Below are 143,882 nucleotides of genomic sequence, written 5' to 3' on the forward strand. Positions count from 1 at the left end.
ACTACAAGAGTTTATTGTTGCTCTATTAAAGCATAAATATTCTTGTTGGTGGTCTTTGCCAGCCCACCCTGGTTACGCCCCCACATTGTCTAATTGTTGCAGATTTTTTGGGTGTAGAGAGAAGAAGAGCCACTGATCCATTAACTGACCAGGCCCAGCTTGATTGGCTCCGGACGATCCCCTGAAATAGCAGGATTGGCTGCCGGCCAAGCACCCATTTCCTGTGTGTCTGAGAGGAGCTCCAGCCACCGGGGCTCAAATGCATTTCCTGACTGTGTATAAAACTTTTATTAATGACCAGGAGTGCATCAGTGGATATGCCCACTCACCCACACTCACTCGCTCACCCACTCATTCACTCACCCATCAAGAGAGAGAGAGAGAGAGAGAGAAAGGGAAGCATGATGGAAGTAAAAATGAGTTGCAAAGAGACGTGATGTAAGGCAAGGAGAGGAGGGGAGAGCAAGAGTGTGTGGGGGGGGAGTGAGAGACAAAGAGAGACACTGATGGATGGATCAGGAGATGGGGAGATAGAATTAAGTGAGACAAACCAGAGCAGAGACATTAAAAGAGAAAGAGCGATAGGGAAGAGGTTTTCTATAAGCTCACAACCTACAGTATCTCTTACAGTGTAACTCCATTATGTACTAATACAATGCAGGTCATTGAGTCCACCATTCCTTCCACCTGATACAAGATAAACACTAAAATGACACATACTGTAGCTCTTAACCATATTTCCTTGTAAAATCGGATGACTCATTATTACCCTTTAAAAACTGAAAGTCTAGAGCTGCACCATTGTTCATCAAGGCTGCAGTGTATTGACCATTTTGCTTATTTGCTAGAGACTTAACACGTTCATGATATGGCTTCAGACAAACGGCTCTCATGCATGTTTGGCAGATTTTGTGTTTTTATGCAGGCTACCAGCATGACTCATGTGTCAGTTGTTCTTCACCACTTTTGTTTCTTGGTATGAGATTTTATAGACATCCACCCACCCAGATGATTAATCATGACTCCAGTGATCCCTGGCTCCACAGGGTTGATGTTTTAGGCTTTCAGTGAAATGTCTCAACTATGTTGGATGGATTGTCATAAAATGTAGCAGAGACACATTCATGCCCCTCTCACTTTTAATACTATACAACTATACTATACTATACTCACCCTCATGTCGACTAAGGGCTGGGAGAAGTTTCAGAGTTATCCGTGGCTTCTCTGAGTTACAGCGGGGCTCGGCGCAGCAATGCATGTCCATATGACGGTAGCGAACGGTGATCACTTTTCTTTGTCCAAAAAGACACCAAAAAACATCCAAATACCTCCACACAGGCCGTCTGTAATGTCCCTCTTGTATTGAAGCCCCAACATGAGAAATTGTTCCGAAAAAAATTAAATAAGTCTATGTTTTAAGCTTGTTTTAAGCTTGTTTTTAGCGGAAGCTCCCAGCACTGTCCTTCCTGGTCCGTCCAAAATCTGCACCAGTGTCAATGCAAATCGTGCAAGATTTGGACGGATGGTTTCTGATGTGTCTTTTTGGACTAAGAAAAGTTAGCCCCGTTCGCAACCGTCATATGGACATGCAGTGCTGCACAGAGCCCCGCTGTAACTCAGAGAAGGCACGGAGGACTCTGAAACTTCTCCCAGCCCTTAGTCCACATGAGGGTGAGTAGATGAGTGAAATTTGAATTTTGGGTGAACTATCCCTTTACCAATAATAACACATAAGTGCTAGCTAGCTATCTTAGCTCAGATTAATGCTGTTCTCATAGCATGGTTGTAGACAACTAGTCTGATAAAATATTCAAAAATATCTTGTGTGCAGACTTTAAGGGCATGAGGAAACATTTCCAAGGGTTCAATCTGTGGCGAGCAGTATCAGCCCATTCTGACATATGTGGTAAAGTAGAGAGCGTGCAGTGATGGTGGAATTCAAGAAAGAGTTTGGGAGTTCCTTGTCAGCTGTAAAGACTCCAAATGGAGAAAACAATGAGAGATTTTTGTAACTGTCACTGTACCTGAGGTCTGCGCAGGAGAGGGGAAGAGGAACAACACCACAGTATGTGGCCTTTCATCACACCATAAAATGTGAATGGAGAGTTTCAAATGTGTATAGTGGAGCATAATTACATCAAATGGATGAAAGATGAGAGCTGTCAACACTTTCCTGGCAGGAAGGAGAGACAGAGGAAGAATGGGGGGTGGGGGGGCAGAGAGAGAGAGATATTGCCATGACTCTCCAGGTTGCATCTAATCAGCCTGGATATTCTCAGTTTTCCACGAGTCATCCAGACCTGTCAGATCAAGAGGGTCAGACAAGTGTGTTGGTTTTGAAGGAAAAGAAGCTGTGCAGCAGTCAGTCAAGTCAAAATCTGAGGTTGATTTTCCAGGTTGCATTACATTTATTCTCATAGTCATCAGGATTTTGATCTCAGTCACAACTCATAGCTGTCACGGCTGACATCTCTGATTAAAAAATTAATGGACCACTCATCATGTCCCAGTGTTGGTTTAAGTAACGGGCCCATATTTTGTGTTTTGTGGTTCTAAATTATTTTCCACATCAAAGACTCTCAAACTGACACAAATTAGACGGCAGACTTTTAGACATCTCATCGCAGTTAGTCTTTATAACCCACAACCATGATAGTCCCATATTCTGTCACTGTGTTACTTATATATGGAAATTACTTTAATTACTTAACTTTTTGCAAGAGACCCCTGGGAAACACTTCAAGGACCCGTTGGAGTCCCAGAACCCACTTTGAGAAACACTGATCTGGACATTTGTTTTGTGACAGTCAACTTGCAGTCAGATACCATGTGCTATTGTCTCAACCCACATGGAATTTGAAAAATGTCTTGCCTAATATATTCATAATATTCAGACAGTAAGAAAATAATTAATATAAAAACATGCATTTCTGTTCTGTAAGTATAACATTAACAGGGAAAATAGAGGTTCAGATAAATTCTGTCTTATGTATAGTTCCAATTTCTACTGCTATAAAAACAAATCCAGAAAGTTAATAAATGGAAATTTGAAGATAATTTAGATATTGTGTTAATCCTGTGGTTGTGTATAAGCCTATGTCACCATTTCAGATGTGATACTTTTGCAGTTTTACCTGATTGAAAACTGCTTTATTTGTCAAATTGCTTCCAACCTCGTATTGGCTCTCCTGCTTCCTCCTGTAACATCAGTCATGAGACCACAGCTTCAAACAATGACAGAAAATTGTTCAGATTCATCTGGCAGTTTTATAAAGTTAATTTGAACAGCTGTGAAAGAGAGACATTGATGCAAGTTGAAAGTTACAATGTGATAAACTCACAACTTTGTGCTTTAGCTACTGGATTCGCATCAGTTTGAGCTGCAGCCTTTTTGGCTCCATAAATGCCTGGCTGTGCCCCAGTGTGGAGGTGGTGGGTTGACTCTGACGTTCAGTGTGCATCAACACACATGCACACACACACACACACACACACACTCCTGACCCCAAAGCCAGGCAGGGGGCTTCAGTGGGTCAGTGACCCCAGGCAGGGGGCCTGGTTACTGGGAGAGCAGGGTCGATGGGCCTGGCTGTGTGGGGAAGAGAGGGTCAATATGGATGAAAGACACTAAGAAAATGTGATTTTCATTTGACTTATTGTTGTACCGGTATTTTACTTATTCTCTATAAATAAATGACGTAAACTTCAACTATTATCAATAAGGCCTTACAGGGTGCTGGCTATTTGTACATATATTAAATATACAGTAAAAGGTAGTTTTTCTTCTTCTTCTTTTTATACTACGTGCCTTTTAAATAGTGTACTCACAGTCATTGTGAGCATATTCATCATCTGTTCTGCCCATGACTTTAGTTTCTGTTCTTCATTCAACTTTTAAAAATTCATTTTTATGTTTGATTAAAAATACAAATTTTAGGAAATTGTTCTGTTTCATGATTTTTAAATATTAAACATCTATTTCCTGTTTGTTGGCACCTTTTGTTGATGAATTCCCCCTTTATTTTGCCAATATTAATATCATACATCCATTCACGCCAATAAAGCACGTTGATCTGATTAGAGAGAGAGAGTGAGGGGCTGACTGGAGTGTGTAATGGGAAGGCATTGATTATGGCTGATAACCCTGGCTCTTTGATGTTGATAATGCAGTCTCTTTCTTCCTGCCTCTGCACAGCCTTTACACTCTAAAACCCCCAGGCCTCAGAGGATATTGGGTTTACAGAGAGAGAGAAAGAGAGAGAGAGAGAGAGAGAGAGAGAGAGAGAGAGAGAGGCATACATACATCAGACACAGTGCATAAGCTGTGACAGACAGGAGTTGTATATGATATGGTAGAGAGAAGGGGCATGTTGTGTGTAGGATGAGAAAAAGCATGCGTGACTGTGTTTGCAGCTTTATTCTGAGAGAAAAGTGTGTGCATCTGTGTGAGAAATAGAAAATTGAATTTGAAAAAAGGTTGGAGATGAGAAAAGTCATTGTGGATGGATGGGTCAGCAGAACTTTGGCTTCATGATAGGAGAGCAGAGCTGGACAACATGCAAACCAAATCAAATTGTGATTATTATTGGTTATCTAAGTTTAAATGATAATGTTATTTGGTGGGGCTTTTAACTTCGACTCTGGAGCATATGATTGGCCCAGACTCTATGGGCTCTAATTTCGTAGACCAGGCGCAGGCGAGGCGCATGCAGTGCAGGTGCAACGGGGTGTGTCCAGGCGCACTTTGCAATTTTCGTGCACAGCGCAGCCCGGCACAGCCTGGCGCAAGCCCGCTTCCATCCCTCCCAGTAGTGCAAGTGGCAAATAGGAAGGAGAGAAGGCATGAGTGGGTTTAACACAGCTGAGTCCGTTCTTAACCAATTAGCTCCTCTTCTCACCTTTAAATGCACTGCGGGCGAGGCACACTGTGATTTTGTCATTTCATATTTTGACATGGATGAAGGAGACAGCGACGCCAGACGGCCAAACTTTTTCTAGGAGGAAACGGTCTGGGAGGTCCAAGCTCACAGTGGCCGGATATATATATAGGTTTGCCCTGTTATACAGAACCGTTGCCCAGTGTAAAAAACAAAACAAAAAAACCCCACACACACTAAAAAAGCTGGTGACCTCCCACTGGAGCATCAGCTGTGTTTCTCCCTTTGAAACAGGCCCAGGAAGTTTGTTTGTTGTTGTTTTTGTTTGTTTTCCTATACATCTGCTCCTTATCGTAAATGTTGTGTTATACTTGGTTAGTCACGTTGTTTAGCTATAGTATTTCAAATTCTATGCATATCTTTTATTAGTAAAATATCTTATCTAGTTGGAGTCTTCATTTCTGTTGTATGGTCTTATTTGAATGGGGAAATATGAAGAGGTATTGGTGAAATCAAAATGAGCCAAAAACATTTGTATTTGGATGGAGTAGATAACCATTATGACATAGGCTATTATTGAAATATAATTAGTTTTCCAGTCCTGAGAAAGTTTAAATTCCATCTGGACATATCTGTGATAAGAAAACATCCGTAAAACTGCCCAGATTCACTTTTTTAGCATCTACTTTTGCACAGTTACTCATGAAATATTACTTTACTAATTCTTAGATTCATTGGGCTACTATCCCATGATTCAAAGGTAGATTTTTACTCTAAATACAGTAATGTGTTTTTTTTTTCTAGGTGGAGATGAAAAATTTGCATTTTCTACTGTGCTCCAGATTAATTTACTCAAGTACCTGTCTTCATTCTGACGTCTGTAGTATAATCTCAGAGATCTAAGCTTTCTTTTTTTTAAAAACAGACTGAAATAAAACTACAAATTAAATGGTTGCCTAAAATTTCTACACAGTACTTTATCTTTGTTATTTTTTTCCCCAAAAAGTTGAAAAGCAATTTCTCAGTCTTTGTTAGCTGTTTGTGAAATTTTGTGCTTGCGTGCTACATTTGCTCACATCCTGTGCATCTCCTGGGGGCTAAACCCCCCCCCCCCCGTCATTAAAACCTAGTGACGCCCCTGGCTCCACATGGCTCATGATGCCAACCTTTTTACAATAATGTTGTGACAGATGTTAAGTTTATCAAAAAAATTACAGTCCCTTCAATTTGGATTTTGCTCCTGGCCTTACAGTTTTGATTATATTTTGAGTCATTGTGCAGCCCTAGGAGAGTGATGCTTATGCTCCTGTTTTCTACCGTCAGTCGACATCGGTTTAATTTATGACCAAAATTGTTCCCCATCACTGAAACTTCTTAATGACCATGTTAATTGAATTGAATTGAATTGAATTGAATTCCTTTTATTGTCATTCATACCAAGGTACAAACGAAATTTAAAATGCAAACCTCCATGTGGTTTAAATGTTAAATTGATTAAGTATGTATCTGTAATATGAAAGATGACTCTTGAAGTGAAACATCAATAGATAAAGCTGTAGTTCTTCATCAACTCTATAGGGTAGTTTAAACATCGTTCAGCTCAATGATTTTTACATTATTAAGACAGTTTGGTTGTACTCGAGGAACTCATACAGAGTAAAACAAACAAACAAAAAGGCACTTATATTTGTGAAGTTGCCGGTAATATGAGTCTAAATGAATGATGGTCTTAACTGCTCAATAGATATAATGTGCATCTATTTGCAAATGTTAGTTGTAATAATGGCAATGAAGATGTAATGTAGGCTACAGTATCATGTATTTTCACACATGTTGCAGTTGAAAAATGTTTCTGCCCTCAAGTGGCACGAAAAGTTACTGCAATATTTCAGATTTCGCCAAATTGCTCTTCCAAGCCCCAAAACAAATTAAGTATTTTAATCTACCATAATCTGTCTCTGTTGTGTCTACTATAACTTTAGGTTTAAACAAAGTAATGTCAAATCAGAAAATGTCGTTTTACCACAGTTTTGGGAGGTGATGATGACAAACCGTAGTATAATTTTGCAGGAAAACTAAAATTTTGTTATTTAGTTTGTATTTAAAAAAAAAAAAAAAAAAAAAAGAAGAAGTGGGAGGGACAGAGATTTTATTTATTAGGTGGAGTGACTAAGTTTTGGTACAGTATGGACAATGACGTGACATTAATGTTTTTCTTGTGACAGTACAGGAGGATTGCCAACAGGTATTTCATATGAGTCTGTTCCTGTTGTTTCAGATCCAAAGACAAACAGTGAGTAAACAGAGTTACAGCAGCTTCTCCTTCTACAGTAGAGAACACTTTGTATTTATAATTTTCAAAACTTTCCCTTGCACATTATTAAAGAAATTGTTGGGATGTCATGATTGAATCCAGGTTTTAATGCCACGTTGGGTTTTTTGTTTGTTTGTTTTGAGTGTAACTACTCATATTTAATTCATGAGGCCTACATAGAATGGGCTACATAATCGATTCAGTCAAGAAATGTGTCAGTGGAGAGAGCGGAAACATGGAGGGATTTCAGCCATAACATCAACTTAGTCCCAGTTACAGTTGTAAGAGTGATGGTCTATAGTTCTTGAAATGGATTAAAAGTTTCAGAATAAAACCAAATTAGAACTAATTAAGAAGTCATCTGTGTGTCTGTCGGGGTGTTTCTACAGTTGTCACGGCACATGGAAAGACAACTACCTGGATATAAGTTGGAACTACATTTTAACAAAGATAAATAAATAAGTCTAAGCACCTGCAAACAGCAACTTGATACTTGAGACTGCATGAAAACTAGTCAATGAGTCATACTGTAATTAATGAACAGTTGAAGAAATTAAAGGTAATGAATAAACACTGGAAATAGTGAATATAAATAATGGAAATAGCATAATGGATGGGACTAATGGAGAAACACTTAGTTAACAGTAATTCATTGTTGAAGCATCTGCTTCCTCTGCTTTCTGCTATTGGCACAAACTTAACCAAATCTACTTACATGTTCCACTGCAAAATGAAAATACTATGGATATATTGGATAATAATACTGTATACACTTTTTAATGCTCAATTGTTATATAAAATGTTGTTTAATTCAATTGCTGATTGTAACCTGCATTAGATTAGGGTTTGGATATCTTTTTACTTTGTATCAACTGTAATTTGTGGGTGAATGGGTTTTACTGCCTTTAAGGCCAATGCAAAAATCCCCACAAGGTGATATACTGTAGCCTATTTATCATAACTCATGTGCACCAGTCATTATCTCGTGGGAACTTAATGTGTGTTTCCACAAAACCTTCATCTTCCATGATTTTATTCTCTAGAATTTCAAATCAGATTGTGTAATTAATTCAATATTCATAACCTTAATAATTACAGCTATTAATTGTTATTAGTCTGATTTGTCTGTGGCTCTTTTGCTTGTAATCATTTACTACTCGGGACAGTCGTCCGTGACCATTTACGGCGCGTTGTGCTTTTCTGTGTGACCATGTGGGCTTTGAGAACAGTGACTGAAGTCAAAATGGTTGATGAGCGTCCAACTGAGCCAAGCCCTACAGAGCTGGGATGACCTCATTCTCTGTCTCTCTGCTCCATCAGCTCCACTCATTGACCCCAACCAGGAGCAAAGGCACTGAGGGGAGCTGCTGCCCTCTGCTGGAGACACTTGGACTACAACAACTTTATCCCAGCACACGGGTACCAGCACATACTGTAAATACTATATGGTAGTTATGATGTATGAGACGAGTCTCCCTGCTTTTAATTGGAGACTAGTCTCGTGCAGTTACAATGGAATTAATGTTACGTCTTATTGCCCCTGAGACTAGCATGTGTAATAACATAGACAGAGGAAAGGGGGAGTAAAAGAAAGATAGAAAGAGAAGGGAGGGAAGGACAGAGAAACGAATTGTGAACAAAGACAGAAAGCAAATATTTAGGCATTCATTGAACCATTGTTTACCCAAGGAAACAGAACATAAAGTTAACATGAACAACTATTTGTAAGTTTTGCCAATGCTACATAGCTATAATGTTTGCATTAACAGTTTTTTATAGTAAGGGCATTTTAGCAGACATTTGACCAATCTGGGAACTAAATCCTTACCAAGAAATTTCTTCACAATTGTCTTTAGGAACATGCGTAATATGATGTCTTAAAATGTTGAAATTCAACTCCCGTGGGAAACCCCCTAAAAAACTACTCAAAGTTGGGGTACCCGTAACTGGATTTTTGAACATTCCGTAATGTTAAATTTGGCCTTAAGTAACTTCTGAGGGGTCAAACTAGGGGTTTTTCATGATCCTAAGTTGATCGCAAACATTAGTTTTACACCCAAAACACTCCTTGGTGGAGAAAAAAACAACCACACCCACTTTTCTTGTTCATCGGAACCCCCATCACCACCACCAATAGAATGTATTGCAGAGAAGCCATTCCTTAGCATTGCAGAGGTTGTGTCACTACTAAATACTCAATATAATATAACTTATATTCTATAGCCTTTTTTCTATAGGACATACACACCCTCCAGGATTTTGTGGTGTCGCTAAATTTATTAAAAAAGTTATTATAAATGTAATTTATTATGCGGACCGGTAGCAAGCAGCGAGAGAGAAAATACAGTGGACATGCACCAGATTTCACATACCAGCAACAACTGAAACAAGTTTGTTCGAAATGAAGATAGGAAAAGCACAAAAAATACACAGTGGTGCTACATTGATTGCAAACATGATCATGTTAATCTGCACACACACTGAGCATCAATCTCCATCGAGCATCCAGGCTCTTTTTGAAGAATGGAAAAAGATAGATGTTGCAGTGTGTCACAAACTTGTTCATTCCAGCTTGGGCCTATTGCTTGGTCATGACCGTATGGTAGCTGTTGTAGTGTATTATGGGATTTGTAATGTGAGTAATGTGAATGCTATATTGGTGGGCCATTATTAGGGCCACGGGCAATCGCACCGGGCACTGGTCCCAACAGCTATGAAATAGCTGCAGGGACCAGTGCCCGGGCGAAGCCCGGGCACTACTGTTATTGTGTGGATTTTTTCCTAGCAATAGTGTGACTGCTTCAGCAGTCACACTATTGTTCTTCTGTTTGGCCATTTTCTTCCGCCTTTTTACGGTCTTCTTCTAGTCCTTCATACTTTGTGCTATTTCAACAATTCATATATCAAAACGTGCAGCTTTTTTTGAACTTTATCGGCATTACTTTTCTCTTTTTAACTATTTATACTTTTTAAAATATTTAACTTTTTCACAAAAAATCTCACATTCATCAAAGTCTCAACCTCTCTTCTTCACAACTCCACTGTAGTGTAGGGGTTAGGGTAGATGCCTGCCAACCCTAAGGTCACTGGTTCGAATCCAAGGGAAGAACTCTTGTTATGTTATGTTGAATTCTGCTCTCCTCCCCCGCCTTCAATTGGTTACAGGTGTTTGTTATCTCCTTGATTACTCGTACCAGTTTGCAGCACATCATCACATTACAATGAATGACAACAGTCTTGAAAGCAGTGTGCTCTCTGTAGCCGAGTGGCAGAGTAAAGGTTTAGTGATCATATGGTCATGGGTTCGATTCCTGCCTCAGTCTTTTCACTTCATTGCTTGACTTTTGATTCCAATTATTCAGCTGTCATTGGACAGTCTTTGATTCCTCATAGTATAAAGCTCATTGTAACTCAGGTTCTCTGTGGCCATATGGTTAGTGCTCAGCCTGAAATTCACAGACATTTTCATTCTAAGTCATTCAAGCTTGACTCTCAAGCTTTCTTGATGTTGACAGTGTGCAGATCATTAACAGACAACAGTCTCTGCAACTGTGTGTGCACCGTGGCCTAGAGGCAGAGTGGAAGTCTAATGGTCTGGTAAATGGTCTGTATTTTATATAGCGCTTTTCCATCGGAAACGATACCCAAAGCGCTTTACAGTATATCATACATCACATTCACCCATTCACACACACATACACACACTGATGGCGGAAGCTGCCATGCAAGGTGCTAACCACGACCCATCAGGAGCAAGGTGGGTAAGGTGTCTTGCCCAAGGACACTACGGCAGCAACCGGGACAGAGCGGGATTCGAACCGCCAACCCTCTGATCATTGGACGACCCGCTCTACCACCTGAGCCACTGCCGCCCCTAACCGTGAGGATGTGGGTTCGATTCTGACCTCGGTCAAACATTTGTATGGTGATCACAGCTTGCATTATTTGCTAATTCTGCAACAGCGTTCAGTTGCTGTCAGCAGTCACACCATTTCCATTCTTGGAAATGCTTTTTCTAGTTAGCAGTCACACTATTGTTCTTCTGTTTGGCCATTTTCTTCCGCCTTTTTACGGTCTTCTTCTAGTCCTTCATACTTTGTGCTATTTCAACAATTCATATATCAAAACGTGCAGCTTTTTCTGGACTTTATCGGCATTACTTTTCTCTTTTTAACTCTTTATACTTTTTAAAATATTTAACTTTTTCTGATTTTTTTCAGCTTTATAATGTGTGTGTGTTGCGTCTAACGAGCAGAGCCAGAGTGGTGTCAGAGTGGATAGAGGCAAAAAAACATTCTAGAGTTTTTCTGGCTAAACTGTCAGCACGGCCACAAATTAAACTCTAGACAAATTATTTTCTCCAGTTTTGTAGCCACACTTGTCTTCTGGCTAAAATTCTGGTCAAAAATGCAAAGAGACTTAGATAATAATTTTAAATATTTTTTAAATGCAGCCAGGGAGCTCTCTGCTCTCATTCAGCTCAATGTATTTTTTTCACAGCAGCAGGAGAAGGAGCTCAACTTTGTAACTTGCTGTTAAGTGCTTTTTAATTCATTTTAATTCACCAAAAAATAGTCACAGGTCACAAAAAAGTCCTCTTCTTGCTTGGTGTGGCTAATTTATACTAATTTCTCTTTATTTTAAGAATCATTGAAAAATCTCACATTCATCAAAGTCTCAACCTCTCTTCACCACAACTCCACTGTAGTGTAGGGGGTAGGGTAACTGCTTCCCAACCCCAAGGTCACTGGTTCGAATCCAAGGGAAGAACTCTTGTTATGTTATGTTGAATTCTGCTCTCCTCCACCGCCTTCAATTGGTTACAGGTGTTTGTTAGCTCCTTGATTACTCATACCAGTTTGCAGCACATCATCACATTACAATGAATGACAACAGTCTTGAAAGCAGTGTGCTCTCTGTAGCCGAGTGGCAGAGTAAAGGTTTAGTGATCATATGGTCATGGGTTCGATTCCTGCCTCAGTCATTTCACATCATTGCTTGACTTTTGATTCCAATTATTCAGCTGTCATTGGACAGTCTTTGATTCCTCATAGTATAAAGCTCATTGTAACTCAGGTTCTCTGTGGCCATATGGTTAGTGTGTTAGGTGTTGTGCTATTTCAACAATTCATATATCAAAACGTGCAGCTTTTTTTGAACTTTATCGGCATTACTTTTCTCTTTTTAACTATTTATACTTTTTCAAATATTTAACTTTTTCTGCCACGATTCCTTACTTTTTTTTTAAGCAGAAGCCAGTGATCCTCTTATCAAAGGTTTTCTTTACCCCTCACGTACTGTCTCTGTCTGTAGCCTAGTGGTTAGGTTGCTGGTTCGAATCTTGCCTCAACAACAATTATGGTGAATTATTTTCCCAGTCGTCCTCTGTTGACTTCTGATAACTTGCTTCATGTTGAAACTGCTGCTCTCAGCCTGAAATTCACAGAAATTTTCATTCTAAGTCATTCAAGCTTGACTCTCAAGCTTTCTTGATGTTGACAGTGTGCAGATCATTAACAGACAACAGTCTCTGCAACTGTGTGTGCACTGTGGCCTAGAGGCAGAGTGGAAGTCTAATGATCATGAGGTTGTGGGTTCGATTCTGACCTTGGTCAAACATTTGTATGGTGATCACTGCTTGCACTATTTGCTAATTCTGCAACAGCGTTCAGTTGCTATCAGCAGTCACACCATTTCCATTCTTGGAAATGCTTTTTCTAGTTAGTGTGACTGCTGAAGCAGTCACACTATTGTTCTTCTGTTTGGCCATTTTCTTCCGCCTTTTTACGGTCTTCTTCTAGTCCTTCATACTTTGTGCTATTTCAACAATTCATATATCAAAACGTGCAGCTTTTTTTGAACTTTATCGGCATTACTTTTCTCTTTTTAACTATTTATACTTTTTCAAATATTTAACTTTTTCACAAAAAATCTCACATTCATCAAAGTCTCAACCTCTCTTCTTCACAACTCCACTGTAGTGTAGGGGTTAGGGTGGATGTTTGCCAACCCTAAGGTCACTGGTTCGAATCCAAGGGAAGAACTCTTGTTATGTTATGTTGAATTCTGCTCTCCTCCCCCGCCTTCAATTGGTTACAGGTGTTTGTTATCTCCTTGATTACTCGTACCAGTTTGCAGCACATCATCACATTACAATGAATGACAACAGTTTTGAAAGCAGTGTGCTCTCTGTAGCCGAGTGGCAGAGTAAAGGTTTAGTGATCATATGGTCATGGGTTCGATTCCTACCTCAGTCTTTTCACTTCATTGCTTGACTTTTGATTCCAATTATTCAGCTGTCATTGGACAGTCTTTGATTCCTCATAGTATAAAGCTCATTGTAACTCAGGTTCTCTGTGGCCATATGGTTAGTGCTCAGCCTGAAATTCACAGACATTTTCATTCTAAGTCATTCAAGCTTGACTCTCAAGCTTTCTTGATGTTGACAGTGTGCAGATCATTAACAGACAACAGTCTCTGCAACTGTGTGTGCACTGTGGCCTAGAGGCAGAGTGGAAGTCTAAAGACCATGAGGATGTGGGTTCGATTCCGACCTTGGTCAAACATTTGTATGGTGATCACTGCTTGCACTATTTCCTAATTCTGCAACAGCGTTCAGTTGCTGTCAGCAGTCACACCATTTCCATTCTTGGAAATGCTTTTTCTAGTTAGTGTGACTGCTGAAGCAGTCACACTATTGTTCTTCTGTTTGGCCATTTTCTTCCGCCTTTTTACGGTCTTCTTCTAGTCCTTCATACTTTGTGCTATTTCAACAATTCATATATCAAAACGTGCAGCTTTTTTTGAACTTTATCGGCATTACTTTTCTCTTTTTAACTATTTATACTTTTTCAAATATTTAACTTTTTCACAAAAAATCTCACATTCATCAAAGTCTCAACCTCTCTTCTTCACAACACCACTGTAGTGTAGGGGGTAGGGTGGCCGTTTGCCAACCCTAAGGTCACTGGTTCGAATCCAAGGGAAGAACTCTTGTTTTGTTATGTTGAATTCTGCTCTCCTCCCCCGCCTTCAATTGGTTACAGGTGTTTGTTATCTCCTTGATTACTCATACCAGTTTGCAGCACATCATCACATTACAATGAATGACAACAGTTTTGAAAGCAGTGTGCTCTCTGTAGCCGAGTGGCAGAGTAAAGGTTTAGTGATCATATGGTCATGGGTTCGATTCCTGCCTCAGACTTTTCACTTCATTGCTTGACTTTTGATTCCAATTATTCAGCTGTCATTGGACAGTCTTTGATTCCTCATAGTATAAAGCTCATTGTAACTCAGGTTCTCTGTGGCCATATGGTTAGTGCTCAGCCTGAAATTCACAGACATTTTCATTCTAAGTCATTCAAGCTTGACTCTCAAGCTTTCTTGATGTTGACAGTGTGCAGATCATTAACAGACAACAGTCTCTGCAACTGTGTGTGCACTGTGGCCTAGAGGCAGAGTGGAAGTCTAATGACCATGAGGATGTGGGTTCGATTCTGACCTTGGTCAAACATTTGTATGGTGATCACTGCTTGCGCTATTTGCTAATTCTGCAACAGCGTTCAGTTGCTATCAGCAGTCACACCATTTCCATTCTTGGAAATGCTTTTTCTAGTTAGTGTGACTGCTGAAGCAGTCACACTATTGTTCTTCTGTTTGGCCATTTTCTTCCGCCTTTTTACGGTCTTCTTCTAGTCCTTCATACTTTGTGCTATTTCAACAATTCATATATCAAAACGTGCAGCTTTTTTTGAACTTTATCGGCATTACTTTTCTCTTTTCAACTATTCATACTTTTTGCAATATTCAACTATTTCTGATTTTTTTTTCCCCATAGAGAATGCATTGGAACAGTCTTGAAACTCTTCAAATCTTCTTACTTCTTTCAGCCTTTAAAGCGTCCACATACTTTCAGCTAGAGACTTCATTCAAATTCTGAGCTGTAGACAAACTTCTAATGTATTCATCCTGTATTTACAACTTTTTCATAGCTTGCACCGTTTTTGAGATAAATCCTTTAAAAGCACATGAGGATTTCTGACAAATTTCACACTTTTCAATGAGTGTGTATGGGGTTGGGTCAGAGTGAGTGACATCATCGTTAGAGTGAGAGGGATCGAAAAAACATTCAGGATTTTTTCTGGATAAATTGCCAGCACGGCCACAAATTAAACTCTAGACACATGATTTCCTCACCGGTTTGTAGCCACACTTGTCGTGTCTCATTTAATGTGCTCAAAACAGCAGACAGACTTACAGAATTGTCTCAGTGAGCCTAATTGTCCAGCTAGACCCGCTCCAGTGGCTCATCCACTTCAATATAAAAGTAGGAGCTGATTTTTTTAGAAAAGCAGAAATGCCCCCCTTTTCTACCTTGCGACGGCAAGAAAAGTTTTTGCCCTACAAACATTTAATGCACATGAATGTGCTCAGGAAGGTCTCCTTGCCCAGATGGTCAGGACCACATTCTGATAAGAGTTACGGTTCTCTTTTTTGGGAAGCTGCTCAGAGCTCAAATCTCTCTGCTCTGCTCTGCTCTGTGTGCAGTTGGTCCAGCTGTAGTGGCCAGCTCGTTATCAAAGTCTATAAATAGAACAGGTCAGGTGCAGCCTGGCTGCTCGTTAAGATGTTTTTAAACACAGCCCCACACACACACATGATAAACCAGACTGACAGAGGATGTCCACGCACAAACACAGGCATCACACTCACACACAGACACACACAGACACTCACACACAGTCACACATGCACACATACACAAACAGACAATTCCATTCCATTCTTCATTCTTCCATTCTTAGATAATAATTTAAAATATTTTTTAAATGCAGCCAGGGAGCTCTCTGCTCTCATGGGCTGAATGAGAGCAGGAGAAGGAGCTCAACTTTGTAACTTGCTGTTAAAGGGATAGTTCACCCTAGAATGATATTTCGCTCATTACTGTATCTACTCACCCTCATGTGGACTAAGGGCTGGAAGAAGTTTCAGAGTCCTCCGTCCCTTCTCTGAGTTACAGGGGGTCTCAGCGTAGCAGTGCATGTCCATATAACGGTTGTAAAGGGACACCAGAGCTCTTCGTAAAAAAACACACACAAAAAAACATCCAAATACCTCCATGATGCTCGTATGTAATGTCCGTCTTGTGCTGAAGCCCCAAATTGCATAATTGTCCCGAAAAAAATTAAATAAGTCTATATTTTAAGCTTGTTTGTAGCGGAAGCTTCTCAAAGCTCCTCTTCCTGGTCCGTCCAAATCTCGCGTGATTCGCAGTAACCGCACTGACGCCGGCGCAAATCACGCGAGATTTGGACGGACCAGGAAGAGGAGCTTTGAGAAGCTTCCGCTACAAACAAGCTTAAAATATAGATTTATTTAATTTTTTTCGGGACAATTACGCAATTTGGGGCTTCAGCACAAGACGGACATTACATACGAGCAGCATGGAGGTATTTGGATGTTTTTTTGTGTGTGTTTTTTTACGAAGAGCTCTGGTGTCCCTTTACAACCGTTATATGGACATGCACTGCTACACTAAGACCCCCTGTAACTCAGAGAAGGGACGGAGGACTCTGAAACTTCTTCCAGCCCTTAGTCCACATGAGGGTGAGTAGATAATGAGCGAAATATCATTCTAGGGTGAACTATCCCTTTAAGTGCTTTTTAATTCATTTTAATTCACCAAAAAATAGTCACAGGTCACAAAAAAGTCCTCTTCTTGCTTGGTGTGGCTAATTTCTGCACTTTCCCTACTTTTTTTTTAAGCATCATTGAAAAATCTCACATTCATGAAAGTCTCAACCTCTTTTGCACAATTCCATGGTAGTGTAGGGGGTAGGGTGGCTGCTTGTCAACCCCATGGTCACTGGTTCGAATCCAAGGGAAGAACTCTTGTTATGTTATGTTGAATTCTGCTCTCCTCCACCGCCTTCAATTGGTTACAGGTGTTTGTTATCTCCTTGATTACTCATACCAGTTTGCAGCACATCATCACATTACAATGAATGACAACAGTCTTGAAAGCAGTGTGCTCTCTGTAGCTGAGTGGCAGAGTGAAGGATTTATGATCATAAGGTCATAGGTTCGATTCCTGCCTCAGTCATTTCACATCATTGCTTGACTTTTGATTCCAATTATTCAGCTGTCATTGGACAGTCTTTGATTCCTCATAGTATAAAGCTCATTGTAACTCAGGTTCTCTGTGGCCGTATGGTTAGTGTGTTAGGTTACCACTCATGGAGTTGTGGGTTCAATTCCTTCCATGGACATGTTTCTTGTATGCCATTCCGCATGTCTTTGTCAATTTATTCTGCTAATTCAGCATGGTTCAGCATTGGGTTTCAGCATTCACACGCATGTTCCGTTAGGAAATGCTGTTTCTAGTTTCTCCTTCATCTTCCGGCCAGACTTCGGTCCGCTACTAGTCCTGCAACTCGAAGAGTTGCAGGACAAATTATATATCAAAATGTGCGTCCTGATCGGGATCAGTGTGCTATTACTTTTCTCAACAGTGTACGAATTTTTCGCGACGTAAGTCGCGAAAAACTACGCAAAATTTTGCATGTAAGTCAATGGGACGGACGGGAAAAAAAGAGCGAAAAAGACCAATCATTGGAGTTTAACAAACGTCTACTGCTCAGGCATACTTTCACCTAGAGACTCCATTTAAACTTTAAACAGTAGACACAAGTCTTGTGTATTGTCGTATTACTCCACGTTTTGATAGGTCATATAGTTTTTGATCAATCCATGATCAATGACCATGAGCATTTTTGGAGAAATTATGAGTTTATAATGGGTGTGTATTGCATGGAATGTTCGTGTCAGAGTGCGTGACATCATCGGTTAGAGTGGGAGAGAGTGAAGAAACATTCTGTATTTTTTCTGGATAAACTGTCAGCACGGCCACAATTTACACTCTACAGACATAATTTTTTCAGAATTTGTAAGACAAACTTGTTATCTCTCATGTCATGTGCTCAAAATATCAGAGAGACTTACAGAATTGACAGAATCAGCCTCTGAGTGCGGCCACGTCTGTCTCTGCTCCTCATTGAGTCCAATACAAATATTTTCTGAGAGAAGCAGAACGGCCTGATGTTTTAAAACTGCCAGCGTCGCCAAAATATTTACTGTAGAAACACCAAATCGTACCGAAATTTTCAGTAAGTCCTTAGAGCAACGTTGATCTGTGTTTTGTTCTGATAGGAGTTACCGTTTTGTCATGCTAAGCCTAAATGTGAGACCGGTTTAGAGGCAGAAAATGGCTCCTTTTCTCCACGTTTCTGTCTGTCTCAGCCTGCGGGGGCCCCTATCGCCGTGGTAACCTCTTTGATCCTCAGGCCAGAGCTCGTTAACTTCATAAACAATCCACCTGGCGCTCGTTTAAATGTTTATAAACACAGACACAGCTAAATCAGACTGACACAGGATGCAGCTCATAGTCACACACACACACACACACACACACAGACTCTAGAACCAGCTTCATGTGATTACAGTTACAGTTACACACACACACACACACACACACACACACACACACACACACACACACACACACACACACACACACACACACACACACACACACACACACACACACACACACACACACACACACACACACACACACACACACACACACACACAGTTAACCTAATGTGGTTACAGCTCCTCCATATCAGTGCTTATAGAAAGATGATCATGTGTCTGTCTGATCAGCTCCGTCTTGACCTTAAGATCGTGGGTTTGATTCCCATGTTGACAGAGATGGCACAACCCGCAGTAGCTCCCGTGGCCCATTCAAAATTTCCCGAGAGGAAATTTTCTAGTTAACATAATATTTTTCTTGAAGGCCATATAAAAGTGTATCGCAGGACAGATCTCCCCCAGGTTTTTGACATGACATTGACGTGTGTGCTAGATTAATGTCCAACAATGTAAAAAGGTAGAATATAAGTTATATTAAGTATTCAGTAGTAATAGTAGATGCTTTTTTGTGACATTAAAGAAAACCTCTGTCATGCACAGGAATAGCTGATCTCTAATGTATTCTATTGAGTACAGTAGATCACCTTTATTATAATAGCCTAAACCTAACTGCAAAAATTCTCGCGATGACAATTAGGCCTACACCATGTTTTCCTAGCTTGATAGCTAATGGAGCAGTCAGCTAGCATTTAGGAAAATAAAATGGTCAGATGGTCATCAGATTCAGTCGTACATAGGAGTTGGCTAACTAACCATATTATTTACTGTTAGCCAACTAACAACCATTTTTGTAAGACTTTGATGCCTATCTCTATAATGCATTATAACTATACTTATAATGAGTTATAATGTGGTTATAGCATTGTATAACTATAATTATAAACATTCATAAAATATCATAAGGCTTATCATCATAACACACTATAAAGCATTTTATGATGACTTATAAGGTCAGATATTATAATACGTTATAACTCGCTGTGATCATAATGCTTTATAACAATAATCATAACACACTATAAAGCATTTTATCTTGACTTATAAGGTCAGGTATTAATAACTATTAGGAACTCGCTGACAAAGCCCACATCGATAATGCATTAAAAATATAGTTATAATGCATTACAATTGGCTCATAGTCGTGTATAACTATCATTATAAATACTCATAAATTATCATAAGGCATTATAACAATTAGCATAACACATTATAGAGCATTATAACTCTATTATAATACTTGACCTTAAGCCATTATAAAATGCTCTATGATGTGTTATGCTAATTGTTATAATGCCTTATGATAATTTATGAGTATTTATAATGATAGTTATACACGACTATGAGCCAATTGTAATGCATTATAACTATATTTTTAATGCATTATCGATGTGGGCTTTGTCAGCGAGTTCCTAATAGTTATTAATACCTGACCTTATAAGTCAAGATAAAATGCTTTATAGTGTGTTATGATTATTGTTATAAAGCATTATGATCATTTATGAGTGTTTATAACTGTAGTTATACAGTGCTATAACTGCATTATAACTTTTATTATTATAACCCATTATAAGCATGATAATAATGCATTATAGAGATAGGCATCAAATAAAGTGTTACCACAATTTTTAAGTTTCTTATGCATGTTATCAACGTAATGACATGACATATTTCAAGTTCTTAAAAGAAAAAGGAGATAACACATATCAGGTGTAAAAAATAGTATGTTTGTCAATGGTCGAAGGTTGTAAATGGCTTCAACATGTCTAGCACTAGCTAACTCCAAAATTCCTCACTTTTAATGCTAACCAACTACAACTACCACTAAACAATACTTAGGCCGATTTACCATGGCAATAAATAAAAAGTAGAAGAAAGCAACATTTTAATGTAGCTACATGTACCCAGAAGTGTGTGTGTAGGCTATGTGTATGTTTCCGTTTTTACTGGTATTTACTGGTGGTATGTGTGCACCTGATGTCTTTCCTTCTCTCTCGCTCCCGATCCGCATAAAACTTAATGTTATATGAAAACAATAACTCGTAATAAAAACACATGCAAAAAAAAGTAATGGAAACACTGTGGCCACAGCTGACCACAGCTAGCCACAGCGGTCTATGATAGCGAATTTGCAGAAAAGTTGCAGTGGCAAGGCCAAAGAATTCATGATTGAATTTGCATTAATAGTTGCAAACGTGACACCACAAAATCTTGGAGGGTGTGTATGTCCTATAGAAAAAAGGCTATAGAATATAAATTATATTAGATTGAGTATTTAGTAGTGACACAACCTCTGCCATGCTAAGGAATGGCTTCTCTGTAATGCATTCTATTGGTGGTGGTGATGGGGGTTCCGATGAACAAGAAAAGTGGGTGTGGTTGTTTTTTCTCCACCAAGGGGTGTTTTGGGTGTAAAACTAATGTTTGCGATCAACTCAGGATCATGAAAAACCCCTAGTTTGACCCCTCAGAAGTTACTTGAGGCCAAATTTAACATTTCGGAATGTTCAAAAATCCAGTTACGGGTACCCCAACTTTGAGTAGTTTTTTAGGGGGTTTCCCACGGGAGTTGAATTTCAACATTTTAAGACATCATATTGCACATGTTCCTAAAGACAATTGTGAAGAAATTTCTTGGTAAGGATTTAGTTCCCAGATTTTCATATGTTGCCCTTACTATTAAAGAGTTTCAGCAATTGTTTCATTTACTGTTAAAGGGATAGTTCACCCTAGAATGATATTTCGCTCATTATCTACTCACCCTCATGTTGACTAAGGGCTGGGAGAAGTTTCAGAGTCCTCCGTCCCTTCTCTGAGTTACAGGGGGTCTCGGCATAGCAGTGCATGTCCATATAACGGTTGCAAAGGGACACCGGAGCTCTTCGTAAAAAAACACACACAAAAAAACATCCAAATACCTCCATGCTGCTCGTATGTAATGTCCGTCTTGTGCTGAAGCCCCAAATTGCGTAATTGTCCCGAAAAAAATTAAATAAGTCTATATTTTAAGCTTGTTTGTAGCGGAAGCTTCTCGAAGCTCCTCTTCCTGGTCCGTCCAAATCTCGCGTGATTTGCGCCGGCGTCAGCATGCGTCAGTGCGGTTACTGCGAATCACGCGAGATTTGGACGGACCAGGAAGAGGAGCTTCGAGAAGCTTCCGCTACAAACAAGCTTAAAATATAGACTTATTTAATTTTTTTCGGGACAATTACGCAATTTGGGGCTTCAGCACAAGACGGACATTACATACGAGCATCATGGAGGTATTTGGATGTTTTTTTGTGTGTGTTTTTTTACGAAGAGCTCCGGTGTCCCTTTGCAACCGTTATATGGACATCCACTGCTATGCCGAGACCCCCTGTAACTCAGAGAAGGGACGGAGGACTCTGAAACTTCTCCCAGCCCTTAGTCAACATGAGGGTGAGTAGATAATGAGCGAAATATCATTCTAGGGTGAACTATCCCTTTAAAGAGTGAATAATAATGTCTGTATTGGAAAATGATTAGACAAGCCAGTTTGATGGGCCCGAGCTAGCTGGTTAGCATGCTAACTTCAGAGGAAGACAGGAGTTCACAGAGCGGGGTGGTTTCCACCACTAGGCTGAATCTACAACTTTTCCCTTACTGTAGATCTGTAAGTAAACAGTTATTAATGCTACTGTTGGCAACTACTTTTTACCATTTCAAGGTTTATTAGTCAAGTAGTCTTGTTTGTGAGTCATTTTGTAAGTCATATCGACAGTATTGTGCAACTGCTATCTGACATTTTATTACACTGCTTTCATCCACAAAAGCAATTTGTACAGTATGTTGTTAAAGCAGATATCAGTGGCACGGCCGTTTCGGCTAATGCTGTGTTCAAGGCAGGCTTTTGAAACCGTAAGTTACAGCTTCAAGTCACAACTACGACTTGGTAACGTTCCAGGTAACCCGTAGCTCGTGTTTTTACCGTCCTGTTGTCTGTGAAAGTTCCCTATAACGGCCACTCGTAACTTCCGACCCGTGAACTCGTACCAGATCGAACTGGTATGACTTCACAGGAAGGAAAAACACAAAGTACGAGTTTCCTTGAACGCACCATGAGTTAGCAGCCCCCGCCCTTGTCAGGCATCAATTGGTCCTCGTGCTACGTCACCACATTCACGCGCATCCCTTGGCTGCACACACAGCCCTTCATGCTGTTCTCTCCCCTCATTGGATAACACTTGTATCCCACAAGGAAAATTTTCTCCTCGGGTTACAGCAGAGCAGAGTGACGGAGAGACTCGTGTTTAGGCTGAAATACTTCATGTAAGTGATTGCTGACGGAAAATAGGACTATTTAGGACTTATATTAACAAAAACATTCCACTGATATCTGCTTTAAGTATTGGCCAACAATGCAACAAGCTAACAAAAGGGTTGCTTTTCCGACTAGTTCCAAACTCGGAGCAAGAATACGGTCAACTTGGATGTGACGTCATTCCTGAGTCCGTATTCCTAAATAAATGGAGTGCACTAAGACACTGGGAGGTTAAACCTGTGCTGCGTCAACCAGGACCCAAAATGACCATAGTGATAGCAGTGCAGTAAGAAGCAAACCAGGAGAACTTATGCAAAGACACATCACTGATTTTAATCATGATCTATCACAGCTCAAACATTTGAAAAAGACAGAGGCCATGCAGCCAAAGTGAGCAGGCCGAACCCTCTTGGACTGAAAAATAAAAGAAAATCTTTTTGCATTACAAAAATATATGTCGAGATCTATTTGTAGATTAGCTACCAGCTAATTTAGCTCAGTGTAAAAGTTATCCTCTGCAGGCAAAGTGAGGCAGCGTTTGGTTTGGTTAACCAGGTAGGACGTAATGGTCTGATGCTGCTTGAAAATGACATTGGATATTCTTCTCAACCAAACGCTGATGCTGCCCTAACGTTGCCTTGCTAACATTCTAAACAAAAATAAGGCACTTGAAGTTCTGCAATAGTCAAAATCATTTTAAAGCATTCCTACAGAGATGTGGCTCTGTGTCCAGTGGGCGGCTCTCTCCTGTCACTAGTGTTAATCAAATGTTACCAGGGAATGTGCATGGCGCTTGTTAGGATGGTGATGGTGGATGGTGATAAGACGGTGGTGCATCTTATGGCGCTGCAGCCTGTTACACCAGTTACAACATATTTGTATAATCTGTTGCACACACAAACATTTAAAGCTATAGTGCGCAACTTCTATCGTCCCATAGAGGATTTCTGCGTTATTACAACAATACGGCCGGTACCTCAATATGGCGTATGGCCCGGTGTGCTTTTGAACCTGTAAGTTACGGCTTCAAGTCACAACTTACGACTTTGTAGCATTCCAGGCAACCCATAACTCGTGTTTTTCCGACCTGTTACCCGTGAAAGTCACTATAACAGCCGTCAAACTCGTAACTTCCGACCCGTGAAGTCGTACCAGATTGAACTGGTACGACTTCACAGGACGGAAAAACATGAGTTACGGGCTGCCTGGAACGCACCATTATTTCCTGTGCGCCAGTGCGGGAATGTCGCCAATATCACCAAATACAAAAAGAACAAATACTGAAAAATACTGCGAAGTCAGCGTTGTATCATCTCCTCTTTTAGTGGCTTGGGTGAAACGGATATTTACAGACACGTAGAAGTTACGCGCTATAGCTTTAAGTTACGGCAGTTAATCAGGCAAGAACTATAGTTTGACTCAATGTGCAGTGTGTATCACACAAAAAACAACTTTTAACAACAATTACTAGATGTTCGGGCTGGGCATTGTTCAATATCAGTCCTGAAACTGATACCTTGACTTCAATACCTAGTCTTTTTCTGATCAAATCCATTTTCCATTTCAGAAAATTGAATTACACTACACATAACAGTACAAATTCAAACATTTTTAAAAGCCTATAATCAGCATCATTAGATCTTGCCAGGAATGCTTATGGTTCTTATTGGCTCAATGATGCTTTACTTATTTATTTAGTCCTCAAAAGCATGGAACCAATTGAAGCGGTGGATAAAGGTATTGAAGCTCAATGCTCAGCCCCATTAAAAATAAGTGAAGGCAAGCAGCTTGTTTTCATTGTTTTCTCTGAACCTTGCAGTCGAGCTGCAAATCAGCTGGTGAAACAGACTGCAGCACCTTAAAGATGAGAACCTGGTGGACACAGAGCCTGAACAGACGCAACCAGGAAAAGAAAAGACTCACTTGACATTTAAAATAATATTGTGCTTTAACATTTTCTTCCACCATCACAAAAACCCCACTGAATCATGCTCCAGTTCCATACATCCACTTAAAATCCCCTACCCGCCCACTGCGATGTATAGTGACACCCATGGGAGTTGTCGCAGGCTTGATTTTCTTCTCATGGGTGTGATACATCACACTAACCCCCAGCCCAGACTCCACAGTCATATACAAACACATGAGATACACATACAAACTCCCAATTATCATGAAAACAAGAACACCATTTCTTAAAATGTTCCACAAACCGTATCACAGGAGGGAGGGCTGCTCTACAGTCACACTGGAGAAAACATTCACTGAGCATGCCCGTCTTAATTATATATAAATATTTACATGCAAAATAGGAATCCACTTCCTCTTCCCCATGGGTAGCAGGGCTGTGGTGGCTTTCATTCTACATGACCAGTCTGACTCAGTGTGCATCAGTGCCAACTGGAAGCTGAGACTCTCTGAGTTACATTGGCTGCATGTGGTTCCACTTTAGTACATTGTCTTCCTGTCGGTGACTCCCCCTAGTGGTCGACTACAAGAAGTGATGATGAAACTGAACCAAACATGAATGTAACATGTTTGTAGGGTCATTACAGCAACTAGCATCAAGGTGATCAACTGGTAGAGTTTTTCTCTTCTCTATTCTAATTTTAATCACAATATTTCTTAAAGTTATATGTGTTTACCTTTGGGAAGGTGAACTATGGTCATAGTAAGATACTTAGAAAACTATAGCTTTGGTATTGGTAGCGAAAGTCACTGAATCAACATACTAATACATTTCTACTGATCTACCTTACTGAGCATTATTCCCTGTTGTAGTGCAACATCACGCTTCTCTACTTTATCTGTAATGTATGTGTTCATTGGAGGTGTACGACCTCAAGACAGAAACCACCGTGATGCCAACATGGATACAGCCATGGAAAATGATTTCACCTCTACATGAAATTATTTTGTACTTCGCCTGGACTATAGAGGAGGGAAGACAACATCCATGTGGAGCCAAATACAGCCTCGCCGTTGCTTATTAGCTCACCTGCTGAGTAGGGCTGGGACAAATAATTCATATAGTATTATATGACAACACAGTCTCTGTGATACTGAGTCAGCTGCCACTCTTTACTTCCTCCTGACACTTTAGTGTTGGCTTAATTTAATCTCATTACTTCCATGAAGTAATGAGTACAAATATCTTGATTTTTATCTGCCGTCTAATGTGTTTTTCCTACACTGCCATGTATCACGGATGACTGTCTTGCAGTATAATACAGAATCACAAGTTCAGTGATTCAATAATGAGCAATATGAATTCCACACCTTTCCCAACCCTACTGCAGAGAGCTACCATGCACTGTATTGACCTGGATATCATATCATTTTCTGTTTGTCATAGAACCACTGTATGCCTTGTGTTAGCTCTGGGGAGAGTTTATTAGTTTATTATTATTGTTAGAAGATGTTTTTGTTCCAGTGGTATGTTTTAATAGGTTAATTGTGCCATTTATTGATGTCTACAGTATATGCTGAGTAAAATAATAAAGGTGAGAAAATTAATGTCAAATCCATCATCTCAGCTTTTATTTTCATAAATTCCCAGTTCCCAGTTGACATGATTGCAACATTGATGCCACCTTAATTACTTAAAGCTGTTTTTTGTTTGTAGATTGTTTCCCTTTTTTTTTTTTACACCGTCACCCCAAACAAACCCAATTTGGATCTTAATTAAATTAGTGGTCCCTAATTTGCTGGCAGAGGAGAGGGGGAGGTTTCAACCACCACAGTCCCTGGGAGCCCTGAGGAGGAGGGAGAAGAAGGGAGGGGAGGGGGAGCATGCAAGTTTAGAGGGGGTGGGGAGGTGGTCATCTTCTTCTTGTCGTTCAATCATTCCTGTCGGAGAGAAGCAGTGTGTCTTTTAAGGGGTTGTAATGATTTCCTGTTTCGAAATAAACAAAACACAAGTACAGCTGTTATGTCTTTGAACAAATTACTGGTCGGCTTTAAAAAAAAATAAAATAAAATAAAAATAATAATAATAAAGTGTCTGGGCAGTAAACAAATTAAACATACAATAAAAATAAAAAAAAAACAGAGGAGTCTTCTGCTAAAATTTTAGCAGCCGTGCAGTGAAAACAAAGGTTAGTATTGAAGAACCAGTGTGGATGTGGATTTATTATGTTTTCATTAATCAGCTGAAACTACAATACAGTTGCACAGAATGGACAAACCAAATAATGTATAGAAATCATTTCATCAATCAACTTTTTTTTATGTTACCCGAAGGCCACTGTATGTTTTTCAACACACTTTGAAAAGGAGGTGTTAGGAGTTGAAGAGATTCAGTTGGTTGTGATCTGCAACCTCACCACTAGATGTCACAAAATTCTTCACATTGGTCCTTTAAAGGCAGCTGTCAGATACTTTCCTTTGTCACACACTGTTGTACTTACTATGGTGGGTGTGCAGTTTTAAAATGGTTTTGTGATTTAGAGCTTAAACCCACTTGTGTTTTATTTTATAAATGTTTGATTTTACTGCCCCCTAGTTGTTGTATCAACCAGGACATCATTCAAATGTGATGTCAGTCAAATCTGGTATTTTTACTCCACTCTGAAAATACTTTTTAACTTTAAAATGTATTTTTCTCATTTAATGATGAATATTTCATGTTATTGCATTGCCCTGTGGCTGTCTCACATTAACAGCTGAAGTGACATGACTGATGTTTTAGTTATTTATATCGCACTGATAAGAGGATGACATTTACTAAAAAAAAGAAGAACCAGCTGATTTAAAAAAACAAAAAAAACACACATTTTAATTTATTAAAATTAAATCAAAATTTATTAGACTTAGTTTGTAGGACTAATTTTGTTCAACCTGATATCAAACTGCACCTTAAGCAATGTGGGTTGATGCACAGATGTTGTGCTGCATTTAAACTTGTGGGAAATGAGAGAATTCAGGCTCATTATTTATGCTCCCCACCATAGAAAGTTTTCCTGACTGAACTTGGAGCATATAAGATTAAGATTCAAAGACGATACTCAGACTGCAGTGCAGTTTTATTATTTATTTTACATTGAACCAGATCGTGGCTGCTGTAATTTTTAAATTTAATGACTGTAGGATGTGTATAGGAACTCCAAAACTACTGTAAAAGTCAGCCGAGATGGTTTTTCAGTAGAAAACTTCAATTTCTCACACATCTTAAAGCAACATACGCTGTCCAGGCAGTATGTTGCAATACAGAGCACCTACATTAGTCATAATATTATACCGCTACATTTTAATGTATTACTTAAAATACAGATAAGATTTACATTGAATCTGTCTGCAGTTGCACCTTTTGATCAGAGGGTGGCACTAGTTCATCTGATTACAAACCAGTCTCTAATTTACCAGTAAACAAAGAAGTCTTACAGTCCAGACCCTGATTTAAGACCATCAGGACAGCACAGACTTGAGCAACACTCAATGCTACTTTTCCAAACCTTTGTGGGTGCATTTCATTTATCCAGACCTTGATGTGAAAAAGGGACCCAGTATTTACTTAACTACAAACTAATTTAAACTAAAATAACTAGAAACTCTTGAAACTGAGTGTAATTCATTAAAGAAGGTAAATGTGTTTGTTAGTATTGTTATATGCAGTGTTACCAGCCCTATGCTCCGGCCTCTAGGTCCCTCCCTTCTTTATGTGGTGTTGAATGTGGTGCAACCCGGTGAAGGTGGTCTGTGTTACCGTCGGTGGGAACAGAATTTAGCACAGAGACACGTAAATGAACAGAGTCGTCACTCCGAGCAGCAGCTGAACGTCTGCTGCAGTTTTAAGGAGGGGGTCTAAGATGGTCGTTCGCATCTAGAATAGATACCACACAACCGTTCCTGTTGCTCCATGTTGAGCTTTAATAGGAAGCTAATGTCACCTGCTGTTGAAGCTAATCTCTACCTTCCTGTTTTTACCTGTTTGTACATCTCTCCAGTTTTCTCAATGACGATGGTCTTGGCCTCTTTGATGGGGGAAGTGACCTGGTAGTCATCACTGAGCAGACCAAGGATGGGGTACTGGTTTCTGTACCTACACACACACACACACACACACACACACACACACACAAATATGTTCAATTAGTCAAACTAACAGATTTGAGTGGAGAGTTTTAACACCCAACAGTCAGATATTAATTTGATTTTATTTGTTCTCCTACCTTCTACCTTCTCCACCAATTGTTTCTTTACCAGTTACGGTTCAATAAGGTTTTCTGATTTGAGCTTTGCAGCTCTGACAAACTGACAGTGCCATATTATTGGATTATTGCCTGTTTTTAGCTCTGCAGTGTAGCAATGGGAATAAAGAATCAGGCTGTGGGACCAGTTTGAGAAATTCCTGTGAATGTTTTCGTGTGTTTGACATGCTAATCTCTGACTTTATATTTCCATTACTGTCCATTGTAACAGTGCGACTCCAGGCTGAATTCAGTTTCATTATAAGCTGACTACAAACCTATTGAGAGCCACTTAAATGGGTCAATCAATTGTCACAGAACCAGTTCCTGATACACTTTGACACAAGTTTGTCCAGGCAAACTGGCAAGAGCAAGAGCATTTAATCAGTTATCAGATTAAAATAATACGATAAGATTGAAACATGTCCAGCTTTGTTAAACCACTTTAAACATCAACATTCAGCCTTCAAATGTCAAAATGGATTAAGTAACGTGAAGTGACTTGTTCTTTTGTTGTTGTTCCTTTGCTCATTTGTGACGCAATTCCAGCCTGAAATAGCTGAAATATACAAGTGAATTTGGACTATCAGCTGCCTAATGGAGCAGTTTTATTTTTTATTTTTTAATTATGTGATTATTCGATATTGTATACACAAGCAACCACATATGAAAAAAGACAAAAAATGTTCAAGCTAAAATTAATTTTATGTAGCAGTTTACCGTTTGTTTCTGAACTGGAAATGGCATTGAATGCCTGATATGTAATAATGGTATTGAGCCCGTTATACTGTGATCCTACTTCATCAGGCAGCATTTATGATAATTGTTCTAGAGAAAACTTTTAGTTTTTAAAACTGATGAAGCCTGTGATTTTCTGTAATGATTTCCATCAGTTAACCAATCAGGAAATCCTCCAAAAAATGATTTTCATTCACTGTGAGGTAAAAAGAGGAACACATTACAGAGGTTATGAGGCTGAAACAATTACATTTGATAATCTAGTAATTGTTTATATAATGTAGTGCAGAGTAATGTGTGGTGGTGCTGTACCTCTTGGTGATGATGGTCTTGGTGACCTGGTTCTTGGAACTTTCGCTCTTCTCAAGCATCAGCCTCTTGATCTCCTGAGGGCCACAAGAGGTCAAAGGTCAGGCCAGGTGTTTAACTCTTTAATTTAATCCTGTTTCCACACAGATCCTCCTCTCTCCTTAAATGCAAATGAACCCCCCTCTTTAATTGTTTGTGTGTGTGAGAAACTGTAGCACAGGTGTGTGATGCCAGTGCCTTGAGGTCACCGTAACATTCCTGAGATTTAACGACAACCTGCTTCTGCTGAAGCAGCACTCAGAATGCAGTTGGACCTGAAGGGTGAAAACTGATCAGTGAAATAAAATAAGTCAAGTTGGCACCTGGATCAGGTTGTACAAGGGTTTCTGTAACAAAAACCAGGCGTCTTTTTTAAACGTTTTATTTACATGCTTCATTCCAGGTAAGTCACACACTCAATTTCCTTCTGCATGACTGCATACACACACACATGCACATAACACCTGCTCATTCAGAGTTTGGTATGTGTGGGCGTGTTGTGTTACGCACCTCCTCCTGCCGGGTGATGGTGGTCTGCCGCTGCTCCAGCGTTCCCAACAGCTCCGAGATCTTCAGCTGGAGACTTTTCTCTGTGGCCGACTTGTCACTGGTCACCTCCGTCTGGATTCGTGTTATCTGGGTCTGGAGGCAAAATGAAGTATGTTAATGACAATATTCTGCTTCCAGATCTGTTCTCCTAGATCCCAGCGGAAGTAGCATTTTTAGTTTTTTTGTCTTTAAATGTTGCATATTAGGCCTCATAAATAAAATGTTTTCCTGCATATATTATAGTGGTTTTATTCATTGAATATTAACAAGCACACTTTATAATTCTGAGTGCAACAAAATTAAGTTGTCTTTTTTCATTTAGCATATTTTATATGTGTACTTGTGTATTGTGACTGATGTTTTCTGGTTTATGTGGCCTGCCTGCTGCAGGACGGTGGATGTATCATAGCTAAGTGTGCTAGCATGCTAACATTAAGTTAAAGTTGAAGATACTTTATTAATCCTTTGCAGGAAATGACAATGTTACCAGCAGCAGAAGACAACACAAGACCACAAACACGCATCATACACAAAAAAATACACAATAACAACAATATTGCACAACCCATAAGCAAATAAGTGAATGCTAAAGATGAAGTTAAGGAACGTCATCATCACTGCTGCAGGTAGTTGTAGATAAAGAGGAAACTTTGTTAAATCCATCCCACAGTCTGGTGTCATCACTCACCCTCAGCCTCTGTATCTCCTGGTCCTTCTCTACTCTGATGGAGCTGAGCTGCTCGTTGTACTGACGTGACAGCTCCTCCGTCTTGATGTGCAGGGTGGCGCTGCTGTCTTGGCCTGCCAGCTGACCAACAAAGAGAAGAAAGAAAATCACCACATCATTGTCACAGCGTTAACACGGTCTTTATTTTTTAATCCCCTCATTAAGATTTGTGTAAAACATAAATCATCACCCTGTAGCATCATCTACGGTTTGTCTGGCAGATGTAGAAGCTGTAGACATCCAGTCATTTACTGTAATTCCATTTTAGGGTTTTCCTAATTTCATTATTTTTTATTAATGAATCATTATTGATTATTTATTCATTAATCAATACATGTGTTCATAAATGTTGTTTTTGTAAATTAGGTGTTGTTACAAATCCTTTATTTATAGGGTTAGGGTTAGAATCTGAAATTAAAGAAATTCATTAATTAATTAATTTACTTTCCCTGCGACATCCCTAGGTTTCCACAGGTTTGGCCTTTGGCGTTTATTTGCTCTAATAATCATTGTATTTCAGATTGCAAATCACATTGTATTTTGGGTTTACAAAATTGCTCTATGATTACATATTATTACAGTATAATTCATATCACGCTCATTAGTATTGAAGAATGACGCTATACACTGCAAGAGTTCTTCCAAATACGTTGATATTCCTTCTGTTCATACTTGCCCACATGAATTATGCATTTTGCTGGGTGCGAAACAGTCAGTCTACACATGAGTGAACAGGTTTTTTGTTTTGTCCATCATCTCGTTGATTGATTTATTTCATGAAGAAAAAAGAACTTTGCCTTGGGAAGTTTCATGTTAGAGCAGTCAGTGATCAAAGAGGCGAATGGTTTCATGTAACGAAGCCATGTAAAGCGCCTTGAGAAAAATGGGCGATACAGATAAACATGCCTTGCCTTACTTTATAATATCAGTCAATTGGTCAAATTGTGAAAGTCACATTTCACGTCAAAGAAACTTCTAATGGTTCAGCACATGTTTGATAAATGGTGGATTTCTGAGGTCTACTTTTTCAGGCGGATGTATATTTCTGCGGGTGTTTTACCTTCTGTCGGAGCAACTCGTTCTCCTTCTCCAGCGCTCTCATCCTTCCCTCAAGCTCTTTGAGCTTGAACTCACGGCTGGAGTCGGTGCTTTTGGTGCTCATCAACTGACTCTCCAGGGAGCGCTGGGTCGCCGTGGTTTCCTTCAGAGACATCTGCAGAAGGACCACACACACAGACTGACTAATCAACAGTGGGATAGTGCTGCAATGACGCATTAAAGTGATGGTGATTTTGATGCCGTAGTTGTAGATGCTTCTGAATTATATCACTTGTTACTAAATACTCAGATATTAAATCTTTATGTGTATTTTATCTTTTATAAAATTGTACAGGATACACATGTTTGAGTCTAGAAAATAACCAGTTTCTCATGTAAAACGGATAATGCATGACCTTTTTTTTAATTTTGGAATTTTGGATTTTTTTATTATGTAGCTCTGTCCATTATTTTAAAATTCTCTGTTTCATTACAGTTTACTGAGCCACTTCCTGCTTCACCTTCGACATCACATATTTACTGTGCTTGGTCAAATATAAAAATAAACAATATGGATAAGCTGTTTACATCTTGTCCAGCAAAATGACACAATGAAACACACTGTATAATACTATAACTATGACATGGTGTTATAAACACTGATAGAAGTAATAGGCTACGGAACTACAAAGTTGTTATAAACCATAATTATCATTCAATGAAAATGATTGTGATTTGTAACCAAAAGCTTTATTGTCTTTTCTCCATAAATGAAGTGAGCACACAGACACACACACAGACACACACAGAGAGTAGTCTTGTACAGACAGGTGTAGTGTACCTGCAGCTGTCTGTTGTTTTCCCGGACGGCCTCCAGGAGGCTGTCGTACTGCCGAGCCTGGTCCACTTTGAAGCTCAGGTCTCTCTCCAGGGCCTCCTTCTCACTCTCCAGACGCTGAGACAGGAGACACAAGCAGGTTTTTCATTTTCAAAAGCAGACAAATCAGATTTCCAATTCATTTCCTCTATTAATTACTTTTTGTGTTAGTTTGGACACAATTCAAATCAATCAGTCTTTAGTTCTTGGCTGAAAGAAAATATTGATAAAGATGAAATATGAACAACAACAACAACAACATGTGAATGCAGTGGTTACATTATTTTTCAGGTTGAGCTACTAATTGTTTCAGGAACGCAAACAGACCATAAGATAATAAGACTCCACTAAATCAACACTGAGCTGATATTATCTGGCCTGAAGCCTACACATGTCTGATGTGATTTAAAGCAATTTAATGACTCACACGACCATGAAAAGTACACAATGCATTGGAGACATGTTCTAATGGCTGGGTTATTATGTGCCACAACAAATATGTAATTTTGGCATGTCTTTACTCGATTACATATACTTCACAGCACAGCACCATCTCAGAACAGTGTGTACTTTAAAAAGCTTCAATAATAAAAAGATGATTGGAGTAATAAACCTCTGATTATGAAAAAATGACATGAATTGTTGGTTACACATATTATCTATCTATACTTTTTATGTCTTTACTTGCACTTAAAATGTTTTATTTTTACAAATGACAAGAAATGTTTGCGTTATTGATACTTTAACATGAGTTCATCAGAGCTACTACAATATACTGAAGTGGCAGAACCATTGTACTATAACTATTGGTGGCGTTTTGTCGCGTTTCTTGTCTTGTGATGAAATTTGTCGACCGCTTCCGGTTAATCTGAATGGAAGCTGCTTGTTTGTTTATTTTCTGCTGTCACTATAGAGTCAAAGCAGAGACTCCTGCTTCTCTAACAGCTCAGTTACTGGTCGGAGAGTCGACAGTTGATCACACACCGACTATACACAGAGATTTATGCCCTAATCTGTAAGTAAACTGATTTATGGAAACAAAAACAAAAATCTAAACAAACTCTTTCAGCTTCTCGTCACATGTGGATGTTTCTCTTGTGGGGCAGCTGCAGCTCTTACCCGCAGGTCCTCAGACATGTGGAGCAGCTCCTCTCTCAGACTGCTGAAGGTGGACAGCAGCATACGCATGCTCTTATCAGCAGTGAGACGAGTCTAACACACACACATACACACACACAGACACACAGGAATGAACATGTGCAGTATGCCACCATCAGCAGCTACATACCATATGTCTGAGAAATAACAGTGATGGTTTCCAGGCAAAGATATGAAGCCTTGTGGTTTATTTTATAGTTTATACGAGTTTATAAAGTGTCTTCAAACAAAATACAAACACTAATGCCGCCATCATTGGAATATAAACATGTGTGATCATGGATTCAAAGTTTCAAATACACTCAATTTTAAACCAGCCTTGGAATTGTATGTGTTCAAAGAGTTTGTTTGGTTATAGCTATGCTCTGCTATTAAGTAACTAAATAATGAATACAAAGACTAGGTGATTAAACTAAAAGAGCAAAATATAAAAAAAATAATAAGAAGAAAAAAAACAAGATTAAAGGGTTCAAGGTTTTAAAAACAGCCAAATGGTCGTTATTAATTCTGGACGTTACTGTAAGAATGTGAAATAAAATCCCTTTTGTTTTATCAGAATAGAGAAAACTGTTTTGTTTATGGCATAAAAAAACTGAAATTATTCAGTGGGGTTTTAATGAAACATCATAAGATATGAATCAAACGGAGAGAGAATGAACTTAGATTGTTAAAATACAAGACTACAGAGTGAAAGAGATAAGTTGTATGTCAGCTTCTGGTCCAATGACGTCGTCACTCACCTGCAGCAGGTAGCGGATCTGTTGTTTGGTCAGTTCTGTGGTTCCTTTGGGAATCAAAGCCTCCACCTCATCCTTCTCCACCTGATCACACACACACACAATCACACACACACAGTGAGTTTTGTCTGCTCAGGTTATTTATCAGATGTGAGTAATGTAGATTTGTTTCCCACCTTGCTGAGATCCAGCTGTTTCCTGTAAGAGGAAAAGACAAACAATGAGGATGAGAGACCAACAACATGACTGTGCAAGTGTGTGTCACTGAGTGGTGGGTGAATGTATTTATTATATTGTGAGAACAAAACCAAATGTTCACACAACACTGAGGTCACACAACTTCTCCACAAGGTAAAATATATTGTATAATACTTATAAAACGTGTTAACCTTCTACCACATAAAAATTTAATTGAAGTTTTTGGAAGCTTGGCAATCACTGATTATGTATCAATCAAAAATTGAATTGTCTTTAAACCACCAATGTCGACTGATATGTTTCTCTACTGAATGACTTAGTAACTATCCCTGAGTTTCACTTTTCCTCCTGTCAGAAGGAATCAGCCGAGCTGCTCCCTCACGTTCCCTTCATGCTTAAAATGTTCCTGCATCAACTTTCTGTGAGAACTAGTAGACAGTATAGGAACAGCTTTGATTGTGGTGACAATTATACATCCCATCACAGGTCGTTACCAACTACCAGCTGAACCTTTGGCCACTCTAGTTAATCAAGCAAAAATTAAACTGTGTATTTGTTAGGGACTACTTTGAGCTGCGGATTAATACACATTTAGAGCTGCAGTGTGTGGGACTGCGTCATAATAAACTACAATGAAGAAGAGAATTGGTTCATGTCTTTGTAGTTTTTTGGAAACACTGAAGCTCTGTGGTTCAGAGGAATCAATAAATCTGGCTCTGACGCACACACCGTGTTTGGCAGCTTTTCCTGGCACAACCAAACAGGTGCAGGTGCAAGTGTGTGTGTGTGTGTGTGTAAGTGAGAGTGAGAGAGAGAGGTAGAGGGAGCTTTAAGATTTTGCGGTTAAGGCCTCATTCAGGACTGTACCTGCTGAGTCTGAGTCTGAGTTAAGAACCTGCAGGAAACTAACCGAAACTGGTCTCAGACCTGTCCCGGCACGCTGCTGTGGATACCAATGCCAAATATCACAACTTAACCCCATGATGACTACATGGCACGGCTTTTGGCGAGGTTTCTTTTAACCAGTTTGAAGGGATAATGGAGACAAACCGTTAAGCCTGAGAGTCTGTTCACACCCAAAGAATCCACAGGACAGCGGCGACACGCGGCGTCTGTGGCAGGATGTCAAGGCCTGACATCAGCTCCACCCGACACCACCTCTCTCTCGCTCTGACAACTACAGTACAATGCACGAGCACTTTGGTGACTTACGATCCACGCATCTTGGACACGTGCTCGGAGATGCAGCTGTGGATGTCGCAGTTCTTCCTGTAAACGTCGGCCAGCAGCTCGCCGAAGTAGCGCGTGTCCATCTTGGCCGGCTGGGGCAGTTCTTTCACCACGGTCTTCACCTCTGACCTGCAGATCACCGGCTTCTCCTGTACCACATTGATGATCTCCACCTCCTCCACCTCCACCTGCTCCTCTACCTCCTCCTCCTCCTCCTCCTCCTCCTCTTCCTCCTGGAGGGAAAGAAAAAACAGTAACAGTTATTTCTAGTTTCTAGTTTCGGCCTCAGACTGGTTTCTGATCATCTTACCACAGTAACATCTGTCCTCACCTCCATCAAAAAGGTTCGTTAGCCGAGTTACAGAAAAAGTACTAAAAAGGTTTGCATAATGTGATGGAGGGTCGGTGAAAGTGTTGTGGAAGCACTCGGAGCATATCCACATGAGTTACAATACATTCAGTGTTTTTCCACTTAAAGCAGATATCAGTGGAATGTTTTTGTTAATATAAGTCCTAAATAGTCCTATTTTCCGTCAGCAATCACTTACATGAAGTATTTCAGCCTAAACACGAGTCTCTCCGTCACTCTGCTCTGCTGTAACCCGAGGAGAAAATTTTCCTTGTGGGATACAAGTGTTATCCAATGAGGGGAGAGAACGGCATGAAGGGCTGTGTGTGCAGCCAAGGGATGCGCGTGAATGTGGTGACGTAGCACGAGGACCAATTGATGCCTGACAAGGGCGGGGGCTGCTAACTCATGGTGCGTTCAAGGAAACTCGTACTTTGTGTTTTTCCTTCCTGTGAAGTCATACCAGTTCGATCTGGTACGAGTTCACGGGTCGGAAGTTACGAGTGGCCGTTATAGGGAACTTTCACAGACAACAGGACAGTAAAAACACGAGCTACGGGTTACCTGGAACGCTACCAAGTCGTAGTTGTGACTTGAAGCTGTAACTTACGGTTTCAAAAGCCTGCCTTGAACACAGCATTAGCCGAAACGGCCGTGCCGATGATATCTGCTTTAAGTCTGGTGTGTGTTGACATTGGCCTTGGTGTAGATCTGAGCTCTCTCTGTTTGTCTTTGATGAGGAGCCAAAATTCTCTCACGTACAGCATTTGAGGAGGAAGTTCACATAATACATCTTTCTGGCTTGAGCAATGAGAACCAAAAGAAGCAAAAGTGCCCGCAACCATGCTATCACTAGGTTAAGAAATTACGCAAAATATGTGCACAACTTTGACTCCTCTGGTTTTAGGGTTTCCACAAGATTTTAGAGACCTGGGTTTTGGGTATTTGCACAAATTCAGCGACAAGAGTGTTAACTGAGCTCCAACAATGATCATATGAGGTGTTGTTTCAAAGCTGTGTGTAGATCAGCCAAGTTCTACTCGCACCCAACAGGGGAGAAGTTTTTCTTTGTGTCTAAGTGGAAGGTGTCATTGAGATGTTTACTTTATATCATGGTAAATTCATGATACCTCAAGCTTATGCATTTGTTAAAATGTAATATGGTGTTATTTTCAATATTCAATCAGTTCTTGGTTAAGAAAATTAAATTCCCTTTGTATAAGGTTGTATGAGAGATGCACAACAATCAAATGCATTTGATTTATGTATAATGTTAATGTATCTTTGATTATTGATGGACACTGGCTTGATATGACTTATACTGACACTTGCATAAGTGACATACATTTGAACATTTGTGTTCTTAGTATCTAATGAGAGGGGGAAAAGGAAAATAATTATTCAAAAGAAATAGGAAATAATCGCTAAAACACGTCACCAAACCACCAAGACAATCAGACCCTGCAGCCCTTGAATCTCCACCTGCCTCACACACTACACCTCCACGTGATCGGAGCCACACACACCCATTTACCTCTTATCTACATGTAGCAACAGAAACAGTTGTTGCATAACCTGTTATTTGACTCTGCCTCTTGTGTGTGCTGTCCACACAGCAAAGCGCCTTCACTCTCTGTAAACATGCATCCGTCTTCGTAACGTTGCTGACAGACTGACAGTCCGCACCAGCATTCATTCACTGTATTCGTCTCGTCTTGTTTCAGACTCTTTTTCTTTTGCTTCCATGGTCTCGGTGGGAAAGCTGGTTGTTGGAAACCGCTGTGAAAATCATTTCCTCACAGTTACACCCACCGGACGTCGAAAACCATCTTGTAGCAACAAGACGCCTTAACCGCTCACAACTCAGGCCTTTTGGTTCAGGGAATGTCAGAGTCTTGAGTGAGATTAAATCTCAAAAAAAGTTTGGTGATCAATTCTTTTGTCCTCATTTAACCCTAGTGCTCCTATTTATCCGAGGGTGCAGCTGTTTTAGTTGGAGGGTGTGGAAGTCTAACCAACCCCTGCCTGTCCCTGTAACTGTAATATATCATTACAGCAGGTTGATTGGTTTAAAGATACAATAATGACTTGCTAATGACTTGCTATGATATTAATGTTCCCGTTGGATGACTTTTTTTTTTTTTTTTTTTTTTTTACTCAGCATATAAAACTAGCTTCTGTGCCAGCATGCACCTGCCTCAGCATAGTTGGGGCTAGCTGTCACAGCAAGTATTTTAATGTTGAACTCCAGCATGCACAGCACTACATTAAAGCAGAAGTAAGTGATATATTTGTGTTAATATAAGTCTTAAATAGTTATATCTTCCGACAGCAATCACTTACATAGAGTGTTTGGACTGAAACACGGGTCTGTCAGTCCCTCTGCTCTGCTCTGAGCCGAAGAGAAAACATTTATCGTATCCTACAGTTTTTATCCAATGAGGAGAGAGAACGGCATGCAGGGCTGTGTGTGCAGCCAAGGAACGCCGTGAATGTGGTGACGTAGCGACGAGGACTGTTATGGTGCGTTCAGGGAAACTCGTATTTTTCCGACCGTGAAGTGGTACCAGTTCGATCTGGTACGAGTTCACCGGTCAGAAGTTACGAGTGGCCGTTATAGTGACTTTCACCGGTAAAACAGGTCGGAAAAACACGAGTGGGTTGCCTGAAACGCTACAAAGTCGTAAGTTGTGACTTGAAGTTGTAGTTTACGATTTCAAAAGCCTGCCTGGAACGCAGCATTAGCGAAAACGACCGGACCACTTACTTCTGCTTTAACAATCACAGCTGCTATATTCAAGTCCCTATTTGAAATTAAGAAATAGCTATTGCTACATACAGTAGCTAACATACGTAAGTCCAGCATCTTGGCAAAAGCCATCATGCTGCTGGCAACAAAAGGATAAGACAGTCTCGAAGCAGTGCTGCCAGACTGGACGCTACGGTGACCATCACAAAATGATGAGACAAGTCAGAAGACACAGATTAAAATGCTAATTTCACCAGGAGGAACTGCTCTTGGACAGGAGACCACTCGCAGCGTTTGCTCTGCGGGACATGTGAACAGATGCTATTGCTAACATTGTTGAGCAATAACTGAAATTGACAAAAAGCCCATTTAAGCTGCATTGAAGTGAAGTTTTAATGTTGTGTTGTAGAAAAAAAAAACACCCCAAGGCAAAACCAGCTTTAGTACCAGTTTCACTTCTCTTCAGATGGACTTTCACCTCATTACTCTCATATGTGCTAATGGCTAAAATGACTTGGAGAGATTAGTTATAATGCTTTGAAAAAAATAGGGAGATGAATGAGCCTTATACCATATGGGTTTGTTTGGTTTTTAACCTGGTTTTACCCCTAGCAGAGAAAGAGTTACACTCTTGTCATTATCTTCTCAAATATCCAAAGCTGTGGTTGTGCGGAGCAATCAAACCAGATTCCAGAGGAGCCTGAGGGAAGATTTCGAGCTACAATTCCCCACCAGGAGATTTTTTTTACACTACTGTGTTATTGGAGGGACACCAACATAGACCCACACAAAACACTGCAGCGGTTTCTCTTGACACTAGAGCAGTTCATTCTGAGGCCATAGTCAGTGGTTGTCGAATATTAGACTCTATGGGATCATCCCTATGTTCCTCGGGTACTATGTTCCCCTGTCCCATACAAAGTGGGGAACATAGAACCCGAGGAACATGTAAAAAAGGGTCCTATGTTCCCCGCATCTCCCCAAAAGGACCAGGGGAACATGCAATTTTTGCCATACCTGGAAGTGGAGTTGTGACTTTGCAGATTTTTGCCTATTTTTGAGTGAGAAGTTGAGTTGTGACTTTGAGTGAGAAGTGGAATTGTCCCATTGGTTGGGTTTAGGCAATGAAGAAAGGAGCTGGTTAAGTTTAGTAAAAAGACCAGTAGAGGCTAGACAGGCCAGATAGATAAAGAGAGTCCAGATAAGTAGAGAGAGTCCATCGACCGACAACAGCGGGGAACATAGGACCCTTTATTCAGAAAAAGGGAAATAATTATACCTCTATTATACCAGGCGGTTTTCTTAACCTCTGCCAAACATAATGTAACACCACCAGCTTCTCAAATGTGAGGAGAGCAGTGGTATCTAACATCTTTGTAATCTGAAGATTTCATAAAACAACTCTAGACATTAATCACTGGGTTGGCTCCTTCTCAGTCTGCAGTGCCAGCAAAAACTGAACTTCATAAATCTTCAAAAGACTTATTGCAGGATTGTTTTGTCTGCATCTAATTGCATTGTCAGAGATGTTACAAATGATAAACTGGTACGAAGAGAAGAAACACTGGCCCTTTGTGTCTCCTGTAGCAACAACTCAGCAGCAGCAGGGCCAATGAAAGAAAGACTAACAACTGATGTCATTACCACTGGCACAGTAGTTGCATTCTCAAAAAAAAAAACAGAAAGAAAGAAAGAAAGGAAACGCCACAGGAGAGAGAGAGAGAGAGAGAGAGAGAGAGAGAGAGAGAGAGAGAGAGAGAGAGAGAGAGAGAGAGAGAGAGGGAGGAAAAAGAGGTGGAGGTGAAGCTAAAAAGCCTGAAAGATCAGAGGTCTGGTTCCAGAACTGGGGCCAAACAAGCTCAGGTATTGTAGATGAGAGTATACGCCACAGTGAACACAAACTGACACTAAAACAGCCTGTTAGGAATTTGATTTGTGCTGGGATCTTGTTATGTTGTTCAGAGACTTGTATGCTTCTTCTGTCTTTTTGCCCAAAGGGGAAAAATGACTCCAAGTTTCAAATCCAATGATTTACCTGTATACGAGTCAAGTGTTGGCATTATTTGTCAAAACATATTCACTTGAACGCAAATAATCTGGAGTTCTTTTGGGCATTTCTATCTTTATTCCTAACCAAGAAGAAGAGTGACATAAGGTGGATAAGGAGTTGACACATGTGATGCCTGTGATCACATTGAGGTGGGTGTGTCCCAGTGCTGCAGGGCTTTGGCCACCATGGTTACATGCCTGTCTTTCCTGCAAAGAAAGTGAGAGTAGAGACCAGCCTGGAGACCGAGGCTGAGGAGGAACTGTCCTGTTTTTAACAGGAAATAGAGTACCAGCAGATTTAGTTTTGACAATAATGTCAACTTCAACTTCAACTTTTATTCATTTTGTCCCCCGGGGTGTGCTGTTCAGTGGAGCCACATCTGATCTGAATGTGCAAGTGGTGTCTCAAAAATACGAAGGGTTCATCCCCCTGGGGAGCTGGATATCTGCCAGCTACATTTCGATATTGCCATATAACAGCCATTGTTGCATTTCACAATAATGCAATGCAATGCAGAGATATCTAGGGTAGCCTTTACTCTAGTGACTTGGTGGCATCGGAAAGTGACAACTGGGCTTGTGCTTGCTTTATCGGGATGGTAACCTCAATAGAAAAAGAAGTAATAAAAATAGAAGCCAAACAAAAGGGCTATTACTGGAATAATGGTGCGTTCCAGGCAACCCGTAACTCGTGTTTTTCCGACTTTTTCCCATGATGGTTACCCGTTGGAACGTCAGTTAAACTCATAACTTCCAACCTGTGAACTCGTACTAGATCGATGTACTCCCACTTACGACAAGTGACGTCACGCAACAAAATGACAAGCCGTGTGGAGGAGGTGTTTCATCGTGTGACACACGATGAGAAAAAGAATTGAGGACAATTCACACGTTAAAATAACATATATTAAATGTATGACAACTTCTGATACCTTATGCACCATCTATCCTCCTCCGTTTCGCTCAAATGAGCGTTCAGCAAGCACCTTTGCCGGTTGTAGTTAAAAAGCTGCATACGGTCCGAAATGTTTGTTTACATCTGACTCCCAGAATTCCTTACGTTCAGACAGTTCAGCCGTAACTTGCCTGGAACGCAACAAAGTCGTAAGTGGTGACTTGAAGTTGTGATTTACGAGTTCAAAAGCCTGCCTGGAACGCACCATAAGTTCTCTGTGAGTAAAGGAATGAAGTTTGACGCAAAACAACATTTCTTCTAAAGTAGTTATTATTTAGCTGTTAAACGCTAATGTTATCTTTAAAGATAAGTTGCACCAGAGTTGACAACTCTGAAACCACAAATTTGTTGGACCATTTTTCGTGACTCTTTTGACTGTTATGTCTCAAACACTGAGCCGACTCTCAGGATAAGGTTCTAGAGTGGTAAATCATCACAGATCAGTAACAGTTATGACTGATACTTTTTCATCTACCTCCCCCACTGTCTTCTGTAGGCGCACCCCAAGGCCTTACCCAAGGCCCCAATTTATTTGTCTTAAATGGCTTTACTGCGGTCTGATTTTAAAAACTCAGTTTCTGATCTCTGCTTTATGTCTGCTATACAGAAGTCACATGGCATATCATCACCAACAATGAAAGAAAAAAGAAAAGGTATGCCCGCACACTTACTAGTTGCCACAGTTGTTATGTCATGGTTGTTGTTTGTGTGTTTTTCTCTACGCCAGAACTGCTTAAACTGAATTGCCCCCAGGGGACTAATAAGTAATAAAGTCTGAACTGAACTGAAAATAATTTTATTTTGCACAATGTTTCGACCACAGGTCTTCTTCAGGTGCTTTTTTTAAGGATAGAAACATAAGCCACTCATAGGTTTGCAGGTATATTGATGGTATGTAGTCCAATAAAATATACATAGCTTTTCTTTTTTCTGGCATTTTTTGTATTGCCCTGCATCTTGAACAACGTGATGTGTGTATAAAAACCTCCTTTTTCTCAAAAAGAACATCATGACCATCCCATCACTTCTGAGGCAAAACTTTGAGCTTTGAGCTACTAAAATCCCAACATTGTGAACTTGAAATAATGAGAAAAGCTCAAAGACTCACAGACTTCTTTTCAATTCAATAAGGTTGTGAAATTAGAGCTGTTTTCATTTTCTTGATGGTGCTGGTAATAACAAGCATGACAAAAAAGCCTCAGATCGTCTCTGACTCTGGAGTTTAACATGCAGCTAACAACCAGACGCTGAATACCAGAGATCTGCCACAGAGCTGAGCTCATACTGCTGTGCAGAATGTGAGGGAGGAAAAGTGTGTGTGTGTGTGTGTGTGTGTGTTATTGTGAGGTAGACTGACCTAGAAAAGAGTGACACCACAAGAAGAGCAGGGCAGCCTCTGGTCGAAGGAAGAGATTGTAATCTTATCAAGTGTTTTCTTTCTAAACTGAGGGTCTAAAAAACATTTTCTTCCTTTCTCTCTTTTTGCTACGCTAGAATAAAGAAAAAGTAAGAAATAGCTGAGGTCAGATCAGATCAGTAGATTGGAAGATCAAAAACAATGGGCCTCATTCACCAATATCTTCTTAAGAACCTTCTTAGATTCTTTCTTAAGTTGTTTTTAAGAGGTTCCTTAAGAAAACCCTACGTCAGATTCATCAACGCGTTCGTAAGCCTCAGAATTGTTCGCAGCTGTGTTCTTATGCCGCCATCTCCTCGTAAGTTGAGGGCATGTGCCAGGTGAGTCTAATTAACATAGGATTAGCATAGGTAACCACCCCAATGCCCGTAAAAGGGCATGAGACTGCAGGGCCGTGTGCACACAGAACCCACAGGCACTGAGCAGAGAAGGTGAAGTGAGAAAGAAAGTTGAAATGCTCAAATGAAAATCTGGGAGGGAGCACCAGACTCCAAACGTAAAAAGAACTTAAGTAGTGAAGTGGCGCTACTGTGACAAGAATGAAACAAAGAAACAAACAAAAGGCTTATATTTAGTTTATATTTTTGTATTTATATTTAGGCTATATTTAGTAGCGTCAGCAGTGGATGCAGCTCTTCGGGTTGTTATCAGAGAGACCACACTCTCACGTGTGCCATCATAAATATCATATTATCATGAAAAAAAAAAACAGTTGTGTGTAGTGTGAACACTTGCAGTAGGTGCACTATTGCAGCCCGCAATTAGGAAAAAAAATCATATCGGCAGCTGTATGTTGCGCACAACAACAAACAACACATTTACTACCCCCCCCCCCAAAAAAAATAAAATAAAAAAATAAAAAAATAAAAAGAGAAAAAAAAAACTGATAATATATATGATTATTAAAAACATCATAAAAGATAAGAAAATAATCCTTATTCAAATCATAATATCATACAATTGCAGAACAAAAGAAAACGCTATAATTGGTTATTTTTGCAGAAGTCTCAGCACTTAAAAGTGCGTAAGTATACTCCTGACTGTTCGTAGATTTTGTTCTTAGTTAAGAACAAATTCTGGATAAGAAAACATTCATGAATGCCACAATCTTCGTAAAAACTTCGTAAGTAGGACTTAAGAACAAATTTGTTCTTAAGAACGGTTCGTGAATGAGGCCCAATGGGCCTCATTCACCAATATCTTCTTAAGAACCTTCTTAGATTCTTTCTTAAGTTGTTCTTAAGAAGTTCCTTAAGAAAACCCTACGTCAGATTCATCAACGCGTTCGTAAGCCTCAGAATTGTTCGCAGCTGTGTTCCTACTTGATGAATGCCATCTCCTCGTAAGTTGAGGGCGTGTGCCAGGTGAGTCTAATTAACATAGGATTAGCATAGGTAACGGCCCCATCAATGCCCGTAAAAGGGCATGAGACTGCAGGGCCGTGTGCACAGAACCCACAGGCACTGAGCAGAGAAGGTGAAGTGAGAAAGAAAGTTGAAATGCTCAAATGAAAATCTGGGAGGGAGCACCAGACTCCAAACGTAAAAAGAACTTTAGTAGTGAAGTGGCGCTACTGCGGCAGGAATGAAACAAAGAAACAAACAAAAAGCTTATATTTAGTTTATACTTTTATATTTATATTTAGTAGCGTCAGCAGTGGATGCAGCTCTTTGGTTGTTATCAGAGAGACCACACTCTTATGTGTGCCATCATAAATATCATCATATTATCACATATGAAAAAAAAAACAGTTGTGTGTAGCGTGAACACTTACAGTAAGTGCACTGTTGCAGCCCGCAATTAGGAAAAATAAATCATATCGGCAGCTGCCCCCCCCCCTCAAAAAAACAAAAACTGATATGAATTAAGTGTCTATAATGTTTTTTAAGAGACTGCAATGATTTGTCAATTATTATTATTAATATATATGATTATTAAAAACATCAGAAAAGAAAAAAAAATTCTTATTCAAATCATATAATATCATACAACTGCAGAACAAAAGAAAACGCTATAATCGGTTATTTTTGCAGAAGTCTCAGCACTTAAAAGTGCGTAAGTATACTCCTGACTGTTCGTAGATTTTGTTATTAGTTAAGAACAAATTCTGGATAAGAAAACATTCATGAATGCCACAATTTTCGTAAAAACTTCCTAAGTAGGACTTAAGAACAAATTTGTTCTTAAGAACGGTTCGTGAATGAGGCCCAATGTTAGATGTCACATTTCTGCATACCTGCAGCAGACCTACTGGTCGAAACGTCCGTCTGTAACTTTGTATTAAAAGTCCTATTTTTTGACATTGGGGCTACGAGTGTGCGACTCCACTTTCCTTCAAAAGATGTCACACTTTTGGCATCAAAATAAGCAGCAGAGAGAAATCAGCGTGTTTATTTGAATTAAACACATGGAGGGTAACATGTGAAACTTGCACATCGGCGTCCTGCAACACCTGCTCTCAGCATCAAGCCTTCGGCAGCCACACCAACAGCAACTAGTATCACATCAGTTCAAACAACAAGGACGTTAAAAGATCTGTGGCGAAAAAAAGATTAATCTACCACATTCATCCAGAAACCAAAACAAGGTGATGAAATGCCAGGTGAAGCCTTTCCAAGATTACTGCATCATTACCACAGCTGGATGTGGTCCAGATGTCGCCATAGCAACAAAATTCAAAACTCATCAATAGAAAACAATTGGCCGATCAAGAGAGTCGCTGATGACGCTTGAGAGAGGAAATAAAACATTATACTGAGATGCTTTCTGGGTAGTTGTTTATCATTCACCAGCCTACAGTAAATTGCTGTTCAGCGGTTCGACTGGTTTCTGTGACGGATGTTTCCCTTGATGTAAAAACAGCCAACTCACCCACAGGTTCACAGGTTGGGTTTAGGAAGAACTGTTTCTGTCAGAAAGTGAACAATGAACAAATCTGCAGATTCCATCCACCCACAAACAGAAAATGATGATGATACGATTGGGAACGATGTTGACAAGACAGATCACCAATGAGAGTGAAACATTACATCTGACTGAGATAAGTCTAATTCAGCCTGTTTATTAAGCTTTCACAACCTCAGAAACCTGGATGTTTATCAGCAACAGACTGGGAGGCAGACGTGCAGATGTGATAAGACAAAAATACACTGTTGACTCTTGGCTGCATGAATCTGAATGAGCACAAGTCAGTGACTGTTTGTGTACATGAGCAACTTCCACAAGTGCAGGGAGGAGCAGATAGGAGGAGTTTTAATCTCCCTCCCAACGCTGACAGTGATGAACATCTCTGATGAGATGCAGGATGTAAGGAAAGGCTGCAAACCTGTGCACGAGGTGCAATGCCTGCCAACTTCTTCCCATGCAGTGACAGTGAAATGAACTGGTTAATCCATAAATCAACCAGTCACATTATGCACAGAAGAAGAAAAAGAGAGGTTATTCAAGGTCATTTAATAAAAGTTGTATTTGGCTAGAAGCCTGATGGGAGACATGGTAGAGTGGTAAACATTTAAAACACAGTGTCCCGCCTAGTGTTCTTGCCTCTCCCTCTCTGTCCTGTAATTAACTCTGAATTCTTCACATACCCTGCAGTGGTGAGAAAAGCCTCTTAAAAAGCAGCTGATCAGAGAGAAAGAAAGGAACGACGCTGCACCTCGTCAAACTAAGCTGGGAGCAGTTTGACGCTGCACGGTCCCTTCACTCTGTGTGAAAAGAAACTCTCAGAAAGAAGACGGATTTCATCTTTACATTAGCAGACACGTCCGTCAACACCCGCCCTGCTTACTCACACTTGAACCTGAACTTTCCCGTCAACTCAACAAGCTCCTCTCTCAGCAGAGCGCCGACACTTTGACCTCCACCAAACCTCTGTTTACACAGCGTGGAGGATTCACTCATTCTGGGTCTTATGAGAATATACCCGTCTAAAATGTAACACAAACGCTGCCGACGCACAGTGTTGCCTTCACTGAACTTCAACCATCAATTGAACTCAGCTAATGTCATTAGTCATATAGGACATATATAGGTCATATAGGACTAAATGGTTTTCTGAAACCAGAGCTGCAGGATTTTGCTCCTGTTCGGCCATAAGGGACTCAGTGAGGGCCGAAACTGATATAGGATGATAAAAACCTGTCTTATATTCATTATTCCAGTAGTTGAGGATAAACAAACCTTAAATTATTAAGTAATTTTTCAAGCCAAAAAGTCAAACATCTGGTTCCAGCTTCTCTGGTATGATGATTTTTTGCCTTCCACTTTATTATATACACAACTGTATCTGTGGGTTTGGGACTAATCGAAGACAGAAAAAGACAGGCAGGCATCACTTGATGATTTAGTGACTTGTTACAGGCACGTTTCCACTATTTGGGAAAATAAATGGGACGATAATCTTTACTTGCAGAATGAGGTAGGAGTTAGACTAGTAAAGCTGTTCCTCTTTAAACAAGGGGGAAAAAATGTTTTCTTCGTGGATCTGGCTTTGCGCAAACACAAACTGAAAGCACACTATGTCAAGTGTGATTAAGATTTCCCTTTATTGGCTCTACAGTGACAATGTGCGTGTGTCAACATAGTTTTGGGCACATAAAAACAACAGCTGTTTTGTTTACTGTTGTTTCGATGATTTCACTCTATTTCATTTTTATTACCTGTGTTACATGTTGGGAAATCCATTCCTTAAGGCATCAAAGCAAATGATCCAACCTCTCTCTGACAGGTGACTCACGGTATAGACAATGTACAGATGTTGCCTGTGCAGACCTGTTCACATCAAAGCAGCTGCAGGCAACAGCTGCAGCCTGACCTGGACAGAGTGTGTCAACCAATCACTGAGGCCGACAGCGTCACGGTTCATGTTGCCTTGGTTTCAGCTGTAGTCCACATTTTTTAAAACTTCCTTCTTCTTTTAATGCCATGTGCAACAAGGGGGTTTTAGAGGAGAATTAAACAAATCAATTATTTTTGTTGTTCATGTGTGCAGCCTCTGTGGTGAGATTCAGTTTCTCAGAGAGGTTTTTTGAGCTCACCACACCTTCCACTGTGACAGCGATCACTGATCGCTATTGTAAATAATGGTGGCGTGTTGATTTTAACAACATTTTTCTGTCACTGTTGTCACTTTATTGTCGTGATGTCATTTTTTAACAGCTCAATACAAAAACAAAGACACACATCTATTGTGTGTTTGTGATTCTAAAACATGTTCAATTCTACATGGATATTTGCATGTAGGCAACGAGCCAAAGGAACAACGTTTGGCCCATTGCAACATCATTACTCAAGGCACCTGACAGCTATACATGTTTTTAAAAGGTTGAACAATAGTATCTGACTCTGTAATAGTCATGCATAACCCTTCTAAATACATATGTGGTTGCCGCAGGGGGCGTTACATGACACTAACCTCTCCAGCTGTTTCTGAACTTTACAAATGTCATACTGTATGTCTGTGAAATTAAATTTAGCCTTTTGTAATTCTACTTCACACCATATACATCTAGGAAGCACAAAGAAGGTAAACAAAGATTAATTTTAGCTTCTGCTGCTCTGCTTCCTGCTTAAAGTTCAGTAGGTCTCTGTCAATCATCAAACAATAGACGACAAGACTGAGTCTCTTCACACTTCACCTTGCACTGCAGCCATGAATTTCTTTTAGCTGTCACACACACACACACACACACACACACACACACACACACACACACACACACAGTGTGTCCACTCGACTGCTCTGGTTTTAACACAATGAGAAGCAAAGATGTTTCCAAACATAGACAATACATCACACTGAACAACAGCTACTCAATACTTGAATATGTTTTTGATATTGTTAATAAAAATCAGAACCACAATGAGAACCCCCCAACACACACACACACACAGACACACACACACACACACACACACACACACACACACACACACACACACACACACACCACACACACACACACACACACACACACACACACACACACACACACACACACACACACACACACACACACACACACACTCCCTTTCCCTCTGGTACTGTATGTAAACACACAGTAGGTTGGGCGACGGTGAGAGATTCTGAGAAAGTCTAGGGACATAGTGAGTAAAGCCTGACAGCTCAAATCATTATCTGCAATTTCAGCTGGAACAAGACTGAACACGGAGCAGCTGAGTAGATCAGAGGCAGCAGCAAGTGACACGGACACAAACATGAGAAGGAGTGTGATTATAAAACATTTTGTGTCAAGGGTCCCAGATGAAGCGGCTAAAGGACAATTTTTTTCGTGCAGTAAATGCATCTTATTCAAATACAGCACAAAAACACAACTGTCCCTGTTTATTGTAGTTTTGTGATGGACTGTTACTTGGTGCTTGGAATTATTCTGAATCTCTTATCTGGTCCTTTTGTTTCATTGTGCTTTTATTGTATGTGAAATGGCCGTGCTATGCAGGACTTCCCTCTTAGAGCGCAATAAATACCTCAACTGATCTGATAGTTTACCTGGTGATAGAGAACTGAGGCAACAGTGGATCACCATGAACAAAATAAGTGTTTACAATGAAATAATGCAGATCATTTGCTGGTTACAGCATCTGAAATGTGATAATTCAGAGGTTTTCTTGGTTTTATGACAGGATAATTTATTTTTGGACATTTTATGAACTAAATCATTCATAAGAAGCTAAACTGGCTGACAATAATTAAAGTTTAAAATCCCCCTCCAACCATCCTTTTTAGTTATGTTAAAGCATTGCCAGTGGTCTTTAAATTGTGTTTATCGAGTTTTCAGCCAAAATCACAAAACCTGTGCCATTTCCCAGGGCTCTCCTTCTGCACAGCAGTAGCTCATTAGAAATGCGCCTCTGAGTGGCGGGCGGAGACAGCGCTGCTCTGTACCCTCCCCTGTTCGTACACAAGACACTGAACTGTAAAAAAAACAAAACAAAGAAAAATCTGGCGGGCCATACACCAGCCTTTGAGCCAGGTGCAGAGCGGTGTCGGGAGCTTGTAAGCACTAGTGCCCCACCCTGAGGTTGTGATGCGTCAACCACAGTCTGCCCGAAACTGCCAGGTAGCGTCTGCAGTTGGTTCACAGCCATTTGAAGGCAGAAATACTAAGATATGCAATTTACTTTTCTGCTGATATTTGTTTATTTCGGGCATGTCAATTAAATCATCATCATCACGCTTCATCTTAGTTCAAATAATACAATACACATGGCTGAAAGGGAAAGCGGGAGAAGTAAAAGCTTATCTAGTCCCGCCCGCTGGTATCTCATCAGAAAAATCCCAACATGTGAACAACATGAAAAACATGATCTTCATCGGAGGGAGTCATATTAATTTGAGAAATTCATTGGAAATTTAATTTGGGGAAACGCCTACATGAAAGTTATTTGAAGAACTTTCCCCCAGCAGACTGAGCAAGGATAATTGTCATTTCTCTGTCAACACGCTGAGGAGTCTTGCACTTCACGCAAAGACAAACAGCATCAAAGTGCTGTCATGGCCACTGTAAATCAGAGAACCTCCCTGTTTTGACAACAGCCATATACATGACGCTGCAGGTTCATATTAAAAGGAATGTACGCACACACAGCAAAGGCCTGTGGGAAGTGGCCGGACACACCCTGAGCTTGCCCCCAACAAGGATGGTTTGTCAGCGTTGCGACAGTTGTGATTATGAGCAGAGTGTTGATGTAACAGTGCGGCTGTGGAGACAGGGCGTAGGTTGCGATGCAGCGAGCGTGCATGTGCACAGAACCGAGGACGCTCATTGTGTCTCTGTTCCCATGTCCAGGTTTCATGCCGATGGGTGTGTCTGCACAGAACCAACAGCATTTCTCTTTCTTTCTTTCCACACTCCATGTTTTACAAGATCTCCACCACTGCAGTGAATCATTTGGAGGGTGTTCAAACACCTTTGCATGCTTTGATTTTACCAGAAATGCAGAATACAGGCACAGAGAGATCAGAGGCCTGAACACTACTCAGGCTTGTACAGGAATCACAGTGAGCATGCTGGTGTTGATTTGCAGAGCCAGACATCCAGTTATCATCAAAGCGATCAAAAATATTAGAGCTGCTTCTAAACTTCTAAACTTTTTTAGGCCAAAAAAACACCCACACAGCTCAGTTACACTTAAGCATTTGGTACCAACCAAAATGTGCATGCTTTACCTAATGTTGAAAACTTAGCGCATTTTGTTAAATTTAAAAAGGAAACCCCGTTTTCAAAAACATTTTTAAAAAATTCCACCCCTGCAACTGTTTCAACAGCATTTCAATGGCTGTAGATCAGAGAGATGAGGATGATGGTATGATGATCGAAATATCCCAAAAAGTATTTGATGCTGTGGCTAAGTACCATCCAAAATATGTGTGGCACCAAATATTGAAAACTTGGCAAGTGATAGCTGCATGTCTGGTCAGATCCATAGCTCTACTTCTTTAATCAGATCTTTACCTCAGGTTTCTGTCAATATTTGTTGTTCTAGGAAGCTTCCACATTCAACACAGGACAGCAGAGCAGATGCTGCACTACTTTTCTCTCCATGTACAGAGTGAATATCTTTAACTTGTTAAGACAAGTTACAGACTTATTTGCCTTGGAGAAGTAGAAAGCCACCGACTTCTGTCTGTCAGTGGAGCTTTCACTGTCACAATGTTGACAATGGACGTTTGCAAAGCCTCGACTTTGTTAAAATCTATTTATTTCTACATGTGAGTATCGTTTAGTATTTGCATTTTAATAACAAAAAGGAAAAGCAAAATAGGCACAGACTAAGCAAAGGACACATATTTATAGCCTCGTAAACCCGCCTCTCCCGGAACTGCATTTCATTTCATTCTGAGGGAGAGTCTGGCCTCATCCCCATTCTAAGCGTTTGGACTGAAACCCTCAGAAGGCCGAGCCAATCAGCGTTGCCGCTGTGATTGACACAGCACGTTGGCCAATCAGGGACCGACTGGTGCAAAGCCCCGTCACTACACCAACTTGCTGATTGGCTGAATGGGGTTGTCTGTCAACGCTACTACTCCCGCCCAGCTCCCGCCCACCCCAGACGCTTGGAGCGGGGATGAGGCCAGACTCTCCCTCAGAATGAAATGAAATGCAGTTCCGGGAGAGGCGGGTTTACGAGGCTAACATATTTATGCAGTTGCCAGACTTCTGTTTAACTGAGGCTTGTGTGTGTGCGTTTGTGTGTGTGTCCTTGCCTCCTCCTCAGGCTCTGGGCTCTTGGATGAATGGCTGAACACTGACGACTTCCCGCTTATGCTCTGAAATAAGAGACAAAGAAGAGAGTTAGTTATGATTGTCTGACAAATATGGTTTAAAGCTACATTAAAATAACTGCTGTTGACTTGCCCAGATACAATTAGTTTGTTTCCTAGTAAAAAAAAAAACAATAACAACAAAAAAAACAAAAAACAACTATACTGTTGGCCCATCATGCACTTTGCCGCCAAAGAAGAGAAAATGGTTTTAAAAAGTGTAATTTGACTCTAGAACCAAGTTTTGACCTCTCTTGCGAGACTTGAAGCTTCTTAAACTTAGGAGTTATTTCGGTTGACATGGAGACTTGACGTAATTGGCCTATTCATTGAGACTTGACTTCGTGATAGATCCAAGTGTTGACTTGGATGTGTTTAGGTAACTTGAGACTTATTTGACTATTGGATTATTTGAAATGAGCTGAGACTTCCAAGAGTTGACTTGGACTTGATGGTTGACATGATGGTTCCTCCCGACGCTATCTAATGTTCTGTAATTGATCTCTGGCAGCACAACAAGTCCTCCAACGCCGCCACCTGTCATCAACTCAATCATCATGAACCCCACTCAATTTTTCATTCCCAGGTTTTGCTCATAATAACATATCACTAGAACACAACGCCACCAGATAAACAACTCCCAATACACAGCACATTGTGTCACTATATGTTGTGGCAAGTTTAACTTGAACTAATTTGTCAATTAGGTTTTGTACTGTAACTGAAACAGATTGTGATATGACAGTTGCATTAAACTGTGACACCAATCAGTTCAAAGTGTAACAGAGCTGAGCCTAAGCATTTAAAATATCTAAGAATCTCAACAGGCGTCAGTCTCAGCTGTTTTTATTGGAAACCAAACTGTACACAGGAAACAACATAAAGTTGAGTGACCTGACTCTTTAAAAATGTGCTGTTTGTACCTTTAATCTTGGATTTCGTACAACACAGAGTAGAACTACCTAATGACTGTTTGGGGATGATGTTGTTACTTGCCCTCTCCCCTGATGTCACTCTGGAGGTATTAGAAAAATAGAAAATTGAATCTCAGCCAGCAGCTATAAAAAATGAGGGAAGATCACAGGTGTATGGAGCCAATCAAAAGACTTTCCAGAAGATTTGCCTCTAAAATCAACAGTGTGGTTTTCAATGTAGTAAAAGTACAGAGCACCAGTCCTCTCTCTTTTTTACTGTTTGTATTTATTACTTTTCATGAGATAATATTGATCAATTAAATTGATCAATAGATAATCCACAGTGAAATCCTTAATTTTCTTTTGTCAGACCAAAAAGTTAAACCCCAAATGACAGATCACAGTTATACAAAGACAAAAAATGTAATCTTAATTTAATTTAAGTAATAGATAATTTCTACACCATTAAATTACACTAGTAATTAAAACTCAACTGAAGCTCAATCTCTTTGCATGGAAAAGTAAAATGAAGAGTTGAGCAGGAACCCTTGTGTTGTAATTCAGCAGAAATGATGCATCCAGGTGGAGGAATGTGTTTGTCTTCAAATATCTGGGTGTGCCGCTGCAACAAAGTCAGAGCGGGTGTGGCGTCGCTTCTCTATCAAAAACCTCATGAGCATTTATCTCTGGGTGCAGTGACTCAAACAGCGGAATTGACTTGAATTGGTAAATCATCAGCTAAACCCAAGGAACTGAGCAAGGTGCTGACGATCCACTGCTGCACCTCATGAGGTTTTTTGTTCCGTAAAAACTAAACTACAGGAAACAGATGCGGAAAACGTGGGAGTGAGGATATTATTCAAATGTTTTCAGCCTGCAACAGAGGCCTTGTGTAAACCATCCCAGGGCGAAGGCCGAGGTATTCAGGAAGTGATTATCAGCACAGGAAAGAATTTGGTGAAGCGAGAGTGAAGCTGGTGAAGGGCCAGAGTGGTGCCCTAAAGGCTAATCACTGATCAGTGATCAATGGAGAGGACGAATGAGACAAATCAGAGGTGTGGGGAGAGTTCTGCAGTGACAGGGGTTTATTAACACTTCAGCAGAACACTTGCTCTAACAAAATAAATCATTTTATTATATCATGGGTTAAGGTTTGAAGTTGAGCAAAACAAGCCAAAAGTTGCAGTTGAATGATTGGTTGATTTGTGCTCAAACAGAGCCATGCCAAAACTTCACCTGGAAATTATAAGTCTATAATTATCAGCACTGTGATTGAAATCAGAAATTGTCTCTCTTGAAATTATTACTCTGTACTGTTTTTTTTAATGCACTTGTAACGTTGTTGTAATGTGTTGATTTATTTTCAGCCTTTTACTAACAACAGTTACAACTGACAGGAAACATAAGGACTACAACTTATTATTATTTTATTATTTTCCTGTCTTTTGTTTTCTCTATTGATCAGGTTGTCAGTAAAAGACAGTGAAAATGTACATTATAAACTAGGTTAAAATAGGTTTTCAGTCTACTGTCATCTACTCAAAGAGAAGCTTCACACCCTGAAATATGAGAAACAGAAAATTACTATAACAGTTATTTAACTGTCAAATTGAGTGCCAACTGATTGATTAATTAAGAGTACACAGAAAATTCCATGTGCCAAAAACAGAAATGGGAAATTTATTGGAGGGAAGGATGTCTCTGTTGTAAGTAATCCTCCAATACATGATTAGACTAAGAATCTGGACTACACCCAGTTTAATCAATGAAAACTATGTTCTTGACTCTATGACCTAATACTCAGGTGTAGCCAGATCAGATCTTACAATACAAGGATTTTAATGTGATTAATACACATGTGATTCTTAAGAAAAAAAAAAACAGAACTGCAGAAAAGACAAGGCTAAATTTTGCTTTACTGAAATATGACACAGATTTCAGATTAATTCATGCTTCATACTTAACAGAGGAAAAGTTAAAGTTTCTATTTTATAATCTACAAATTGCTTTTCTCTGTCAGGTGAGCTGCGTGTCCATCATATGAACCTGTTTATCTCTGATCACAGGCTGTGAAAATCCAAAGCTCACTGCCAGAAATGATAAGTCAGTGCTACATGGGGCAAACACGCTCTCACTGCTAATGTGATTCACACTCCGTCCTCACCCTGCAGCCCAACACAGCCCTGACCCCTGGACGGCTGAGAGAGTGACAGACTAATGAATTATCTGAGGGCGTTTGACAGGTGGGTGCGATGATAAACTGACGCATGATCTCAAAACAAAACCTCCAGAGACGGAATGAGAAACTAACAGGAATCAGTGAGTCAAGACAATCCAAGGAACAGCCATCAAGTCTGGACTGGTCCTCCAGTAGGTCGAAGAGGAGGATGACACACAGACCAGACAACACCTCAGCAAACTCTGTCCATTAAACAAGCTACAGTTTACACCCATATGATGAACACCAAGCTACAGAATAATTACACCTTTACACCAAAACCACAAAAGGAAAAGGAAACAGTTAGCCTACACACATGGACTTTCATTAATACTGCAACAGAAACATAGAAAACAATAATTTGCATAATTTTTACATTTTTGTTCTATTTTTGAAAATCTTTCCAGGTGAAGGAAATATGTAAGCTACATTTAAACAATCCTTATTAGTTTGTGGTGATAAAAAGGTAGTTTAAATAGGCTGCAGTTTATTGATGGTATGCACAGTGAAAACTGAATTATATGCAAACCATTTGAGCTGCAGCTGTTAGGCTATCTTTCAGTGTCACTGACAGTAGATTTAAAACTGTACAGTCTTGTATGAAACAAATAATCTCTTTTTTGTTCCAGCTTTGCTTTGAATAGTTGTTTAAAGCACGATTTTAGTCATATTTAAACAAATTTTAGCTTATAGCCGATATGATTTAATCAATTGTGTTGTCTGTGAGTCCAGACTAGGGACACAGGTGGATAAGTAGGTAGTAGCCTAATCCTTCATTGTTCCTAGTAGATACGAAACTAAACTCACCTCCATTGTGCGCTGCTGGTACAGGACGTCGTCCTGGCTGCTGACGCTCAGACGGGGCAGGCTCTGCACGTACACCGGGGACACACACTGCATCATGGGCTGAACCATGGGCTGGACCATGGGCTGGTGCTGCATCAGGACGTATGAATGCTGCTGCTGCATGGGCTGCTGCATCGGCATCAGGTAGCGCACCGTCTCGTAGCCGCCGTTCTGGACGATCGGCATCGTGGACACCGGTGAGATCACCCTGCTGGTGGTCACCGTCTCCGGAGACGTCATGTTCACCGTGCGGTAGGTCTTCGTCGTCTTCTGAGTCGTATGCACTGACATCTTGATCGACTGGATCGGGACAGACCCCCCACGAACAAGGAGAAAGCACACCTACTAAGTTACAACAACAAGAGAGGAGGGAGAAGAAAGTTGGCTGCTTCTCAAAGCACCGCGGGCTCCACACGTTTGTTCTCCCGGTGTCGGTTGATTCAGCGGCGGCCAGGCATGTGCGTCAGCCGCCTCGGAGCAACTTCCTCCTGTGCTGTGGGAACTGGAGAAGAAAGTCCGGTTAGAGGAGTCCTGCCACGGAGAGGAGAGCCGACAGCAGACTGGCGAGGGAGGCGCTCCGCGTCGCCTGTCCATGCACCGGGAGGTGGGAGGGCCCAGAGACAATGAAGCTCAAAACCTGCTGCACAAAGTTCAACCTGACACCGCCGTGAAAATGAGCTCACACTTTTCGACTTGTCAGATAGGTAGGCTAGGGTATAATTTAGCCCGACTCCCTACCACATGTTTGTGTGTTTGTGTGTCCCTACGGGTGTTGTGCTTTCCTTCCAAATTAATTGTTCAAATGGAGCCCTAATCCTTTATTAATAATGATAAAACACTAATGAGTTATTCTCCCTGCCCTGGCCGAAATTTCTTTTTTCTCGGATTTATTCCAAAGTTACGTAAGGATGTCACCTGCAGGAGGGCCGAGTATGTAAGTAACGTAAGTCAGCCACTAGATGGAGACAAACATCCAATCACAGAAATAAAGGGACCTGTTGCATGGTTCAGCCGCGGCGTACCCTATTTGTTACAGTCTGAGGGTACCAAAAGGAATAGACAATAATTGCCCAAATATTTACCCGCGATTAAGCAAAATAAATTACAGAAACTAAACTGAATGCTATACTAGATCACTGACAATGATTAACTGATTACATAAATAGGCTATAAGGAAAAAGAAAGGCTTATGTGTTTTGGTTATGAAAAGGCTACTGTATTGCACAATACATGCAGAGAGTACATGAACAAGAGGTTAATCTGAAATATGACTCATGATGGACAATTTAAAAAAAAGATTAAATACATTACAATTATACATAATACATCTGTATGCCACATTCACCTGTTAAGGGATTCTAGCCTCCTTACAGCCCTCTAGCCTATAGGCCCATTAAGTCAAGTGCAACCAGAACTATTTAATTTGTCAGTATTTAGTTTGAGTCAATTTCCTTTATTTGGTGAAGTCATCCACACAATGAACTAAAACTACACAGGGCCATGGTCAAGCTCCTCTGCAATGGGTTGGACAATAATGTATGTAAGTGATGCAAATAATTTAACATAGCTACTGGAACTGAATCAAATACTATTAACCTGGAGCTTTTGGCCCCCCTGTATTCTCATTACCCACATAAAATGATGGCAGCTATATGATTTCCTGTCTTATCTATTACTGAAGGGATGTGAGATATGATGTTCATCCCCTTCATTGCCAAGGGTTGCATGTTGCCACAGAGGCCCCAGCACAGGACCAGCCTTCCTGATTATTTGCACCATTTGGTGGTTACACTGGCTCTCATGCTGCTGCCTAATTAGACTGCAGTGAAGACTATTGCTTTTGCCACAGTAAAGTGGTAAAGTCCTTTCAACATGTGGCTGCACACATTAAAGGACCCAATGTGGTTTGATTTGGTTGTTTTCAGCCCCTTCCTGTATGAACAGCTCCTGCGTGGAGACTTTTATCATTTAATGATAATACAAATAATATAATTAGACTGAAAAGAGAATATGCACATAGACCTACAAATTGTAAAAGTGGAATAATGTAATTTTAATTAGCCTATTTCATCTTATTTTCACAATAAAGATGTTTTCACTTTAATTTAATTTGTTATTGTGTGAGTAAAATATAAAAAACAATTCGTATAGCCTACCACATAGTCTCGCTCGCCAGACCCTCCTCCCAGGATTATTAATAAAGTAGCCTATTTCTATTCTATTTCTATTCTAATCTAGATATTGATTACGCCTGCTCTTGTCACCATGGTAACTCAAACAGTGGAGGGTTTTAATATCTATTCTCGCGATATGTAACGAGAACTGCGACGTATTGTAGCCCTCATTCAGGAAACGTCTTTTATTTATCCGACACAATAATGGCAGCCACCCAACGACTCCGTTGTTCTCTTCGCGGATCCGTCGATATCAGGAGGTCGCCTGTATTTCAGACGTCGCTCTGAAGCCGCCATTACCTCAGGTAAGAAAAAATAAAGCGGACGCATCGGTTCAGTGCTGACACCGTCGTTTAGCCTCCAGCTGTGTCGGCATCTCGTTGTCCTTCAGCGGCGCTAGCTCCGTTATCTCTGCCTCCGACCCGGCGGCTGCCAAACTGCACTCAAAACTAGAGAGGTTAAACGACTCCAGGTCCCTTGGTTGACGTTGGCAAATTATAAAATGCGATTTCATACATTTCGCAAATGATTAGCCGCCAGTCTGTAATTCGGGATAGTACAAAGCAACATTCAGTGGACGAAAAATTGGCGTTTTAATCCATCCATGTCTCCTTTTTTAGTCGTCGGAAACGAAACACTTGACCAGCCTATGAGGGTTGTACGATGGCGTGTAGGGATTGTTCAGAAATAAATGCGCATAGCTGGTTCACTTCTGATGGGTATGTGTTGGATCATACGAGTCACAAAGATATCGCCCTTTATTGCCAGCCGTGGAATGAAATGCTAGATTCTACTATGGTGATTCACGGGGCCGTGGCCTCTCTCGTTAACAGTGTTGGCAAAGTCTGTCACATATCTGTATCAGTTTGATGCGGTCAGTGCACTAATGATATTCATTAGAAAAGCAACGTTTTCGTTTTGGACGGAGGTAGCAGCTCGTTTAGTTCGTCAATACCAAGCTGTCAAAAATCATGTATTTTGAAACACAAATTTGAGCGAAGAGCAACGTGTCCTTTTCAGCCTCTAGTGATGATTATCATTTAATAGCTAATTCCAAACCCCACAATTCAAATTTTGAGCGTTTATTTTGAAGTGGACCTGTGGTCTCTGTCAGGGATGCAGCGCCTGGAGTTACGTAATCCAGCCCGTCTGCCGTCATCCTCTGTGATAATCCTGCATGCGCCCATTGGTTATAACAGAGGATAAGCCCCCTTTGCCACAATTGTCACAGTTGTTATATAGGCTATGTGTCTTTCTAGGTTCATCATCATATGCTGAATATGAAACGTATTGTTTAATTTGTAATCACTGCTTAGAACAACCATGTCAAGTGGGAAAAATTCCCAAACTGTGAGGTTGAAATTTAAATAAATGTGCATGAAATATTTGAATTTGAGGGAATAATGCAACTTTTGGTGTCTTGAATATGTTAGGGGGGCCGGGGGGTTTCCAGTAAAACACATATTGACACTGTCAATTATTATCTGTATAAAATATAAATGTTTTTGTGAGAAGTTATAGGTTAAAGAGTCAAAAGAAGAAGAAGAAGAAAAACTTTATTTGTCCCCATAGCGAAATTGGTTTTCGGCATAACCGTGGACATTTCATAGACACCAAATTAAACACACAGACGCAACACCATAGAGTCTCCTCCTCACACCTTGAATGAGGTGGGGAGAGGGAGGAGCACTACTGCTGGAGTAGTACACACAATAAAAAATAAAAAAAGTGCATCAGCTGTTCAGTAGTTGATGGCTTGTGGGACATATGAATATTTGGACGGCGGCGGTTCAGACGAGGAAGCAAGGGGGCAGTTCTGGTCATTGATGATGTAGTTTGCCTTCTTCACGGCTCTGACCAGGCTGTGAAGTTCAGCTTCGATGCAGTTGTGACTGTCTTTCTCAGAATTCTCTTTTGTGCCTCCGTGGCGTTTCCAAACCAGCAGATTGCCACACGTTTGACCTTTGACCTCTTTGTGTCTCCCTAGTTGCTTCTCTGGCCTTGCTGCTGACCCATGATGCATTGCCAGAGGCTTTTGTGCGTCTCAGACATACCAATGTAACCGTTGCCACCACTCCATCTTGAGCACACCGCAGCAACACTGCAGGAAGGTAGGGGCCTGTTTGTTGTTCAACCTTGTCTGTTCATCACTGATCTGAGACTTTTTTATTTTCTAGTAGTCTGTTGTTTTCCATCAGTGACCTCGATATGCAGATGTAATAACATGAAAACCGCTCTCTGTCTTGTTTTGTCCAGGTCCTGTCCTGGTTGATCTTGTTTACTGTCCTACTGAAATCATGTCTGGCTCAGGCGACTTACCAGGTAATTATTTCTACTGTTGGAGTCTCACCTTCTCGTCTGTGGCTGCTTTTCACCTTACAGCCATATTCTAACTTTGGGAAACAGCCCTTCCTGTTTCAACAATGCCTCTATGGACAAAGACAGAAAGGGCTGACCCAGTTTGGTGTGGAATACGCTGAATGGCCTGCTCTGGGCTCTGACATCAACACTGTCAAACACGTTTGGGATGAATTAGAAACACATAAAACATCAGCAATGGACCTCGCTGATGCTCCTTTGGCTACAATGAGCAAAGAGCGGAGGCTACACGTCTGAATACTGAAATAACTGTCTGCCTCATTGTTCCTTCACTTTCTGAGAAACAGATTTTGTTTTGTTTTTGTACCCTTTGTCTGTTGTTTCACTAAATCCTTCAGGTTATTTTGTGGGGGTAGAAGTCAGAAAATAATGTTCTGGTTTTTAAACCACCAGAAAATACCGACTGACATGTTGCATCACACGAAGCAGGCGGATTACACAGATTGTTTTGTCTCTGACACCAGGCAAACCTTAGGGGAATCATACACAGTCACACTTTGAGAGCAGAGCGCCAGTCGCACATTGATTCACACTGAAAAACACATTGTTTAATAACATCTATTTATATCTCTAGCTGCAGCCTGAGATGAACAAGAACAAAAATATGTTTTCTCAGTGTTGCATGAAATCAGAGCCTCTGGCAAATGAGGATTTATAAACCCACTGATGCTGCATGTTCTGAGGCTCAGGTATCCTAATGGGCATAAAAAATACCCATAACCAGAATTCATTCTGTCAACATACACACTGAGTATCCCTTCATCATGAAAGCCGTTGGGTGTGTTGAAAACCAAACCTGCCAGCAGGTGAGACAGGTGTCCAAGAGTGAGCAGCTGCAGTTTGCACCTAATAAATCTCTGCAGTGATCTGTAATGCTGTGGGGACACACACTTTTTAACATAACCAGTATACGAGAACGTGTTTTCAGCAGATCCCATTAGAAGATGAAAGCAGACGCAGTAGGCTATTGGTCAGTTCCCTATTTTGTCTGACACTCAACATATAGTTTGATTTTTAAAAATCGAGCTTTATGGGACAAATCAATTAGATACGGATATTTATCCAATACTGAATCAAGTCACTGTTGGTTTTTTGTCTTTATACCAGTTCTTTCTTTCACTGACCTAAAAACAGTCACTCACGCCTTGATCCACTTTTGGTTGGATTATTGCACTGCACTCTATTTAGGTATCAGCCAGACATCCCTATCCCGCTTGCAGCTGGTTCAGAATCCTGCTGCCAGATTGTTAACGGCACTAGGAGGAGAGAGCAACAACACCTAAAGTAGCGTCCCTTCATTGGCTCCCTGTCAAGTACAGGACTGAGTTTAGGGTTCTTTTATTTGTTTTTCAAGCACTATATGGCCTGGCTCCTCAATACAGACTGACCAGTTGCTCCTGACTGTTCCCCGGTCTAGACTACGAGGAACGGATGATCGTGCCTTTGCTGTAGCAGCCCCAAAGCTGTGGAACAGCTTACCGTACTCAATCAGATGTTCCTCCTCTGTATCTACCTTCAAGGCCAATTTAAAAACTTTTATGTTTTCCCAGGCCTTTAAGTGTCTCTAATGGTCTCAGGTGTAAGCTCCGCATGTCCATCCTCTTGTTTTAATCTCAACTTCTCTGGCCGTGTTAGCCACGGTTACTTTGTACAGCACTTTGATCAACCTTGGTTGTTTTCAAAATGTGCTTTATAAATAAATTTGATTTGATTAATGGAAAGATAACCTATTGGCAGCCTTATATTTTGACATGACATGAAAATATTTAACTGTGAAAAATCTCTTGTCCACTCTGTCGTCATTATCGTCCTCCTCCATGACCCATCACTGTGATGGTGCCACAGCTGTTGATGTCTTGATTGTGTTTTGTCACTGCAGCCATCGAGGGTTCTGGGATGGGTGGGATGAAGCTTCCCATCGGGATGACCCGACGGGCCCTCAGCTACGATGACAACCTGGAGGCCCCCATGTCCACGCCCCCCCACGACATCAGCATCAACAACCTGTGGAGACGGCCCATCATCCCGGAGAGGAAGTTCTCGCAGCTGGCTGAGGTTAGACACGGCTCTCACTATCACACATGATGAGGAGGAGGAGGAGGAGGAGGAGGAGGAGGAGGAGGAGGATGATGATGGTGTGTCATTTCAACCAGGAGGACGAGGGTGGAGCAGTGAGTCAGTCTACCGTGCCGGACAACGCCCCCTGCAGGTCACCAAGCGTAGTGAAAACCAAGGCCTCTTCCATCATCATGAACTCCCTCATCACCAGTATGTCATGTCTCTTTTTAAAAATAAAACTTGATTGATGTTTACACACTGACATATAAAGTAAAGCAAGACAAAGTAAAGTAAAAGAATAACTGGAAGTTACCATGATAACTAAATGTATTTATTCTCTGTCCTTTCAGAGCAGACTCAGGATAGTATGTACAACTTTGAGCAGAGGGCGGGGCTTACCGACAACAGCTACACCCCCCACAAAGGCCTCACCGCGGAGGAGACGAGACACCACCACCGCATACCTGAATCTCTCCAGGTAGAGATAACACGAGGACACACACACACACACACAGACACCCTGTAACTGACATGCATCTGATTATGTATTATGTAGGTAAGATAAGATATACTTTATTGTCCCAGAGGGAAATTCATTGTGGGCAGAAGTGCAGACTGTGGACTGTATCGCCATACAAACAAACACAACACAGGAAACACATGGTACAGGGATGCAAATACCGCCAATGTAGACGCGACATGCGCGCTCGTTACCCAAAGCGGCGCGTACCCGCGTGCATTCGGTGCGACGGCGACGTTGCCCCCCCCCCCCCGTGCAATGAGCTGTGCGCCGCAGACACGGTTCCCTACATACGTTGCTGTGTCAGGCAGGTGTTTCCCACGGAGCTCTGCCCCGTTTCAGAGGTGAAGGAAGCCCTAATAAGTGGAAAGACGCCGCCTCCGCGATGTAGAATGTGTTCAATTCAAAAAGTGAAACTAACAAGTTATATATATGTCCATCACACACTGAATGAAACATCCATGTCTTTATTTATTCAGTTTATAATTATGACTAACATTCAGTGAAAACCTAAAATTCAGTATCTCCAAAATTGAAATATTGCAAAGCAATTTTTTTTTAAGCATTTTTAATATAGAAATGTTGGCCTACTGAAAACTATGTCTATCTATATGCAATCACTTGCACTTGAAATTGACTTTTGATATTGAAATTGAATTGATATTGTAATGTAATTATTTGTTAATGGTGAGCACCCCATCCCCCCCCCCAGACAATTCCTCTCTTTTTTGGTCCTGACCCGTTTGCATCCCTGATGGTAGCACGCAACAGCCACATGACAACAACATCACAGTACAAGCACATGATAACGACAGAGCACCAAACGTACAATGACACACAATAGCAGCGAGAACAAGAAGAACAGACAGCACCAGTAGACAAAATAAACTATTGCGCAACTCTATACTTGCTAAAATATACAAGAACAACACAGAATACAAGAGTAAGAGCTGAGAATTAGAACAGTACTATAATAAAACGTAAGGCACCACTGTTAATAAATAAGTAAAAAATAGTAGTAAGTAACTACCCTACTAAGTAGGCGAGTGCAATTTGTTAAGAAGAGAAATGGAGGTGGGTAGAAAAGAGGTGGGTAGTCAAAAATTGCCCACTGTGTTAAAACAGTTGAATGTGCTGCAGTGGGGGCGTCATGCTGCTTCATGTTCTGGTGGGACAGGGAATAAATTCAGGAAGTCCAATTTGGGTAAAAGATCCATTAGCCTGAAGAGTCATCAGATGCTGCACAGCAGTTTATATCACTGAGAGGCAGGGTTTTACAACCCTGGATCGTTGCCAAGGTGACGATCGTTTTATCTTCCATCGGCTGACTATAGAAATATAACCTCATCTCAGTTTCTACGGTTTTTGTACAACATGGGACCTTTAAGAAAACGCTATGTTTTCTAAAGATATAGAATATAATTGTAATAATATGATCTTATCATATTGATGGCTTCTTTGCTTCATATTGCTTCATATGAATGTAGGGCAGTACAAACTGAAGGAGATACAAAACTAGACAACCCGACCCTAACAAGACAACATCCACAACATTGGGAAAAGAGAAAAGAACACACAATTAGTATTCAGGCTAAACAATAGCTGCACATGTGTATTTTCGTGTGGAAGAAAAAGAGGAAGAAGAGGTTAAAGGGGAACTATGCAAGTCTGGTCGCTTTCCCACTGTTTTGCTAACCCTCCTCCCGACCAAGATAAAGCGGTTATACATCATACATGTGTTACAATGTGCATTTGTGTGGTCTTATCTGTCATAAACAAGAGATTACGGGTTACGGGACGTGTTTGTGTCATGGATGGTGCTGCAGAAACGAGAGCTGGATCACCGGGTAGGCAGCCCTGATCCTGCAAAGTTGGGTTTCAGCCAAGAGATGCTACGTGGAAGCAGAGAGCCTTCGTTCTCCTTGTAACAAGTTATAAGTCATTTATTTAACCATCACAGTTAACTCTGAAGCTTTTTAATTAAGGTAAAAAAAAAATTAGGTTAAGGTAACAATCTCGCATAGTTCCTCTTTAAAGAAGGGGAAGAGTGAGAGGGAGGTTGAGGGGGAGTAGAATAATAAGATGAACAAATTAATGGTTAAAGACCCACTCCCGTGAAAATCGTGTTTTTTGAGCTTTTCACATGTTCCTGTGGCATTTTTCTTGTGTTAGAGCACTTATCAGCAGAGAAGGAAGTGCAAAATTGCATTTCAGAGTTTTTCTGCCTTCAAACTGCTGTGAACCAATGGCAGACTCAAACTGGCAGTTTCAGGAAGACTGGAGTTGAGGGTGTCACAGCTCCAGGGGAGGGCACTAGTGCTACAAGCTCCTGCCCCGCTCTGCATCTGGCTCAGAGGTGAAAGCCTTCACAGCTCGGTGTAGCTGTCAAGGTATAATAGGTATAGCTCACCTGGTAGAGCAGCTTGCACTGTGAGCAAGGACTATGCACCAGTCTGGGATCGAATCCCAGTGTGGAGTTTTATGTTAAACGCGCTAAATCTGTAATTGTACAATGTCCAGCTGTCAGCAAGCGGGGGGGTGGGGTGCGAGGAGGTGGCTGGGCGGGTGCAGAGCAGCGCAGTCTCCGCCCACCCCCCAGAGGTGCATTGCTAATGTGCATGGCTAATGAGCTGGTTTTAAAATGGCCGAAAAGGGTCGCGGGAGTGGGACTTTAAAGGAATAAATAGAAAATAAGTGGGAATATAAAGGACAATGGCGGCACATACTCTGCTGCGACGACACCTCCCATGCTTTATGTTCTTATGTCTCAATGTAATTGTGGTGTATGAAATGTGGGAATGTATGTAAATGAATGTAAGTTGCACTTCTCGAGGCCGCTTTGTACGAAATGGTGAAAACAATTTTCCTTGAAAGGACAAATAAACTAATCTATCTATCTATCTAAAATAATCCATTCAATAGAAGTTGATTGAGCCAGTAAGGGACCCTTTAGAGTCCCCACAGCCACCTGGGACTGGTTCATATGAAGTTGCCCTTTAGTTGTAAGAGATTTAAACATGGTAAAATGACTTATTATTATTCAAAAGCACCATGTAAATAAATGAAGATCAGAGAAAAGAGAAAAAAAGATGCTGGGAAGGAGAACTGGAGAGGAAATATTCAAAGGTGTGGTGCAGTTTATTTCTACTACTCTACTTCTACTCTCCTTTGAAACACTGAGACTGAAGCCTGTTTTTGTTGCTGTTGCTCCTTAGAAACTCCAGATCCAGAGCATGGAGGCCAGAGAGGAGCGGCAGAACTCCTCCGCCCAGTCCACTCCATCCACAACACCACACAGCTCCCCAAAACAACAACGCAGGTACTTTCACACACACTGCCCTGTCCAATCCTGTTTGAGTCTGTCCATTCTGACCCCAAAGAGAGGGATAAACACTAAAAGTCAACAACTGAGTCACGTTAACACACTGTGCGTGTGTGCGTTTGTGCAGGAGCTGGTTCAGTAGTACCAGTTCAGAGGTCAGCCTCAGCTCCTCCAACAGCAGCGTGGACATGGGTGGAGGAGACATGACAGGAGGAGCAGGAAATGCCGTTGAAAAGTGGGGCATCTTCTCGCCGAGGCCACTCGTCCACAAGTCTTCCTCTGACCTGGGATCAGACTCTACATCAGCAGGTGAACAGCATCTTCTTACAGTGAGACACTAAACCCTGACAAAAAGAAACCACTGAACATTCAAGTTTTTAAGTTTAAGGACCTTGTTTGTCAGAACTCCTATGACATCACTTTTTATTTTGAACAAATAAACCAAACAGTAAAAGCTCAAATAAACAGTTGCAAAAATTTTCATGAGCGTAACCAGAAACTGAGTGAAAGGTGACTCCAGCATTTTTTTTTTTTTTTAATTTTTGCTCATTGCGTTCAACAATTGACCTTCAGACTGACAGTAAATACTGACTTCATCAACATCTGGAGCGGACGGTCCAGTGAGTCCGTTCACTCATTGACTTTTACCATAAGAGGAGAAGAGTTCCTCTGTTTCCCCGTGACATAAAAGCCGGATCAGACCTCAGATCATTAACGGCTGCTGAGGAACAACGTTTAGACTTTCACATGTGGCACGGTTCAGTCTGTTTGGAAACTATCAAAATCTTTTTTCCAGGATGACATTTGGTAGGTATTTCAAGAAAATATAGTTTGAGGAGGATATTAGAGGCTACAACAAAGTTACAGAGAGACTGAGTTGATTATCAGTAGAAATAACTGCTTGTGTCTGTATTACAACGGGAAAATAGATTTTTAGTTTGCATAATTAATATTGCTTTTGCTGAGGTAACCTTAAAATGCATTAAAAATAGGTTTAAAGAAATGTCACAGTTTATTGTCATATCAAAAATAATAAAACTTAATTAATTTACTTAACGTAATTAATCTAGCATTTTTTTAAAGCCAGAGTTACAAAGTGCCTCATACTATTTGAATAAAAAAAAAAATTATTAAACTTTGCAAAGGAATAATGACAAACCACATAATAAATACAAGCACAATATTTGTTGTTTTTTAAGGAGTAGACCTGTGCAGTTGCCTTGTCAAAATACAAGAAATGTTTTCCCTCTTTTCCCAGCAGGCTTTGCGTTGCAGGCGTACCGTGGTGCGCAGAAGCCGACCCCCATGGAGGTGATGAAATCGCAGGCCACCCGGCTGACCGACAGCGCGGCCACCCAGAAGGTGGGCCCCCCCAAGATGGAGATCCCCACAGTGGAGGGCCGTCGGCAGGGGGCGCGGCCACACAAGCTCAAACCCCGAGACATGAACATCCTGACGCCGTCCGGCTTCTGAGAGGACGCGCCTCATCGGTGGAGGCTGCACCACGTCGCCCGCACGCCAAAGGTCCCATGAAATGAAAACCTCACCATGTATGTGTGTGCGCAGTCACACTATCTGTTGTTTGACCTTAAATTTGTCACAGTGCATTTCACTCATTTCTTCTCAGTCATTCAGTAGCTTCCAGATGTTAGTATGTTTCTTCAGCCACCCCTCCAAGTATAGATCCTGCAATTACAGTACGTCTTGTTTTCACAGTCAGTCAATGTTAGCATGTTCTCTAATGATAACTGTTGCTAGCACAATCGGTTTATATTTGGGCAACATCGTGAATATTGTATGTTTTTTGTTGTTGTTGTTTGTCGACTGATGAAGACTAAAAATGTGTCTTACTTTAATGCTGGTGATGATGAACTTTTCCTCCTCTTCCTTAGCTTGGTTAGCTGAGAACTATTTCATGGGACCTTTTAATAGCAGCTCCAGCATTCAGACAACCATTGAACTGTACACCATGGTCACCACTGAAACAATTATGGATATATATATATAAAAAAAACCATTAATGTCCCATCTGCACTGCTCTTATGCATATATTGCTTGGCTGATCGCTCTCATCTTTCACTCTGTTAAGTGTTACACTGATCTGCAGCACGGTGACTGAAATAAAACATGAAACTGCCCCTGAGTCTAGAATAGACAGAGGGTGACTAGTGAAGCTAAAGGTGAAGATGATGGTGATCTTGGTTTAAATTGACCCCCCCCACACCCTTCTGTAAATGCACTTTATCCCCACCCCTCCCATCGCAGAGGCTCCATCAGCTCGATCATCCAACCTGACGTGTTGAGGTTTCAGATTCTCTGCTTCAGTCCTGATTAGTCTTAACATCTTTTCATTCATTTTCGTAAAGGGGCATTTCACTAAGCAGGGTGGAGAGAGTAAATCTAACCAAATCCTCAAAAGCGGTTTAATACAAATCAAACCAACAGAACAAAAAAAAAATGAAACCAATTATTTAAAAAAAAGTTTGACTCAGGAAATTTGGCAGGATCCTGCTCAATGAAACGTTCCACTAATTTCTGACGTGTTTTTTTTTTTTTTTAAGCTGTTTAAATGTATAAATGATTTTTTATCTGCTACTGTAGCAACACATTTTGTTTGGTTGGGATCAGAAGAAAAAAAATCCCACCTGGTGTGTGAAGGTGGTGAACATCAGAGCTGCATGTGTGCAAGTGTTTCAGAGTTGACTGAGAACTGGGTAAACGTTTATAGTAAAAGAGAAGAAGACAGTTTAAAGCAACTTTGTGCTCACTCTACACGTCTGTCTCTGATTTTTACCTGCAAATATGAAGGATGTCTGATAAGTTATGGTGCTGAATCGGTGCAGAAAGTGAGATGGTGTTTTTGCTTTTTTTGTATTAAAGATGAATTTAGTCGTTACTGTGAGGAAACATTGAGAAAAAATGTCGCCTTACTATGACATGAAAGAACTAACAATATACGTTTTAATTTTAGAAGCTGCAGTGATTAGTTTCTTCTTTACAGTTGCAGTTAATCATTGATTTTATATGCAAAGTTTCTGTAAGACAGTGGGCGTGAAGATTTAAGAGCGACTACAACTGACTTGTTCAATGAAAATGTAGCTCCTGGCTCATAGTTGTTGTCATGATTATTACTATGATGATTATTGCACTTTTGTTATTTAGTGGAAACAGGAAACCATGTTTTATGTGACCTGTAACTCTGCTGTGGTGTCAGTCAGGTGTTGTGTGTTCCTGTCACCCCGTGTGAACAATCCTAACGCTGGACTCAGAACAAAACCCACACTCCTGCTGCCAGCGGCAACTGAACGTGAACATGACTGTTTTCCGCTCAGTTACACTTTGTTAGGTTTCACGGTTTGTGTTCACAAGTGCTTTGTGTTTTCAAAGTGTAATGCTGTTCCCTTTAAATCTCCTCCTGACTGAAACATCACATCCCAATCTCCTCTGTGTGACGATGTGACTCTGTAGTACAGACTGACTGAATTATTGTGTGTTTCTGTTTATATGTTTAATTATTTTCCAGTTGGTTAAGAGACAGTTTTCTTGATTTATACAGTCTCTACACGGTTTATTTTTCTTTGCCAAAACAGTCTAAAATTTGAGAATAAATGTTACATTCTCATCACAAAAACAAGAGAAACTGCGTCGTCATTTCTGGTATGAAAAAAGTGTTGTTTTATTCATCAGATTTTGCATGGCATTTCCACAAAGGATTAACTATTTATATTGTATAGATATAGCTCATTGGTTTGCAGTACTTTATTTCAGCCTGTAGAGGGCCTCACTTCACCATGTTCCATCAGTTCCTATGTTGATTCATTACAACAGGCAGATATTAGGAAAAAAAGAACAAAAACAGTTACATTTTCAACAAATGTATGTGTAAACAAAGCTGTTGCCACGAGGAGAGGTGCAGACTGTCTTTGTGGCGGCGTCTGATTGGATGATATTTGCTCGTTTGCTCCTCCGTCATCAGTCGGAGAGAAGCTTCCCGTCACATTTCACAGTAATTAAATCAGACTGTGTTTCTCATCCTGAGTTTTCCTGTAGAGCTCCTGCAGAGTAAAGCACATCGTCTGTTGTTTTTATCAAGCAGCTCCACTGGACACATGCATGTTTGCAACTGACAAATACACTGAGAAGATTTGCTGATTAAAGTCTGTGTGGAAACAGGATTTCATACGTCCATGCAGAGTGAACAGGACATGTTCCGGTGACGGTTCACTTCCAGTCACTAAAAACAAAAAATATCTCCACCCAGTTTCTTTTGGGCTGCAGGCATAGCAGTCTAAACGGTTTCCTGCAAGTCATTTTAGTTTCTAAAACCAATGTAATTTAATCTGACGTCCAGTCAACAATGCATCAAAAGCAAGTCTGTAGACCGGTGCACGGGGAACCATCCAGTTGAATCAGAGATCTTTATCCATAAGTGAAACCAGGTTGCTCCACAATACCAAAGCATTTGATGTATGAACGTTCAGTGCATTAGGTTGATTGTGATTGATCTGAAGTCATCTATTTATCAGAGCAAAGAAAACAGGCCACAATGTTGTGTTCATTTCATGTCCAGAAAACCAGATCTGGGTCCTGAGTCAGGAAAAAATAAAAAGCATTAAATTAAAAATGAAAGTTCAGGTTGATAAATATGTAAATAGCCTCGTGGACTTCAGTGAGTCTTCTGACACTTAAGGATTAAGACATTTTTATCTCAAGTAATTGAAACTCTCCATTTAAATGGTGGAGGTCACTTCTGACTTCTCTGGAGGACACTACACAAGTTCTCTGAAGTCCAACTTTGGCCACAAGTGTCTTTATCTGTGTAAGTTTTGAGAACAGAGAATGACATTTTGTCTAAAAGTTATTTCTCTACTGTAGTCCCACATCTGGACCCTAGTTCTTAAAATGTTCCAGGTGCTATTGCAGGAAACATCAAACATGTTTGATTGTGTTGTTGCCAAAAAGAACTTCTTGTTCCACATCGGTGCAGAAAATCGAGACCCTCCAAAACAATGTGATGTGATTTCAATGAAGGCAAAGACCAGTAACGCTGTCCTTTGTCAAATTATGGCTTATGGTTCAACTCAGAGCTAGATCTCCAGTCTAGATCCTCCTTCCCTACCTGTGTAGTCTGGCTCAGATCTATCCATACACTTCTAATGAATTCTCTCTTTCTCCTCTTATCCTTCTTTAGAGACTCCCTCCTCTTCCTCTTTCACCTCCTCCTCTTCGTTTGATCTCTCCATACATCTGGAAGAACAGCTCCATCTCCCTCTGCAGCGTGGAGTTTCGGCGGTCGGCGTCGGCCTTGGCTCTCTCCATGTTGCGGATCTTGATCTCGGCGACGCTCTGGCTGCGCTTCTGCTGCTCCAGAGTGATCCGGAGAACGGCCACCTGCCGCTCCAGGACGTCATTACAGCGCTCCAACCTGCAGCACACACACACACACACACAGACTCGCTTTTATGTGATGTCATCCTCTTCTTTTCATCATTATCATCTATTTTATCTCACAGTTTTACTCAGATGCTCTTGTACTAAACACCTTCTGTTTTAAATTCTTTTATCCCATCTTTTCTAATCTTATTGTATCTAATCTTATCTGTTTTTATCATATATACCCCTCTTTTTATTTATTTTATCTAATCAACTGCATCCTGCATTTTAATTTTTGAGTCCTCCTGGTCTCAATTTGTTGTTGGGTTCTCGTCTTGCCTGTGTTGCTGTATTGCTTGGGCGGTCCATCTTGTTTTGTGAAGCACATTCTAAACTTGTGTTTTTAAAGGTGCTATACAAGTTATTGTTATTATTTACTTGTGATACAGGCTGATTTTTACTAAATTAAGCATAGCATTAGTTCTAGCAGGCCATGACGTCAAGCTCTTAATCAGCACAGCGTAACTGTCATCACCTGTGCAGATCAGCTGATGGCTCAGCTGACTCCCCGTGGCTGCTTCCTATTGGGAATTGCATTCAGAGCGCGCTATTTAAACTGCTCTAGTCCGACGTCACCTCCCTTGCTGCTGCTGCTTCCTCTGCCGGCTTTTTTGCAACCCACCTCCGCCCCAGCTCCTCCTGTCATTGTATCTTGTTGGTTGCTCTGCTCTGTCTGGGTTTTCTTTGCTGCTGCGCTCCCTGTTTATGCCGTTCATGATGGCTCATGAAGGGCAGGAAGGTGCTCTTCCTGCCTCAGGCTTTCCACGCAAGCGCGTGGAAGAGCAGGGGGTCCCAGAACAGTATCATACCACCAAATAAAACTTGTGCAAGTAAATAAATATTATTTTGACATAATGGTCCTGACAGAATTTATCTTCTTTTGTCAAGTCCTTCCACATCAAAACTGGAAAACCTTTTCCTTTCCAGACCTTTTCTCTAGTTATAGATTATAGAGGAGAAAGGATGTCTTCAATCTCTTTTGCTGGTGTCTCACCTCTGTATCCTGGCCTGGTACTCAGCCTTCTGCTGGGCCATTTGCTGCTGCAGCTCTGCCAGGAGTGGGTGACCCTCCTCGGGCTGTGACTGAGGTTCTGGCCCTTGAAGGTCTGGAGGACCGGAGGGGAGGAACACCTCTGAACTGCCTGTGCTGAGAGGGCTGTTGCTGAGTACAGAGGCTGGGGAGTTACATGTAGGGTGGTGGATGCCGCCATCGCCGTCTTCATCATCATCACAGTTGTTATTGTTGTCTCCATGACGCTCTACATAACTGCTTTCCTGTTCTGCTACCTGACCTGAGGGTAAGCTTTTAGATTTCTTTGGTGTCATGTCAGGACCGACTCTGTCATCCAGCGGTAGAACCTCACAGGAGGACCACGAAGAGGAGGAGTCCCTCGTCTGTTCCACCTCCTCCTGCTTTGCTTCCTCTTCACAAGCGCCAGTATGGCATTCTGGATCAAAACCTCCAGTGATGCCCTCCATCCTCTGATGTAGAGACACTTTGTCCAGGTTGTCATAAGCAGAGGGGGTACTGTCCTCCTGAGCCTCACTGCTGCCCCCACTAACTGTTTCTGCCACTGCAGCCTCTTCCTCTGCAGCACCAGAGGCCCAGAAACCAGCGTCCGTTTCTCCTGAGCCCGGCCATGCCTGGGCCCAGTCCACGAGCGTCAGTCTGGGTCTGGAGCTGTCTGAGGGGGGGTCTTGTAGCTGGAGGCTGGTTGTGGAGGCTTCAACGTTTGCAGGAGACGGTCGGGCATAATGCTTTTGATAATCAAGGTTGTGTCGGTCCGAGTGGAGCTGAGGGGACTGGCTGGAGGAGGGCAGGGGGTAGAAGCAGTTCTCCGGGTGGGAGGAGGTGTAACGATGGCCCAGAAATCTCTTCTGGCTCCAGGACAAGTCTGAGTTGGCAGCAGCAGAGTAGATACCACTACGGGGATCAAGGGAGAAGAAGTCAGACTTTCAACTCAACTCATAGTCCAGTCATTTTATGAAAAAAGGTTGAACAAATTGCAACAGAAGCAAACTCAACTGATTTTGTATCCTCAACATGTCCTGAGTGAGGGAAAAAAAGCCCTGAAGAATCCCATTAGGGGAAAGTTTAGAAAAAGACCCAAATATAGCCCATTTATACGCATATTAATTATTTTTCTCACCTGAATAGGGTAAAATGTTTAACCTTTAGATATCTCCATGAAAATTACTGAGTTGATTATTTACATTAAGACAAACAAAAAATGTATTACAAGTTTTTTGAAATTCTTTGTTAACATGAGCAAATTTGCATAAATTTGCATAAATTCCACCGTTTTGACGGCACATGTATAAAGTTGCTGTGGTGGTACCAGCTTGAAAATTGGAATGAGTTGACTCCATCGGTCACTCGACAAGAAACCACTTTAAATTCAAGATGACTGCAGTTTTTCAAGGTAGCCACATCCTTATAGAGCAGGTTTGACATTACGTATGGTTAATTTGCATTCATACAACACCTGATCTAAACATTGGGTATAGCAGGTGAAAATGTCTTGTTCAGTCTTGTTAACATATTACAGTTAAAAACTTAATATTAAAGCAGAAGTAAGTGATATATTTGTGTTAATATAATCTTAAATAGTTATATCTTCCGACAGCAATCACTTACATAGAGTGTTTGGTCTGAAACACGGGTCTGTCAGTCACTCTGCTCTGCTCTGAGCCGAAGAGAAAACATTTATTGTATCCTACAGTTTTTATCCAATGAGGAGAGAGAACGGCATGCAGGGCTGTGAAGCTGTAATTTACGACTTCAAAAGCCTGCCTGGAACGCAGCATTAGCGAAAATGACCGGACCACTTACTTCTGCTTTAAGGTCTGCATGGAACCCATTTAGGCTATCAGGTGTTGTATGTACAGTGTGCAAATTAGCGGAATTGGATTATGCACTGTTTGCTCATACCTGCTCTACTAAGGATGTGGCTACCTTGAAAAATTGCAGTCATCTTGAAATTTAAAGTGATTTCTTGTCGAGTGACCGATGGAGTCAACTCATTCCAATTTTCAAGCTGGTACCACCACAGCACCTTTATACATGTGCCGTCAAAACGGTGGAATTTATGCAAATTTGCAAATGTTAACAAAGAATTTCAAAAAACTTGTTATACATTTTTTGTTTGTCTTAATGTAAGTAATCAACTCAGTAATTTTCATGGAGATATCTAATGGTTAAAAATTTTACCCTATTCAGGTGAGAAAATTATATATTTGGGTCTTTTTCTAAACTTTCCCCTAATGGGATTCTTCGGGGCTTTTTTTCCCTCACTCAGGACATGTTGAGGATACAAAATCAGTTGAGTTTGCTTCTGTTGCAATTTGTTTAACGTTGACCCCTTTTTTGGCCTAAAATTACTGGACTATCAGGGACAGTTTCATATCAAGCAAGCACAAAACTACTACAGTAACCTGATACAGCTTTGTGCACATGTGTTGCCTAGTCTCTAGGTCTTCAAAGTTCAGATATTTGTATAAGATGCTGTGAGTGTTGGTTGATGGTGAAGGTTTACCAGGTCAATCATACCTGGAACTCCCTGCGTCTGTGGACTGTCCCAGCTCTCTGGAGCGCTCTGCGATGAGAGGCATAGACAGCTGGCGAAGGCAGGGCGCCGGGTGGAGATGTGGCTGCCTCAGAGCACACGGTGACGCGCGCGAGCCTCCAGGTGGACAGCTGGAGATATGCGGCGAGACTTTGGCAAACAGAGAGTGATGTTCTCTGATCAGCTCCAACATCAGCACATGGACCAATGCTGCACCTAGGACACAGGTATAGAGGGATTGAGATTTACACCATGACAGGCGTGACGTGGCTTTGAAATGTCTGTAGCTCAGTCTGAGTGCCGAGTCTACAGGCATTATTTTCGCCATTATGACATGGATTAAAGCAGAAGTAAGCGGAATATTTGTGTTAATATAAGTCTTAAATAGTTCTATCTTCCGACAGCAATCACTTCTATAGAGTGTTTGGTCTGAAACACGGGTCTGTCAGTCACTCTGCTCTGCTGTAAGCCGAGGAGAAAACTTTCCTTGTATCCTACAACCTTTATCCAATGAGGAGAGAGAACGGCATAAAGGGGCGGTCCTCTCTGTGTGTGCAGCCAAGGGATGCGCGTGAATGTGGTGACGTAGGGACGAGGGCGGGGACTGCTAACTCCATCGGATGACAAGTGGTTAGCCAAAACCACCGGATCGCTTACTTCTGCTTTAATTGCTTCAAATTTCACTAAGATGCTTTAGATCATCAAATAAACACCTGTGCTGTCGTCAAAACACTTTATCCTCCAGCAAGCATTAAACGCTTATTTTGTAGAAATCCATGTCTCAAAACAACCGATTTTCTATATCACGGTACTGCAGCAGTGGCTTTCTTTTTTTGGTGGACATTATTTGAAACACAATAGAATACCCAGCTGTCTACCTCCCATGATGCTTTGTGGGTCTTCAGCTTTGGCTCGGAGGATGTTTGGCCCAAACACAGTGGCCAAGTTCTGGTCGCTCATCTTGTTGCTGCCAGAGTAACTCTGGACCTCGTTCAAGAACCTATGCAGAGATGTGCACATGCACACATAGACACACCAGTCACATGCACGTGAGCACACACACACACAAACACACGCACAGAATGCTCAATTCATTCAACAAATGTATTTTCACCAACCAAGTAATAAACTGTGCCATCTGAAGAATTCTCATTGGAAGTATTTCTGCCCATTTGATTTCCAGATACACTGCAAAAACTCAAAATCTTTCCAAGAATATGTGTCTTATTTCTTGTCAACATGTCTCATTTCTAGTCAAAACTAAACTCTTTTCACTTAAAATAAGAATCATCACCTAAATATGAACTTGTTTTTAGATAATTTGTACTTGTTTCAAACTAATTTTCACTTGAAATAAGTAGAAAAATCTGCCAGTGAAAGGAGGTTTTTTGTACTTGTAATATGAAAGAAAAACTTGATCCACTATCAGATTTTTCTACTTATTTCAAGTGAAAATATCCTTGAAATAAGTAAAAAAAGTGTCCAAAAACAAGCTACTTTTTAATGTGATGAGTCTTATTTTAAGTATAATGAGACTTGTTTTGACTAGAAATTACATTGAAGACTAGAAATAAGACAAATATTCTTGGTAAGATTTTGAGTTTTTGCAGTGTATTATATGGTCTGTATTTTATGGTAAATGGTCTGTATTTTATATAGCGCTTTTCCATCTGAAACGATACCCAAAGCGCTTTACAGTACATACATCACATTCACCCATTCACACACTGATGGCGGAAGCTGCCATGCAAGTCAGTCTAAACAATGTAGGAAGGTCTTACTGGCAGATGAAGTTGAGCAGGTTGAAGTTTGCAACTGGCAACTCATGAAGAAGATTCCTCAACTCGCCCAAACCCTGATGGAAGAAAAGGGAAGGGAGAGTGAGAGGATGGAGGGGGAAGAGGTGGAGAAAGAAAACACAGGAAAGAGGGGGGTCTGTTTGGGTGCAAATTGATTAAATCATGTTAGCATGTTACTGTCTGCAAGTGTGTGTGGAATTGAAGAGGTTTTCAGGTGGCTGTCACCTGTGTGCGGTCACTCCTCAGCTTCTGGCCACACAACAGGAAGTCCTGGTAGCGGCTGTAAGGAACCAGAGGCTCCGGCAGCTGTCTGAGGTAGAGCTTCAGGAGTGAAGCCACGGTGTGGACGTCTGTGCTGCTGCAGGAAACACAAACAGCATGTTGTTCTGTTTTCACAAAACCCCTGACCAACAAAAACAACGGAGAGATGGGCTGCACCTGTCGAAGGACGGTCTCTCCCCTGAATCAAAAGCCTGCTGCAGCTCTTTCACCAGACTGGCCTGTCCCGGCTGGCGAAACAAGCCCACCTCATGCAGGCCATGCTCCCGGATGAAATTCACACTCTGCTCCACCACCAGAGGAACCAAGCGCACCCCATAACGCCGCTCATACAGCACCGTCTCCTCCAGACGCTGTCCAAAGACCCCTGTGAGAGAGAAACAAGGTGATGAGATTCCTCTAGGAAACCAAGGGCCAGTTGACTTCAACCAATCAGAAAGCAGATGACTGGTAAAGTGAGCTGTTTGAAAACTATTTAATTTTTTGAAGGGAAAGAATCCAAACCAGTGGGTATGTGTTTACCAGTAAAAGGAATCCAGACTCCCTTGTTGAGGCTCTTCAGCCACTCGTCACCCTGACCAGCGCTGTTAGACAGGAAGAAATAAGAGCCTGGGCTGGCCAACACATCTCTGTTACCTGCATCCACACAAACATGGACACGTTTAGGGGCAAACGTCCTGGTCATTGTCTCAAGTTTTCAAAACAAGGTCAAAATATCATGACCTGATACAAGTATGTCATCACTGATCATTACTGTAAATCCGTGTATCATTCAAAATAAAACCAAAAATAAGAAAACGAAAAAACAACTCTTTTTCTCAGTATTCGTTTCCAAAACTAAAATGAAAAACGGATAACGACTCGTTTTTTCAGTTTTCGATTTTATGCTCAAATGAATAATGGAAAAAAACGGATAACGAGCGTTTCTCGTTTCATGTTTCATGCAATTTTGATCTGAAGTGCAACTCTGCTTGTAACAAGTTACAAGTCATTTCATCACACATCTAAAATCACAATTAGTCCGAAGCTGTTTAATGACGGTAAAAGGTAAATATCCTGCATAGTTTCTCTTTTCCTAGCTGCGCTGATCAGAGCAGCGTCCCTAGCAGCGGTCTGTTATACTTGACGACGGTCGCAGCGATGGACCAATCAGAGAGCAGCATCTGGCCGGTGTTATGGCCCAACTGGTTTCTGATTTAACTGGTTACCGTACGGAACAGCTGCAGCTGTTTTGCGCTTCCGTCACAACACAACATATTACAGTAACAGCGAGTTTCAAGCCACAGTTCACATCTACTGCAGCGAATATGCTGCTGTGAGTGAGCACTAGTACGTACCAGCCACATGAAAAAAAATAAAGTGAAGAAAAAATAATCTTCACATAGCCTATTCGCGTGGAGCCGGACTCGATCCTGCTTCAGCAAAAGTCCATGCATCAGAGACTATCTGTCTACCTCTGTGAGCCACTCAATCGCGCAGATGTCAGTGGTCTCCATGAATATAGTCAATTACGTCAGTATAGGTTACGTTTTGACTCGGGCTGACATGTATTTTGATCACATGTTTCAAATTAATTTCACTCGTAAACCGTGTAATAAGCAGGATAAAGTTGGTCGGTTGTTATGGAGAAATAAACCCCTTCAGGTTCCGAACTATACATTATCCTTTACTTTGCGGGCTCTAGCAGTAAAGGCAGAGACTGTCACTTCCGGATCACGGTCATTTCCGGCTCATTGCACTTCAGATCAAAATTGCATGAAACATGAAACGAGAAACGCTCGTTATCCGTTTTTTTCCATTATTCATTTGAGCATAAAATCGAAAACTGAAAAAACGAGTCGTTATCCGTTTTTCATTTTAGTTTTGGAAACGAATACTGAGAAAAAGAGTTGTTTTTTCGTTTTCTTATTTTTGGTTTTATTTTGAAAAACGAATGAACGAATGATACACGGATTACTGTAGGCTACAATAAACAATGAGCATCATACGAGAACCCGTCACACAAATGGATCTGTGGTTTTGTTTATATGTTTCGTAAGTATTGAAGGGTCAAACAGGTGAAATGCGGTCCGGGTATAAAAGTATAATCCGTTTTTTCGTTTTAAAACAAAAACGGAAAAACGGAAACAGCGCCCCTTTTTCCTTTTTTCATTTTAAAACAAAAACGGAAAAACGGTTTTTGCTGGGTTTTTGCTGTCAGCATAAAAAACAAGAAAACCAAAAAACCAAAACCAAATAACGGCCGAAATTTGGTTTTTTCAAATTCATTTTGTCGTTTTTCGTTTCTTTTTTTTTAATGATATGACTGGGGACAGACCGGAAGCGGAAGTGAAGTGTAAAACCGTCAAAATAATAGTTTAGCGTGCTGGCGCTACCATGGATGTATTATATTGGGCGATAACTTCTTAGCGTATATTATAGACTGCCGTCCTCTTTCTACACCACATGGTTCACTTTTTTTATTTTATTTTATTTTTTACTTCTGTGAAACTATAACAGCTGGTTGTTTGGAAGAACGTGTTAGGCCTATAATCTATTCCTGACGTCTGCGGTCGATATAAAGTCGATAGGTTTCATTCATTGACAGACAACACAAACAGCCGCGCTGCCAGCCAGCTGACGCACAGCACAACACACAGCACGGCGACGTGTGCGGGCTGCTGCAGCAGTGCACATCAAAGGGACACCGCCGGAAATAAAATAAATAGGCTACACATAGTTTTTAAATTGTTTTTGCGCATGTTTTCATCCATACAATTAACAAAAATGAACACTATAAGCGGATTTCTTGATTACTATAATTAGCCTAAAACAGCATTTGTAGCCTATAGAAATGATTCCGTCCCAAGCCTTTTGATCTAGCTAAGTGGTTGATTACTGTATCCGGTTTCCACTGTAAATCAACCTGCTCCTCCCGACTGAAATGAAGTGATCACAGGCGCAGCTCATCACCGCCGTGACACCAGTTGGGTCTGTCCGGGGATTTAGTTTTTGTTGAGCCGACAGAGCCTGGCTGTGTTGGCCATCATCCGCCGTGGTAGCACTGAGGTCTACTATGTAAAAACTGCGCCACCCTGTGGCTAAACAACTGCACTTAAGTCATAAGTTCTCAAAATCATTCAAGACAGTCTGGCTGCAGACCTGCAGTGTCAGGACACCTCGTATTGACTGTGGGTGATGGGGACCTCTGCAGACTTGATAGATGTTCTTAATTTAGGCAGGGGGCGTAAAGCTAACAGTATCGTTTTTCCACAGTAAGTGCTTTCACACAATCGTCTAAAATTATAATAATAGGCCTAAGACGTTCTTCCAAACAACCACGTTCTTCCAAACAACCAGCTGAAAAAAAAAAGTGAACCATAGGTGTAGAAAGAGGACGGTAGTCGGTCTATACGCTAAGAAGTTAGCGCCAGCACGCTAAACTATTATTTTGACGGTTTTACACTTCACTTCCGCTTCCGGTCTGTCCCCAGTCATATCATATTCATTAAAAAAAAAGAAACGAAAAACGACAAAATGAATTTGAAAAAACCAAATTTCGGCCGTTATTTGGTTTTGGTTTTTTGGTTTTCTTGTTTTTTAAGCCGACAGCAAAAACCCAGCAAAAACCGTTTTTCCGTTTTTGTTTTAAAATGAAAAAAGGAAAAAGGGGCGCTGTTTCCGTTTTTCCGTTTTTGTTTTAAAACGAAAAAACGGATTATACTTTTATACCCGGACCAAATGCTTCATGTCAGACAAAATCATCAGTCAGAGGGAAACTTTACTGCAGTAGCCTTCCTTTAGCAGAAAAAAAAGAAAGAAAGAAAAGAAAGAAAAAAAATTGCCGATAAAACTTGTGAACTTTAACGTGATAAAGCTTCTGAATATTGGGGCGGTGTTTAGCTCAGTAGGTCCGGTCAAGCAGCCGCCCCATGTGTTAAGTCTACAGGCGGCCCTGGTTGGAATCCCGCATCGAGCGGCCCTGCCTGTCACCCCCCCCACCCCTCCTCTCTGCCTCCCCTTTTCCTCTCTCTCAACTGTCCTGTCTATTACAGGTGAAAAAGCTCAAAAAGTATACTAAGAAAAAAAGAAGAAGAAGCTTCATATTAAACACACTCTCTCTCTCCCACACACACACAGGCTCCATGAGCTCCACCCTATCCCATCTCCCTATCTGCAGCTCTCTTGGACTCATTAACACATTTTCTCCTCTCCTCCAGTCTCCCATCATCCCTCACTGTCTGTCCTCCTCAAAGTCACATCAAGCACACACAGACACATACTGTACATGCATGTATGAAGCACACACTCACCTCAGAGTCTAAAGACTCTGAGTCAGCATCTAACTGATGTCATTCAAGGGCAACAGACACTGTTCTGGAGGGATTAACAAATAATATGTTGATGGTCTGTGTGTGTGTGTGTGTGTGTGTGTGTGTGTGTGTATGCGTGTGTGCATGTGTGTGTTTGTCACCTTTGTGGCCTGTACTGTCATGTTTCCAGGACTTGAAGCAGCTGAGTCCCATGCTGCGGCACTCCTGCTCCGGTTGCTGCGGTAACGGTTGCAGATGCTCAGCCCAAATTACACAAAACAATTTTAAAAGTTTTTTTTGCAGACTTCTGTGAAAGTTCAAAAGGAGAGACAGTATAAATGATATTTTTTAGTCAGGGTGGCACGGCCCAGAGTCCTGATTTTGACTTCAGTTGGAAAGGAAAGCTCTTCGTCTTGAACACTGTGGAAGATTTGAGGCCATAAGTCGTTATTCCTGGAGGTAAAAAATACCCTTGAAAGAGGAACAATGTCGGAGGATAAAGGTCCCTGGATGTGGCACTTTAAGGGATGGATTAAGGTGAATGTAATTTCTTTTTGAAGGACTGATTTAAACTGCGGCCCTCTGGGAGTTTAAACGCCAAATAATTGGTGTATATTATTTGAAAAGAGCTTATAAAAGAGCTTCTTGTGATGCCTTGAAGAGATCCCAGTTGGATCACAGGTCTATTAAAGAGGTCCCTTGTGTATCATATAAGTTAAAGATCCTTAAAAATAGTAAGAGGCTCTGGTGGCTATTAAAAATTTAAAGAGAGGCATCTTGTTTATACAGTTTCCAGTGAATATTGGGTGTTGTACAATTCAGAAGAGTCAGTCCTTAAAAAGAGGTGTAAGATGGAAAGTTTCAAGTGAAGAAGGATTACTGATGAATAATCTAACTTTAAACGAAAATACCTGCCAAAAAAGATTTCCCAAATATCTAGGATCCTTGAGGATATTTGGCCTTGCATGTACGTTTCTGGTGAATATGTAAAACAGAAGAACATAGGACCTTATGGAGAGATTTCTGTTGGCTTGGTTAGAGAAGTTCCTGTTGAGTATGAGAAAGATTAAAGTCCCAAGACGTCGCAACCTCACGCCACTCAGCAAACAGACAACTCTTCTCGGCCTATTCTTAAAAATCTAATTCCCTTCTTCCCTTTGGAGATCTCCATTTGCCATGGATGAGCCGACAGGTTTACACGATTTATTTCCTGGGCGAAGTCGACATTTTCCAGCATGTAGCATTTCCAACCTCTTCCTCACAGGAGCCATTTCTCCACAGCCACTGAAAACACAAATGAGCCTCTGGTTTGTGAAAAAAGGAAAAAGTTCAAAACTTGTAAGAAAATGATTTAAAAATTCATGCAACAAGCGAAAGGGTTTCCAGCCATCCATATCCATGAGCCTGGATATACCCTGTCTTCATTTGTCCTCCTGACTGTGTGTAACAGGACAGGCTTTGTGGAGAATGAACCTCCTCACACCAGGAGCCAGTTGTCTGACTGGACTTGCTATCGTTGCAGTATTTCATGATGACCGTCTCGCTGTCTGAGACACAGGATCAGCATTATTCCACCTGTTTCTGTCTCTTTATATTCACATTTTCTCTGAGCAGCTGACGAAAAGTAAAACCATCCTGAAGGAACATTATATTCTTTTTCCTGACTCATTCCTGCTTCCACCGGCCGGCAAGTCAAACCAGTCCATTGTCCACGAGGAAGGAGAAGATCTTAGTATTCCCCCCTGTATCTTCCCTCCCTCCCTCTCCTTGTCTCCCTCTCTGTGTCCTTTGCTTTATTAGCTCTTTAACTGGACGTCCTGCTCCATTTCCAGAACGCAGCCTCCACATCTGAATGTCCACATCTTCGTCCTCCTTCTTCTTCTTCCTTTTTCCTTTCTACATGTCTCTCCCGTTGTCCATCTCTTTGTCCCCGTCTAACATGTCCTTCTCTCTCAGTCCCACTATCCTCACCCTCTTTCTCTCTCACTCTCTCTCTCTCCATTTCCCAGCAGTGTGTGTGCCCCCTTGTTGCCCCCCTCCCCATTTACCTCATCAATAACCATGCTCTGCGTGTGTGTGCAAGGGCTGTGCATTAGCAAAATTGGTTCTCTGCGACGCAGCGCTGTTTTACCAAAGTAATCACAGCTGATGGTGAGGGAGAGAGAGAGAGAGAGAGATGATCTGGCTCAAAGTCTGCTGCTGTTGAAGTATGGTCTGCTACACACACACATACACACACAGCCACCATGATTCAAGTGGACATAAAAGCAAGAGAGGCTTGTCGGCCCAGTCAACTTTTGAACTCAATTAAAGTATGAAAAACCTCTGTCTTTTTTTCTGATACAGTTTGATTCTATGAGCCTCATGGGCCTGAAATACAATACAATATATAGCTAAAGCTTTGTTGTTAATCAATACAAGCAATCAAATAGAAACAATTGTCACGCCAGACAAAAGCATGTGGACATGTCATGTGAGCATCACTGTCACCTGTAGTTAGTGAACATGTTATCTGTTGCAGTGAGAACCTGGTCTCCACAAGGCTTTGGAGCCTGCATACAGGTTTGCTCCAGTTCAGCCACAAGAGCATCAGGGAAGCCAGGCACAGACAATGCCTGGCCTGCAGTTCCACTTCATCCCATATGTGTTGAATGGGGCTTCATGCAGGTTAAGTCAAATAAAGTCAAGGTCTCATACAACAAAAAGGGAAAATCATTGTTTAGCACAGTTCAGTAACAATGTGGCAGGTGGTTTTCTGCGTTGTGTTATGTAGTTAGTAAGTGAGACACCAGAGTTGAGCATCTATGGGAGTTTAATCTTCAAAATAAATAAGAAGTGCTCACACTGCAACTCTCCACCACTCAGCTCCAAGCACACACAGCTCTATGACGCTAGGTGGTGCAACGCCAAAACAACATCCCAGGGGAACAAAGGGCATAAAATCACCCTTTTTTTCTTTTCTACAGGCAGGAAATAATTATTTTGGGGAAGTTCACAACACAAAATAAATATTATGGGGAAAATAAATAAACTAAACAAAATAAGAAAATTTGACTTGGCTCCAATAATACCTAACAATAAGGCTAACTGGAGTAAAATGTAGGCTATGTTACGTGATAAGGGGCCAAAACAATTTGAAACATTTAAGGAAGTAGCCTATTGTCTTACATTTGTGGCATTGTCAACAGATCTTGGCTTGCTAACATAAAGTAGCTAGCCTCGTAGTTATTAGCTAATGCCATTGAAGTGCATGGAATTTAGCATTACCTGAAAACCATATCCTAATTCAAAACTCCTCATAACTTACCTTTGTCTGAGTCTGACAGAAGTTGCTTCCATCTTATCTTGTGGGTCTCCATACAACCTGTGGCCTGAAGAAAGAAACAAATACAAAGTTTGTGCAGCAGTGAAAACATTTTTGAGTGTGTGACAAAAATTGTCTTTGACAGGTAGGCAAAGTAGCCTATGTCTTCTTTGCTGTGCAGACTTCCTATAGATATTAATACTTCACTGTGAGTCTGCCTGTCTGTGTCTGATTGACTGACCTCTAATCACAGCTGAGAGCTTTCACATCTGTCTGTCAATACAACTGGCACTGAAATGCATGCTCCTCATTACAAAGTGCTGTGTGTGTTCCTGCATGTGTGTTTCTGTCCATGTTTGTGTGTGCGTGTGCTCTCCACTAAATGAAATTTGTGGCCTGCTCTCCTCTTCACTTTAGCTGCATGTCTGTAATAAATCACATGCATGGAAATATTTCTAACTGCACACCATCAGTCTCTGTCTCTGTTAAGAAAAAAATGACCTGGTCACTCCTCCAGTCCAACCACAGCAGCACCCTCAAGTGACTTCATACATTAATTACAAGTGGAATCTCTCGAAGTTTCATCAAACAGTCTTCAGTCTTTTTATCATTTCTTTTTCCCTTTAAATCACCCTCACTGTGTTTGTGGCCATGCATCAGTGTGTTTGTGTTCATATGGCTGCTCCGTCAGAATGTCCTTATTTATATTGAAGCATATGGTTTGTCCTCCCACCCTCTTATTATTTACAGGCAGCATGACCAATATGATTTGCAGAGATTGAACAAGTTTCTTCCTATAAGTATCTGGCATCTATTGTGGACACTACTTTATCCTGGAGTGTACATGTAGCCTATATTTGTAGCAAGGTACAGCAATGTATTTATTTTCTGAGGAGACTGAGGTCATTTGGAGCAAACAAACATTATTTTTTCAATCTATAGTACAGTGTTATGCAGTACGGAATCAGTGGCTGGTTCAGTTGTTTGTCTGTCCAACTTAAAACCAAACTAACCGGACTGCTACATATCTGTTCAAAGATTGTGGGTCAAACACTGGAGTCACATTTTCAAGCAGCATACACTAAAAGAATGTTGTCTCTTGCAGGTAATATTTCATCTGACCCCTCTCACGTGTTATTTGAGGAATATCAGCTTCTGCCATCAAACAGAAGATTCAGAGTTCCACAAGGTGGACTGAACAGGCTGAGGAACTCTTTTGTCCCTCAGTCTGTCAAATTGTTAAAGTACTTTGTAATGTTGGATTTATGTTGTGAATAGAATAAGGATGTAGTTTGTGTTTTGTTTAAATGTTACGTTTCTGTTATTTTGTTTGTTACTTATGTGAAACTTTGGACGCCATGGGATGCAAGACAAATTTCAGAGTGATCTGACAATAAAGTGCAATCTTATCTTATCTTATTTAGTTGATGTCACTTCCAAAGCTTAATCAACCACCAAATATCTCGTAACTCAAAATAAGCTCATTTAACCAGTAACACTGTTGGTCTTTCAACGACGTTACATTCCTGAATATGAATATAAGCGATTCTATTGGGCTCTGCATCTAATTGCCCACCTGAGTAGTGAGTTAAAGGACTGAAAAGTTGCACGTCCCTCTCACTCTGGGTCAGTTGTAGGTCAATGGTCAGATAGTAGGCCTCTCTTGTATTTGACCACAAGTTCTCATCAACATCTCATTTTATGTCTTCTGGAAAGCGTCTTCTTGAATGTCAAATGTAGCCTTGGCAGTGTTCGGAAAAAGTGTCTCCACACCCCGCAGTCACGGCATCCAGTAAGGACATCTGGTCATGTAGATGGTCATAAAACCTCCACCTCCACTCACAGAAAAGTACCTCTTTTGGATTTTGGCGGGTGGGGGGCATGAAGGTAGGAATAGAAATAGCACAGAGAGTTGGAACAACCCATAATCTCACAAAACAACCTTTTTCTCCCTCTCGACTTCTGTATTACAGCACAAGTTAAGAAGGTCATCAGATCACGCAGAGGAGAATATCTGACGTATCTGCATCGTAGCGGCCATGTAGTTCATTAATGCTGCAGATTAAGGTAGTGTAGGAGCCATCACCTCCAGCTTCCCTCCATTCAAACTGCTGTACATCAGCACTGATGTAACTGCAGGACTTTGGCAGCTGATTTCACAAAAGCAGGAAATAGGCCTATTTAGCATGAGGATTTGTGAGGCGTCTCTCTGTCTGCCACATCCACCAAGGGGTTTCATTGAGCTGCTGTGTTTTGATGGTAATTTTAGCTTCACTGTCAGATTTAGCTCTGTTACACATTGTGAAAGTACGTTCAAATGTTTTATAGCGAAATCATGACCTGTAAAATATTTTATAGGTGTAATATATCATAATGTGGCTCCATGAACAGTATGTGAAGCAGTCATATTTCATGAGTCACAGCAAATAAACAATGAAGGATGCGTGTGCAGCAGTGCAGTAGAAATCATACAGCAACATCATATATCATATTAGTTTATGGACATTTACCCTTCTCAGTCACTCAATGGAAACTACAACATTATATAACATTTTAATGGCGATTTCATATTCAACACACAACTTTGCCTTGCATTTGGGGGAAAAAACGCTTTTGATATTCACTATCAGCACAGCTAACAAGATAAGACACATAGCTTATGAGAAATGGAGAAAAAAAATCTGATAAACTCTCAGTGACCTAAAAAGTCACACACAAAATGGCAAAGTGAGCTGGTTAGCTGAAAAAAAAGAAAAGAAAGGCTACTTGTTGCATTTCAGTGCAATGAACATAGCAAATGTAGCCCTTTGTAGTCCTGTATGGTAGCCAAACTATCTATGCAGAGCTACAATAATAAGAGGGGGAAAACATGTCTCTACAAATGCTTGTTGACTGTGATCACATAGAAACAACAACATGGGGAAGATATGGACCTTCAGTTTTGTGGTGTTGTGGCAGCATTAACTTGTTAGCTGTTGGCTTCAGAAAGTTTGAGTGGAGTTCAACATAGAGCGTCATTGCTTTACACACTACGAGCTACCTGCAGGGGTGGAAACAACACTCGCTTCCATCCCTTGTTTTCTTGGGTTGTAGTTAGCAAGCTGACCCTCTTCTTTCCTTCAATTTATATAAGCATGCTAACGCTTGTCTTTGACTGCATGTTTGCATGCTAACCAGCTCCATGTGTCACCACCTTTCTTGCTAAGATTTGCAAGTAAACAACTTTTTAATGTCATTTTCCTGTTGGTGCATGTAATTTCTCTGTTGTTAAGTAGTTTGAGCAGCATGTATTTATGAACAGGTGCTTAATAAATTAAGTTTATTAATTGGTATTGTGGAGCCAGCTGTTATGTAACAGTGTGTTTACAAGGTAGAACAGTGTGAGATGAATGTGTGTTTGGTTTCCAGTATCATTCATGGACTACCCCATAAAATCTCGTGCATCATCCTGCACTGCAGCTCCAGGCTGGACACAGTACACGATGTTTTCTCCTGTGTAATGAAAGAAGAGCTCCTTCAGGGTCAGTCCATGGGTTAGGGCTGCCTGGAGCAGCTCCCCGTCCCCGTGTCTCTTTTCACTGCTGCTGGTTTAGTATTTTACTGCTTAGAAGGACGAAGGAATGTCCACGTCTTGGTTTTCTGTGGGTCATAATATTTGATTGCACCTCGGACACCATTTCTGGCTCCTTGTTTGGCAGCCATGCAAGCATGGCAACAAGCGTTTTAGGTTCCCACTGAGGGGGGGCTGGTGTAGGTGGACGAAGAGGAAAAGAGGAGGGTACGCTGCTCAAAGTGACCAGCAGGAACCTAAATATCACACAACCAACAAAGTTGAGCAGCAGGAAACATCAGAGATTCAACAATAACACAGGTAGGCAGAAAGATTGCTTGCACTGATCAACAATAACAGCAGGTTTCTGTTTGGTTCAACAACGGTTTGACTCATGTCTGGTTTCTGCAAGAAGGAAGTGGCATTATCGAATGAAAGTAGCCTTCAACTCACTTTTTGTGCTACTATTCAGAAACTAGAGAGGTTTTATTAAGTTGCCATTGTGAGCACTGATACAGTAAAACAACTCTAAGCTTTAAAAATAATGTCATCAAATATATAGCATTTGCATCAAAAACACACAAAGAAAGGAAGGTGTTAATGCGTAGTGATAATTGGACATTACATTTAAATGTTTTGAGTGTCTTATCATATGTATGTATGTCTGTGTACCCACCATGTCTATTAAAGGCATTGTCTTGGCGGTACGTCTGCATTTTAACCATGTAGAGCTGGCCTGAAGTGTTTTTCACATTTACATTTAGTAAAGACAACAAGAAAAACTTTATAAAATATGCATTAATTGTATTAAGATTGCAACAACATTTCATTCCCTGTGGTTACTGGAAACTAATCTGGTTTTATCTGTTAATCAGAAACTCAATTGATGCAAAGCTTCATGTGTTAGGCTACCGCTTCATTTTAAGGCTGTGACTTAGTCTCCTTACTTCGCTGCATGAATGAACACACTGCGCTCGGCACTCTGCAGTGTGGTGAGCAGGCATAGTTAGCATTGATAGAGTGTGTGATGGTCAGTTTACAGACTTATTTAATCAAGTGTATTTCCATACAGCCATATCGTATGAACTGTTAAAATAAGACCGATAAGCGCTGCTAATCCTTTTCAGTTAGCTCTGTTTATTTATTATGTCAACCATTGGGATTGAATCTAACTGTATCACTTGGAAATTACACAGAAAGAGCAAAATGGTCCAGAGGAAAACCTTGTCCTCAGAGGAACTGCAGGTATTCACTAAACCATGACAAAAGAAATCACTAAGTAAGACCAAAAAAAAAGGTTATTTTGTAGGTGATATATGAGAATCTGGCAAGTGCCAGATTTCTACCAAAATTGTTTTTAAAATTTCTGCAAATATGGAAAAATGAGTACAGGATGAGGTACAAGAAAATTACCGTCCGTCCATCCGGAGAAGCAGAGGAGTTAAGTGTTGTATTGTTAAGAAGCAAGTCAACAGACAGAGGAATGTCAGACTTCCTTTTTTATACTTTATACTGACAATCAACCTTTCTTCCTTTTCATCATGATCAGTTATTGTTTCTTTACCTTAAACCCAGTAATGCTTCTTTTTACCATGGTAACAATTACAGTAGGCTAGAGCACATACGTCCAAAGTATTACAGGTGCAGGACTAACAAACAAACAGACTTTTAGAAAAAAGGGAGAAGTCTGCACACTGTTGTAGCTACTCAAATGTTTAGATCGTCATACACAAATGTTTACATCTTCATCCACATAGATCTTCGTCACGATCCTGACGAAGACCTATGTAATCGAAACGTTGATCTTATAGGCTACAAAAAACATTTGAGGAGCTACAACGGTGTGCTGACTTCACATTTTTTTCTAAAACAAAGATTGCTTAACCCTAACTGGAGCGCCACTAAACCTGAACCTGAGCTATTTGAAAGGCATAGATAGATCAAGTATGTCCTTCTGATTAAGGTGTCATATGACAAGATTACAAACAATGAATTTTGGCATTTAATTTAGAGGATGTAAAGCGTTTTACAGTCACCAAGCTTACAGTTCTGTCTCCATCACTAATGGACAGATCAGAATAGATGTTTAGTTTTGTAGATAAAATCAGCATCTTAAGTCATTTTGAAAAAGTTTGTTTTTTATTTTATTTAAACTCAAAGGGGACAAGAAGTGATCCCTGTGGGACACCACACAGGTTTACTGAAATATTGAAGATCTTTAGAAAAACAGAGGAAAGTCTAAGAAAGACACCAGTGAAGTTTTGACAGCGTTCTGTATAAAGTGGATGTATCAAGACCTGCCACTGGCTGCAGTGGGAATTGGCCTCCTGACTCCACTCATATTAGTACCTTGTTGTGTCCATTAAAGAGTGAAACCCTCTCTACACTTCTGGCAGTGGCCTGTCAGGAGTGAGTGTTGGAGGGATCTTAAGTGAGTGGCAACTGTCGGCAGGATTGAGTCATCCTTAGCGCAGTCGATCAGACGCTGTGGAGCTGCAAGGCGGCGTGCAGAAAGAGCTATTTCTGATGAAGGGAGGGGGAAGGAGAACCCTGCTCTGGAACGGCAAACACTCCTTATGTTGGCTATAAAAAGCAAAGTCCCCTGGCATGTTATAGGCCAGGCAACCAAAACATGTAAATACATAGTTTATGTGTTTATATTTAATTTGTCTCTACTTAAAGAACTGTACATTGTTAATAAGAGGTGTGTTTCTTCACAGATGTGATCCTCTCAGGGTGTACTCACAATACATCTTTGGTTTTTTAGTTTATATTCTATGTGGTGGTGCTTATCTATATCCTGATAGTCTAAGCGAAATCTATATATACCAAACTGCAGAGGAGTCACTAGTAAATCTACTAAAAGTCTACCAACTGGATGGTAAAAGTATCTAATAATCGTATAGTGTGTGTAACTATATTGTGTTTAAACACATCTTGGGTATTTTTCATTTACAATTTGAGTCATTTACAGTTAGTTATATGAAGGTACAATAAGGTACTATGGTATTTTTGAAAGTACACTTTTTTAATTTACTTGCTTGATTTTTTTTCGAGCTTATTTACCTGGGTGGATGGGGTCAGTGTTTTTTAAGATTTACTAATTTTGTTGCTGTGCCTCTATGTTTTCCAGTAAAATTATACTGAAAAAAAGACTGGAGCATTTTTAATTTCTCCAATGTGTAGAAATTGGAATATTTGTTGTATTGACATCTCACTTGTTGCAAGGTTAAAAGAACAAAGCAAAAGTGTTGGCATAGAGCACAGATGGAGAGGAGGTGATGAAAAGATGAGTAAGAAATAAGACGAAGGGAGAGAGACACCTCCTCCATTTTCCCCTGCTGTGAATGGCATGTCTGCTATTTGTGGTAGGGGGACAGCGAGAGGTTTTTCGTTGCGCTGAGATACAGTAGAGGCATCGACAAGGGTGATGGCCACGGTCAAGTGAATGCGACCGATCCGTGTGTCATTGCATTTGATACTGCAGGCTGTGAGGTTGTGGACGTGCTGTTGTCATGATGTCAATCATCGATAGAAAATCTGATTTAGCCTCTTGAATTTTAAGATAATATTAAGTACTTTTTGTTGTCAGGCCAAAAACTAACCAACCAATCAGCCACCAAAAGAATGATCTAGTTTTACTAACAAGTATTTTATGTGTATCCAGAGCCTGTTGTGGCTCATCCATCATTGGAGGAGTGTTAAAACCGTATCCCTGAGCCCCACCATTGTACTGGATGGTATGCTCCTTCAAGGCCATGAACATGGTCACACTTGTTTATTTTGAGCCAATCCCACAAACTGCCCAGCTGTTGGAAGAAAGTACTGGAGTACTAAAGTCTGGAAATAGGCTCTTAAGATACAGTGGCAAGAAAAAGTATGTGACCTTTGCAGTGACCTTGTTTTCTACATTAAAATGTGATCTGATCTTCATGTACGTCAGAGGCACAGACACACACAATGTGCTTAAGATAATATTACACAGGCAATTAAATAACCATTCACTGTGTTTATGGAAAGTGTAAGTGGTTGAAACATCTTGACATTATCCTGTAAGATATTTTTATATGAATGAATGAATGAATGAATGAATGAATGAATGTCATGCCACCACTGTGGCCCATCCCATATGGGATTACAAGACACATTTAATGACAAATACAAAAAAATTAAACAGTCCTTCTTGTTGGTATTACCTGCCACACAAGTGTGACACTTAAATAAATAATTTAAGATTACTTTCAGTACTCAACTATATATCGCTTTTCATCTCATTGCCCAAGCCTTTTCAAGAATTAAAGAAAATGTAAATGTATTCAACTGAAAAAGATGTTTTAGCCTCTCAGCATCGTCCAACCACACAAATTCGTTATTTGGATCTACCTTACTAAACAATTTTTGTCTTATAAAGTCATAGAAAGGACAGTAGAACACAAAATGAATTTCATTCTCCACCTCTTGGATGTTTATAACTAGTTCCACTATGTGGAACCATCCAGAGGCCTTTTTTTGGCCCTAGATCAAAGTATTCCTCCACTAAGGTATGGTGTTTTCTGCACTGTACGCAGGGCTGCATGTTCTTCCCAAACAGTTCAGTTTTAGTCTCAGTGCATTAAATCACTTCCCTGTAGTGTTGTGGAGAGTTCGGCTGCTAATTTGCAAACTTAACACATTTTTTAGAGAGCAGCTTCCTCCGTGGTATCGATGGCAGCAGGACATCAGAGTCCATGCAACCTTGATTTATGGTTGACTCGTGAGCAAAACATGAGATGTCACCTGCATTCCTGTAAGCTGTTACTTTCAGACCTTTTTCTTGTGTTCATCATTCTGTGTTGTGTTGTTGGAGTCATCACTCTGGGCGAGTAGGATAAACATCTGACTGTGGACTCTCCAGCTTGTGCTTTTATTTTTACAAATACAAATATGAATACAAATTGCTTTCTTAATCCCCAAAGGGAAATTCATTAGTAAGGTATTACTTACTTTTCTGTACATATGTACATAAGTACATATATGTATATTATATATGTATATATTTAGCTTTTTTACTATTACTATTACTATTACTATGTTACTATTTGCTACAATTACAGCTGACTTTCTCAGGTGTCTTGTATTACCTGCACATTGGCAGACTTGAAATGTGTTTTTTTACTAGTCAGTAATATAACCAACACCTCCAATGTTTCCTGACTGCACTTGTGCATTCCTTTGTGATATGTGTTGATATAATTGAAAATTGTGTTAAACACGCAACACTCTCCTTGTTTATCTTACTGACAGATCCAATGACCGCTCTAAAAGCCTAATTTCTCCACAGGGACTATTAGTTTCATGTTGTCTCCTCACCCCTGTGGAAGCTGCCAAGCTCGATGGGGGGTCAAAACTATCGCTTTCTCCAAAAAGGCCAGGGAAAGCCCAGGAGATAGAGACACCAATAGGTTTTTAGGTTGGAGGGGCCCTAACACTATGTATAGCTTTGAAAAGAGAGGAGGGCTACAGGCACTGAGGAGACGGGGGAAACCTTTGCCCCCTGTGCATCAAAGACTGTGGAGGAAGGAGAGTTTGAATACCAGGCAGAGCAGAGAGGACGAGCTGTGAAGCTGCTGCACGTTTCAAAACGTGACATTTCAGTTTTTGTTTATATCTTTTTCCAAATGACACATGACACATTCTTCTTTTAGAAAGTGAAAAAGAGCAACTGGAAACAGACGAAGACACCGCTTTACTCTTCTCGTTCAAGTGCAGCAGCAGTTCTCGTAAGTTATACTGCTCATTTTAAAACCACTTTACTTACACCAGCAATTAACAGCTTGTTAACAGATGTGTCACTTGTTGTAGTCTGTTAGTCGTGTGGTCTAAATCAAAATACCTCAGTTATTATTGGATTGATTTCCATGATATTTCTTACTAGAGATGTTGATCTCTTGGGGATTAACCCCAGTTACCATGATGATTCTCCACGATCTGAATTTACATGTTGCTGAAGACGCTGGACTAATTCTACTGGTTGCATGCTAGTGTTAATGCTAACAAAGAGATTTCTTCTGGCATTAGAAAAATACTATTTTAGCTAAGTTCACACATTAACAGACTACATTATGTTAGCATAGTATAATTCTGGCATAGGCTAATTATGAATGTGTTGTATATGTTTTATGCTTGTGAACTGCTGCTGCTTTCATTTCTATTAAAATTTTAATCAACAGTTTACCTCTATTGCACCTGTCAGAGTCTGAGATAAGCGCTGCAACCACAGAGGATAACCCTGGCTCACAGCTAAACCCCCTCTGCCTGTCTGTTTCTGTCCAGTCATCATCAGACCTCCAGAGGCCGGAAAAGAAGGAGCAGAGTGGGATCATCACACAACCCACTGTGAACAGCAGCACTATGGGAATTAAGGACGACAACTGTGTCTGGAGAGGAGGTAATGTTACTCATACAATAATGTTAATGGCACCAAATTTCTTGTTTTATTGATTAGCATCAACTTGCCATGATTCAGTGCTTTTTACCAGACAACTAGGCTACTTAAAACAGACAAAGCATTAATTTAACCAGGGCATAAAAAACACAAAAATTTAAAGAATCACAAACAACTGAGGTAATTAAAGTGAATAATTACAGTATGCATAACAGTACCTAAAATGGCCATTTCTATGCTTTAACAATAGCCTACTATTTCTTTTTAGGGAGCTGTGTTTAAAGTAGAAATTTTACATTAGCCCTTCTAAACATAAAAAAATAAAAATAACATAAGAGCTCCACAATTAAATTGTAACTAGCTTCTTGGAAGTACATTACAGTACAATTTAAATTCAAATTGTATTACTAGTGTGTGTGTGATTTAATTTATTTGTGGATGTGTGGTTTTCACATACATTTCCACTTGTGATGTAGGTTCTTCTGATGAAAGTATTCACAGTGACTGATTTGAATGTATTCACACTGCAATAAATCACCTCTCTGTTTTTCTTTCTGTTGGTAGAGGGTGACAACCCTAAAATAGACCTCCGCTCCGAGGAAAAGTCAGGGAGCTTTAATCAGCACACCCCCTGCATCACCCCAGAAACGGAGAACTCGGTACGATAGTCTTCATCTTATTTAACCTCTACTCCTTCTCCCTCTCTTCTCCGATTTGGGTCGTTCAGTATTTTCGATTATTCTTGTTGAGTTCAAAAATAAAACGTGATCTCACTATTTTAATGTTGATATTTGGTGAATTGTCTATCTAATTACAGTTATAAAAGTACAGCAGCTAAGATGAAATCTTTGTGTGTAATGACAAGTTTATTACTTACTAGACGTTTCTTATATGATTATGTGGCTCCTTGACCCAGGTTTTTCTTCCTCCACTTAATGGTTTTCCATTCATGATGTGACCTACTGTAACTTCAAACTGTCTGTTCTTGTGATAAGCCAACAGACACTGATATCAGATCTCTCTTTCTTTCCTGTGCACTGTCTTGTCCATATGTGGACCCAATCTTTTATCCCTCCACTTCATCCACTCCAAGGAAACATCGCTCTGCCTTGAGTCCACCTCTCTTGGTGACAGCACTGTCAGTGCTGGTGATGATGGAGTGAATGAGGGTCAGAAGGGAGGGAGCTGTGAGGACGACGAAGAGGGCCACCTGGTCTACGACATCGGCCTCGTGATGAATGAGAGATGTATTGAACTCCTTCTTTTCTTGTCTGAATTTCAAACAGCAAGGCAACTTTTCACCAGTGATTTCACATTTACTGTTATTTGTGTTGCCTCATTGTTGGTGCAGAAAAAAATGCTAGTAGATTACTACACTGATAAACCGCAGGACTACACTTACATCTAATGACTAAAACCCTTAGTACACATTTAGGCCGGGTTCAGCTGGGGCTCAACAGTCATCTTATCTTAATATTCTAAAAATAAAGAAGTTTGTCCTGTCTGTCCTTTTGACCAATGACGTTGTGGCGATGTTAACTTTTTTTTGCATTGACCACTGAACAAACCTTTCAGTACATTACTGCCCACACCAATGACCCTCATTAATGTCTGTGTGTTTTTCCACAGACGAAGTGGTGTCTACTCTGGGAGCAGGAGCCTTCGGGAAAGTGGTGGAGTGTGTTGATAGAGACAAGTAAGCAGTTTAGCCGTAGTGTCAACCGAATGGAAGTGAACTGTTGCATCAGTGCAGTTAACTCTTTACCTGTCAACAGAGACGAGCATGTGGCCGTGAAGATTGTGAGAAACATCGAGGTTTTCCGTGAAGTGGCCAGGTCTGAGATCGCAGTGCTGGAGGAGATCAACCATCTGGATGACGACAACAGATTGTGAGAATAGCAGAACGTGAATAAGTCTACTCCAACTATAAAGTATAACCATTTATACCCTTTTATATCATCTCGTCTCTCTCCTGCCAGTGCCTGTGTGAGGATGCTGGACTGGTTCGACCACAACGGTCACATCTGCATCGTGTTCGAGCTGCTCGGCCTCAGCACCTTCGACTTCTTGCGGCAAAACAAGTTCCTGCCGTTCAGCATGGAGGAGATCAGACGCATGGCCTACCAGATCTTCAGAGCCGTCTGCTGTGAGTCCAGTGTGTGAATCTACAGTATATCAACCTCCTAAACCCCTGGTGACCTCTGACCTCAGGGACTGAGCAATGATCTCACTGAGATAAGACGCTTTGCACCAGATTAGAGCAATTTGCTAATTCCTGTCTGCAGCCACCGGGCAAACACAATAGAGCAAAAACAATTCAAAATATACATCAAATTCATGGGACTGTCACATCATATTATATACATGTACACTACAATCTCACACATAGAATAAATAACATGTAAAAACCTACGGTGGTCCTGAAAGCTCAATGCTCTGCAACTAAAGAAAACATATGCAAAGACATAAACATGTAATCAGGTTATGCAGATGGCTACCTGTCAGTGGTGTGTGAAAATTAAGTGAGATTGTTTGGTTTATCAAATTGTCACATGATTACAGTAATATAATATTGCAAATTAGCAGTGTTCGCTTAGCATAAGTCTTTAGCCTTGTCGGTCACCATTTTGTATCCCTTAGGAAACACTTCTGTTGTGTTGTGAGTTTTTGCAGCACAGCTATTGCAAATCGATGAAGATGTTTCCCTGAATTTATGTTTTTGTGTCATGGTATGTGTTTTCTTGTGTCGTAGTGCATGGAGCTTTAAAGTCCATCATACTAACAGTAACACAAAATAGTATTTTGTTCCAGATACAACAAACAACACTACTAAAGTTAACGAATATAACATTATGATCAATGGTGACAATGTTGATTGTTCAAAAACCATGTTCACAAGTTGAGGGAGAAGCTTTTGTAGTTAGGCCTATATAGTTGTATAATAGTAATATGTGTGTGTGCGTGTGTTTTTGGTGTGTTTGTGTTTTCCAGTCCTGCATCGTAACAAGCTGACACACACAGACCTGAAGCCAGAGAACATCCTGTTTGTGTCATCTGACTGCGACGCGCTCAATGATGAGACGGTAACAAACTCATATGAAATACCAACTAAAAGATTTACCAAATAGTAAAGGATGCTTAGGAGTGTGTGTGTGTGTGTGTGTGTGTGTGTGTGTGTGTGTTTGTATTTAAGGAGAGGAAACCGAGGAGTCTGGATGTGAAGGTGGTGGATTTTGGCACGGCTACATTCGACCACGAACACCATGAATCTCTGGTGTCGACACGGCACTACCGAGCTCCAGAAGTCATACTGGGTACACACACTCTCTCTCTCTCTCTTGAAAACCCCAAACTGGGCTGAGTTGACCTGTGTGTTGGTGTTAAGCCTTGCTTTTTGTTTTATTCTTTGTTTTAACTGTGCGTCTGTGCTCAGATTTGGGCTGGAACCAGTCATGTGATGTTTGGAGTCTGGGCTGTGTTCTCGTGGAGTTTTACCGGGGACAAACTCTCTTCCCGGTATACACACACACACACACACACACACACACACACACACCTACGCACACATGTATACACTGTATATAGAAAAACAGCAGTGAGACCTCTCTGTCTGTTTCAGACTCACAACAGTAAAGAACATTTGGCCATGATGGAGAAAGTCTTGGGACCGATTCCATCACACCTGCTGAGACAGACCAGGTAACCACACACACACACACACACACACACACATAAAGGCCCAGTTCCAATCCGACCCCTCACGGACTCACTGACGTCCGTGAGTGTGTGAGGGCTGTTCCGTTGTCAGATCATCAAGTCAGTGAGTCAGTGAATGAGCCCTTACTGCCCCCTCACCGTAAGTCAGCACCGATGCTGACTTTGGGTAAGCAAATTACCCACAGTTCATAGCATCGTGAAGTCAAACACATGGGATGCCATCGGAATGCGAGTGTTGAAAAAAAAAAAAAGTAAATTAACACACTTTTTACAGAGAGAGTTCCGCCGCTCTCTTTATTGTTAATGGACAGGAGCCCAAAAAAAGAAAGAAATAAAAAGAAAAGAAGAAGTTTACAGTCAGTACTAGCTAATGTGTGTAGTTTGTGATTATTGATGATGATTTGATCAGATCTGAACCAGGAACATTTTGTTTTGAGTCCGTCCCCCTCACACTTGTGCGTATTGAAAGTACGTAAATTATTGGTCCAAGAGCAGAGTCAACAACATTTTATTGTCATGGTAACATGTCGTGAGAGTGGGTAAGTGCTGTTCCATTCATGTTTACAGCATCTGGACCCTCACAGACTCTCACACTCTGTCACTTCAGTCAGTGAGGGTTCAGGGCCTGAGTCTTCAGGGGGCGGATTGGAACTAGACCAAAGTGTCTAGGTCAACCTCAGTGTCTGCCAACTGGCTACACACTAGTGACTAGATGATTGGGGATGTGTTCTAAATTGAAGCTTGTCTGATCATCTGCCTAAACAATCATCAGATATATCATTATATTACTCCTCCTGATCAGAGCCTCCCTGATCATAATTGTAAATAATATGTTATGTTGCCTGGCGCGTGTTTGAAGGATTATAATGTGAAAAATCAGTTGAAACTGGCCTTATGTCTGTGTTGTGTGTAGGAAGCAGCATTATGTACACAATGAGCGTCTGAACTGGGACGAGCAGAGCTCCCCCGATGATTACATCAGGACACACTGCAAACCGCTGAAGGTACGCCACACTCTGGTCATTATCAACCAATCAACTTAGGGCATGAGAAAGTGACAGGAAGTGACAGTCATGTGTGTCTCTTAGCAGTACATGCAGAGGGACAGCGAGGACGAGCGGCAGCTCTTCGACCTGCTCAGCTGCATGTTGGAGTACGACGTCTGCAGGAGGATCACTCTGGAGGAGGCGCTGTGGCACCCCTTCTTCAGCCCACTGAGGACACACACACACTGGCGCAGTTAACGCGCACGCACGCACACACACACACACACATGCACACAAACATATTCAGCATCTACCTCAGGCTGTCATTTTAGCATTGTGATCACTAAGCCTATTATTTTCTGACTGTGTGATTGTTTAGTTGATTGTCATTGACATTTTCAGCCTTAATCAGTTGTGGAGAGCATTCCTGTTCATGCATGTCATTGTACAAAGTCATTTCTAATGCAGAGCAATTCCTTGTCCATGTCATTTGTGTCAGTTTGTTAATAAACATGAATAATTTTGTTGTGTCTAAATTATGATTTATATAGTAGTATCTGAAAGAAGTATCCGTAGTATATACGGATGGAAATTAGCCTAGAGCTAAATCTGGTGTATTTACACATTGTATGTTCATGAATACGCAGAGTCCCGTTACAAATAAACAAATAAATGAAAATAAAATGAATTGAAATAGTGAATTATTTATTTCTGCTCAAACATCATCACTGGTTGAAAAGTCAGATTAGTGTTTGTGTGTAAATTAGGTTAGACACTATTAGACCGATATCAATGACAAATACTGTCCAGAGACTCTCAAAGGCCACATTACATTTGTCATTAAGAAATATGCTCAAACAATAACACGACGGCTCAGTCTGAGTCTCAACTGTTGGTTTTGTTTGCAACTTTGATTTAAACTATGGGTCGGGTCAAAGATCAAAATCGCACCTCAAAAACTTAATGACATCAAGGAGTTTGTTTGAACGTGTAATCATCAAATTGACTTTTACAGCCCTCAATATTACGTTTCGTTTTTTTATTAATATGATATAATGTTTTGTATTAACTAAGGATCAAACATCAACTGAACATTAATATTAAAATAAAAACATAAAAAATTAGACAATCAAGACAAAAAACAGCTCTTAGGAAGCAATGGACAAAACTACAAAAATAAGTCTTGTACAAAACCAGAAATGAAATAAGGATATGTTGCACTACGATACAAAAGAATGACAACTAAAAGGTAAAGTGGTTCTGTTTCCAGCCACCGTCTGTCATGCTGAAGTAAACGTCGGCCATCTCACCTGGAAATCCCTGACATCGACTGATTTAAGTGCTCTGTTGATTCAGACTGCTGACACGTAAAGCAGGAGATATTTATCAAGAGTGAAGCAGCCACGGAAGTTTCCATGACTGAATAGTTATCCAGCTATAAAATATTACAGATAAACAGCGGCTGGTCTGCTATCCGGGAGACATCAGCCTAAAGCTGCTAAATCACGTGGACGTAATAAAGCTGCATTAAACAAAGTGAGTCTGACGGCCGGGGCCCATCATTTGTGTGTAATGTCGTGGGTTCCAGTCTGTCTCATGACCTTTGCTGTGTGTTGTTTGTGATCCGTCCCGCTCCAGTTTACTCGGAGGAGACATCGCAAAAACAAATCTGTGATTTATTGGGATGTAAAATCTGTGGTGGATCACATTATTTAGGGAAATGTTGCAGAAGCCACTTCTTAATACTTAAAACAAGACGCAGTAGCCCATGTATACTGAATACATAACGTCATTACAACTTTAACTGCCCTTATCAGTTGAGTCTCAGTAATCTAATTATCTTTCTGTTTCAGCACTGCAGCCTTCCTTCTAATGGGTTTCTCATTGAGCTGCACTGCAACTCAGTCTGCATTAAATTAGTAAAAGCCCTAAAACCACCGTGGACTGTGACTCAGTGGCGCATGTCCAGGCCTGTGAAACTGGACCGTTGAACTTCCTGCCTCCTGCTGCCACTGACCTCTGACCACTCCAGGGGTCTCTCTGGGAGTTGAGCAGCTGATCTGTGAATTTTACTGCACTGATGTCACAGTAATGAGTCCCGAACTCGCTGTGACTCAGCTGGTCATTTCATTTAGGTCCAGTTCTTGGCAAGAACAGTACAGCTACTGTAGCTGGTTTTGAGAATGAGCACGAAGCATTGAGTATCTGAGGTTGATGGTACTTTTTCTGTTAATTTGTCACAAATCAAAAGAGTTGACAAAATAGAACTTTGTGAAAAATCTGAGAATCAAAATCCTATGAAGATCTGTACAGGATTAAATAGCATATCCCATAGTTGTTGAGATGTTTCAGTCCGAACCACAGAGGTGGTCCGACCAGCAAACCAACACAAAGCTCACACCAAGCTCTGGTGTGGCTAAAAATGATCTCTTCTAAACCTGGATGTTCCTTGAATGCCACATGATTTGTTATCTGTTCATTTAAACCAGATTTTTCACCAGTGCTGACACATGATGATGAGTTCTACAGTACTACAGTGTTAGCCTGAAGAAAGTAAAAGAACAAACGTTTTGACCTTAAAACTTTATTGTTGGTCTGAGGCCTAAAGACGGTGGGTTGAATCAGGCTGAGGCCAAGGAGTGAGCTGCTACAGAACTGTTTGTATGAATTATCAGCAGTGAACCATTTCAAATTCAATATTAAACATACTACTTAAAGGGACAACGAGGAGTTTTGGGAAAGCGAAGCGTTTTCACACTACATTTATGAGCCTCCGCGCGCACCGTGAAATGCTTTGACCGGCGCAAGACAGACTCATGTTTTCATTCATCAAGAATTATAGTCAGAGGTTCGAAGACGATCACATACCGTCGTAGTTCCCACCATAAACGGCGATTCGGCAGCGTTATTCTCATGACTCGCCACGAAACCGAAAGTAAGGAAAGGCTGGTCGGCTCGCCCAGCATTTCCACCACCACTAATAATAACAAAATAACGATAGAGACAAAACGATATTTATCGAAAATGGGCCCATTAACAAGTGTGGGTAGCGTAGATTCATCCACATTAACATGAGACTTTTTTATAACCAAATAGAAACTCCTCGTTGTCCCTTTAACAGAAAATTGCAGTTAAAAGACCTCCTCTTCTGGTTCCTTTCATAAGCCAACCGTAGCTGATGCTGCCCCAGTGTGAGTCTCACTGTTGCAGGTGTTTTGTGGCAGAAGTGACGGGTTAATGGCTTCTCCGACAGAACCACGGGCTTGAGTCTGCACAGGCACCTGAGCGTGGTATCTGTCTGTGGTTCCTGGTGGTCCAGCGGCCAGCGACCTGCCTGTAAAGCGGCAAAACATGGCCGCCAGCTGCAGCCGCACCTCCTTCTGCCAGAAGGCGTACACCAGGGGGTTGATCAGCGAGTTGGACAGTCCCAGCAGCCACAGATAATTCTCCAGCACGCCCGTGAGTTCACAGTCTTTACACAGAACGTGCACAATGCACACCACGAAGAAGGGACACCAGAGCAGCATGAAGCAGCCCACCAGCACCGCCACTGTCCTCAGGGCCTTGACGTGACCCCAGTAACCGCTCCTCAGCTGCTGCTGCTGGTGCTGAGGCTGGTAGTTCTGATGGCCCTGCTGGTCGGTCGTCCTGGAGCCCGCTTGTCGCACCTGACAGATCTTCTTCTGGTGGCTGCAGGCGATCTTCAGGATGTCCAGGTAGATGTAGACGAACACGGAGAGCAAAGGGAAGAAGCACACACTGAACAGGACGATGATGCCCACCTCGTCCATGACAGAAAAGAAGGCGCAAAAGCCGTCGTAACCCTCCGACTGCAGCGGCCGCACCATGACTGAGTAGCAGAGGACATGGGTTATTTCACATACGATGCTACAGCTATACGTGCACACAGATGATCAAGAGAACTGTCCTCAAATAAACCTGGCAACCACCTGGCAACTCACAATGTTGTTTTCTGTGTTTGCGCTGCAATCGGTCCAGATAAGGAAGTAGCTTCTTGTGCAGATTTGGGCCATGAGGCTGTGAGACCCAAATATAGGCCAGACTTATTTTTGCTATCTGAGTTCTCCCGATAAGAAGTTTGTACTTTTTTAGACTTAAGACAGACCCAACCCTTTACAACTGCCTTATCGCTAAACACATCCCAACTCCAGCTCCAAATTTAGCGCCTTGGAAACACATTTTCATTTCTTGTTGCTCATTGCACACATGCACTGGATGCTGGATGATCTCCTGTGGGCTTTTACATTTATAAATGTTTGTTGGTTGTCTATCAGTGTTTTATGTTTATAATATAGGCTACAATCAAATTTCCCTGCAGGGATGATAATAAAGATACCTTTGACCTTTGACCTACGGAAACAACAGGAAGTGGTCTAGCCAGCTGCTCATAATAAGAGCCAACATGGTTTGCAAACACACTGGTCTTATCTACATCATTATTTGTTCAGATGCAGCTTAAAGGGATAGTTCACCCAAAATTCAAATTTCACTCATTATCTACTCACCCTCATGTCGACTAAGAGCTGTGAGAATTTTCAGAGTCCTCCGTTCCTTCTCTGAGTTATGGGGGGATCCATGCAGCAGGATTTGTCCATATAATGGTTGTCAATGGATACCAACTTTCTTCGTCCAAAATGACACACCAAAAAACATCCAAAAACATCCAGAAATTGTTCCGCCGGTCAGTGCAAATCACGCGAGATTTGCACTGACACAGGAAGAGCAGTGAACCGAGACACTGGGAGCTTCCGCTACAAACAAGCTTAAAATATAGACTTATTTAATTTTTTTCGGAATAATTTCTCATGTCGGGGCTTCAATACAAGAGGGACATTACAGATGAGCAGTATGGAGGTATTTGGATGTTTTTTGGTGTGTCTTTTTGGACGAAGAAAGTTGGTATCCATTCACAACCATTATATGGACAAATACTGCTGCATGGACCCCCCCCCCCCCCCGTAACTCAGAGAAGGAACGGAGGACTCACAGCTCTTAGTCGACATGAGGGTGAGTAGATAATGAGTGAAATTTGAATTTTGGGTGAACTATCCCTTTAATTTACTTCAACATATGTTTAATGCGCTGTGTATTTTAAAGTCTCACCCGGTAAGAATCCCACAGTGATGGCGCTGAGCCACAGGGTCAGCAAGGACCCCACTGCTGTCCCTTTCCCGGACAGCAGCGAGTACCTGAGGGGCATCTTGATGGCGGCGTATCTGTCCAGAGAGATCAGGAACATGGACATGATGGAGGCCGTGCAGGGCGAGGTCACAAAGGCCATCCGCATCAGACAGCGGATCTTCCCCTGAGCGGGGGGCGTGGCATTTGTGGCAGGGTCAGCGGTGATCTGGCTCCAAGGGACATTGTGGTCGAAGTCTTCCGTGGCCAGGCCAGTGATGGCCACGCCCACCATGGCGTCGGCGAGAGCCAAGTTGAGGACGAAGCACCAGCTCTGGCTGCTCTTCTTGAGAAGCAGCTTCAGCAGAGCCAGCGCCACCACCAGGTTGGTGGAGATGATGAGGCAGGCGGCGAGGCTCAGGATCACACCCATCACCCATCTCTGGCTGGCGAGCTCGTTGGAGTCCATGCAGTCGGGTGTGATGCTGATGGGGGGCTCAGTGCCTGCTGGTCCAGTCAAATACAACATGATGATGTCAGGAGAATTGAAGATTTTAAGGTGGAACTGAGATGAACAGTTGAGATGGGCTGATGCTGCTTGAGTCTTCAGAGAGTTTTATCCTTTAGAGTCATCAACCATCATAGCACAAAATGTTACAGTTGCGCTTAATTACATCTGGAACATAAACTTGCACAGAAGTTCAAAAACAAACTTTAAGAAAGAACAATATTTGCTGAAATACCCAATGATTTGTTCCTGTAGCATAACGTGTGGCTGCACTGAATCAGAAAAAGCAGAAGAGTCACACTGTGTCGATGAAGAATTGTCTCAGCCAAAGTTGTCTCCTTATCTTAATCCTGTCCTGCGATGGATCCAAAACTGTCTTATGTCAAACTTTTAAGAAATGTGTTCCCAAAGTGTCCAGTCGGTCTCATCACTGTCCTTTAACTCCTTTAACTCCCCATCACAACTGGAGAGGAGAGGAGCACTCACAGTGTTATCAGTGCTGTTTGTCCCCTCCCCTCACACACACACACACACACACACACATACACACAAAGTACCTTCCACTACTTTTCCATTGCTGGGACTGAGACTGACCCTTGTCACTACTGGCTCCTTCCCAGGCAGGATGGTCTTTATTTTTGTAGTCATGTTTATTTATCACCAATAATCATTTTATTATTTTAATTCAGGATTTTAACTGTACTAATGTAATAGAGAAAAAACAGCCAATTGGGATATAAATGAATGAATGAATGAATGAATGAATGAATGAATGAATGAATGAATGAATGAATGAATGAATGGCCAGGCTAAGCCATATAGGCTGGTTCAGAGTAATTTGGACATTATTATTAAGTAAATACCTGTTATTTTTGCTTTTTGTTTTGATCAATGATAGCTGCTCTATAAAACTTTATTTAGTACTTAACTACATTTGGGACTTTATTTTCTCGCATAATACTAGAAGTTTATTAACAAGCTAATTTGGTGTTAGAAACGCAAATGTGATTCTCACCAACAATCAAGTTGATGTTGCAGCTTTTCCACCACAGCCACAACTAAAAAGATTTTAGAGATTAAAGAACTTGAAAGCTAATTCTGCTGATAAAATTTAGATATCATGGTAAAAGAAAAAAAAAAGTGTTAATGAATGAAAATAAAAATGTGGAATTCAAACAAACTGGTTGTTGTACATGAGTCCAAAAAACAGTTTGTTACACTACTTTTGGTTACAAATGTGTTGCAAAGTCTTTGACGCAGAGTTTGCTATTATGAGTCTGAACCAAATTTTCTGAGACACAAACTTGTTTTGTCTTTATTTTACTGTCACGTCAAATTAAATCCTGTTATAAAATGAACAAAAATGGTTGCATTGAAATATGCATTAACAGCTTTCATTGATTTAACTCAATGCTGGTTGTTAAATACATTGTATATTGGTAGATTTATTTTTCAAGATGCATTATATTGATTCTTTCAGGTCTGGTACTTTACACAAGACAGGGAAATATGCAGAGACACAGAGATATATGGAGCGTAAGTGTGATAATAAAATATGCTATGACAGTGTGCGATGCAGCATACTGAGCTCTGCAGGTTGTAGCTTTAGTGTCCTGCAGCAGTAATGAACATGGAACATGTTCTGGTGGAGATGAGCAGAGAGACATGCAGAAATGAAAATGTCCATGACCTCCATGTATGTGCTTGTGCAGCCTCAAGTTTGCTCAGGTTCATTCAGTAACATGAAGCACATGCAGCTACAGGCGTGTTAGTGATCTGTGTAAAGCTGAATGGGTTTAGTTAAACTCTAACCCTGCTTGGCTGCCGTCCCACTCAGGCCCCCGGGAGAGACATCTGGCATAATGGGACCATTTTCCACCAGGATTCACACACAAATAGATCTGACTAATGATGATCTCTCTCTCTCTCTCTCTCCCTCTCCCTCGATCTGCCCAGACTCAAAACATCATCTGGCGTCACAGCAGCTTCTCAGGCTGGTGAGCAGCAGCTACAGTACGTCCTGAGAGAGGATATTAAAAGAAAAACACATAACCCAAAGATCTGAGACCTAAAATTAAAACGGTTAATCATTGGTTCTGTGTCTGCCACTGACATTTCAGCTTTGTCTAAAGGAAACAAGATTTCACTTTCACTTCCATAAATCCAAAATATATCCGGCTATGTTAGAGCTGGACACAACTCAAGGATTAGACTCTCAGAAAGTAAAAATAATACAAACTGTACTGAAAATACATCATCTTAAAAATACAACCACAAATTGCAGTTATTCCACAGTGACAGGGTGGAGTTAATATGGAAAAAAACAGTAGGCTACCTCAATTAATTCTTTTTAAATCATTCATTTAATTTCAATGACATTTACCTACATACAACTTTGCAGATTTGTTATTAGTATTTGCCAAATACTAGACATTTGTTACATTTGTCTTTATAAGCTTGCATAAGAGAAAAAAGCATTGTTCTAGGTGTTCTTTGGTACACGTGGTAGACATCAGTTAGTATCAAACAGGTTAGAAGATGCTGTGACTGGCAGAAATAAAAGGATGTATCTCTGTGCTCTAGCAAAAATAGTGACATAAGTAACTGGACTGCATTTATGCGGTCCCAACAGCTACACAAAGCATTTTAGAGCACTAGTTCACACATGCAACTTCCCCTGTGACACACCGATGATACATCAGGTGGAATTTTACACGCTACACGTGGACTGGAGGAGCCTGTGATCAAACCACCGACCGCCACTAAATCTCTGACCTGCAGACTAGTGTTACAACTCAAGTGCTTTGCACGAGATCTTTTGCCCTCAGAGCAAGGGAGGCAGAGTGACAAGCGCTGTCGACCCCCAGGTCTGGGGCCTTTCTGGGTGGAGTTAGCATGGGTTATCTCCAGGTTCACCAGCTTCCTCCCACAGTCGAAAGACATGCATGTTGTTGATTAGTGACTCCATATTGCTTAAGGTTGTTTGTGTGAACATGTCAGTCCTGTGATGGACTGTTAACCTTTCCAGAGTGTAACGACCCTCAGCTTAGAATGGCTCCTGCAACCTTACATAGGCGCTGTCCCATTTCTCCACACTTGGCTGAGAGCGCTTGGTTACGCACACACTTTGGTGACGTTTTGCCGGTGGAACGTATATTTGCATATAGTGTGCAAGCATGGATTAAGTGGCCAAGAGCGTGGGGAGATATTTAAAAAGCAATCGGGACATACTTGACAAGTGCAGCCTGTGCCAGCAAACAGCAACAGTTTTAATAAACAGTGCTGCTGGATCACAGTCTCATCCTAAAGTGTCTCTATGCGCAAGATTAAAATCATAAATGTGTAAGCCCAACTCTGTAAATAAAACAAACAAGAAAAACGAAAAAATAAATAAATACAATAAAATAAAAACATGAACAGAGCATGATGAATATAAAATATGACATTAAAAACTCATAATTATGAGATAGAAAGTTAATTTCATTTTATTGAGATTAATTCAATCGCATTTCCTAAATGTGGCTTGTGGCTCCCGGTGACGGCGGACTTCACCGTGGTGCATTGTGGGATTTATACTTGGCCAAATACCGCTCGGATGCGGTGATTGAGTGTGCATATTGGGACAGGCCCATAGTTGAGCAGAGTACCCAATAGAGCAGGCATGTCCAAACTATTCCACAAAGGGCCAGTGTGGCTGCAGGTTTTTGTTCCAACCAAGAGCATACAGTTTGACCTATCAACTGTCTGAAGACTGAAATCATTTGAATAAATGAGTCAAGTCTGGTGTGCTGCTACTTGGTTGGAAAGAAAACCTACAGCCCTTTGTGGAATAGTTCGGACATGCTTGCAATAATGTATGTGATCAGGGGGGAAATTTGAGTTTCTAAGGAACCAGAGAGGAAGGTGAGGCTGGGATGAGCCTGAGGGAGTGATGGGAGCAGTATAGAGTCCAGAGAACTGGGGCCAGCTGAGGTGATCAGGATGGAGGTGCAGGACAGTTGGGAGCACTGCAACCACAGAGAGGCATCCAAAAAGCTGGACTGTGACTAGGTGATGAGCCTGGCCTATCCCCTGCAGCTCGGTATTTAAAGCAGAGGTGATTGGAAATGATTTGTAGCTCGCAGCCTGACACCTGCGCATCTGACCCTGCTGCTGTAATCAGAGCACAACACAGGGGGACGTGACACTAGTGACGTCGTCACGGGGTCCTGATCCTGATATTGTGCACGCTGACTCACTGGCATGTCTAACTGGCAGCGCTGAGGGGCCTGAGCTATTGCTACGTCACATGTCATAATGTCTGCTATGAAGCAGCTCAGTGATTTGTGACTTTGTTGATCTTCTGACTTTAAATCTATGGCGCCGTCATCAGGCATTTTCAAGGCTAATTAGCAAATGTTAGCATGCGAACACACAAATCATGGTGAACCAACGCTACTTGCTAAAAATCAACATATGTTAACATTGTCATTGTGACCGCATTTCACACATTTAGCTTAAAGCACTGTTTACTGTGGAGTCTAATGAAAAACACACTGATGTTTAACTGGACTTTGATAGAAAATCTAACTCTGTTTGTCAAATCTGACTGTTAAGTGCTTTCACACCCTCTCATAACACATCGTCCAACTTCAACACGGCAGTCCCAGCCAGCACAGAGCAGCAGAGCACAGTTTCAGTGGGTTCAGTGTGAGTCCACAGTAACCTGAGAGGAAAGATCCTCTTTTTATTACCCCCCCCCCCCCCACACACACACACACACACACACACACACACACCCATCCCCTGACTGGCAAACCAAAATAGCTCCAACAGACACACAATGTAGGAATGTTATTCACCCCTGCTAGACCTTTCAGGACCTTTCAAAACAAAGTGTGTGTCAGCAGTTATTGTGCCCAGTGCCCAGCAGCGCCCAGGGAGCTGGGAATCCTGTTTACACCTCTGCCAGCGCCATCCTCCACCCACCGTGACGGATCCCCGTGACTCCACCTCAGCCTGAAGGAGCTTTTAAGCCAAAGTGAGGAGATCTCCAGTTTTGGAAGGAAAAAAGTTCTACGTGCAGGATTGTGAAGGTGATGATGAAGATGATGATGATGATGAGTGTTTTGTACGTCAGGGGGCTGATGATGTCTGGTGTTCAATAGGAGCAGGATTTAGCTGCTATAGTTCATATTGTTGTCCCACATCAGTGCGACCTGCAGCAGAGTTTGAGTTGTATCTGATTTCTTAGAGTGGTCTCAAATCACAAATGTATTATAGTAACATATTTCTTTACTTTTCTATCGAACCCTGCTACTTTATACTTTTTTTAACCACTAGTTCTCTTCTGGTCACATGGAGGACAAGAAAAAATGGTAAAATGAGAGAAATGAAGAAATTTGTATAAATGAGTAATTTGGCGTATTATCATTTTTACACCACACCACAAGTCATTTAGGACAAATTTCATTTGGAGACACTGCTGCAATATCAGGTACTCAAACGTCTCATGAATCGCTGGCCCAGTTACGTAACAACTTTAAACCTCTCAGGCCCATAACTTTTGTATAACAGTTGTAAATTATTATTTTATGTGTTAATTGTACTGCTACTCTGGCAAGGGTATGAATAATGTAAGTCAGGAGACTTTCTGGTTATTTAAAGGGTAATTTAAATACATAAATATCATATCCAGCTTGTACTGGAGACAGATTTACAGCAACCTTTTTTTTTTTTTAATTGTTTTTTTGTTTGTTTGTTTTTTTAAACTCTTCTGGGACAATGATAGTCCAGCTCTCACTTCTTAAGACTCTACTTTGCTGTATGCAGTTAACATTTCCTACTGACAATGTGAAAGCAATGATTGCAAGGCTGATCACATTTATGTTCCTATCAGACTGAAGATGTCTTTAAAGAGGCGGCTGCTGTCCATGTTGTTGTGCTGTGTTTACTGTGTGGCCTCGCTGTTCTGCCTCCACCCAAACCGCAACAACTGCTTCTCTATCGGAGCTCGGTGAGTCTTTGTGTGTCTATGATACATAAACTTTTTGTTGCATTAGCTGATGTTTTAAAGAATCATGACATTGTAGGATCATGTGTGTGCCTGAGTGTGTGTGAGTTGATGGAGGCAACAGCCAGTGTCTCCCAAAACAAATCTATCCCAGTGGGGAGTCCAGAAAAAGAGTTAATCATACAGCCTGATGGGGCAGCATCTCACGGCCAGAGTTTCATCTATAATGCACAGGTGGACACAGTCAAACATCTACCAGACTCTATCAAGTTCCTAGGTTGCCCTGAGTCTGAGGCCCTTCATTGTTGGGTGTGGGGATAGACATGAACCCCTGACTGAGTGCCACTCTGTTAGGAGTTTTCCTTTGAGAATGAGAGGGTCACCAGTAAAGTGTTGTTTGTGCACAAGCACAGTTTGAGCCATGGTGCCCTCTATGGGTGTCTAGGTGGGGGTGTGGAAAATCACCCACGTGTGGACTCTTATTCGTCTTTGGGGAACTTCAACACTCACAATGGAGGAGTCTGGTGCAGGCGGACTGGGAGGAATACGTCTGATCTGGTTCTCTGTTGTTGGACTTCTCTGCTTGTCATAACAAAACACCATGTCTGAGTTTAGGATGGTTTACAAAGTGGTTTGAAATCCTCTTCACACTCCGATTGCAACCAATTAATTAAATGCTTTTTCACAAAAATGAAAAAAGTCAGTCACCTGTGGGAGGGATAATCCTGTAAAAACACCATCCAATCATTGGGAATGCGACGTTAAAGTCAACTGGATCGTGATGTGTCAATCAAGGTGGCAATAGCTGTAAGCTGGATGCTGGGTGGTTTATTATGCTGAGCCATGACAAAAAGCTGGTGCACAGTCAGTGATTCTGCGCAGTGACATACAACAGTAACGCAGAGAGCTGCATGCGTCCCTCACATTGGGATTATGTTAGGTTGCGCCGCAAAGCGCTATACCTTTGCGGCTTCACCTTGATGTGAAACCAACGCTGAAGAGAGAAGTCTGAGGAAAGGGGTTTGGACTTTTGACTGTGTATTTTCAAAATGTGGTCTGCTAGAACTGTTTTTCCGGGATCCCCAACCCTACCTTTAATAAGGGTATAAGGGACCAGAACATCCCAAGTCTGAGATCACTATCTGACTTGGTGCAACCTGATCACCTCCTGGTAGTAAGTTGGATCAGAAGGTGGTGGATGCTACTGGACAGGGTCAGGAAGAGCCGGGAAGGTGAGACTCCTGTCAGATGGAGAATCTCTTGACTCAACTCCAGCCCAAGAAAACTGATCTTGGGATTTACATTAAAAAGCTTGGATGCAGAGGATCTCATTCTTTTGTTACGAGTTATGAAAATATGTACTAGATATTTAAATGAGTCCACAGGACAGGTGAAGAGACAGGTCACTCAGTATTTTTAAGAGATGCAATATGGTACCCTGCCATAGGCTCAAAGTTGCAATAAGAGTGTGTCTTAACTTAAGCCTTTACCTTTGTGCCTGGAACTAATGCCTGTGCTTCAAGTGATCAACCTTGAGTCTGTGTTCCTTATCAAAATAAGTTCCACCCTCTTAATCAATCAGATTATTTGAACTGACAATGTCCTTATCCCTTACTCTCACCTGCTTTTCTCTGCCTTAGGAATCTGGTCTCAGTCGTCCAGCAGCTTTATCAGCGTGTCATCCGACTGCTGCGCACCACTCTGTAATCTTTCCTTTGAAACAATAACCTAACCGTGACCCTGTCCTGTTGCTGTGGCAGCTCTGGCTGCCATGGCTATTGTCAAGCATCCCCTCCAGTAGTGCATTGCCAATTTAAAAAAAAGAAAGAAGAAGAAGAAGAAGAAGAAAGAAGACGAAACAGAGGAAGAGGAATGGCATCGCCCCACTCTTGGACTGAAGACTTTCCATCAACTCAGTATTGTGTCAAGCGGGTCATCTGCTCTGATCTGCTCATTCCTGCATTTCTGTGATGTATTTTAGTTGAAGAGCATGTGAAGATCTAAAATGTCTATTTTTCTACTGATAAATGTTAAACTTGTGGATATTTGCTGTGTGAGATGCAGGTGAGGTGGTCTTTTAAATGCGTTTAAAGTTTTCTGTGCTGTTTACTGCTGAGAAATGAAAATTGAATAGGTAGCCCTGTGACCAGGAGGATGCTGGTTGAAATTCCTGGACTTCTGGAATCTGTTATTACAGAGCAAATATTCCTATACCTTTATTAACAATGACCAGAGTTATTCATCATGTGGAGCTGAGTGTGAATATTGTTCAGAGTGAATCTTAAAAACAAACAGCAGAGGTCTTCACAGGTCCAAAAATGTGGAAAAAACGGTCCAGGTAAATGCTCAAGTGAACTCTACGAAGATCACTGAATACCAATTGAATCCAGCTCCAACCTGTGAGGGCCTACTCTTTAGTACAGAAAAACCACATAGCCTTTGCTTTCCAAATATGTGTAACAGCTGTAGGTAAAACAAACCCTAATTTTACATACTTTACTTACAGTATAGTCGCATGTAGATGCTGTTGTTGGCTTTATTTACGTAGGTTTTGCCACCTTGCAAGTAGGATGTAAATGTAAGAGATGGAATATAACATTTAAAATTCCATTAGCAAAATGTATTTCACAGCACGTAATACATTTTAAAAATAAAAAATGAAATAATCCACAAAAAGTTAAAAAAAAAAAAAAAAAAAGGTTTCATAGTGACTATTTCTTTAAAAGAGGACAGACTGAGCCTACAATGACATTTCTCAACTTAAAAAACATAGGTTATGTAGGCCTATATGATGATATAAACTGCCAGTCTCTCATCTGCTGCATAAATACTGAAAAACATGGATAGTGCAGGAAACATGTTTGGTCCATAGAGGTTTGGTCACAACAAGTCAGGGGTCACCTGTAGGTTACAAAGCTGTTGTTGCAAAACTGAGAAATGGGAAGTGAATGAGTAAAAACAGATTCAGATTCTAGTAACGACAAAAGTAATGCATCTGAACTCTCTGTACAGTTTAAAATAGCACACGTTCTGTTGTGCAAATTCTCAAATTAAAGTTGAAAATGCTTGAGTGAAGTGAAGGAGTTTTAATATCATGTGCCTGAAAAGATGTTGTATTTATTGTGGTGATAAACTTTTTCTCACTTTTGTATGAACTGAAGGAATGTGTTAACTACTCCATAGTGGAGGCTCAAATTAAGTTAGTTTTTGTCAAGGCATTTGCTTAAATCCATTATAGGCAAAAATCCAGTGGCTATAGGTGAATGGAGTGTAAAACACTGGACTATGATTGATTACTTTAAACTGAATATAGCTACAGCAGGTGTGTCTGTTGACTTTTAGTTATTTAATATCATGATTTCAAAATATGTAGACTGTACTCTTTATGTAGGATATAATGTAAACACTCCAATGAAGAAAAAATAAATATCAATATAATCAATCTATGTTGCTTAATTGTTTTCATTGAGGCATAAAAATGCTGATAAAAAAGCATTTATTTTTAAGCTAGTGATGTTTTTATTCATCATTTAAACCAAACAAGTAGGCTTAGTTGTGTAATTTAATTAGCTCATAGTAATTATTATTATTAGTATTATTTGTTATTATTGTTGTTGTCAGTTTTTCTACATTACATCATGACCATGTGATGACCCTACTTCATTTCGTCGAAAGGGACTTTTACTTTGAAAGTATGAACGGATATCCTGTTCTTACCATTGACTGGCGTACTTGACATTAGCTGAAATGGGAAGCTAACGGTGGGCGAGAAGTTTTCAGCTTGCACTTTATCAAAGTCAAGCCATGAAAACGCATCAAGTCATAGAAAACCACGTGAAATAGCAGCCCGCGATACCGATACCAACTCCGACACCGCAGGCAGTTGACGTCTCGGCTGAATGTAACGGTAACTAGTTGCTAATCGGTAACCCCGCTAACAAGCGGGCTAGTAATTTCGAGAAGTGTTAGCTGACTAGCTGTTAGCCTAGCAGAAGCCATCTGTTTGGAGCTAACCGTTGGACACAGTTGGCACGGACATCGCGGATGAACACTGTCAATGGCACGGTTTTTTGTTTTTGAACTCGCACATCATATAAAGTTAGGGGATAAATACTTGTTTAATTGTGTGTTGGTGAAATGACTACATGCGTTAACAAAAATAAATAACTTTAATCTAATGACACTGTTGCTGTCACTGTCAGTCATGGTTTGTCCTCCGACTCGTCAGCCAATGGAATCGTTGAAGTGTTTGATTGACAGAACCAACGGCCAATAGAAACCTCACAACAAATATGATGGCTTTGTTAGCGGTGTTCGACACAGCGGGCGTCTCTTTCCGGCGCAGTATGCTGGGGATGCTGATGCTGAGGAGCCTCGTTGATCCGTAGCATCTTTGGAGCTCAATGTTTCTCGACATGTTGTATAGTCTGAGTTTGCATCACTGTGTTGACCTCTGCCTCGGCGGCTTACTCTTGTTTTTAGCGGGGCTGCAGCAGGTGGAAGCTGCCGCCGCCGCCGCGGAGATGACCAACTTGAACTGGAAGCCGTTCATCTACGGAGGCATGGCCTCGATTGTCGCAGAATTCGGTACGTGATGCAACACAACACACAGACGCCAAGCGAGATACATGATACTGGTTGTAGACGTCTTGATGATATGGCAGTATAGCATTTATGGAAATCAAATGCTCTCTCAATTTGCAGCCATAGGGAAATTCTGCACCTGCGTCTGTTGGTAGTGCAGGCTTCAAGACGGGAATGATGCACCCAGCTGAATTAATATCCATGCTCTGGTGGTGGTGCACATTGCATGCATTGTCCTGCAACTGCAAATACACACAATATATAAAGTTAGAGTTCAGTTGAGTGATTGGTAGATATCCGTTCTGCTAACGTTATAATTGCCACAATACACAATAATCTGTTCATTTCATTGTAGCATTTAACCTGGCTGGTAGCTAGCCCTAGTTTGTCTAGTTTAGGTAATGCTATAACATTTGAATCAAGCAGTAAGGCAAAAGAAAAAAAAAATCAGATCCTAGTCTGCATGATAAAGATATTCAACCCATTTCCTAAGTCACAATTCTTAAAAAAAAAAAAAAAAAAAGCTGTCTCTAAATAAAAAAACAGACAAAAAAAGTTACAAGTTAATTTAGTCTTTATTCATGTTACTGTGTTGTTTTGATTGACATTTTTAGTAGCAGGACAGAGATGACACTGGAACTGGGTTAAAAATCCTTCTTTTTTAAAGTGATGAATGTAGCTTTTCTTTCCATTCCACCATGACATTATTACTACTATAAATGTAGCCATCAGCACCATAACACATTTGTGACACATTTACCTACCTCTTATAACCCCATTTTCTTTTTACAGGTGATATTCAATATTGTCTTTTTCTTTTTCTCACTCTTAATACTTTTCTTTTTTTTTTTAATCCTCAGGGACGTTTCCCATTGACCTGACTAAGACCCGACTGCAGGTCCAGGGTCAGTCTCAGTACACGGAGGTGCGCTATAGAGGCATGTTCCATGCCCTCTTCAGGATCGGCAAGGAGGAGGGCATCCGGGCGTTATATTCTGGGTATAGAACATTTTTTATGGCTCTTGGGACACAAGACCAGACCAATGCTGTACTGAGCTTTCACAGTTACTGATGTGTCGTGCCTATATTGCCTGTTTTTTGTTTTTTGTTTTACATCAATTGAGCATTAACTGGGGATGAATCACTGATGTAATTATTACTGAATCTATTTTCGTAGAACTGCACTAAATAGACGAGCACTGACAGGGATGTAGGTGCCATCAGTGTTGCTTTGAACGCAAGCGCACTCCTATATCCATTACTGCCATTTAGTTGTTGGGAATATAATGATCAGGCTGTGATATAGCAGTAATTTCTTAATGGGGTTAATTCTGTCTGCACAATCAGCTCTGGTACCTGCCTTTTCTTAGCACACATCTGCTTAAAAGAGTTTTTCACCTGAATGAGAGCTGATACACTTCAAACCAGGATTCAGATTTGAAGTTTAAGTCTAAAAAAGCATCATAAGATTTCCGTAGGTTTCCAGCAGTGAAGACTGAGGTCCAGGACAGAAGATACAGTCTGTCTCATATGTCTCGCTGCTCCCCAGGAAGAGAGGGATGGCAGCTAAGAGTAAATCTAGTTTGTACGTCTTGCTCCTTGCAAATGAAAACAGCATGTGTTCAGTGCAACATGCAGAAATGAGCTTTGCACAGAGAGCTGCGTTACTTTGTGGGTGGTTGAACTGTTGCAGCTACAGATATGATCAAAGCCCAGTGGGACAGAGAGTGTATTCCATTTTGAAACTAGATAAGAAGAAGCTTTTAAAGCAGTGGGTATGAGTCATAGACAACACGCCTGGATGTCACGCTCTGCAATTGAGCAGACATTTTGTTGATTTGCATCCATCCTAAGCCAAGTGAAAACGATTTGGAGGAAGTAAATGATAAGCCCCGTCTCCTGTTTTCATTTAACACACATGGTTCAGGTTATAAATATAATGTACCTATCCCCTCAGGATCTCCCCTGCTCTCTTGAGACAAGCTTCTTATGGGACAATCAAGATAGGAACATACAACTCTCTGAAGAGGCTGTTTGTCACTCATCCAGAAGGTGGGTGTCACCATTTCTCCCTGAAATACCCTGTGTCCTTTCTCCTTCCCTTCTGCTAACTTCTCTCTTAAACCCGTTCATCTTAACTTCCAGTCTGTCTACAGTGAAAGAGACTGGCTTTTTAATTCACAGGCTTAAGATAGATGGTGTCAAAGAAGTCACTTAAAATCTTGGAAAGTAAGAAATTAGTGTCGGGAAACATTCACAGACACTCATTTGTGACAGTAAATTACAGGACACTGACGATGGGCAGCGCTGTATATTCAATTAAGATTAATCTTTGCATCTCCCGTCTGACTGGTGTAAGGCTGATGCAACCTGTGGAGTATTTTTAAGCATCAAATGCCTTGAACCAACAAAAAACACCTGAGAAACGCTCCTTAAAACCAACTTGGTTTGTAAATAAGGAAAAACAAACAACCTGAAATGACTTAACACTGGTGAGAGTAGTAGGAACAGAGAAACTCTGTCAGTAGCAGTCAAGCCATTTTACTAAATTTACATTTTATCCAGTTATCGGATGAAGAGGAGAAAGAATATAGTGGAATACTAATGTAGCGTGAAAGCCAAGGCATAAGCCCCACATGCAGTTCACCTTTGACTGATGGCTCTATGGAGCAGCGAAGGTTGCAGATGTTCATCAATAGTGAGATATAATACATTTACTCCACATAAGACAAATAGATAATTTTATACAGTTAAGAATATGGGTTCACTGAATTAATTTTCCTTGAGGTGTATGGACTATTCAGTTGAATTCACCAAGAAAGACTGACACTGACACTGAGCATGGCTCAAACTACTGTCAAGTGTTTTACTTTAAGGATATATCATAGTATCTTGATTTAAATTTATCTTATTTCAATGTCATAAACAAAACAAGTTAGCAATGTACTGGAGCAAGAAATGTTATGGAAATGTATATTCAAAAAATCTTTGTTGCGTGCGTTTGTAAACTTCAAAAGGCAGCACCAATACATTTGTTTGTAATTCTGCTCATGCTGCATTCTGCTTTATCTTCTATCGTCATTTCCCTTTTTCTTTCTACTTTGACATTTTGTGCGCCTCAGACCGCACAAACCTGTCTGATGTTGTTTATGTTGGTGCACTTTGCATGCAAGTTGGGTGTTTTGGTGGTAGGTATTACACCTGTTTACAGTGCAGATGTGGATGAATGTAAATTATGTTTTGTTTGAAATGGCACAGTATAAGATGGTTTCACTTTTGATAAATTCAAAAATGAGGAAAAGAGAATTTTCTACGGGAGCCAATGAAGTACAATCATATGTGCTAATTGTACCATCACAGTTTGAATCGGTAAAGTAAATAATGTGGGATCAATACACAAACAAATGAAGTGTACAGCAGTTTACCCTGGTGATATTGGTGCAGTGATATTTATTCTTACCAACAAATCATCATTGACCAGATTTGTTTACACAGCAACAATACCACATGAGCGTCTGAGTGTGCAGCCGTAAGCCACTATTACAACCTGCATTAACCCGACTGAGCAGAATGAGTGTGCTAACCTGCCGGCACTAATTTGCAAGCTAAATAAGAGGCAAAGAGCTTCCAGGGAGGAAGGAAGGGTGGTATGGATGGTGAATAGTGCTGCTGTGCTTTAACTGACATGGAAATAGGGCTGCAATCGTTTTAGACTCTAACTTCTCAAATCAGTCAGCGCTTCATGAAACACGTGCAGTAGCTGCTTTTAACAAAATGACACAAAAAGAGAGAAGGAAAGCAGCCACAAAACAGTTATTAGTAAGTCAAACAATTGAAACCTCTCAAATTTGAGTATGTTATTTTGGATCAGTAGTCAGACATAAAAAACCGTTGGCCTAACACAATGACAACATGATTAACTGAGAAAAATATTAACGGCATTAACAGGAATAGATTTTTTTTAAAAATCATGAATGGCTGCCCTTTATTAATAACTATCCATCAATACATGTTTTGTTTACACAAATAACTAACAGTTGCTGTTGGTCTCTGTAGTTAATAACACAACCAGTCACAAGCTTTCTGCACTTGATGCATCTGCAGCACAGAAAGCAGTCAGCAACAACGCATCTGGACAAAAACATAGAAAAGGTAAAGTGGGCAGGAAGAGGCCGTCTGGACAATAGAGATGAAAATCCCAGTAAAACAGACAGTGAATCGGTGTTGGCAGCTGCTCAGAGCATCACTTCATGCTGTGTGTTGACAGGCGCAGAGAGACACTTCACTTATCAGCTCTGATGGGTTTGCACAATATTTATCAGCGATTGGCTGGTACCAGCAGCTTTTCTGAGACTCACAGGCTCTATCTCTCTCTGTGTTTTATTCCCTCTCTGTCTGCTTCTTTATTTGTCATCTCTCTTTTTCCTAAGTGCCCTGGTCATTCTTTATCTAACCTTCTCATTACCTCTGGTCTGAATTTCTCCTTCTTTTCACTATCATTTGTTTCTCTTAACTCTGTCTCTTTCCCTCTATATTTAATGGCCAATTAGTGTACTGAAGCTTTATTATATGAATAATGGAATAGAGGTTGGAAAACAGAGAGGAGTGATTAGAGGAAGGAAGGACAGAGTTTTATTTTGTACTTCTCTACTGGAATTCTATAAAAGGAAAAGGCAGGTAGAAACAACTAACCTGACTCCAGTGGAAAAAAACCCATACCATTCAACACAAAGATGTGTCACAGAAATGTAATTTTTTGGGGGGAGTTGCGAGATGAAGCTATTTCTTAGCAAACAACAGCTCATTCATTCACCTGCTACCTCTGTGCAGCATCTCTAGCTACAGTGCTACTTGCCAGATATAACAGTGTCAGCAGGTTTTGCTGTGTGCGCAATCAGCAAGGGAAAACATGGCAACCATCTGCTGCCTGTCTTTAGGCAAAGCTAAGCTAACGCTGTGACACCAGGACAGCATTTCACACAAACATTAGATTAAGCCTTTACTGTCCATTTTGGAAAGAAAGCAAATACATGGACTCTAATGATCCTGTCACACAGTAATAGACTGCATAATTTAACTTGCAAAATAAGATTCCTTTGCATATTTGCAACTCTGTTTTACCAACAAACCAGGGTGAATGTCTTGTGCCTTCAATGCACTGAATGAAAATATGAGTGATTGTGAATCTAAAGAGAAAAGGTAGGTGTAAATCTAATGGTACATTCACACCAAAAGTGTCGGAGCGTCATGGCGGCCGGAAGTCATTCATTTTCTATGGATGCTGGCATCGACGGGGCGTCACGATGCGAACTTCCAGAGCGTCAAATTGAAGTTGAGAGAAGCTCAAATTTATGTAATGAAGCAGCAGCCAATTGCAGACTGGGATTCTCACAGCAGGAGAAATTGAGAGCGCCTGAATGGACACATCTGCAGCGCTGCTTTAAAGTCCCGCCCCTTTGTCACCGTCCGCTATAGCTGGCAGGCAGCGAGATGCCAGTGACCAGAGCGTCTGCAGACGTTAAAGACGCTTTTGGTGTGAACGTACAGCAAGGGAGATGAAGATTTACCTTTTTACGATATGTGTTCTGCCAAAATACAAAGCACTCTTTTTTTTGTTGCTGTCATTGTTTGTCTTTCCACTCTGCATGCCCTGTGCCACGATGGTGCCACTGTGTTTTGAATGCTTGTTTTGATGCAGGCTTGGGTTTGCCCTGTGGTTGTGGTGGGATCGAACGCCCGCTCCCCTCCCCAAAAAATGAGCGGCGTGAGGAGCACTACACTAACTGTTGGTCAGATTGATCAAGGATCACTGTAACTATTGTTCCAAACTCAATCCATTATTTTTTGTCTCCTCCTCCTCCTCCTCCTCCTCCTTTTTTCTTGCTGTACTCTTATACACCGTTCTGGGTTACTACTAATGAGATCCACCACCTTCTAACACTCTGCTGAGGCTAATAGCTAACAATGATTTCTGTTCATTTTAAGTCGATGTAATGTGTGCAGTCTCTCCAACAGACCTCTCATGTAGTAATATAATAATGTATTGATAATCATAAGAATAATAATGATGTAATGGAATAACATAAAGGTTTGTTTTGATTAGCTTGAAATGGCACACAGGGGGTGTTACACAATATGAGTGTGTGTCAGTGTGTGTATGAGGAAGTTTAGACTGTTAACAAGGCTTTGTGGCCAACCACTTGTATTGCTTATGATACAGTTAACTCAACCCATTTAGTGTTCCAAGTGGATCTAAGCAAACCTCAAAACTTGTTTGAAGACATTATAAGACATAATGATCTCCAACAATATACTTGTATGAAGTTCTAGTTAGTAGAGAATGAAGCTATGCCACAATGAAAAAAAAGATCACTTCACTGTAGGACACCTTTTTTCATAGTCATCCTAAATTTGTAGCTTTGCTTGTAGCTTGTAACGAATACGACATAGAGGTTTTATTTTAATGTTATTACCTTTTTGTGTCACTTTCAACACACTGAGGATTGTTTGGATCAGAGAAGACTTATAGTGAAGAAAGAAGTCTGTTTTATTTACTTGGCGCCAAACACAAATTATTGCATGGCATATTCATGTAGAGCAGATCCTAACATGATGCCATGGGCAAACGCATGGTGAGGAAGAACTGCCATTATAAAAAGGTAGAAACCTTTAACAGAAGCCAGACCATGGTGGGTGGCCATCTGCCTCCAAAAAAGCTTTACATTTATTCTAAGCCTGAGTGATATTAGAGTCCACTGATGGTAATAGCAACTACTACTACTATTTGGTCAAGTGAAACTAAAGGAAGATATTTACTAAAAGATAGACCACATATTGAGGGCTAATTATGAGTTGTACATGATGTGTCAATATCCTGTCCCTTTATTTTGCGGCCCATTCTTGTTTCATCTTCACCACTGCAATGCTAAGTGCTATATAAATTTAAGTTATTATTATTATTAAAACATCTTGTCAGTGGTCCTGTATGAAATCCAATTCAACTAAAGCTACTAGAACCCCAGAGTACCAGTGACCACACATCCTGGATCAATTATGTTTTAGGATGAGGTGTTGGTCTACTTAAAACCATATCCGTTTTTAAATACAGAAATGCAGAATATAACTTGTATCACGCAGAAGTAATTTCTTATAAGCTGGTTGTTCACAGACTAGACTCAATGTATTCCCATGTCCTCCAAACATACATAATGTAACAGATTTGAAATAATTGAACTACAAGGTAAAGTAGTATACAGCTGTCCATCCGTCAGGTCATGCTTGCTCACCTTTTAAGCCAAACAAAATCAACCAGCGTATTCAAAGTGACACAATTTCGTAAGTGGAGAGTCTGCATAAGGGATTTTGTGTATGGCAATGCCACACCATCCCTCTAGATTTCTGTACATAGTAAATCATTGGCTAATCTTAGTTGCATCGTGTTGATACGCTTTGTACTGCTTTTTCTTTTCTTTTTTGTAATTAATATCATCCCTTGTTTCTTTTCTGATAGACGAGACCATGGTCATCAATGTCTTCTGTGGTGTTGTGTCCGGAGTTCTGTCCTCCTCTCTGGCCAACCCCACTGACGTCCTCAAGGTGAATAATGAGACTTGGACTCAAATGTCAAAGCTTTCAAGCCTTTTTCTCGTAGGCATTTTCAGGTTGAATCCACTGACCATTCAGCCCTTCAAAGTCCCATCAAACCACGTTTATTGTAGTCATAAAACATCTGACAATGAACGATGAAAAATTAGATTTTTTTTAATGTACTTTTTGTTGTTGTAATTGTTCCAGATCAGGATGCAAGCTCAGGGCAGTCTGCTCCAAGGCAGCATGATGTCCAATTTCATGAACATCTACCAGACAGAGGGCACCAGAGGGCTGTGGAGAGTGAGTGCTGCATTCACTCTGTGTGGGGATGTGTATGTGCATTACTGTATGTGTGTGTTGAGAGTGGGAGATCAGATTGTGGTATAACGGGGTGAGACAATTTTTACTTTGGTTTGGGTACAAACAGCACAGGGTTTCCCGCAGCGCTTTCCTGTTAAGGCGGCCGCCTTAACAACAAAGAGCTGCCGCCTAAACTAACGTCTTAAAAAAAAAAAAAATTTAGCGATATTCGCCGCCCCCCCCCGTCGGACGATGGCCGTATCCTCTTACACACATACACACCACAGAGAAGCGCGCATGCATAACAGCAGCGCGTGTTGAAAGCGAAACTTAATACGGCACGGCGCGGTGCGTCCCTACCCCGACGATCGATCCCCCCCCCCCCGTCAACAGATCCGCGCCCCCCCCCCCCCTCGACAGGTCAGACACCACCTTAACTAACACATTTTCTGGGGGAAACACTGCAGCATATACTATAATGTGTAAAGAGGAGCTGGTGAACCAACTTTTTAAAATCTTTAAGCTTTGTGTGAAGCTAAGCTAATCGGACGTCAGCTGTAGTTAATGCATAAGAGTTGCAGCGATCTTCTCATCTCAGTACTCAGTACCCACTGCTCAGTTGCTGTACTGAAGATGCAGTCAGTTCAGAGATATGTTTAGCGTAGCTTAGCACAAAGCTATAGCTATATTTAAACTTGTTATGCCTGTTGTAAAGCCTCATTTTCTTTACCCTCCTTTTTTACAGGGCGTCATTCCCACAGCGCAGCGAGCAGCCATTGTCGTTGGGGTGGAACTTCCTGTCTATGACATAACGAAAAAGCACCTGCTTCGCTCTGGCGTCATGGGAGACACCATTTTGACTCATTTCATGTTAGTTTTAATCATTCTTAAACTCACATTTAAGACCTCACATCAGTGATTAGGTATTTTAGCTAGTTTTTAGAAAAGGAGGACATATGACTTTTGAACGAAACACGGCTTTGTCCTGGTTTGTCAACCTTGTCCATGTCTGTATGTGTGTTAACAGTTCCAGTTTCACGTGTGGCTTGGCGGGGGCTCTGGCCTCCAACCCTGTAGACGTGGTCAGGACTCGTATGATGAACCAGCGAGTCCTGTCAGGAGCCCCCATGTACAAAGGGACACTGGATGGTGTGATGCAGACATGGAAGAACGAGGGCTTCTTCGCTCTCTATAAGGGATTCTGGCCCAACTGGCTGCGACTGGGGCCCTGGAACATCATCGTATCCTTTTAAACCTGCAGAGTTTCCTCAGGTGAGAAAAACAGGAAACGGTAAGGGAAAAAAAAGAAAAAACATGCAATAGGATCTTAAGGTTTGATTTGTGTGATACACTGTTCACCAGACTGTATACATGTTGAAAAGAAACAATTTATACCATGAAATTTATCAACTGTAACAACTCTGAGTTCCGAGCTCGGAGCAGCTCCCGGTGAAGTTTTCCTGAACACGCGCCTCAGTTCTTCATCACCTTTGAGCAGCTGAAGAAGCTCCCATTTTAACGCCAGCGGGAAGTGGGATTTGGCTGCTCTGCTAGACTGTGTCAGGGATGAGTGGAGTGTGAGCACGGCAGCACCTGGAGTTTTGACACCAGTATCTTTCACACTCCCCTCCAAATCCATTTAAACGATACAACACAGCGTCAGTCATGTGCTCATGCTCATCCAAATCTTTCACTGAGTCTCCCTTTTTTGAATGTTTTATTTGTTGTCACTGGTTGTTGTTGTTTTTTTTCATGCAGTTTGAAGGGTTGTTGCTTTGATGTTTTAATGTCACCCTCAACCACCGTTGAAACTCCTCAGGCAGCTAAATGTCTGCTTGTAGCTGAAGACTGAAAGAGCTGATAAGAAAGACAGAGTTGACCTCTGTGGATTGGGTGAGTTGAATGAAAAGATGGGGAATGGTTACCTCTTCATTTAAATTAAATTAAATTAAATTAAATTTAAATAGAATTTAAAGGTGAATGATGTGTAGAAGGCCTGTGTTTTCAGGGCACAGGCACGGCATGAAAAGTAGTTGGAAAATAACTCAGATTTATCTGAATGTTGAGGACTCTGCATGGAAGAGATGTAGACGCGACCAACGGACTGTTACAAGGAGTTACTGCACAGAATGAGTTAACGCTGTAAGCAGCACTCCACCTGGGCTATGTCTGATAATAACCTGGTGATGTACAAGGATCTTTGGTCAGAAAAGGGCCACAAAGAAATTTTACATTTTGATGTTAATATTTTGGTGGTTTATTTGCCAGAAAATCACTCAACACTCCAACTTCTGTTACTCCAAAGCTGGAAAAAAAGTTGTTTTTTTTCTGCAGTATGTATTGATTGTTTTTGGTTAATATTCTGTGAAGTTAAAGAGAACAATCAGGAAACCTGTTGAACCAAAGCGTCTGATGAGAAAGGGAGACACTTTGTTGTCTTATTCACTGACAACCAAAATGTCTTTTTTAATGTTCAAGAAACACTGAATCCAGATAAGTCACTCTTGAAGTTTTTTTTTTTTTTTGGAATGGGATGGTGGAATAATTTTGCTTTATTTTTTGTTGTAGTATTAGGAGTTAATGAGTTGTGATTTGTTGCCATATGTCATTACGCCACAGTCAACAGTCCAGTACACAATGTAAATGGCTGTACAGATTCATTCACATAGAGGTGGTTGTCTGCCTTTGGCATGTCAACCTGTACATATGATGCCTTGATGCGCTATTTTTACCATCACGTCTCTGGTTTGAGGTAAAGTCCTAACACAAATGGAAAAGAGGCAGCTGCCGTGGAAAGAGAGCAGGGAGAAGGGGCCTTTGTGCCAAACTGTGTTTCTAGCAAACTTGGTTCAATTTATTTGCAAGTGATTCTTTTGATTGCAGCTAATCAGAAAAAAAAGGAGAAAGGTTGCTCTGCAGGAGCAGCTCTGTGTTGGAGGTCACTGTAGTTATAATATACTGAATTTGTGAAACACATTATCTGAACTCTGGCCATGTAAAAACCGACCAAATTGATTTTTAAATTTCTTTAATTTTTTTAATCAACATCAATTCAACATCTGAGTAGTAATGATTACAAACACATGAATACTCATTTTCAGTCATTGGACTTGAGCAGTACAGAAGTTTTATTTTCCACCACAGGTGACCTCACGCTTTCATCCACTGTTTTTTAGATGTTAGATATCATATTTTAAAAAACTGGTTATTGTCACAACAACATTTAATTTTTTTAAAGGTTTCCCCCAACAAGATTTTCTAAGATGATCTTTTGTGGCTGCACAGCTTCCATCACGTGGTCGTTTTTCTTTTGTAAAGGCCAAACATGGTGAATTCTGTTCTGTAGCACTGACGCAAATTAAAAATATGCTGTCATAGAAACTCCAGCAGCACTTTTCTACATAAACAGCTATGGGCAATTATCTCTGTTGATTATAATCCCTGGTCGGTTGTATTTGAGCAGCAGATTGTGAATCATCTTGGCTTTATCTTGGTTTCTTTGGATGATGAGAAATCAATCTTTGATTGCACAGTTTTCCTTATTGTGTTGATCCCAATCCCAGAATCCACAATCACCGGGTCCTGAGCTGAACCCTGTCTCTGGTGTCAAACATCACCACAAGACAGTAAACCTTGGAAGGAGTGGTTATTTATTCTGCAAGCTGTGGTCGGAGCTATTTATGTCTGACATTGTGTATTTTTTTCCCGGCTGTTGTCTGTTAACTACATTTCACATTTCACTGTGGGACAGTCAAGTCTGTCCTCACGTCAAAGCAGTTTTTAGTTTGCTATCTGCAGTTTGTAAGTGTACTTCATTTTGTCATTGTTTCAGTGTGAATCTGCAACAAACACAAAACAAGAAGCTTATATCGGTTTGGGGGCTTCGTTTTGAGTGTGTTTGACTGCAGATCAGTGTGGTGTGTTTCTGCCTTTGTGATGATCATATGTGGAGACTTTCACAGTTACAGCCTTATACTTTTCATATACAGTATCCCCTGTTGATTATCTTCTAGGACACTGTTGCTCCTTTGCTCTTTCTGTTGCCTCATTACCACTTTGAGTCCACACATGGTGCTCACAGTTGTCAATCCTGAAGTAAACAGTTTCAATACATGTTGATGCTGTTGTGAGATGTGCACTTTTACCTCAGCAGTCGTGCTTTTCTGAGCCATTTCAGTTTTGCTCCTGTTTCACTCGTAACCCTTCCCTTCCCCACAGAGAGTCTGAGTGGTTTGGCTCATGTGGCGTTAAATCAGCTTTGTCACGTAACCATTCATTCAGGTGAAGGAAAATCGGCTCACACTGTAGATGATCACTGTCTGAGACCAGGGGGTTAATCATAGGAGTAGCTACAGGTCTAGGGCTGAGGTCAGAGGTCATGTGGACATACAGCGTATGTTTGTGTGAGCCAGTGACAGATAACACCGATCGATGTAAAAACACAATCCAGTCTTTAGTTTTGGGTTTCATCCACCAACTGAAGATGCTTCAAAATGCTGAGATTAATCAGCTTTTTTATTTTGATTTTATTTTGGCATGGAAAAGAACAGTTACTTAACTGTTTTTAGTTCCAAAACATTTTTTTTTGTTTAGTTTGTTGATGAGCCCTAACCCCAAAAGGTAAATAGGTAATTCAATATGATATCATGAAGGAATTTGTCAATTGTTTGTCACATTTCATAGATTGTAGCATGAATCGCAAAATAGGAAAAACACCTGAGGATGTCAGTGTGGAAGGAACCTTTTAGAAAATAGCTCTTTCAGATTTGTACGTATTAGTGTGCAGATAATGAATTGGACATAAGTTATAATGCTTGAACATGATAAAGTACTTCGTAAGGTCACTAACATTTTTGAAACCTGTTGAAATCTAAAGAGTTACAAGAGCCTTCATGCATCTCAAAACAATTAATGGTGTGTTAAAGCTGCTTTATGTTGACCAACAACTCGCTTTGTGCGCTGCTTGCCACATTGTTGTGAATGTAGATTCTGTAGTTATGCGACCACAGCTGTGTTTCTGTTACCTACCTATTTATGGAAACTACTGAACTGAACTTTAAAGTTAAGTGAAGAAGCCCAGCACAGCAGTGGATCCAAATGACAGTCCTCCTCTCGCTTAACTCTATGATTGTTTGTGTTGTAGTAAAGTTGTAATTCTGGCAAATTGGTTTTTAGCACCATTTTATTATTTTATATTTTAAGCTTATGCAGAGTTTTATCTGTTATCTAGTTATTTTGACCTATATTTATTTACCCACTGTGTTCAGTGAACCTGAATACAGTGTAGCTGAGGCTGCTTTTTATTCCTGCTTTAATTCCTTTCACAATATATAATGCTCATGCTAGCTTTTTATTTGATTTTACTGTTGGGAAAACAATTTTGTGGGTTAAGTTTGTGTTTTTGCAAGTGCTCTGAGTCTGCTACATTAATGGCTTTTATTAAGTACTCATTCCCTTTATCAGTATTTTATGTTCATGGTGAACAGATGGAGCTTCCTTAATGTGCACAGCGCATAGCGGAACATGACAACCAAAAGAAAAGAAGAATATTGACTCGTCTGTAAATACATAGTGACAACAGTTTGTTTGTTTTTTTGACAGAGCGGTGTCATAAGCTTATTCTTGAAGGAGTAGCTCGGCATTTTGGGAAATGTGTTTTAAAAAGGCAGCTGTGGTTACAAGTGGAGTTTTGTGTTATATGATCACCTCCAAGAAATATTGGGTTGGCAAACAAACAATTGCTTGTCAGGAAATATTTATAGCATGTACCTCCCTCCAAAACCACAACTTACATTCATGTTTTCATTCTTTTAGATATAACACAGTTATACTTGAGCGGTACTAATAAACATGTTTACTAGAGTAGCTGTTTTCCTTGTTTCCCAGATTGTCCAGCACCTTCTCTTTTGAGATTGAACTCACTGCTCACATCAGAAAGCGGTGCTGTGAAACAAATCTGCAAATAATTAGTCAACGCTGCAAATGGGGGTCAAAATATGAACTTTTGGCGTATTGATGAAGTAGTTGAATTCACAATTAATTTAAAAAGGACTCTCATGTGGCCTTACTTTGAACACGTCCATTTTCTTAGCCAAGTGTGTGTATAGGTGGCTAATAAACTGTCTGAGCATGGAAGTTCACCCCGGGCCTCGGCTCCTTAGCAGAGAGATGACATTGTTGAATGGTTTGTGGCAACAACGACTGTCCTGTCCTGGTCTTAAGTCAGGGTGGGATTGTTTCCATTCATTGTTAAGGCCCTTTGCATTTCAGTCAACAACAGATGGGTTTTTCATTCAACAAAACTGCTCTGTGTCCCTAATAATAGAACACATTGATATGAAAGATTCTTTGTGTTTTTTTGCAGAGGAGCTTGTGGAAATCTTTTTCTCCATAAATAAACTGATTGTGATTTTGTAGTGCTTTGTGTTTATTAGAGCTTGTGATTGATAGAAACAATCTGAAAATTGTTTAAGAGTCGCTGAAAAATGTTTTTCCCCACCAGTGTGTGCCATGTGTTGTGTGTTTTTTTTTTTTTTAAAGGTTTCATTCTTTTAATGCTCTTGGTATATGGTAGTTTATTTTGATTCTTTTATTTTTTTCTATTTGGTTTACCACAAAAGTAGTTCCAGATTTGTCTATTTATTCTTCACAACCTCAACACCTTCTCCTCCAAATGTGACTTTTTCCCTTGCAGCATGTTTCTCTGCCTGTCATTGACGCAAGTCTGTTTTGTTTTTACATTTTGTTTCCCTGGCCAGAGCGCAGTGTCCCTGTCTGACCATACTAAACAAAACCCAAACTTTTAAACAGTTTAAATGACAAAGTCGATATTCTGCATGAATTTAATATTGGATTCCAGTCGCATCATTCCTCCTGAACAGAGCAGAGAAACAGCCTGAGAACCTGTAGTTTGACTTGAATTGTTGTCTCTGGACATTAAGTTGATGCCTCCTTAATTAAATTAAATCTAATCTTAATGCCAATGTAGTGCGACTTTTACTACAAACTTCATGTAGTGTGTGTGTCTCCCACTGTCCCACTTCCATCAAAATGCTGTTGAAGAGGCTTCAGCTCAGGCAAGGTGTTTTGTCATTCTGTATTTTAGGATACTTTGAGTATGGAAACTATTATCAAGGATAAGAAAATCTATAAATATTTTTGTAAATTTTCTCATCACATCCACGTCCACTGATCATTTGCACTTTGGTGTTAGCTTGTAACATTACTGTCTATTTATCTACCCTTTCGCTTGTTTATCCAACAAATCTTTATGGTGGAGAGCACTTTTTTATTTTTCATTTTCTTTGACAGAATGGATTTGGCTTTATATAAATTCAGTGTTCACTTAAATAAAATATATGCTGTGATCGTTTCTTTATATGTTTATTTCTTCTCACTTGAATAATTTGATTGAATTAAAAATTCTTTTTAATTGTGCATAGAAAATATTAGATCTCTCAAATGTTGACTCAGTGAGCTTTTTTTTTTTATTAAATATTGTCAATTTAATGGCAGAAAAGAAAATGGCTCCTGCACTAGACATGGAGTATTTCAGAATAATATTTTTCCCAAGAATGTGTAAGAGATGGTGATGAGCAACAAAGCATCAAATTAACATAGCAACACCTACCATTATTATTTGAGTAATAAACTACAAAGAACTTTTATATCCAAAAGTGTCTTGTTTCTGCTGATGTCTCTATAAAACCTACAACAGCAAATGAGGCCGTCGCTGGGAAGATGAGCTATTTTTTAATAGTGTAACTCTATACCTCTGGGAGGCAGTGGTCGGGTCGGTTCATCAGACAAAACGATTTACAGCAGAAACGGCACACGCGAGCCAGATAAGCCTCTTCACGATAATACGCACTAGAGCTCATGGGAAATGCAGTCTTCATTCTGGACAAATACTACCGCTTTTGTGCACACGGGTCGCCAAAATGAACACTAGATGAAAGTTCTTTGTTACAGTTTTTCTTGATTGTTTACACACATTTTCTGAAAGCATGCCTCATACTCTCAGAACTCTACACACAAATCCAAAAACTCACACACAATGGGCAAAACCTCTCACTTCTCCTTCAAAATGAAACTTTACATTCAAAACAATGTTACTTATTCTCAAAATGCTATTTTAGTCTCAAATGACACACACAAACCATCATATGACTAGACATTTATAAGAACCAGTTGAACACTGATGTGCTCAGTGTAAAACACTATGATGAATGGAAAACACTTCTACTCCATTCCTCATAATGACTTAGGTTTTTTGTTTTTTTACAGTAACTACAGACAGTATATACTGTAAATGTGTTGTAAAATATTTTTTGAATATTGTTTTGATACTCAGAACACTCAAATACACCGAAACATATGAAATGAGTTAAGACACAACCGGGGTGGTCGTGTGATGATGCAGCCATGCTGATGGGACCACAAAAGAAAAAAAAAAGAGTCGGTCGGGGTCAGCTGGTTTACAGCCGAACAATTTTGAAAGACTGAATACATAATTTTGATGGGATGCGACTACAGTAACATGTAGCTCACCTAGTAGAGCAGCACTCTTTGTAGTCAAAGACTTTGTTCTATTCTAGGTTTGAATCTTTCCATCAACATGCAATTTTGGTGATCAATGCATTTTCTTTTCTCATCATCATTATGATCACTGCTATATGTGTGTGTGTTTGTGTTGTGTGGCCTCTCTGTTTGGTTTCTCTCTTTTTGGTGTCAGTCCATCACTGCCTGTTGTGTTGCCCTTTTTTGCTAAAGCTCTGATTGCTAATTGTAAAACTGTGACAGGTGTTTACCCATGTGATGAGTCAGTGTGCATAGTAGGGAAACTAACTTTAGAATTTTGAATAACAGTGTGTTACTCATGAAAACAAGAGATTTTCTTCATGAAAATTGTGCCAAATGCAGAGAATTGTGTGTAGTGTTTTGAAAAAAGTGTGTTATAGAACTGCAAATTGAGTGTAAAGCAGGAATTGTGCTTGTAGTTTAGCAGACTTGGTTCAGGGGGTTGGTGCATGAGTTAGATGTTGAGGCCATTGTGCCTCAAGAACCAGAAATTGTGTGTAAACAATCAAGAAAAACTGTAATGCGTTGAAAGAAATATTAATATTATTGAATTGTATTCTCTTTTTACTTGCACACAAAATCTCAATATTTCTAGGATGAAAGAAAATGACAAAAATCTACTGGTGGATGAGACACATTTAAGACCTAATTAATATGTTAAGAAAAATACTGAATTTGGTTTACCCGGTCTTTAAGAACATGTGGGAGCCTGTGGGATCTCAGTAACAGCACTGTTATGTACTATCAAACTAATATTTGGAGATGTTTGCAAATGATTAGTACAAACCTTTCTGGCCCAGTGATGTACTAGGTCACTGCTTGTGATAAAAAGTTGTGAAATCTTTTGAAACCTATAATAATGTTTCACAAAGTGGTTAAAAATAAGTGAGAAGACTTAAACAGATTTATTTTAGCCATACAGTTGAAACTAACGGTTGTTAATAATAATTTCGAGAGCTCAGAAAGTATTTTTGATTTTAGTGTTTTATTTGTTTTTGTTTTATTTGAGAAAAGCGAGAAGAGGGAGTTGGTGTTGGAGAGGAGAGAGTTTCCAGAAGAGAGAGTTTAGAGAAGAGAGAGGAAATAAGATTTTAGATGAACTAACTGTGATAAGACATGATTGTCAGACTCATTGGATAAATTGAGAGGAGAGACATAAGAGGAACTAGAATTAGACCCCGTGCTTGAATGGTTTCCTATTAACAGGGCTATCCTGTGGTGTCGAGGCTTTCAGAACTGCCTCTGGAGAGTTGTGTTCTTTCAACAGAGATTTTATTGTTTTATTTTTTATTATGGTTTCATTTGAGATAGAGATAAGAGAGTTTAGAGAAGAGATAGAGAGAAGAGATGGAGAGAGAGTTTAAAGAAGAGATGGAGAGGAGAGTTTAGAGAAGAGATAGAGAGGAGAGAGTTTAGAAAAGAGATAGAGGGAAGAGAGTTTAGAGAAGAGATGGAAAGGAGAGAGTTTAGAGAAGAGATAGAGAGGAGAGAGTTCAGAGAAGAGATAGAGGGAAGAGACTTTAGAGAAGAGATGGAGAGTTTAGAGAAGAGATGGAGAGGAGAGTTTAGAGAAGAGATGGAAAGGAGAGAGTTTAGAGAAGAGATGGAAAGGAGAGAGTTTAGAGAAGAGATAGAGAGGAGAGTTTAGAGAAGAGATAAAGAGGAGAGTTTAGAGAAGAGATGGAAAGGAGAGACTTTAGAGAAGAGATAGAGAGGAGAGAGTTCAGAGAAGAGATAGAGGGAAAAGACTTTAGAGAAGAGATGGAAATGAGAGAGTTTAGAGAAGAGATAGAGAGTTTAGAGAAGAGATGGAAAGGAGAGACTTTAGAGAAGAGATGGAAAGGAGAGAGTTTAGAGAAGAGATAGAGAGGAGAGTTTAGAGAAGAGATGGAAAGGAGAGAGTTTAGAGAAGAGATAAAGAGGAGAGTTTAGAGAAGAGATGGAAAGGAGAGAGTTTAGAGAAGAGATAGAGAGGAGAGTTTAGAGAAGAGATGGAAAGGAGAGACTTTAGAGAAGAGATAGAGAGGAGAGAGTTCAGAGAAGAGATGGAAAGGAGAGAGTTTAGAGAAGAGATAGAGAGTTTAGAGAAGAGATGGAGAGGAGAGACTTTAGAGAAGAGATAGAGAGGAGAGAGTTCAGAGAAGAGATAGAGGGAAAAGACTTTAGAGAAGAGATGGAAAGGAGAGAGTTTAGAGAAGAGATAGAGAGTTTAGAGAAGAGATGGAAAGGAGAGACTTTAGAGAAGAGATAGAGAGTTTAGAGAAGAGATGGAGAGGAGAGAGTTTAGAGAAGAGAAAGTTTATAGAAGAGAGAGAGGAGAAAAGATTTTAGATTAACTAAAGAATTACCAACTGTGATGAGACATGAATGTCAGACGTTGTCTGTCTCAACTCATTGGATAGACTGAGAGGAGAGACAACAGAGGAATGGTTTCCTAATCTTCTTGCCTAAATATGAAAAGAACCTGGAAAAGGCGCTTTTCTTAGGCTCTGCAGGCGTTGAAAGATGGCTCCTCAAACTCTTGATAATGGCACTGTCAACAGGACTATCCTGTGGTGTCAAGGCTTCCAGAACGGCCTGTGGAGAGCTGTATTCCTCCAACAGAGAGTTGTACATGCTCTTTATGAGGCTGCCGTTTGAGGTCACCTGGATCTGATCAATATTGATTCCTTTCACTACCTCATGTTGTAGTGTCCTCAAAGCCGTGACTAAATCTTCTTGAACTAATGTTTTCCCGCATTTCTTTACGACGCGCGATAGCAAGCCTGTTAACGTGATCATAGCCGTCGCATACTTGGTTTCACTTGTCATTTCTTCAGTGGTGTGAGTGGGATCAGCTGCATCAGCACTGAAGGTATTAGACGGAACTTCAGGTGCTGAGGTTGGACTGCCTGACTGAGGCCGGACCCGGACCCTGTTTAAATCTACTGTTTGATGACGTTCAGCTGATATCAGTCCGATCCGGCCCACGGCACCGTTGTCTCCGTGTATTTGCTCCCCGTTCGCCATTCCATTGTTGTCTGGTGCAAGGACGTCGCCGGCGTCTTCTAAATCGGAATATATTTCATCTGTGGTCCAGCTTGAGTCCCAAGTCTGAATGCTGTCAGTTAATGCCGAGCCAGTCCAGTTTTCCCACCAGCAATCTTGCTCGGATATATTGGAGTCATGGCCTGCTCGAGGGATTTCTGTTAGTATTCTGATCACATCATTGTTTGGACAACAATAGGTAACACCGCACACCCACTCCACAGCCAACACACGTGGTGTGTGTACTAGGGTTTCATGTAACATTGCAGTGCTTATGTCCCCTGGTTTCCTGGGCACTGGATAGCAGTTGCAATTGTTATGGAGAATACAACTAAGTATTTTAGTAAGTAGACCAATCATGGCATGAAGAGTTTCATAATTGATACAGTTACAATTATAATCACGTTTCAGATGAGACTTTGAGGAGTTCATTTTCAGGGCTACTCGGTAGTTAATTCTTGCTGTCACCTCTTTGGCAATTAAGCGACTGAACTCTTTTAGGCTCTCACATTTAAAGTCTGTCAAGCAACTGACTTCGATGAAAACCTTTGGAAGGATGTTTTTCATGTTAACCAGGACGTCAGTTTCATCGATACCGAAGAAACAGTGCTCCGAGGCAATGTGTTCATGTATTTCTGGGGCTCTCTCGTACCATTTCTCAAGAATAGGGTGAATGTACTCCAGGATCGTTGTGTAAGACGAGGAAACTATGTTATTACAAACATCAGTCAGCAAGGACACTGACCTGTATTGGATGCCCAATAGAATCTCAGCTTTGTGTTGTCTCAGTAAAGTCCCAACCTCTGGGAGAGAGAATTCACTTGCTTGTATGGGAGGACATTTGATACAAGCAGTCATTTGAAGTTCTCCTTTTTCCATGGTGAGTGCTCTTTCAATCTTGATCGTAGCGTGTCTTCCTTTGTTTTTCTTTGACTCTGTTTTACGACTGGAACTGCAGTCTTTTTTTTTTACACCCGGGGTTGTTTTTAATATTTGTATATAACTATTTACTCTATTATTTAATTATTATTTTGATTATATGCTTTTCTCGCTTTTAGTATCTGCTTTTACTGCCTACTATTGTAACGCCTGAATTTCCCTCCGGGGATTAATAAAGTATCGTTATCGTTTACCCGACGCGTGTGTGTTTCAGTACATAAACGACTAATTCTTTACGCAATGTCCTCATCTAACATTGACACGTCTGGTCAACAGATAAATGGCATAGGCTGTGACATCATTCAACATTCCAACAGATCAAAGGATGATGATGTCATAAGAAAAATCCTCCAATGGACACATCAGGGTCAAAGGTGGATGCTGTGACATCATCAAACATTCCAACACAATAAAATGATGATGATGTCATAAGAGCCATCCTGCTCCAACATGTAGATGATGTCACATGCTGTGGCTCCCGGAGCCAATCAAATAGTGGTTCAGATCATAGATATATAAACGTTTACCTATGGTTCAGATGGGCGAGTCAAATTATTATTATTATTATTATTATTAAATTAACCACTGCCTCCAGTGGGGGCTCGACCTTAAACTCACATACTCCCATACTACACTCATTACGGAGACCTTAAACTCTCCACGGAGCAGAATGACGGTCAATGATAGGCTACTGTTAGCGCTGTTAGAGACGTGTTTACCGCTAATACACGATTAGCCTACGTTTATTGTGACATTTAGCTTACTGTTATGGTATGATGTAATGATACTGAAGGAGACGGAGCTAGGCCCTGCGAGTCCGGCCCAGTGTTATGGCTGGTGCTTTCTGCAGGATCCTGTTGCCGAGTCTAATCTAGACTAATGTGGCATCGCATCATAGCAATAAATGTTATGATAGGCTATATGCCACAACGCCAAGAGCTGCTAGTGGAGGCGACCCATGCAGGAAGCATACATGTTTCAACCCAATGCCACAACTTAACACCTTTAAAGAAAACAGTGAGCACCAGCCCTCCCGATTAGCCCCGATCTGGGCCTGGCTCCCCTGTTACCGTATTCAAACACTGAGAACATTTGATTGATGACGTCAGTGGTTGAAAAAACAACATGGCGCGACTACAAACTCATCAGGAATATAAAAACAAGCTGCTAACATACATTTGTATTTTTTACTTTGTTTTACTTTAAAATGTATTCACGTTTACGCTGCTTGTCCTGTGTGACCAAACCATAAGATCTTATCTTGGGTTGGTCCACGCCCTATATTATACAACAACAATAGCAATAATAGGCTAATGCTGATGATAATAATGATAACAACTCCCTTGCTTCTGCTCCTCTGGACTTTATGCTGTCTTTTTTAATCACTTGTGTTATAGAAGGCTATGAACAAATTTTGTTCTTTTCAAATGAAAGCATGTTTTCAGTGACAATAAATGTACCTTGAATAAAATGATGATAATAACTTCTTCAGAGGACTTCTGGCACAGGATATGTTATTCGCTTTAGGAATTAAGTTGCACATTAATACAAGGGCAAAATAGTAGAGCAGATTTTGAAGAAAAACAAAAGTGTGAACAATATATTGATGTAATAAAATGTGAGGAAATGAATTAAAAGCCAAATAAATGATATGGTTCAGCATATAGCCTGGTGGTGAACCTTTTTCTTATGTGAAGTAAAACTTTAAATTAACAGCCAGGCATGTCACTTCTGATTTGAATCACTAGAGGGCAGTGTATTACACATGATCCACCAACAGCCAATTGGCAGAATTAAATCAGACCAATCTGAGTAAAAACCTGAGTTGAATAACTTCATGCAGAGAGACAGGCTAAACGTGAAACGTGCATGTAAGTGCGTTTTCATAGGGTGTCACTTGTTTTTTTTTCATATTTGAGACATTTGCTAGAGAGGGGATGACAAACACACACACACACACACATACAGGCAGGGTAATCAAAGCCAAGCAGCTTCAGGTGTGTCAGCGTGTCACACAGCTGAATGTGGTTTTATTAAACCACATGAGAATCTGAGAAGGCAGACTCTCTGAGTATCTGATGTATGGGGAGTTTCCCACAACTGAGACAAGCTGCTGCTCCACACACACAGACGTAGATGGTTGCAGTTTGGTGTGTTATCTTATTCACCGGTGGTGTAGCAGGAAGAAGAAATCAAAGCTGAGTTCTCTCCAGAGCTCCAGCAGCAAATATGTTTGCTTGACTCACCTGGATTCCAGTTTGTGCTGTTAGTTTTATCTGATATCTTTATTTTTGACTTCTCTGTAAGAGTAGGATCACCCTACATGTTTTATTGAATGAAGAGGTTTTAACAGTAGAGGTTTGAGTTTGCTGAGTCTGGTTGGATTCATTGAACCAGGAGCTACAGAGAGTGAGTGAGTGAGTGAGTTGGTGTTGTAGCCATGAAGGAGGAGATCGCTGCTGCTGTTTTCTTTGTGGCTCGGCTGGTGAAGAGATATGGTTGTCTGGATAATGACAGCAGGGAGCGCTTCGCCGCCGCCCTCACCTCTGTCCTGTTTGAGAACTACAAGAACCACTGGTACCCAAACGCACCCACCAAGGGACAGGCCTACAGGTCAGTAACACAACAGGAAGTAGCCTATCAGTGTTTGTCAGTGATCCACATTGCAAATCACTTCAAGTTTTAAATTACAAGTTCCCCCGAAATGCACTTGTTGAATAGTAAACTTGAGCTAATTTAACTCAACTTAAGGATGAGCCAAATGTAAAGATACTAAACTGCCATATTGAACTGCTTCAAAGCAGCCCAGCTCCCAGCTGCCTCAGTTCAGGATGTTTCCTCTTTCCCTCTTGTGCTACTGTCAGTGTTGTAAATCCATAATTATTGTGACCGTCATTTAGCAGAAGGAAAAACAAGCCAACACTTCACCCCAGAGACTGTCCAGCTACAAACCCTCCCATATCCTCCTTTTACTTAAACAACCAGGAACTGATTTTGTATCAGATTCTTTTTGTAATTATTCTAATCCACTTTCAGTGGTTTGAATGGGATTATTTCTACACCATGAAGTAGACACAAAACTGTCCAGTCAGTAACAGGGATGCTGTCTCTGACGATCCATGTGGTTTGTTTTTAAATGTCATTGTTTTCAAATGTTATTTCATCACACCTCCATTATTATGGGGTAGAGGCAGCTATGCATTAATTTTATAATCTGGACAAGAAGAAAATCTTGGAAATGTTCTACATTTCAAACAACTCAACAGTTGTATTTGTCTCTGACCACTGCGGCACTGTGTGCTCCAGGTGTCTCCGTATGAACCGTGTGCAGCTGCAGGACCCCGTGCTGCAACAGGCCTGTGAACGCAGCACGGTGCGATATGAAGATCTGGGCCTTCCCCAACAGTTCACGGTCTGGGTCGACCCTGGAGAGGTGTCCTGCAGGTCAGACCTCCATCCTTAAACTTTTGTTTCCTTTCATTTCAATTACATGTCAGATTATTCTAAATACTGACTTGAAGAGAGCTCATTTAGTATACTACTAGGATCTTGTCTTACCCTGTAAGATAATTTAGTTATAATTTGATACAGTTTCTTTGCAGGAGTTTAATGAATATCGATAACCACTCGTATCTGGACACTGAGTGGTATCAGCACATCAATGGTGCCATTAAGTGGAATCTTTATCCCACTGATCCCAGTAATTATATTTAGGTTAATCACCACATGGCTGTTCACTATCACTTTAAAACTCACTCGCATCTAATTTTGGATCAATAAAATGTGTTTATACTATTGCTTTTTCTTTATTCCAATATTTTAAGAGCAAATCTAAGAAGCTGTCCACCACCTTTCTGCCAGACAAGAAAATTGAGTTAAATTGGCTGCCAACATGACGCCATGTTTAGGCCATAGGGCTCATGACAGTAGATTTTGCAGTTTGGTTCTCCCTCTGCTTGCAGGTACGGTGAACAGTGTGCTCCATTCTGCGTCTCTGCGGTGGACAGCTGTCGCCGTGGAGATGGGGAGTTTTCCCGGCGCATCCATGATGCCGTAGAGCGGGCGAGCCTAGATGTCCAATCGGGAAGCTCTTCAGATGAGGAGGATGGAGGAGGAGACAACAGCATGAGCAGCACCACCAGCAGCAGCACCATCTGCCTGTCTGCTCTCTGCCCTGGTCCTGGTCCTGGTCTGGGCCCGGCCGCCAACCCTGAACCCAAAACCATCCCGACTGTCAGCAACCCCAACAGTGTCTACAGGGTAGGTGGATAAATGAGGGAACATGTCACCCAGCCCCTTTAGCCACACAACAGTCACATTCACCGAAAACAAGGTTGTTGTAACAGCTTGTGGCCCTCATCAGTGTCTGAGCCCCAGGATTCTGGGGGCCTAAACGTATGAAATAGTAATTCTGTTGCTGCTGGATCTCCGCTTTGGACTTTTTTATGCACTTTGGAAGTTGATGCCCCTTTTGTTTCTACCCCAGTGAAACCTTCACAACAGTTAGGTCCACATTCCAAAAGATTAAAAATGCATCATGTTGTTATTGCAGATAATCACAATTGAGAAGTTTGAATCATTGTCAAATATTTGTGGTATTTTTGCAACAAATATGATCATCAAAAATGGTTGACGAATGTGTCAAATGTAGTTTAATCTCAAAAGAAAGCAGCATGTTTTACTCAGTTGTATTTTGTAAAGTAATGAAAAACTTGAACGTGGTGCACCTCTGCTCTCTCCTCCTCAGTTCAGTGAGTTTTCTCCTGGGGCCCCTCAGACCTGGCTGTGGGAGAAACGTAAAGCCTTCGCTGCAGATGCTTTCCCGCCTCTCCCTCCTCCAGCTGCAGGTCCGCTCCCAGGCCAAAAGGCCTTCAAGGCGCACCGACCCTCGTTCACCTTCATCGGGCCACGTGTGGACAAGTACCACTGGATCAGCAAATCCCGATCCTAGAGCGAGCTGTGCTCCTGACAAATATAGAACCAGGATCCGTGCTGCTGCTCTGGAGCGGCAACGCTGGATCAAAGCACCATGTCAGGGAAGAAAAGTCAGGACAGTTGATGTAGCTTTAAAGTATAAGTTTATTATTGATACATGGTTTAAAGTAATAATGATTTAAAATAATGCTGTTTAAGCATGCTTTTAAACTTTGAAATATTGAGTATTTTAATCCAATCCTCCCTTCTAAATGTGTTTTTAAACTAAAATTAAAGTAAATGTGAATAAAGTAACATTGACCTGTCGTTGAAAAGAAATAAATGTGTCTTTGTCAGCTCTGCTGGTTATTGGAAACTGTTTAGTCTTTTTCTATGTCGAGGAACTTGGTCTTGGTAAATTTTGCATTTGACTATAATCGCATGGTAAACTTAATGTCAATGATATACATCCTCTCTGTGACTGAGATGCTTTCATGCTTAAGTATTGATCAATGAGGTTTTTGCTCCAGAGCGGCTGTGTGTGGTGGTAGTTGTTCTGGTAGTGTGGCTAGTGATTGGTGTGTGAGAACAATCAGCTAACAACACTGCCTGCACAACAACCCCAATCAGTCAGGATCCTCTAACACTGCTGCAATACAGACTGAGAGGTGCTGTGTGTGAGATTACTAAACACATTTATACAAAAAACAAAACGGATTTAATTTATTTTTGTGCGAAGGTTTCAAATGACAGAGCCACAGTCTTTCTGCTGGAGAAATATGATAATCTTGTTAATCCCTATGAAGAAATGGTTTAACACTTTGGATTATACACATTTGCACTCTGAAAATTGGAGGTAAGGGTTGATGCAGGCTCGTCATCTCTAGTTTTGTAATGTTTGTGCCAAACTTTAGCAAAATCATCAAAAATTATTTATCAACAGTAGTGTTAACCCAGGCAGGTCCAAACTATGCC

The 143,882-nt window shown here is 40.8% G+C and overlaps 7 protein-coding genes and 1 long non-coding RNA gene across 13 annotated transcripts; 5 read left to right on the forward strand and 3 right to left on the reverse strand.

The window, feature by feature from the left end:
* Positions 1–26,444: 26,444 nt before the first annotated feature.
* Positions 26,445–58,095, reverse strand: pof1b (POF1B actin binding protein). Its single transcript, XM_085798335.1, has 13 exons — positions 57,493–58,095; positions 53,497–53,559; positions 36,734–36,984; positions 35,500–35,521; positions 35,327–35,407; positions 34,548–34,640; positions 33,393–33,506; positions 32,574–32,726; positions 31,475–31,594; positions 30,748–30,879; positions 30,202–30,275; positions 28,889–29,003; positions 26,445–26,858 (listed from the first exon to the last, which is right to left on the reverse strand). The coding sequence occupies exons 1-13, from the start codon at positions 57,820–57,822 to the stop codon at positions 26,838–26,840; spliced, it is 1,569 nt and encodes a 522-aa protein (XP_085654461.1). The 5' UTR covers positions 57,823–58,095; the 3' UTR covers positions 26,445–26,837.
* A 1,784-nt stretch (positions 58,096–59,879) lies between these two features.
* Positions 59,880–71,624, forward strand: LOC146974729 (putative monooxygenase p33MONOX). 2 transcript variants are annotated; one of them, XM_085798336.1, is made up of 9 exons: positions 59,880–60,010; positions 61,693–61,816; positions 61,962–62,027; positions 63,964–64,139; positions 64,238–64,352; positions 64,493–64,620; positions 67,878–67,981; positions 68,112–68,293; positions 69,243–71,624. In XM_085798336.1, the coding sequence occupies exons 3-9, from the start codon at positions 62,003–62,005 to the stop codon at positions 69,455–69,457; spliced, it is 945 nt and encodes a 314-aa protein (XP_085654462.1). In that variant the 5' UTR covers positions 59,880–60,010; positions 61,693–61,816; positions 61,962–62,002; the 3' UTR covers positions 69,458–71,624. The 2 variants fall into 2 exon arrangements, with proteins under 2 accessions (XP_085654462.1, XP_085654463.1); XM_085798337.1 differs by having other exon boundaries at positions 69,246–71,624.
* Positions 71,625–73,038: 1,414 nt separating this feature from the next.
* LOC146974730 (rho GTPase-activating protein 24-like) lies at positions 73,039–83,652 on the reverse strand. The gene is made up of 9 exons (XM_085796855.1): positions 83,515–83,652; positions 79,584–79,697; positions 79,221–79,428; positions 79,008–79,140; positions 78,765–78,838; positions 77,862–77,983; positions 76,968–77,199; positions 74,412–75,341; positions 73,039–73,409 (listed from the first exon to the last, which is right to left on the reverse strand). The coding sequence occupies exons 1-9, from the start codon at positions 83,564–83,566 to the stop codon at positions 73,172–73,174; spliced, it is 2,103 nt and encodes a 700-aa protein (XP_085652981.1). The 5' UTR covers positions 83,567–83,652; the 3' UTR covers positions 73,039–73,171.
* Positions 83,653–90,273: 6,621 nt separating this feature from the next.
* LOC146974731 (dual specificity protein kinase CLK1-like) lies at positions 90,274–101,867 on the forward strand. Of its 3 annotated transcripts, none has more exons than XM_085798338.1 (14): positions 90,274–90,528; positions 95,892–95,966; positions 96,520–96,634; positions 97,196–97,290; positions 97,725–97,878; positions 98,261–98,327; positions 98,407–98,520; positions 98,611–98,777; positions 99,623–99,714; positions 99,825–99,945; positions 100,065–100,147; positions 100,251–100,330; positions 101,262–101,352; positions 101,437–101,867. In XM_085798338.1, the coding sequence occupies exons 3-14, from the start codon at positions 96,598–96,600 to the stop codon at positions 101,590–101,592; spliced, it is 1,257 nt and encodes a 418-aa protein (XP_085654464.1). In that variant the 5' UTR covers positions 90,274–90,528; positions 95,892–95,966; positions 96,520–96,597; the 3' UTR covers positions 101,593–101,867. The 3 variants fall into 3 exon arrangements, with proteins under 3 accessions (XP_085654464.1, XP_085654465.1, XP_085654466.1); XM_085798339.1 differs by having other exon boundaries at positions 101,440–101,867; XM_085798340.1 differs by having other exon boundaries at positions 99,828–99,945; positions 101,437–101,854.
* Positions 101,868–104,485: 2,618 nt separating this feature from the next.
* gpr119 (G protein-coupled receptor 119) lies at positions 104,486–107,396 on the reverse strand. The gene is made up of 2 exons (XM_085796856.1): positions 106,459–107,396; positions 104,486–105,184 (listed from the first exon to the last, which is right to left on the reverse strand). Exons 1-2 carry the CDS (start codon positions 107,000–107,002, stop codon positions 104,493–104,495), a joined length of 1,236 nt encoding a protein of 411 aa, XP_085652982.1. The 5' UTR covers positions 107,003–107,396; the 3' UTR covers positions 104,486–104,492.
* Positions 107,397–111,810: 4,414 nt separating this feature from the next.
* Positions 111,811–115,261, forward strand: LOC146974733 (uncharacterized). The gene is made up of 3 exons (XR_015037626.1): positions 111,811–112,056; positions 112,860–112,976; positions 114,614–115,261. It is a non-coding gene; the product is annotated as an uncharacterized LOC146974733 (long non-coding RNA).
* Positions 115,262–116,664: 1,403 nt separating this feature from the next.
* On the forward strand, positions 116,665–132,814 carry slc25a14 (solute carrier family 25 member 14). 3 transcript variants are annotated; one of them, XM_085798351.1, is made up of 9 exons: positions 116,665–116,880; positions 117,456–117,560; positions 118,418–118,556; positions 119,515–119,609; positions 125,068–125,153; positions 125,352–125,447; positions 126,193–126,317; positions 126,475–126,688; positions 126,925–132,814. In XM_085798351.1, the coding sequence occupies exons 2-9, from the start codon at positions 117,497–117,499 to the stop codon at positions 126,964–126,966; spliced, it is 861 nt and encodes a 286-aa protein (XP_085654477.1). In that variant the 5' UTR covers positions 116,665–116,880; positions 117,456–117,496; the 3' UTR covers positions 126,967–132,814. The 3 variants fall into 3 exon arrangements, 2 of the variants coding, with proteins under 2 accessions (XP_085654477.1, XP_085654476.1); XR_015037624.1 differs by lacking the exon at positions 116,665–116,880 and having other exon boundaries at positions 116,921–117,560; positions 126,925–127,340; positions 128,686–132,814; XM_085798350.1 differs by lacking the exon at positions 116,665–116,880 and having other exon boundaries at positions 116,921–117,560.
* A 7,348-nt stretch (positions 132,815–140,162) lies between these two features.
* On the forward strand, positions 140,163–143,283 carry btg4 (B-cell translocation gene 4). The gene is made up of 4 exons (XM_085798341.1): positions 140,163–140,606; positions 141,300–141,437; positions 141,956–142,253; positions 142,741–143,283. The coding sequence occupies exons 1-4, from the start codon at positions 140,434–140,436 to the stop codon at positions 142,942–142,944; spliced, it is 813 nt and encodes a 270-aa protein (XP_085654467.1). The 5' UTR covers positions 140,163–140,433; the 3' UTR covers positions 142,945–143,283.
* Positions 143,284–143,882: the final 599 nt, after the last annotated feature.

This window comes from Trachurus japonicus, chromosome 14 (assembly GCF_045865225.1).
Source record: "Trachurus japonicus isolate A0001 chromosome 14, Traja_1.0".
NCBI classification, from domain to species: Eukaryota; Metazoa; Chordata; class Actinopteri; order Carangiformes; family Carangidae; genus Trachurus; species Trachurus japonicus.

Coding starts and splice junctions, on each gene's coding strand:
- pof1b (XM_085798335.1), bottom strand. CDS start 57,822: ATGTCAGTGCATACGACTCAGAAGACGACGAAGACCTACCGCACGGTG. Junction 53,560..57,492: donor ACCAGCAGCGCACAATGGAG/GTGAGTTTAGTT, acceptor CTCTTATTTCAG/AGCATAAGCGGGAAGTCGTC. Junction 35,522..36,733: donor GTGTCCAAGATGCGTGGATC/GTAAGTCACCAA, acceptor TTCCTCTTACAG/GAAACAGCTGGATCTCAGCA.
- LOC146974729 (XM_085798336.1), top strand. CDS start 62,003: ATGTCTGGCTCAGGCGACTTACCAG. Junction 64,353..64,492: donor CATGAACTCCCTCATCACCA/GTATGTCATGTC, acceptor CTGTCCTTTCAG/AGCAGACTCAGGATAGTATG. Junction 67,982..68,111: donor TCCCCAAAACAACAACGCAG/GTACTTTCACAC, acceptor GCGTTTGTGCAG/GAGCTGGTTCAGTAGTACCA.
- LOC146974730 (XM_085796855.1), bottom strand. CDS start 83,566: ATGGGACTCAGCTGCTTCAAGTCCTGGAAACATGACAGTACAGGCCAC. Junction 79,141..79,220: donor GAGAGACCGTCCTTCGACAG/GTGCAGCCCATC, acceptor TGTTTCCTGCAG/CAGCACAGACGTCCACACCG. Junction 77,200..77,861: donor CCCACAAAGCATCATGGGAG/GTAGACAGCTGG, acceptor CCTGTGTCCTAG/GTGCAGCATTGGTCCATGTG.
- LOC146974731 (XM_085798338.1), top strand. CDS start 96,598: ATGGGAATTAAGGACGACAACTGTGTCTGGAGAGGAG. Junction 98,521..98,610: donor CTGGATGACGACAACAGATT/GTGAGAATAGCA, acceptor CTCTCCTGCCAG/TGCCTGTGTGAGGATGCTGG. Junction 101,353..101,436: donor CACACTGCAAACCGCTGAAG/GTACGCCACACT, acceptor TGTGTCTCTTAG/CAGTACATGCAGAGGGACAG.
- btg4 (XM_085798341.1), top strand. CDS start 140,434: ATGAAGGAGGAGATCGCTGCTGCTGTTTTCTTTGTGGCTCGGCTGGTG. Junction 140,607..141,299: donor ACCAAGGGACAGGCCTACAG/GTCAGTAACACA, acceptor TGTGTGCTCCAG/GTGTCTCCGTATGAACCGTG. Junction 142,254..142,740: donor ACCCCAACAGTGTCTACAGG/GTAGGTGGATAA, acceptor TCTCCTCCTCAG/TTCAGTGAGTTTTCTCCTGG.
- gpr119 (XM_085796856.1), bottom strand. CDS start 107,002: ATGTTGTATTTGACTGGACCAGCAGGCACTGAGCCCCCCATCAGCATC. Junction 105,185..106,458: donor CACTGTGGGATTCTTACCGG/GTGAGACTTTAA, acceptor TCTGCTACTCAG/TCATGGTGCGGCCGCTGCAG.
- slc25a14 (XM_085798350.1), top strand. CDS start 117,377: ATGTTTCTCGACATGTTGTATAGTCTGAGTTTGCATCACTGTGTTGAC. Junction 117,561..118,417: donor CTCGATTGTCGCAGAATTCG/GTACGTGATGCA, acceptor TTTAATCCTCAG/GGACGTTTCCCATTGACCTG. Junction 118,557..119,514: donor ATCCGGGCGTTATATTCTGG/GTATAGAACATT, acceptor CTATCCCCTCAG/GATCTCCCCTGCTCTCTTGA.